Source organism: Oreochromis niloticus, linkage group LG17, assembly GCF_001858045.2.
Source record: "Oreochromis niloticus isolate F11D_XX linkage group LG17, O_niloticus_UMD_NMBU, whole genome shotgun sequence".
NCBI classification, from domain to species: Eukaryota; Metazoa; Chordata; class Actinopteri; order Cichliformes; family Cichlidae; genus Oreochromis; species Oreochromis niloticus.
The window spans coordinates 26806896-26910623 of NC_031981.2; the positions used below are offsets into that span (position 1 = coordinate 26806896).

The 103728-nt window shown below is 40.3% G+C and overlaps 2 protein-coding genes and 2 long non-coding RNA genes across 9 annotated transcripts; 2 read left to right on the top strand and 2 right to left on the bottom strand.

Moving 5' to 3' along the window:
* Nucleotides 1–7318: 7318 nt before the first annotated feature.
* Nucleotides 7319–60246, bottom strand: adcy1a (adenylate cyclase 1a). 2 transcript variants are annotated; one of them, XM_013265368.3, is made up of 20 exons: nt 59402–60228; nt 57640–57789; nt 53217–53335; nt 47873–47984; nt 38985–39112; nt 37067–37225; nt 32193–32334; nt 29830–29985; nt 27000–27194; nt 24802–24899; nt 24570–24654; nt 23719–23808; nt 21952–22226; nt 21422–21548; nt 20897–21013; nt 17455–17601; nt 16164–16262; nt 15575–15689; nt 13150–13274; nt 7319–9988 (listed from the first exon to the last, which is right to left on the bottom strand). In XM_013265368.3, exons 1-20 carry the CDS (start codon nt 60014–60016, stop codon nt 9659–9661), a joined length of 3384 nt encoding a protein of 1127 aa, XP_013120822.1. In that variant the 5' UTR covers nt 60017–60228; the 3' UTR covers nt 7319–9658. The 2 variants fall into 2 exon arrangements, with proteins under 2 accessions (XP_013120822.1, XP_013120823.1); XM_013265369.3 differs by lacking the exons at nt 7319–9988; nt 13150–13274; nt 15575–15689; ... (2 more) ...; nt 20897–21013; nt 21422–21548 and having other exon boundaries at nt 22060–22242; nt 59402–60246.
* Nucleotides 60247–60494: 248 nt separating this feature from the next.
* Nucleotides 60495–70936, top strand: LOC112842672 (uncharacterized). 2 transcript variants are annotated; one of them, XR_003214621.1, is made up of 3 exons: nt 60495–61338; nt 65600–69618; nt 69862–70936. It is a non-coding gene; the product is annotated as an uncharacterized LOC112842672 (long non-coding RNA). The 2 variants fall into 2 exon arrangements; XR_003214620.1 differs by lacking the exon at nt 60495–61338 and having other exon boundaries at nt 61933–67697; nt 69452–69618.
* Nucleotides 70937–87298: 16362 nt separating this feature from the next.
* LOC112842702 (uncharacterized) lies at nt 87299–90279 on the top strand. 2 transcript variants are annotated; one of them, XR_003214663.1, is made up of 3 exons: nt 87299–87483; nt 88229–88340; nt 89464–90279. It is a non-coding gene; the product is annotated as an uncharacterized LOC112842702 (long non-coding RNA). The 2 variants fall into 2 exon arrangements; XR_003214662.1 differs by having other exon boundaries at nt 88229–88331.
* A 4364-nt stretch (nt 90280–94643) lies between these two features.
* Nucleotides 94644–102038, bottom strand: sirt5 (sirtuin 5). 3 transcript variants are annotated; one of them, XM_003457306.5, is made up of 9 exons: nt 101899–102038; nt 100435–100538; nt 100214–100347; nt 99814–100039; nt 99623–99710; nt 96352–96405; nt 96132–96255; nt 95663–95778; nt 94644–95581 (listed from the first exon to the last, which is right to left on the bottom strand). In XM_003457306.5, the coding sequence occupies exons 2-9, from the start codon at nt 100523–100525 to the stop codon at nt 95509–95511; spliced, it is 906 nt and encodes a 301-aa protein (XP_003457354.1). In that variant the 5' UTR covers nt 100526–100538; nt 101899–102038; the 3' UTR covers nt 94644–95508. The 3 variants fall into 3 exon arrangements, with proteins under 3 accessions (XP_003457354.1, XP_005462095.1, XP_005462094.1); XM_005462038.4 differs by lacking the exon at nt 101899–102038 and adding an exon at nt 101657–101795; XM_005462037.3 differs by lacking the exon at nt 101899–102038 and adding an exon at nt 101074–101181.
* Between the last annotated feature and the right edge of the window lie 1690 nt (nt 102039–103728).

The window sequence follows — 103728 nt, forward strand, 5'->3', positions numbered from 1 at the left end:
CTGTGTCTTTGTGTGTATGTGTTTCCTGTTTTATTGTGACGGTCTGTGTCTTATCTCAGTGTGTTCAGTTTACTCTTCCCCTGTCTCGTCAGGTCTGATTACTCCCAGCTGTGCCCTCCTTTTGTGTCTCATTCCCTCGTTATCCTTCTGTGTATTTAAACCTCGTGTCTGCCTCTGTTAGTTGCTGTTTCGTCTGTGTTATTCCCCTCCATTTTCCTGCGTATTCTGGCCGCATTATTCTCCCTGCATCTCCGTTTCATGTTTCAAGGTTTCAGGTTTGTTTTTTGCTTAGCTTTTCCCAGTTTAGTTCATTCTTAGGTTTTGGGTTTTCGCCCACCTCTTCTCCGTTTGTGTCATCCTTTGGTTATTAAAGCTCGCTCACCACTTAAGCAGTCTGCATCTTGGGTCCTTATCTACACTCCACACGTCTGCCACATCGGACGTGACAGAAACAGTATATGAAAGCTAGGACTTTACAGCAGGTACATGGTAAACAGACTAGTTTTTCGACTCTGAGCACTCGGATCACTTGACACGCAACAGCCTGCCCAATAGCTTTTCATGCTTTATCTTCCTATTTGACTATGTTGTTTATAAAATGGATATAATTTTTTGTTCATTAAATGATGAAACTAATGACTGAGACCAGAAACCTGTCAGGAAAAGGGGGGGAGAACAACACAAAAGGAGTCGCCCCCTGCTGACCTTTATAAAGAATGCAGGTTCGGCTTAAGTTTTCAACATCGTTCATATACAGTCCAACATAATATCTATTCTCAAGCAAGATCCTTTAATTTCAGTATGTGACAGTCCACCTCTCACATTAACTGTACTTACATTGTGACAGGGAAATGTAAACATGTCACATGCCTCACAAGTTACAGCCACAGCCTGTGTCAAAAAATGTCAGCGTTTGGAAATAACTTCAAATTTTATGCTCAAAGAGATAGCAACTGCTCTTTGAGAGGTAGATATCAAATTAAACAAAGCAAATGAACTTTGCTTACAACATATAATATATATATATATATATATATATATATATATATATATATATATATATATATATATATATATATATATATTATATATATATATATATATATATATATATATATATATATATAAATAATAGTTTGGATGCTTTATGGCATTGTTCCTACATAGATCCAAACTTATGGAAGTTTAATAAAGTTGTTTCAACACACCACTTTCATGTTTCTTGGAAGTGGCTTGTTAGATCTCTTTAACCAGAGGAATAAAAACAACCTTTGTGAAAGGGAAGTTCAACAGGCTGTCAACAGTCTCATCAGTAACCATAACAGATAGCGATAGATTGTTTCACCCCAATAACAAAAAACACAAGCCTTATTTTCTCACCACAAGACATAGTGTAGATGATTTCTGCTTTAAATTCCAGGATTTTTTACAAATACAGTAACAGCAGAGCTGAGTACTAATTTGTGACTGTAAAGTATTGAAAATGCCTATAATCCAGTAGCTTGCATCTTGCATTCCAGAAACCATATACAGGATACTCCACAGGACAAGCTGTTTGCCTGTGGATTATCCTAAGAAACCAACATGTGGTTCTTTGAAAGATCTGCTCCTGAGCATCCCCTCAAAATATCACCTCTATTGTTTTGGGGTGGAGGCAGAAACTTCAGATATTTCAAAGTCTTGACAAATAAACTCCACACTACCTGCTTGACTAGGGTAAGGGGGGAAATATGTGTTTTGTAACAGTTGTGATGGGAGGTTCTCTGTGTGTGTTTACAGATGTAAGTCTCTAGGTCAAACTACTGTTATGCTGCTCTGTTTTTCACAGGATTCATCAATCTGCAGCAGGTCACATTGATCTGCTTTGTTTGTAGAGGTTATTACAACATTTCTTGAATGTTTAAAGGTGTTTTCTGGCACCTCGTCACATTCCATCTTCATGGTTGTTCAGAAGAGACCAAACATGAAGGAGTGGTACGAGTAGGTTAGCAGGGGTCACTGCAGTTCTTACACAACATGGAGTTCACTGACCCTGCCTGTATCTGGGCTGATGTGCTTGTAGGAAAAACATATTGTAGAAAACAGAAGATAACACTCGTGCATTGGGGAAATCCATGATGAGAAACAATCTAGTGGGAGGATGTTTTTTTTCCTCGGCTAATCAGAAAAGAGTAGTTTGTGTTTTGGGCTCCTGTCAGATACCCCTAGGAAGCATTTGGTTTCACAACCTTGCAGAAGCTTGGTTGTGAAACCGCTTTTCTTGGAAACTCATTTTAATGTTTGTCCACTGAAAGTATTTGAAGATTTAGGCCTTGCATATGGGTTTGATAAAACCTGAAAAAACAACAACAAACCTTAAGGATGACTCATGTGCTTGAGCTCTACAATTTGTCCTGTGACTGACTATATAATGTGAAGCCCTTTAAAGCTTAAAAACATTACTGTATGATCTTTGACGTTCACTGATACCTAGTGTTTTAGATGAACCCTTGAGTTCAGATTTCTTGGAGTCTTAAAACTCTTCAGGATTTCACAGCAGAGAAAAGATCAAAAAATGATGACAACATTTTGAAAAACTCAACTATTACAAATTTCATTTGTTTGTACACTAAGTGTACTCCAAAAACATAAAATAACAAACTGAAAGTGACAGGAGACTGCAAGGTGGTGTCAGGGGAGAATGTAGCTAGGCAGCATCGGAAGAAACTCAGCATGATGACTTTGGAAATCAAGAAGGAGTGAAGTGAAGGCAGAGAGCAGAGGTATGGATTAAATGGTGGAAAATGAGGCTAGGCTAGGTGGAGGATGCACTCCTAGTCAATACAGTGGTCCCTCGCTTATCCCGGGAGTTACATTCTAAAAAAAACTCTGCCATAGGTGAAATCCTCGAGGTAGCCAACTTTATTTTTTACAATTATTACAGATGTTTTAAGGCTGTAAAACCCCTCACTACACACTTTATGCATTTTTCTCAGACAGGCATGAACATTTTCACACTTTTCTCTCTTGTTTAAACACTCTCAAAGTTCAAACCTTCGTTGAAAAATAAGTCCAGCATTCTAGAATGAAACCAAAGACAAAAGGTTTCTTCGACATTTTTGTGTTTGTTGGGGAGAAAACTTACAAACATACAGTACAGCACTTCAGACTGATGTAAATTTGACAAGCTGAACGCATTCTGTACCGTACAGGAGACACTGCATGAGATTGATTGACAATGGTCTACAGCCAATCAGGATGCAGAACACAAAAAAAACATGCAAAATTGCACAAAAAAAATCCTCGAAACAGGGAGGCCATGAAAGGTGAACTGCGTTATAGCGAAGGGACCACTGTAGCTGGGAGGATAGGATTAAAGCAAAGAGAGAGGTGAAGGAAAGGAAAAAGCTTGTAGTAAACTGTACACTAAGGAAGGTGAAAAGAACTTATATCAAGTGGCTGGATAGCTGAGCTAGAAAGGTTGTGTGGCAGCTTAGGGGCAAAGACGGAAATGTGCTAACAAATTAAGACAATGTGTTGAGAAGATGGAATAAGTACACTGATCAACTCATTACTGATGAAAATGAGAGAGGATGGATGTAATAACAATAGCAGTACTGGAAGCACAGAGGATTAGTAGAAAGTGAGGGGAACTGTGAAGAGGTGTGCTGAGGTTAAGGGACTAGAGAGTAAATGGGAGGCAGTGGACTTTTTAAGCACATTATTTAACACAGTCTTGGAGTTTGAGCGGATGTCTGAATGAAGAATGAAGAAAAAGTTTTCTGGTACCAGTGATGTAGAGAGCTGTAGTAATTACAAAGGGATAATGTTGATAAACCATAGCGTGAAGACACGGGAATGACTTGTTCAAGCTAAGTTCAGCAGTGTGGCGTCATGCTAAAACAAAAAGAGCACTATAGATTTAGTGTTAGACGATCAGAAAGAGTAGCATTGTGTCCTTGTGGATCTAGAGAAAGTGGCGAGGTGCTTGGTAGGAGTGACAGATCGGTCCAAGGTGAGAGTGGGAAGGTTTGAATCCAAGCCCTTTCTTGTACGATGGTGATGGACAGGTTGACGGATGAGGTCAGGCCAGAGTTTTCATGTACTATGATGTTCACAGAGAACATTGTGTAATCTGTAATGAGAATGGGGAGCAGATGGAAAAGACTCTGGAGAGTTGGAGGTATGCATTGGAGAGAAGAGGAATGCAGGTCAGCAGAAACAAAACAGAATACATGTGCGTGAATGTTAATGAGGCCGTTGGAAAGGTGAGGATGCAGCTAGTTAAGGTAGATGAGTTTAAATACCTGGAATCAACCATTGAAAACAAAAGAGAGTGTATAATATATAAGGTGGAGAACAGAGTGGAGGCCGGGTGGAATGGATAGAGATGAGTGTCAGTGGTGTTGTGTGATAAAAGAATAGTAGCAAGAGTGTAAGTGTTGCTCTTACCCAACTCACAAATAAGACATCAAGACTGAGATATAGAGCAACTCCTCGCCAACGATGTTGTATGACTAAAGTTTGCAGTGTTGGGGTTTTTTTTCTAATGATGATCTAATATGTCTTAGTGTATTATATTTTAGATCTAACAGTTAACTCTTTAATAGCCTTAGGCTAGTTAGGTATGGTAGTGCTGTAAACCACTATTTACTAAGCTAGTACAGAGAGATTTGCAGCACTATCATTTTAGTTTTATCTAAGGGTTTTATTAAGTTCAACCAGAACTGAATGAGTCCCGTAATTAATAATTCACTGTGTTAGTGCTGCTAGGTAAAAGTTACATAATGTTGCTTTAAACCCTCCTGAAAGTAGCATTTAAAACAAACATCATGATTGTGTGAAACACAAATTTCCAGTGATCACAACTTCTTTATATTCATGGCAAGAGAAATTCAGTTTGTTCTTGGGTGGATGTGGCCAATGCAATCCATGTTTGATGCTGAGCTGCTAGTTCATCACTTTGTTTGGTCTGACTCCCATAAAGAAATGTAGTTACTTTAGTAGCAGCACAGACAAATACAAATACGCTTGCAAGTTAGTATAAAAATGCTGACGGCCACTCAGCCTTCTAGTAGATGCACCTGGTATCATTTTGAAAATCCTAAAACGCCTCGTTCTCGAGTTATCGCACTCACAAACTTGGGAGTCCACCCCCAGCAGGGTGATGACACTATCCCATCATCCTTGTAAAGTAGAGGGGTTAAAATGTTGCATACATCTATGCAGTTAATACATACAAACGCTGTTTTGGCAGTCAGGTTGTGTTTTTCCACCTACGCTCCAGTGTTGAAATGACAGCAAAGTTTACAGTAAGTGATTCTATGACACACAGAGTCATTGAGTAAGCAGTGTAGTAAAACTATCCATAACCCTTCAAAGTGTCTCGGTCAGCCTCATTGCCGTCATGATCTCAGCTCTGCAGTGTCTGATTCAGGCTGCAGATAGATGGCCGTTCCACTACACCACAGCTGTAAATGAGGTCCAAAAAAGCCCATTTCCGTCGCTTATCTCGCTGTGTGTGAGTGTTTACCTTGGCACTCCTGACCGGGCGTCTTTGATCATATTGGAGAGTCCATCAGGTGGTAAACACACACACACACACACACACACACACACACACGCAGAGTTGTAAATTTTTCAGTTATCAACAAGTGGAATATTGACATCCTCTGTGGTGATTGCACACAATCAGCACAGATCACAAAGCTAATAGAAGAAGAACGAGGGTGGGGGTTACTGGTTTATCATTTACCCGCTGAAAAACACAACCTTGGTTACATGTCAGGGTGCATTCTTGTCGTGTTGCCATGACAACCTGTCACGCAGGATGCTCCGCATGCCATGGCATTTCCACACCAGTGGTAAACATACACACACACACACACATTTTCACAGCACTGATGAATGTTTAGAGGTCGGGTCTTCCTGCGACAGGACTTGAAACATTCCTTTTCTCTCACCACCGCCTTCGGTGGGGTGGGGTGAGGTGGGTGAGGGTGGGAAAAGACACAAACGAATACCCACTGAGGTCCTGATGCCTTTTATATGTAAAAATCATGAGAAATTTACATTTTTCTCATAGTCAAAAAATTTTAACTGCACTAAGCAGGAGGAGTGCCCTGTGCACTCTGAATGTTTCCTGTTAAAGCTTTCTTCCTCCCCACATTTGCCAAGTCCTGCCTAAGGGTGGTTGGGGAATTTGAGTTGGTGTTGAGTTGAATTGGTAACCTCTGGGGAAAAAATGAAAGCAGTGCAAAATATTTAAAAAGATTCCTCTTAATCCCATGTGTAATCCCAATATCCAACTTTATAGCATATTTACAACCTGGCCGAAAAAGAAAAACAAAAAAACAGAAGTAGTTTCAGCCTAATCTGACCCACTGAAATTGACCTCTCAACCATGTATGTGTGCTGGTGCATTTTGCATATGGTGCATCTTAGTTTTAACATCACAGCTTTCTATGTTCTAGAAACCAGCAAATAAGCTTCTGCTTTAGCTTGGGAGCTAGGAAAAAAGTAAAGTATAAAACACTAAAAGTATTTTATTGTTCTTTTATTTTAGGTCTCTTTCACTGTTTAATTCAAATAGAATTTTACTTATACAGCACTAAATTACAACAACAGTCATCTCAAGGCCTAAGAGCCAGCATTTGGCCACAGTGGGAAGGAAAAACTGCCTTTTAACAGGAAGAAGCCTCGAGCAGGACCAGGCTCAGGGAGGCTCAGCCACCTGCTGCGACCGGTTAGGGGTGAGGGGATGGAGACAAGACAAAATAAACATTGTGGATTGTGGACTGTGTTTAGTAGATTTGTGGATCCTTATCACATTTGACTGGTGTTTCCTTATATGCAAATACCAGCTTTAGTGAATGCTTGAAGATTGTTGAGTTGTGACACTTGCTTCTAGGAGATGTTTGTCTAACATGTCTTATGATTTGACACAACAGAAAAAAACCCTGCATTGTAGTTTCTGCAAAACAAAACAAAAAATAGACCCTTATTCTGTGTATCTGTTGGAGTAAATTGTTTTTTTTATGCATTTAAACCGTTATGAGCAATAAACTTAAGGCATACTGTACACACACCCACACACTTAACTCCTTTGACATGTTTTTACTAGAGCAGACGTGTTTGTGTTGTCAGCGTGAGGCCGCCAATGCCGAGCAGCACCAGAGGAGTCAAACTGCCACTGACCGATGTTGCTCTAACTTCTTACATGAGCTACTCTGTTTTTCTAGTGTTACGTAACTGTTTAACTGAGTTTCGTGTCCTCTCCATATGCACTCTGTATGTGCGTATCTGTCTGTGTTTGATCAAAATGAGCACAGAATGAGAGTTCTTAGTCCAGGAGACACATCTCCACTGGCTTTATTCTTCATAATCATCGTACGTCAATATAATTGCAGTGCAAACACTTATATTTTAGTATAAAATATTTTCTTTACCAAAATTTACATTCACATAAAACATCTCAATAAATACATCTTCAACAAAAGAACTTGACAAATATTGTATCATCCATAATATATCTCTACAATGTACAATAATAGCTAGTAATACCTACATATAACAATTGAAACCCGTATCATACAGTATGAAAATATCCAATTTACAGGAAAAATATTGTACACAATTCCTTTTCATCAACTTTCAATTAATTGTTTAAAGCAAGTGTATAAAAAATCCTCATTTTAAACCTCTTACAAACTTAAATTAAGCACTCAAGCTACCATATAGATTTAAAATCTATTTTAAATATTATAAGTCCAACGTAATTTCTGTCAGGTTCCAAATAAATCTGATCAAAATCGACACTTGCCATCGTTTTGAGTAACAAAACTCAATCAGCTCGAACAGTAAAAATACAGGCATCCAACAAAAGAAAATCCACAATAACCGTAGCAACGCATTCAGTTGTGCTACAGCTCAACACGAAAAAGTCTGATATGTTTATGAAAATAGGTTGGCACATTAGAAAACCAGCTACCTGTTGATTACAGCAGGAGCAGGGAGGAGGAGGAGGAACCTCTCCCCCCAGGCCTGAAGTCTATCTATCCTGAAATATGTCCTCAAAAAGGTTTGCACACCAAGCTCATGAAGAAGACACGGGTCAATTAAGCACCTTACATTCAAGAGGACCGCTACCTTTAGCGCATGCATGAGGACTATAATAAAACACAGTCAACGTGTGTCCGCTGCTCCGCCTGCATTAGTGCTTCATCAAAGCATGCATGTTTGATCCGCAGGCTTCCAGGCAGTGCATGCTCGTACAGATTAGAGGAAAGTTAATGGCTGTGGTAAGCCGTACTGTGAGTAGCATGCTATACCGTAAAATAAATCATCTGGGTTTGCATGAGGAATCCAGACACAGAGGTTTGTGGGAATCTCCTCATAAACAGAAGGTTTCTTTTTTTCCCCCCTTTCCAAAGCAGCTTCGAGTTCATAAAAATAGTAGAACAGAATATTTTTCAACACTAGAAAATATTTCTTTGTAAACAAGCACACAGAAAAAAAGTTCTCTTTTTTTAAATATAATTCATTGAGGAAGAAGGAATCACACTCGCACAATACTAAAAATAGGTTTTCTAATTCATGCTTCAACTCCACAGATACAGACTGGTGTGGCTAGCTATGCACACTCTATTGGCTACAAACACTATCAGGTCAAAGTAGGATCCAGCTGGCTACAGCATGCAAGGAGTGAATAGGCTGAGATAGGAGACAAACTGCTTTATTGCTACACTTTGACAAGGAAGAATCTGGAAGTCAAGCATCACAGGGAAACAGACAGCACACATGACTGAAATGCAGCAGTGGCATCATGCACTTAAAGACGCTGAGCAGCTCGGCTCACTGAATCAAGAGCTTGCCTTGTGTACGAGGGGTTCAGCAAAGGGGCAGAAATTAAGCGTACAGCATCAACCACCCACAAATGGTCAAAGGCAACGCCTTGTTGTATTTTGGCAAGTTCGTGTCATTAACTGCCATCTAAAATTCCACAATTGGCTTCAACCACTTTAAACACTGTTGTCTCTAGGACAATGATGCCCCTAAAATGAATTAATCTGATAAATCAATCTATAAAGGATCTAAAAGGCAACAAAAAAAAATGGCAAAAATCTCATTGTGAGGAGTGGTCGCTAAGGCAACAGCACTGTTTTGGTTTTAGACGGGGAGAAAAGGGTCAGCTAACGTTGTTAGATTTCGGGACACAGTTGTAGTGAAAGGCTTGCGTGCTACACTTTCAATTGTGCATTGCGATGTGTTTTTATTTTTATGCTTATTTAGTTTATCGTAGTGGTGGATCCAGTTTTTTGGCAGTCGGCTATGAAATCCTGGAGACATCCTTGGCCTTTGATTGATGACAGAGCGACGTGGCTAAAGCATCCTGTATCCTGTTCATGACATCCCGCTGTGTGAAACAACAAACAGGGTTCGAATGTGGAGGGACAGTCTGATCGAGGACGCCTCAGGCTCCAGGCTTCAGGCCCGAATCCGGGCTTCCCATTGGATGATCAATGTCTCAGCCTCCCTGCCTTCCACAGACAGAAGAAGAAGAGTGGAGAACAACCTTTCCTCTTTAAATAGCCTTTTTCTGCTACAGCCATCTGTGTTACTCACCCACCTCCACTCTTACATTCTTATTTTTTCGTAGTCACAATGGAGACAGTGCCCTTCACACCACTGCTGTGGGAACAGAGGGCAGGTACCTGGTGGTGCTGGTGGATGTGGTTGGTTTAGCCACACTTGGGCTTGGGGTCCTCATAGCGGCGTAGGTGGTCACCGTCGGAGCGGGGCTAAGCCTGGTGCACACACTGCCATGGGCGAACGCACTGGCCCGGCGTTCACCGTTGCCAGGCTGTTGCTGGGTTTGAGATGGCCTGCTGCCTTGTCTGCGCCCCTCCAGGAAGTATGTAAGCATCTGACCTTTGCCCTTCACGCTGACCTGGCCACGGCACACAAAATTGTAGTAATTGGTGATGAGGCGATAGACGTCCTCTGTTACCTGGTGGAGGCACATAGAAGTTTGATGAGCTTTATGACCAAAACTTTACCATGACACACCTACGACATGACAAAAATGAACAAGAGATTGCACAAAAAAGTAAATATATAAGGAGTTTGCAAACAATGAAGCAACAATAATATGCTTTTTAAAAAAGACAAATCAAAATATTATGTGGGCAACGAATTACATCTGCATCTGGACACAAAAAGAAATGATAAAAGTAATCTTACAGAAGGAGGAACTATCGGTAATCTTCTTATTTCAGTATATTTTTTTAATATTAGAAAATGTGATAAAAATATTTATTTTGTATGGTAGCCAGGAATCATACAGAAGGTCCTTAATCCATCCCTTGTGCAAGGAAGAACAGCACGAGGACTGTTAGAGCTGCACAATGCCCTCCAGCCGGCCACTGGTGTGAATGTCTCTGACCAAACACTCAGAAACAGACTTCATGAGGGTGACCTAAGGGCCCAATGCCCTCCAGTGAGCTCTGTGCCCACTGCCTGGCACTCTGAAGCCCTAGTGGCAACAGACTACCAGAACTGCCAGGTCCACCACTGGTACTGTGTGCTTTTCACAGATCAGGGCGGGTTCACTCTGAGCATATCATCAATATCTTTGATTGCAGATACAAAGCTGGAGACAAACAGGAGAGGCATTTTCTCTCGGTGCAGGAGAGCATCAATCAAATCATCACACACTAGGGGAGCAAACTATGAGCACAAAATATCGTCACCACATCTCCATTTGTTTTGCAATTTTCAAGTGAGGTCATGCTTTAAAACTCCACACAAGTACTGGGACACCTACACATTACACCTAGACAAACTGTTTGATCATGGAAACCCATGACATCAAGCCAGAGGAGGTTTAATGAGTCAGCACAGTGTTGGCTTTTAGGCACCATCCACCACAGCACTCAGTGACCCTGCTCTGTAACTTTATGTGGTCTGCCACTTCATGGCTGGGTTGCTGTGGTTCTTAAATGCTTTCATTTCACAATAATACCACTTACAGTTGAATTTCACAAACTGACTTGTTGCAAAAGTGCAATCTTATTACAGTACCATGCATATATTCATCTGTGTAGAATGACCCATTCTTTCACCAGTGTTTGTACAGGCAGACTGCATGGCTAGGTGCCTTATTTTATATACCTGTGAGTGAAAACACCTGATTTCAAAGCTAAACAGATAATACTTTTGTCCTTAGTACATTGTAGCTGCACAAGCTGATGAATGACCTCTTTAAGTGCTAAAGAAACAGGAAGGGAACTTCCCAAAGTCGGATCTGCATAAAAAAATCTGCTCCAAGGTTAGTCCTCCACAGTAATGCTGATTATGTAGCTGCTGCAGAAGCACTAAACTAAAAAGAAAAAAAACTTGACATTTTTTCTTATTTTTTGCCTAAAAATAAAACACATTCTTAAGCAAGTTTTGCACAAAAAAGATTAAGCTCATTCTAGGAAAATATGTCTAGCTTTTTCTTGAGTTTTATTTACCAGTTACAGGGTAGGACAATAGTTTGGTTGAAATTCCTGAATAAGAATAATATTATCTTTCTTATTTCAAGAGTAAGGCCACTTAAACAACTTTTTCATTTAAGAAATGAATTTAATGGGCGCCGGTTTAGCTCACTGTGTTGAGCGGGTGCCCTCATGTCACATGGCAGAGAGCGGCCGGCCCTTGCTGCATGTAATAAGTCAAATCTTCTTCAATTAAGCATAACTTTTAGACAGCTTTGTCGAGTTAAAAGGCATACAGCAGTTAGATTCATTGGGTAGTTTTAAGGATTCTAGTCAAGCAACTTTTGCTTACCCCAATGGCAGATTTTTTTTTCTCAAAAGAAGACAACAAGATTTCATGTGGAGCTGTTTTTGCAGTGAAAATAATTAACTTGAGTAATTAATGTGACTTTTTGGACCAGCCTGCACCCCCAAGGCCCGTTCATAATGCCAGTGCTGAATAAGTCTAAATGCATGTATGTTGCTAGTTTGACTTCCTGATACCTCCTGAAAATACGTTAACCTAAATCCCACTATTGGTTGTACTCCTCCACCTTCCTTCACTGTTATGGGCAAAAATCTGTGGGTTTCCAAAACCACAATGATAAAATCCACACAATAGGAGGCAACTCATGTTTTCAAATCATGCTGTGAGAGCAGACTTACCCAATCGAAGTCGAAATTTACCATGAAAAAATTATTCATGGTATTATCTGAACTTTTCTAATTATTTCCAAATAACATCCTCTAATCTGTTTACCTTTGTCAAATGAGAACTAGTCATGTCAATAATAAAAAGCTATAGTATGCAGCAACTGCTTGTAAAGCAAACATTCAAACTTACTCTTTTTTAATTTATCTCAACTCAGTGAGCGAGAGAGAGAAAGAAAGCAGCGGCCTAGCAGCGAGCCAGAGAATGACTGATCTACATATGCGGTGTGAGTGAGCGCACAGCAGAGAATTAAACAGTTGTTTTCTGATTGCTTCACGGTGGTTATGTTTTACGGCACAGCATAAACACGCCCACACCTCCACATGTGTGGTGTGGTGTAGTATTACTGTGCTTCACTGAGTCTCCATCAGTGAAACATGTGCTTTACTTACAGAGCGCAAAAGAGACAGCAGTGCTTGGTCACTGGTCACTGCATTTAAAGTGCCACCAGCTGCTGTTACTAGCTACAGGCAGCACACTCACTGCCCAAAGAAAGCACCCCAGGAAAGCCCTAAATGTATAAAAATAACACTCAGAGGGCACAGTCTCCACAGGTAAATACACCACTACACCCTTCTGGAGGGTCTTAGGTGATGACTGAGAGAGATTATTTTATGAGTCAATGCAAGTGCTTTCAAGGAACATCCTTAATATTCAGATATGTCCAGCAAAAACCACCCAACTCAGGGAAAAGTTACCCCAAAACCACTAACTTTTTTAGTTCAAATAGCACTCTAAATATCTTAGCTGGACACCTTTATGTTGTTTTTATTTTTTATTTTTTTATCTATGACTGCAATATTGATCCGCGTTGCATGTATTTTCATAACACAGCAGCAGCTTGTAATCTTAGTGAGATCTATCCATTGCTACATTTGGGAATAGAAAGAAGAACAATAGGTAACAGAGAAGACATACATGTGGATTGAAGAGCTGTACCTGTATCTTTCCTTGTACTCCGGTGCTGTCCATCCTGCTGGCTACATTCACTGTGTTTCCCCAGATGTCATACTGTGGCCTCCGGGCTCCGATCACTCCTGCCACCACTGGGCCCACATTGATGCCTGGTGTTAACATGAACAAAACATATAATGTCTGGGTCACACATGCATATTACATATGTGTGCTACATATTTTCAAATATAGTTTTCATGTGCTTTCATATAATTAAAACAAACATGTCGCGCTTCTACTGGAATTACAAATTTAAACAGTGCTGCACTAAGAAATGAGAACAAAGTAATTGCTGAGTGTTAGTTAGTGATAGGATTCATTTCTCTTTCCACTAACATACACCAAACAGCTAGACTTACCTACTGTTTTTCAGCAGCTGGTGGCTTATCTTTTAACTTTTCCTTTATGAACAGCAGATTAGATGTGAAGAAAAAGTTTTGATCATATTCCTCATTTAATTCCTGTCTGGACCAGTCATGAATTTTAAAGTGGAGTATATTGTAATTCATTATTATTAGGCTGTTGTAAAAACTCCCTAAAAAAGCCTTCAGTTGATCCAAAATGCGAAAGAAAGAGCACATTTCTCCTATACTGGCTTCTCTTCATTGGCTGCCTGTTAAATCCAGAATGAAATTTAATGTCTTCTTACATACAAGGGGCTGAATAATGAGGCCACTTCTTATGTTAAATAAGCAGTGGCCTGATACTTATGGAGGTAGAGCCTTCAGCTCTCAGGCTCCTCTACTATGGAACCAGCCCCAGGAGGCAGATTGACGCAGTCTTTCCTTCCCATTATCGCCAAGTGGTTGTTTGTAGGGGAGCATCTGATTGTTGGGGTTTCTCTGTATTATTGTAGGATCTTCACATTATAATATAAAGCATCTTGATGTGACTATGACAACGATTTGGTGTTCTGTAAGTAAAACTGATTTGAATTGAATTTCCAAGAGACCATTTTCTCTACGTCAGAATGAAAGTGACATGTTATAGTTTTTCTCTGATTGTTTCTCTTTTAAAGTTTTCAAAACAATATTTGAACTCCTACAAAAATCAGTGTCTTACTGAAAGAGCATTTCAGATTAATTATTAGCACTTGGAAATATTTTGGGAAACAAGGGCAAATGATCTGTTTCTTTATTTATTTATGTTAGTGCTAAGAGAAACATTTTACCGGCAGTATAACATGCTGCTGCTGCTGCAGTAAGAAGAAAAGCATTGTTGCAAGCCAAAGATAACAGTCCAGAGGATGCATGTGGCATGCACAGTGTTTTTTTTCCCAGTAACACTGCAAAGGAGGGTATGAAGAATGAGAATGAGTGACAACAGGTTCACTGATTCCCAGTTCTGGTGTGTTACCATAATATTCTATTGCACACAGTAAGCAATAGTAATAACGCCATAGCAACAATAGATGTTTTTATGCTACTTCTTCTCTTACTGTAACTGTAGTTTACTGATTTGTGTGATTATTAAAACACAATACATGCAATTAAATCTCACTGCACTTAATATTAGCATCTAAAGAGTACTGAGTATAGATGACAGTTCTCAGAAAAACTTAGGGTACACTCTTAGTGTCACAGAAAACATGTAGTGCACAGACGCACAATAACAGACGCACTGTCATTCTGATACACTAAACATTTTTCTTCTAAAAGAGCATCATATTTAAAGTACTGCCCAAATCTATTAGACATGGCCTCCTGTAATTTCACATGTTTAAACTCACATGCAAAGCAATAGTTTAATCCAACAGGGACCAAAGGGATTGTTCTATCTGTCATTTCCATATAATATTAATGTTGTGCAAATGCAACTTTAATGAAGTGTTTAGTATACTTATGATAGTAAAAAACCGACTGCAATAATTTTATATCATTTATATCAATATAATTTCTAAAACTATGATAATAAATGTTTGCAAGACATGTTTTGCATCAGTATATTGCATCATCTATGTAAATATTTCCCAAGGACTTCAGTGATAAACAGAAACATGGTGCATATTGAAGTTCTATCTTTGTTTTCTTTCATTTTTGGAAATCCAGAATTGCACAAATTACCAAAAGTTGCATTTCTGCAGAATGAGTCCATCCAAGCACACAAACAGAGGCAGTTTCTACATGTGGAGCCACCTAGGCTGCAGACAGGATGGCACTGTGTACACCAGGTTTCACTGGGATTAAACAAGGGCTCTAGCTGCAGGCTCCCCACAGGATACCCAACACAATGGAACCCAGAACTTCAGGTCTCGCTGTGACGAGCTTCCTGCGGTGAACGCTCTTTCTGTGATGCATTTCCTCCCAAGCTTAGCGGCACCGAGTGTTCACGGTGTCCAGTGCAATAGGTCAGAAGTTCTGACATCCATATTTATAGGCCATAGAGTGTGTATGTGTATCTCTTCACTCACCTACTCTCAGGACAAAGTCATTGTAAGACTGGTAGTTGATAGCATCCAGGACATCAAACATCTCGATGGCAAAATCTGACACGGTGCATAAATGTGAGGTGATGGACTTTTTCGCCTGAGAATCAGAGGAAGACACATATGTGACACGTTAATGCAGAAATAAACCTGAAGTAAGAAGAAATATTAGCATCCATTTCTGTTTCCCTGATGTGGTAACATACATATGTATCTACAGAAACCACAAAGACATGCTTCAGGGTTACCCAAAAGTAAAACCGTGATGTTTGGGTAAAATTTTTGAGCAAGTTGCATAAAGGGCTCTTTTGTTTGGCAGCTTTGTGGGCTTTAAATGCACTTTATGAAAGCAGAATATGCTGACACCACAGATACCAGTAAACCCCCACAGAGGATTTTGTGGTGTGAAATGTGGCAGTGTTTAAAAGATCAGCACTCAGAGAACACAAACTTGGAAAGGCTAGGCCTCTCAACAGTACCCTGGACACCCGGAACAGTTTTCAAATGTGGAAATACACTGTAAACAAGTGCAAAAACCTTATTCAGGAGATAAATATAGTTAGTGGAGGTCTACCTTTGAAGCAGTTGTAGGAACCAGCCCAACTGCAGCCATGTATGTACTGCCAATGGTCTTAATTTTCTCAATGTCCCTGTAACACTCTTTATCCATGAGCTGGAAGCAGGGAAAAAGAAGGAAAAATTGGACAAAAACAGGAGAAACAGATTACCACAACAAGAAAATTCAAATCAAATTTGTTGCTGATTTGTTGGTTGCACATTCTTAAAGCCATTTGATTGCAGTGACTGATTGTCAAGTTCAAGAAACCCATTTGAGATGATCTGAACACTACGCTACACTACCTGAGCCTTCATTCAGGTAGGCTGTGGTGTTTAAATTATGCTTAGTCGGTAGTAAGGGGGCCCAAAGTATGCCATGAATATATCACCCACACCGTTACATTACATCCCCACAACCAGCCAGATACATTACAAGGCAGGATGGATCCATGATTTCGTGTTGTTTTCTGACCCTACCATATGAACGTCGCAGCAGAAATTAAGACTCATCAGAGAAGGCAATGTTTTTCCAGTCTTCTGTGGTCCAATTTTAGTGAGCCCCTGTGAAAGTAGCCTCAGGTTGCTCTCATTAGCTTACAGGAGTGGTACCTGGTGCGGTCTTCTGCTTCGACGTTTGACATTATCTCTGTTCAGAGATGCTCTTTTTGTATTACTTGCAGTGAATGGTTATTTGAATTATTGTTGCCTTCTTTTCTGTTCAAAGCAGTCTGGTTCTCCTCTGACATCTACAAGGCAGTTCTAACTGCCTGCTCAAGGATACTCTCTGTTTTTCCAAACCAATCTCTGTGAATCTTACAGATGGTTGTGCGGGAAAACCCCAGTTTCTGAAAATACTTAGACCGGTCTGGCACCAACCTCTACACACCTAAATGCACTGCTTTGTTGCCAGTTGATTAATTGATTAGATATCAGTCATTAACAAGCAGCTAAACAGGTATACCTAATAAAGTGGTTACTGTGAGTGTATATTACAAGTGACAAACAAATCTGAATGCAATTTAAAATGGACTCTTTTGGCATGTTTGAGTAAAGGAATGCTTTGTGCAGCTGATTATAGATTCAAGTTGGCCAAAACTCATCTGTAAGTAATTCCTTATTTTGAAGAACTTTCCCAGCTGCCACCATTGCTTTTTACATTCCATAAATAAACAGTATTTTTTAAACCCTTGGTCATAGCCACATCATCTCTGAAAATCGCACTGCTGGTCAGAAGATTCACTACATGAAAAACATATAAAATGCTGCAGATTTATGGATGATCTGATGGAACAAACTATTTCAGTCACCTCATCAAAGTCAGCGATGATCTCATTGAGCAGCCTCAGACACTCAACTCCCATGTTGTTTCCATCCAGCTCGATGTAGAAGTCATTAAAGTTGGCGATAGAGGCGAACAACACTCCGACCTGAGCGTACGACTGGTAGTACAGATCCTGCAGGGTAGAACAATTCAATAAAAACAATTCAACAACCCATACTACCAAAGAAGAAGAAGTATTTGCATATGGAAGATTGTGCTAGCTTACTGATATCAGTGACAGCAGACATCAGCTGATGCCTGATTGGTAAATCACATATTAGTTGTTTTGGCTGCTTCATTTTCTTCCCCCCTCTGACAAACACTTTGTAACGTACCTTCACCTTGGATTCTCCATGTAATAGTATTACTATTAGTTCTCTGTAAGTGATGCCTGCTCTAAACTGTGTTGGGTCTTATGGATGGTTACACTGTCTTTTGTCTTTTGACTTTCTGTGAATGCTCACTGAAGGGCAGGAACGTACCAGAGTAAAGCCAAATCACCAAATACATACTACAGTTGATGGGACGCTGATTTAAATACAATCCTCCTGACAGAACTGTACTACACACACTCACTGGACACTACCAGCTGAAGTCAAGCTTAGGGGAGCTCTTCAGTTGAACATCCTGATTTTGATATTTGCATATTCTCTTACTGCAAGGAAAACAAGATTTAAGACGACCTTTATGTCATTATATCTGTAAAATACTGATGCATAAGCAATCAGATGCAGTAGGTATAAACACATTAAACCAAAGCATTTTTAATACACATCAAAAGCTTTTTAAAAAACACTCTTTCCTAATAAATATATGTTAATTTAAAATATACAGGAAAGTCTCTGGAAGAGTTTAAGAACAGATCCAGACCTTTTAATTGAAATGAAAGGAAAGCAAAAACAGCCTCAATGTCCTTAAGAAGCCCCAAGTTTGGAAGACCTTTGACACAGTTTGCTCTCTAAGCTCGCCCAAGTGCCTGCTGTAACCAAAATGAGCAGTCAGGGATTTTAGTCCCTTTAGACTTTATTGTTGAAACAACAGCAAAGTAGGCAGTAGAGAGAGGAGGGAACAACAAGCAGGAAATGGTGCAGGGTCGACTTAAACATGGACCCCTGCAGCAGCTTTTCAGCATGCCGGTCACTTGCTCATCCCAGTGAGCAGATCTAATTTTAAGGTGACAACCACTGATTTGTACTATTACTGTTACATATGTTAAAAAAAATGTGAAGGGGTTATTTGCTACATTAATAATTAAAGTTAAAATAAGAGGTAATAATAATATCAGTTTATCTTGACTTGTTTAGCAGATATCTGTGCAATGGTTTTCACTAAATCTGAGAGTATCTAAGTGCTGGGAATTCTTGCAGTGACATGACTAAAAATATTTTAATAGTCTACTTTAAAACATATTGTTTTGTGTCGTTTGGTTTAACTGCCCCCTTAAGAAATGACAATACAATGATCCTCAGGAAAGACGTATTGCAAAGGGGACAAAACTAAAACAAGTAATAGAGCTCGAGAAAAAAGATGAATGTGAAGCAGCTCAGCCACCGTGAATCACAATACCGTCTATATATTAGAGTTACATAAATGATGCAGCGATCGTTTATGAGATGAGATCAGCATGCTTGCAGGTCAAAGCTGCAGTTTCATGTGCATGGAAAACTTTGGTTCAATTATTATGCTGGAGCTGCACAACTTCCAGGCAGTGGAGTCCCACTGTGTTGTGTTATGTATACAGTATATGAGTGAACTTTAGCCCAGAGGAAAGAGAGGAAGCCTTTCTATACACCGTAACTCTGTGGGGTCACCAATGTGCTGGAAACATACTTCCTGACTTCCTCCCCCCTGTGTTTACGAGTCTCAGCCTCAGACCATCCTACATCGTCTCATGTATAGCCCCACCGATTGTTGAAGGAACTATTTTATCTTTTTATTATTATTAACAAATTCCAGCCTCCAGTACTCTCAGAGTAGCCATAAAACTCCTCTATTGTTCAAAATGGTATTGAAGATGAAAGGGAAGCTATCACATGCTTTCACATTTACTGTCATATGCATAAAGTTTGAAATGATGAGGCCATATGTAAAAGCCTAAAGCTCAGGCTTCTCTGCTTGCAGTTTCATGCATATTTCTCTACACTTGGCTCTGCATGATGTCACCGAGAACAGGTACCGTTATTTTAGTCATCTCAGGTACAGAGCCAATGATTTTAGGTTGGCTTGAGGGGAATGAGGCTAAAGAGCGAGGTTTGGGATTGAGAATGAACTAAGGGGTTGCACCAAGGCCCAGTATGAAATATATGAGGACATTTTAAACTAGCAACGCTACTTTATTACAGTGGGAACGAGCATAACACACATCCCCACAGTTGTGTGTCTCTGCAAACACGTCAAGTTGCAATTTAAATTCATTTCTCCTTCTTATTCTGAGTTACTGGATTATATAATGATCAGAAAATTATTTTAGCAGGACATCATGTTGTCGCTGAAATGCTAAAATTAAGTGCTTCAAAACAAAGACTTCCAAACCAACGTGTGGCATCACTGTGGCTACATCTGTCCTTTACCGTATATACAGTCTATGGTTAATAAGAACAAATAACCTGAGTTTAGAATCTCAGTTTATCCCTGTCAAGAGTTACCTCATTTCTAGGTTATATATGTCTTCATCACTTCCTGTGGTGGGGGAGAGAGGCCCATGGAACAGCACACACTTCCACTTCAACACCATGACAAATGGTCAGGATAGCAGTGCCATTGTCCTAAACAGCTGAGATAATTTACCAACAATGGGAGTCTATGGTCCCCGCAAAGGGCCTGCAAATCTGTATGACCTGTAAGGGCCATACAGATTATATGATTTACTGGTATGTCTTTGTATTATTCATTACTTATTTATCTCTTGTGGACATAATACTTAAGACATAAGATGATAACCAAAATGTGAAAAACTGAATTTAAAATTACTTCTTAATTCAATAAACAAATTGAGTAACAGCAATTCTGTAATTACTGTTACTACTATAACAGAACAAAAATATTGATAAGATATGGAAAAAAATTTAGAAATTTATGCTTTTCAGATTTTTCCCTCCACCTTCGACCTTCAAATTCCTCAAAGATTCCTTCAAAGATATAAGCATGCAAATCCAGTAACTAAACTTCTCAAAACCCACATACATGCACTGTACTGAGACATTTACATTAAAAGGCAAAATAGTTGAAAAAAGAAAACCCAAGTGTGAATCTTGACTTTTCACCTAAAAATCTAGACACCTTCTGACCTGTAAGTCACCAAACCTGAATCTCAGAGCTTCCTAAAACACCTTCTGTGTCAGGGTGTGCTTTCTGATTTCAAAGGTGCTTACGCACTTTAGACTGACGATCCTTGTTGGATGAGCCTGGACATGCCCGCAGATGCTCACCATGTTCCTGGGATTTGACATCAGGAAGTGTTGAGCCACGTGAGCTGGCAGCAGGTTGAACAGGATCCTCTTGTTGTCCAGCTTCACTTTTTCCATGTCGTCTCTCTCCTCCTCCGCCTGCATGACATCAGCAATCACGCAACACACACACACACACACACACACACACACACACACACACACACACACACACACACACACATACACAGCAAATCCTTTAAAAAGTGGCACTGAACTTGACATTTTAAGTTTTAAGCACTATGATGGTGTACTCCAGCTTACAGCAAAGAGGAGATGTAATTGCCCGTCCTTATCACTAGAGGGAGATAATGATTTGCAGACAAGACAAACATGCAGCATCTTCCCAAAATAGAAACATCCAGGCTTTGATGATCCACTGAGACAACCCAAGACTGAGCATAGGCACTAAAGAAAACACAAATCTGTATTACAATGATCAGATCCTGACTAAAACTGAACCCTAGAAGCAGGAACAGGGTGTTGAATGTACCAGCAGCCACACACCTGAGTTGCCCAGAGATAGTCAAGTCGCAATTTAAGGTCCAGTTGTCTTGAATGCAGAGCCAGGGCTCCAGAAAACAGCAACACTGCCAAAACAGGGTCATAGCCCCGTGTGTGCAGAAAGCCACCACTGGAAGATGGAGACATAAAAACATTTTTATAATGTTTATTATTTTTGTTATGTAGGGAAGAAATAATGACAATACAAAAAAATGTCCTGAAATGTGTTGGAGTGGAAGAATAAAGTGGTAAGAGATGCATAGAAATACATGCTTCAAATGCAAACACAATGTAAAGCAGAACTTTACACTCAGTATTTTGATGAGGGAAACATGTCAGATTTTGCTGCAATTCCTCTCCTACTGTTTTAATATTTTGATAATAATTTGATAGGATTTTGACTTTTGTCTTGAACTTACTTGTGTTCTTGTGGATAACAGCAACTTTTTTGTACTTAGCACACTTAGCCAAACCTGACTATAACCATAAATCTTACATATATTACATATACAAGTCTTAACAACACAGCTTACCCCACAGCTTGACGGTAACCACTGGTCTCCATGACAACTGTATATGTGATGGAGAGTAGAAAGAGGAGGACGATCTTGGGGAGCGAGGAGACACGAATGTAAGGGATCACGGTGAGGGTCCCCGCCACACAGGATAGTAAGGCGTAGGCCATGTTGGGACAAGCCCGGTCCGTTGCTGTGGTGTTAGCAGATCTAACCATGAGAGCGTCTACGGGGATGTTCTCCACAGAGCGGTTGGAGTTTGTCCCAACTTTACCCCAGGGAACACAACCCACCTGGAAGATAATTTATCTTAAAAAATCCTAAAACATTTAATATTTAATAATAAATGATCAAGATACCATTGGCTATATTAATCACTTATACACAGGTGTTGCAGTTACAGCATTTCTCATTGATCAAATGGCATTAAGGTTAGAAACCTGAATACACAATTTAACAATCTATGTGCCTGATTTGTTCCTTTCCAGGAGATTATCGACTAAATATTTTACTACATTACGTCTGGGTACAGAGCACCACGAACATTTGAATAAAGCGTAAGTACAGGGTGATAAACCATGCCTTTGGATTCTGTTTCTGAACCTTATCTTCCTGTGTAATATAAACAGTAAGGGAGTAATATCTCAGCTGTGGCAGTAAAGACCAACCTGCTCGTGCACTCAGGTCGTATTTGCCTTGCAGAAGGAGACAGACAGATTCTGCATGCACGCATTTATCTTTAGAGTACACCCATGTGCAACATGATGACTGGAGAGGCCATAAACTGTTTACTTGTCAAGTTGAATGTTCAAATTCAATGTAACGACCCTCGGGTCATGATCAGTCCACCCCTGCATTTTAGGTTACAAAAACTGAGAAGTCTACGACAAGCTGAAATAATGCAAGCCTAGCTATGTGACGTCAGTCTTCTTAAGACAATGGTCTGCATATTAGGTTGTTAAAGGGGTTAGATTTGGATCTGCCAGTTTTTACAAGTATTTGTGTTTCTTTGCTATGCCAAGCTAGTACATTCATAATATAGTAGTTCGTATATTTGACTATCAGGCAAAAGATCGCCAGGAGGAGGTGCAAATTCCTTTGGGGTGACATCTGCTTAAAGTAACTTTTTCTTCTTCTGCTGTGCTAAGCTAGATATCCTGATTATAGTGTTGCCAACTTTTTAACTATTAAAACAGAAATCATATGGGAATTTGACTTCTTCATTGGACAAACCAAACAGCCACTCCATAAACGCGTGGCACAACATAGAAGAGCCACTTCGACAGGACAAGACTCAGCTGTACATCTGCATCTAAAGGATAAAGGTCAATCTTGCCAGGATGACATTGTTCACATTTTGGACAGAGAAGACAGATGGTTTAAAAGAGGGGTGAAAGAGGCCACCTCCAGTGCAGTTTTGAGATCCCTCCCAGGGGCCTCAACCCCTACTCACATCTTGTGTCAGGTGACTTCTATAGGTTACAAGGTAGGGTGAGGCAAGATCTCACAGTGGTTTGACCCGTAACCAACGACCCTATTAAGGGACAATCCCTACTTGAACTGAAGAAGCTTCTTGAATGAGCAGTGACAAAATTTAGTCCAATCGCATTCTTTCCGAGCTCCTTAGACCAGAACTGAAATGATGACACTCTGACAACTCCTTTCACTCAACATGACTGTGGTATATCAACCATGAACAGGTAATATGCCAAACTACATATAGTGAATAGTAATTGATTTTGAACACAGAGCATGATATCATTTATATAAATCACATACGCTTACCACACAGGCCTGGGTAACAGAGTAGGTGAGCAAAACGAGGAAGACACACAGCACTGTTCGGATCTGGATGGTGAGGCAGCCTGGTTGGCACTGAAGCCAGAGGAAAGGGAAAGGGAGGTTGGCAGGGAGGCGGAAAATAGAAGGAGTAAATGAAGCACCTGTTTATCTACTTTAAATGCATTTTGGACAAATCATTAACCAGGACTGGAAATGAAATGAGTGCATTTTGTGGTGTGGCTCATTATGTTCAGGTCTATTAGAGGAGACACTTAAAGGGTATGATGATAGTTCAATGTAGCATGATGCCGCAGTGTCATATAGAGATTATGCGCTCACTATGCAAAAATGATCATGGTGCTCCGATATGAAGGCTTTTTTTTTCACACACAAACATATAATTAATCAAAGATTGCTAAAATGCTAAAAAGTTTGTGAGTCCACTAAGTGTATGCTAAAGGAGGCTAAATAAAAAAAATAAAACTATGAAGTTATAGTAGTGATAGTGAAACACTGATTTATCTAAGAGAAATGTCAGATTATGTAAGATTAGTATTTCATGAAAAAACAACTCTAAAATAAAAACAAAACACAATGAACATATATATAAAATTACCTTAAAGAAATACAAAATACCCCCAACATAAGCAAAGCAATTACAGAGACTCAAAATCATTTTAAAGCCATATGAAGTAACTTCCCAAAGAATTAGGGTAAAAGACTACAAAAAGACACAAAATAGCCATTAAGAGGCCCAAAGCAGCAACAAAGTGACTAAAACCAATGACAAAGAGTGTATTAAGAGTGCGATCTTTACACACGTGAGGCTGCTGGGAGAGGTCTGGAAGTCTTACCTGAACACTGGTGAGATGAAGGTACATGACACAGGCCACGTGGAAACACACACACAGCACCAACAGCAGCAGCACCAGCATCCCCCTGAGAGACAAAGAGACAAGAGAGTGAGCAGGGCTTTCCCAGTTTTCACTAAATGCCGTGAAAAACAGCTCCCTTTCTAACTGGCCCACAAAATTTTTTGCGTAATATGAATGGACATTTTGTGCGTGAATGTATGTGTCTACATACTGTGGGATCATTAGTAGGTAGATAAGGCCAAAGAGGGCAGCAAGGATCAGAGAAAGAACCACAGCACTGATGAACTGGTCATCATATACCTGATGATACTAAGAAAAGAGGAAACAAGAGTTAAAATGTAAATAGAAGAAGAAGCACAAAGAATCCATCCATTGCAAAAACAGTGTAGGTCCATTCAGAGCACTGTGTTGGAAATCCTTTATCATGGGGAATCCTGGCATTGCTTTTACATCATCCTAGAGATAAGTACATAAGATTTTTTGACGACAACTACATGGTCATTTCAGTTTTATTAGAAACTGACCAGGTACAAATATTAACATGGTATGATACTAATGAAGTTTAAAGGTGCTATTGTTGGTTTTTACATCTCGAAAGTATCATCCAAACACTCTGGTGCTGGTGCTATAAACTGTTTTAGTCCAACAATGATGTGCATCATGTGAACTTGAAAAACTATTCAAAGGGATTTATAGAATTCTTTGTAACTGTCTTTTTAATTATTGAATTTCTTTGTTTTTGTTTTTTCTATAATTCTTAGATGTTTTGCCTTTGTGATTTTAAATGTCGGTTACTTTTCTCAATTCCATCTGTAATTCCCATAGACTGTATATAAAAGATGGAGGATTCAACGTGACATTAGCAAAGTCTTTGCAATGTTTTTTTGTCATCATCTTGGAATCTTTAAACCAAAGGTGATAGGAGTGGAGTGATTTTAAGACATGAGAAACCAAGAGATACTGCACATGATTAATCACACAGGAAGCGGTTTGATCTCCTTTTTGCCTCTGATGGGGATTATAATTCATCAAATGAATGCTATGCTTTCAGTGTAACTTGAAACTAGCGAGTGAGCACTTAATTTTACCAAAAAAGTCTTCACTGAGGTAATGGATCAGAGAGGCAGAGGGGCAGACTTCTATACATTCAGATTGTTTTTTAAAATCAGTGGATTCTCTCCCTGCTGGTCATTAGAAAGAATGCAGGTTTAAGACACTGCCACAGACCTGGAAGGTACACCCATCTTCTTTACCTGTCTTTATCTTACTGTTCATTCTTTTTACTTCTTTTAATATTCTCTGCTTTATTTCGAAGAATAGTTCCTGTCCCCCTTTCGTTCCTTTGTCTGCCCTGTTTGCTGTCCTGAATGAGTTCACATGTGGTTTATTATCCCTTTCCCTGTTGTGCTCCTTTATTCTCCATGTCCTACCTCAGTATTTGTCATTATCACAACTCTCTGTTATTCCTGAATCTAATCTTGTATCTAATTTGTTTTCCTTCTACCCTACCTAGACTTTTAGGACACATTTTAGACTTCCTGCCTCATATCTGCAGAGCCTTCTGTTTACCCTTTGAAAATACAGGATTTGATTTTTCCGTCTCCTACGGTGTTTCCAATTGGATCCTCACTTGTTTATGACCACAAAAAGTGACACCAATAAGCCATTTACTTATCACAGCTGTTTTTACTCTAACAAGAAAAATAGTTTTTACCCAGAATACAGAACGCCGCAATTGTGTTTATTTAAGTGGAAAAGAGGCTTTTGTATCAATAAAAAATTTCACTTCTCTCTTGCCAAAAAAAGGAAAGGTGATGTCTAAATTTGTAAAACGTGTTTTGAAAGAAATCTTGTAGTGCAGGAATATATTTTTAAAAATCCATTATGCTCATTTGTGTCTTCTTTATTTATCGCTCTTCTCCTAAAAGATCGCAAGGCTAAAACAAGTTCAACATGAGAGGCAATTAATTCCGTTTTTACTTTGCACAGGTTTTATTTCTTCTGAAACAACTTTAAATGCAGATGCTGACACGCGCGTACACATCGACACATGAACCCATCTCTGTTCTGTCTCCTTTATGGCTACCCACGCACACATTGGCGAAAGATATCACGTGTGCTGCTCAGACGTTCCCAAATCATTATCTGCACCCCCTCCTGAGAGGGTGGGTGGATTCCTCTTGCACGCACACACACATAGACAACAGGCGTGGGAGAGAGGGAGAAAGAGAATTAGAGCTCGTGTAGGGTGTGTATGTGTGAGAGTAAGACAGAAGTGGGGGGGGGGGCAGTCACGAAGCATGTTGTATCTTGTGTCTTTAATGAGTAAAGTATATATTAATACATTTGTATATTTGGTGAAAAGTTACAAGTTTCTCTATCAGATGTTCAGGTCTCGTGTGTCCTCACCCTGCGCTCCCTGTCTCTGCTCCTGTAGAACAGGGTGATGTAGTTGAGGTCTGATGTCTCGGACTCGGTCTGACGCGCTTCGATGAGCCGCCCAATGTAGCGGTTGACTCGCGTTCCTGGCGAGTGCTGCACGGCAGTGGCTGAGAAAGACGTCCGATTCCTCAGCTTCTCCGATGCAGTCCGCAAGGCTCTCCGCTGTCATACAGCGAAAAAGACAACACAATCAGTCTCTGCAGAGGCCTGCCTCGTGCGTTAAGGCTGACTGCTTGTCAGCTGATGCGGTGAGGCATACAAATGAAGAGTTTTGTGAGCTCAGCACTTACACAGCTCCTGAGCACAGGAGAATTTGATATAACTCTATAAAGACGATAAAAAAGTTTGCAGACATGCTTGTCTGAATATCTGAGGATATAATACTCATTACTTACCGTCAAACTACCTCACCAATAGCAGCTCACAGAGATGCACACATGCATGTTATATGTGCACAAATTCATAAATGCAAAAAAGGCTGAAATTAGAAGTCAGGTGACTGAATTTTTTTTAAAGAGATTAAGAAATTAATGTGCAAAGGGCTTTAAACCTAACCAATCAAAACCACAGGGCCTTGAATATTGTTTAACCACTATGAAGTTAGAGCTCAGACACAAATTTAGGCACAAGGCTCTTATCATTAAAAGACCTTGGTTAAAAAAAAGAAAAGAAGCAGTGTTTCTTTGCTCCCACAACCCATTAATAGCCTTTTTTTTGGGGGGGGGGGGGTTCTTTTGTTTCTTGATCGCATGCAAACTTACTACAAGTTCCATGTAGCAGATTAAGATGTGATCACATTTTATAATGTAAATCAAAGATCTAGAACTATAGCTGAACCTCATTATTGTACTTCTATCCTGTCATTAGCTTTTGATCTGACGATGGCAAAGAGAAAGGTCTAATATACAATCTGATGATAAGGTTATAAATACTTATCTGCTGCTGGTAATACAACAGTGGCACTAATGTCACGTCACACTGAAGTTTCAGGTAGCGGTTAATCAGAAAATAAGACAAAGTACACATTGGTGTGTTTTAATTGCTTTTTCTGTGTGACGATTTTTTTATTGGTCCTGTGGGTGGAATCCAGGGAGATGGAACTCAGTTGTCAAATACAATAATGAATAAAATAATGCCCAATTTGAAAATTATGATAACAAACTACAGAATGGTATATTACCTGCAGAAGTTACTGCTCCTTGGCTACAGTATAATATTATATGAAGACATTTTTCTTTTAGATCTGCTTTTTCAACTCCTGTTCCTTATTACGTCTGAAGGTATAAAAGATTTATGGACCTATTTGGAAGAACGTATAACAAATCCAAGCTCTTTACACGTGTTACTGACCAAAACTGAGCTCCACAACTGTTGACACACACAGCCTTCTGTGCTGCCAGCTGGATACCCTCCTTCTCCTTTCACAGCATGCAGCAATCAAAGTTATTCCTAACGTTGACCACATTGCCCCCAAAGTGGGTGCAAGCTAATCAAGATAATGTGTTTCAAAGCACAGTACATGCCACATCCTGCGTACATGCTTTAAAGACCCCCTTTAGTCATAAAATCAGCTTTTGTTTGTTGGGGAATCGAGACTCCTGACTTCTGACGATGTCCTGTGGCAAAAAGATGTAAGCAGCAAAGTTGCCAGGTGAAGGCTCCCTCAGTTTGACTTGTTTTTTTAGGATATTCCACAGATGCTCAGTCACACTGAGATATTTGAAATCACGTCTAAAGCTTGAACGTTTTATGTTTGTGAACCCATCAAAGTAACGCCCTAAAACACAAACTTTCCCAGATGAACCTGGTGATAACTGTGTTATGGTTCTTTGGACCACTTTTAGTATGTACTAACTAGAAAAACCCTCCTGGAACAGTCAGTGTCATAGCCATTAAAGTTTGGCTTAGCAAAGTCTCTCTGATTCTGATGCTTGGCCATTTTTCCTACTTCCAACACATCTGTATCAAGAACTGAATATTCACTTGCTGCCTAATGTATTCCCTCCCTTGACAGGTGCCAGTGAAGCAAGAGTCACCATTTTTAATTTGTCATGTATAGCAAGATTAGATCTTGTAAATAGCACCAAACAATTCACAGTCATAATTCTATTATAGATCTGCTATGTGTCACAAAGGAAGGATTTTAGCTACTTGGATAATCATATAACAATGTGTCTAATGCTATTATGAGAGATGATTCCAGGCAGTGGGTGATTACCAGCAGTAGTAATGCAACCTCATCAAAATCATGAAGTGCTAATGCCTGGACGGGCTCACAGAGTTGGGCGGATTAGAGCTAGCAGGCTATTTCTGACAGCCAGACACTGTGACACAACACCAATCGCCCAAACACTCGACGACTCCATGACTGACTCACTGCCGCGTCACACACAGAGCTAAGAAACATATCAACAAGAACAAGGTGATGCTCATATGGACATGAAATTGTAATCTGGCATATATAAAGTCAATGTCAGTGGCTGTGTCAGTCCCACTGGCCTATTTTTTAACAGTTTGTAATAAAGCAGGAGTACTGTGGTACTTCTGAAGATGTGAAATGTAGAAATACATATTAATGTTTGGTTGTGTGATTGTTTGACATGCAGATTATGGATCCAAGCAGGATTTCAATCCACCCAAAAAACACCTATAGGCAAGTCTAATAAAAGGATTTCCATTTGACTATGTGAACTAGTAATTCGTATTCTGTGCACTATACACTCATATGCAAGCATAGCAAATTACTTTTGTCATTTGAAACCAAAGAGATGCTTCCCTTAGTGCTTTTTACACACACCTTGTCATCATCCTCACAGGTCATGACATTGGAGAAGGGGATCTCGGCCTTGAACATCTTCCTACAGTGCATGAGCTGCACAAGCAGGTAGCACACTGTCTTGAACTTCATCCTCTTGGCTGGTTTGATGTCTGATAGAATAATACCAGGAAAGATCTGGAAATAAAGATAAAAATAAAAAAATAAATAGAACATTTGATGAACAACTCAACACACTAAACACATTTAAGGCTTGATATGATAAACTATAATAGACTTTTTGAAAAAAACGAAAAAGAAAACATCACATAAATCAAATGAAGCATTAAGTCGCTTACAGTTATCTTGTTAATATTTTTTTGTAAGAAGAAAAGCTAACATTTAGCCTAGTGTATATAGCACAATTAAGCACAGCTTTGATACAATAATTCGATTAATACTGTACATGTATATACAACGTAAAAGGTTATATAACACAGCACAAACAGTAAACACAAAACCTCATAACTAATACATCCACTAATCCAATACAATGTCTTTCATTTTTTATGTTATTTTTCTTGATTGTGAGGTGAAAATGTGAAATATATGAAACTGAAACATGCCAAAGTCAAAGTAATTATCATTAGCATTATGCAGTCTCATATTTGAATATGGACATTTGCCGTAACATTAGAATTTTACCATTTATCATGTGCTGTATCAGACTTAAATTTAGCCTTGTGACATGCATGGTTAGTATTTTTGTATTACTGTTGCTACTGTATGTTGTACTACATTAAATATGGTTGAGATGAAAAAGGTTAAATAGGCTAGAACATTTACATTACTATTGCTTTTATAATTAATATTATTATTGATTTGGGCCATGTATTTTAGAGGTACTTTTAACTAGTTGGACATGTGAATGTGATTATTTTGTTCTTGTTGTTTTAAGGGTGCTTAAAGACTAGTCAGTTCAAGTCACCCTGACTTTTGTGGGTCATTATAAAGCTTTGATTAACATCAAGGAAATTATAAGTCTTATTAAATGTCTTATGTTTGTAAATGTGTTAAAGCTATTATGGTTTTAAGGTTTTTTCATACTGGCTGAAAAAACAGTAAATGTTTTTTTGTTTGTTTGTTTGTTTTTTTAAATCAGTTTCATATATTACCAAAAACAATGTGCTGCTCATTTCTTGGTATTCTACAGGGTCAATAAAAATTCGCCACCAGTCAACTGCTATCAACAACACAGTAGCAACACAAAATGTGTGTCATGCCACGCTGCTCCACACTGCGCCAGTGGCTGCCTTTAAGTCCTCATTAATCAGAGCTATGTATTGCCATTGGCCCTTAGGACAGACGTATCACTCTACATGTATTACAAATAAAGAAAATGTATTATGATAATGCACAGTAGATCTGAACAAGCACAATATAAGCAGGCACACTCCATTTACATTTAGTCATATGACTAAATATGAGTAAATGTAAAATAAACAAATACGTAGCTCCCAAAATAGCACAGCTCCCATAATAAGAAGTAAAATGCATCTAAATTTAAATTTAAAAAAGCAAACAAATGTAAAAATCTTAAATTCACTATTGCTAGGCTTCATTTGAGGTTAGATGGGACAGAGAAGACATCAGGTCTTGATTTCATTTGATTCAAAAATCGAAAGAGATTTACTTCAGTGTCATGTGTGGAAAAGAAAAGCAACATATATTCTGTTTTCGGGACGAATGCACTGTTGATTACTTGTACAACCAAGTAATATTATTTCTTGTCAATTCATCATAATTATTATTATTATTATTTTGGAACCCTCCACAACTTAAACTTTGCTACCTGAAGCCTCCCAGGCAGTTTAGCCTGGGATGCACTTCTGAAATTTCAATTTAACCTCAATGTTTCTGATTGCATCTTCCCTCCATTTAATTATCCAGAAAACTCTTTTAATTCAAAAATGTTTAAATTCAAAATTTATATTCTCCATTAATGAAGGGGTTAAAAGGACATGGCATGAAATTAAATGTGGAGAATTGTCTCATTCATGGAAATTAAGTAGGCTTGAGTGGGATTTTTACAGTAAACTGTGAATGTGGGATATTACAAAACCTGGATCAAATGTTTATCTGCGTGTGCATGCCAGTGCCAGCGTTGTGCATGGGCACTTTACGAGGGATTTAAAACATTTTTTCTGACACGAACAGCCAGCTCCGATGCACATGTGCAGTTGGTGTGAGATATTGATACTAGTCATGTGTATGCCAGCTTAGCACATGGCTTGCCTCCCTCTCCCTGCATCAGAGGATTAACTATTACAACACTGACAGCTGCGTCACCTCTCAAGTTGTACGGTTGTAAGAGAATCTGCAGAAAAGAAATCATTCTGTCGTACTTTCCGTCTGTGTGATGGCACGATGAAAAACGTTTCTATGTGATGCTTCTGTAGGAAGGCATGTCTCTCGTGGCCAAAGCCCGGTTCCACCTCATAGTCTCCGTTCAAACACTCCAGGGTGGTCCTTGTGATGTGCACCTTGCTGCGAGCACAAGCAAAGCAGAGGAGAAAAAGCAGTTGGTGATAAAAAGTCCAACGCTAAGGTCTCAAATCATTATCCCCTCGTTATTTTTATCTGCTTAATAGCCCCTCGGCTTGCTCAAAACTCGTCACATCATAGAAATTTTCATCCTGATGACTCATCTAATCTGGTAACGAGTCCTAAAATCTTATTACCTCACTTGAAACAGAACCAAATTTAGCCAAACAGGCGATCTCATTTCAGTGCTGTTTAAAATGCAAATCTGCTTGTTACTGTATGCCACTGTGGCAGGGGTGTGGTCTCTGGCCTGCTGCCGTGGGACGGGTGGTGCAGTGACTCTCGGGGCGGCGTCGGGGTGGCAGAGGGGACAGGTGTTTGTGCAGAGACTAATCACTCTCTCCTTATAGTGATGGAGGAGACTGACAGGGAGAGACTGTGCAGTGGAGGAAGACGCGAGAGGAGCTGACTCCTGGCTCGAGTTGTGCCGTAACCTGAAAAGAACTGGTGAACAAAATAAAGAAACCCAACCACGTCCGTATACACTGTGTTGGTCGGATCATTGCTGCAGCCAGTTTAATGAAGTGACATTAATTTAATCATGGTGGTCAGTTTTATTTTTAGCTGCTGTTTGTGTCCTAGTTAGCACATTTGTGCAACTACATTAAATCTGAATTATTTTGTTGCAATGGTTTTTCGGGGTTAAGTGGGGGAAAAGTTGACCTCTTAAAAGATCATTTTATTTAGCATGAACACCAAGGACATGATCCCAGTAATGACTACAGTAAGCCAAGTCTCTGTGCCAGTCAATCCAGATGTTGTATGGAAACAGTTAAAAACACTTAGCTAAACATCAGGATGACCCGTGTGGTTTATTTTGGTACAACTCTGCAAACTAACACAGGTTGTGATCTCTCAGTTACTTGTTGAGCAGATGTTGGTGTGCCTGCTCAGGGATGCTGTTTTATGTTTAGATTGCTTTGATATTTTGTTTGGCTTTTTCTGGGTCAGATCGACATGACAAGTTTAAGGATGTATCTTACAACAGTTGTAAGCAGCACCTTATTCGATCGGACCTGTAATACCTTTTCTATTTATTGGAAAAAGTACAAAAACTGTAAACCATAGCTTAGTATAAGTTACAGTGTGAGATCATTACACTGATTATATGTAGTACAGTCCAATAAATTTGTGCTTGAGTGAGGTGAGTGAAATTCTAGTATTTTTATTCCAATATGATCCCTTCTGATGTCAAAAAATGTGGTGCTGTCCAAAACACAGTCTGATGGCTGCATAAAGTCTGCATATACATATACACCAATCAGGCATAACATTATGACCTGCTGCTTAATATGAACGTGTGCTGCGGTATTTGGCACCAAGCTTTTAGCAACAGATCTTTTAAGTCCTGTCAGTTGCAAAGTGGGGCCTCCATGGATCGAAGATGCTTGACTGGATTGAGATCTGGCAAATTTAGAGTCAAGGTCAACACCTCAAACTGTCTTGTGCTCCTCAAACCATTGTTGTACCATTTTTGCTTTGTGGCAGGGCGCATTATCCTGCTGAAAGAGGCCACCACCATCAGGGAGTACTGTTTCCTTAATAGGGTGTACATGCTCTGCAACAATGCTTAGCTAAGTGGTACATGTCTAAGTAACATCCACAATGATGGCAGAACCCAATGTTTTGCAGCTGGCTTGCTTTCTTTCCATGGAGAATCCTGGTGCCAGGTGCTCCCAAGGTAATTACACACATGACTGTAAAAGAAAACATGATTCATCTGACCAGGCGACGCTTTTTCCATTGCTCCACAGTGCAGTTCTGATGCTCACGTGCTCATTGTTGATGTTTTCAGCAGTAGACAGGGGTCAGCACGGGCTTCCTGATTGGTCTGCAGCTATGCACAAACTGTGATGCACTGTGTATTCTGACACCTTTCTGTCAGAACTGATATCAATCAATCAGTCTTAGCCTATGACCCTATTGCTGGTGAAACAGCAGAAGGGTCATAGGCTCTTGTGGGGTGTTTTGGGCCCAATGACCACTGCAAACCCAAACCACCCCAGAAGAGCTGCAGTTTTGCAGATGCTCTGACCCAGTCGTCTAGCCACCACAATTTGGGTCCCTAATATGAGTCCTTAATATATTCCACTCACTAACGGAAGCCATGATGAAGAGATAATCAGTGTTCTTCACTTCACCTGTCAGTGGTCATGATGTTATGCCTGATCCCTGTAGGTATTTTATGTTATGTAAGAGGTATGCAATATTTGGAGATAAAGTATCGGAATTTCAGGAGCGGGACCTCCAAACATGCTCCTTTCGGTTATCTATATATGTTCCCCCAGTTCTACAAGCTGTTCATTCTCGTTTACGTGCCCCACCCTCCCTGCCCTTTTCAATTCTTTAACTTCTTTACTTCTGTTTAGTACATGGAGATCTGCCAGGCCCGGGAGCCGCCGCCAGTCCCCTTCGAGGCCTTCCCCAAACCGCAGCTCAGTTCACGTCCAAGCCATTCACCTTTATCTACTAAAACGCTGTCAAACCTAAAATGAGGACATGGACCCAGCTAGTGAATTTATATCTTATTTATATTTTATATTACTTGCTTGTGAATTCTGTAAATACACAATTTACATTTTTTTGCTAAAGTCATAGGATTTTTCTTTTAAATAATGATTTGATGCGCTCTTACTTTGAGCACGCTTTTGAATCTAGAATTTATATTTATCAGATGGTGATAGATTATTAGAGAAAGTGCTATACAATGCGCAGTCATGTGGAAAAGAAAGTTTTCACAGGCCTCGATCTATTCGTGTGAAAAATTAAGTCCACCCTCACTGCTTCCAGAGGAATTGGTAAGTAGCAGTTCGATGCTGTTAATCAAATCATCATCAGTAAGTGCGAGCAGCTCTATAAAAGCAGATGTTTTGGCAGTTTGCTGCTCTGGAGTATCCAGGTATGTGTTAACACACCACAACAGTCTTCTCAGGGGTGGACATCCCACCAAGTCAAACCATGCAAACCATGCACTCTACAGGCCTCAGTTAGCAAGTGAAATGGTAAGCTCAGAACAGTACTATTAGAAAAAGACTGAACAACTATGGCTTGATTGGAAGGCTTGTCAGGAGAAAGCCTCTTCTCTCTAAAAAGAACATGGCAGCATGGCTTAGTTTTGCAAAGCTGTAGCTAAAGAATCCATGACAATGGAACAATGTCCTTTGGACAGGTGAGATCAATGTAAAGATGTTTGGCCACGATGCAACATGTTTGGAAGAAAACAAAGACAGCATATCAGCACAAACACATCCTACCAGCTGTCAAGCACAGTGTTGGAGAGGTGACGATTCAGGCACAGGACCTGTACATTTTCTAGAGTCAAATGTGAGGCCATCTGTCTAAATGGTAAAGCTTGACAAAAATTGAATCATGCAACAGGACAATGGCCTCAAACACAGGGTCCAAAATTCCACAATAATGTGAAAAACTGATAGAGACCTACAGAAAATGAGTACTTCAGCTTCTAGCTTTTTAAAGTTTGTCCAACAAGCTAATGATACAGTTTTCCATGAGACTGCTTGGAGTCCTGTGAAAGCTTTCTTTCATATCTGGTAACAATGTCAGCTCATGCTCAAACACTATTTTATACACTTTTTCACTGATCTTCAGCTAATGGGTGGAAAATGGGTGACTGATCAAGTGCATTTTCACAATTTTTATACTATAGGTATATAGCTATACTTAGGTAAGTGATAGCTTGCTAAAATCATTGTTTATCTGTTTTTTGTTTTTTTTTAAAGGTACCGTATTTTCCACACTATGAGGCGCACTTCAATTTTCTCAAAAATCATCAGTGTGCCTTATAATCCGGTGTGCCTTATGTATGAATTCTGGTTGTGCTTACTGACCACGAACCGATTTTATGTGGTACACAGCGCTCAAAAATCGGTCAAAAAATGCTTTAGTACGACTTCGTAAGCTACAAAGCCGCACCGCTTGATGGATTGTTGGAGCATTACGGCTTCCATAGTCAGGAGCCTCGCAGACTCGGAGTAATGCTATCACTTCCAACATAAAGAAAGAAAGAAAACTAAACAGCAGTGACATTTGTAGGGTTACTGAAGTTTGACTAGCTGGTATATAATGATGTGCTACGTGATCGCTAGCAACACAGCTATGTTAGCATAACATAAACACAGTGAAGCTGGAGGATGAACGCTAACTTTTTTCCACTCAATAAAAGTTAATGTGAGGGTTCCTGATGGTTAGGGACAAATGCAATCGCATGGCAGGATGCTGTAAAAGGACCAAACTTCAGTCAGGAGAACAACTGAGATAATCCATCCACATTACGAGGTTAGTCATTAATATACTGCAACAACATAGGAATAGAGCAGCTGCAAGAGAATTCAACATTAATGGATCAATGGTACAGAAGTGGAGGAAGCAAGAAGAATGAGTTGAGTAAAGTCTGACTTATCTGACTGTTTTGTTTCGCTTAATGCGCCTTATGGTCCGAAAAATACGGTAATTTTACATTTCTATGTAAATGACCCTGTGAATTATGATAACCATTTGAGAAGTCAATGAACATAGTAGTGTACATACAGATACAGAAAGTCTGTCATAATACTGTGTCATATTACTGTAGCTGACATACTGTATTCTGTGTCTTTGCATGAGTGTGTGTGCTGTGTTCGTCTGATTTTCAGTGGGTGTAACAGTCAGTACTGACCCAGGCAGCCCTCCAGCCTCCATCACATTCGCCAGTGTGACATCGTTTGACCAGACATCATACTGCCATTTCCTCAGGCCCAGCACGCCACACAGCACCCGTCCTGTGTGCAGGCCTACCCGCATGTTCAGATCCACCTCTGTGGCCTCCACCACCGACCTGCAGGGGGGGAAAGAATGATTTATAACTACTTGAACAAAAACCAGGACAATTTAACATTTAAAGCATTTCTGTTTTATTGTTGTTGTTTTCTTTTCTTTTTTGTTGCCATATTGGAAGCAGTGTGGCTGAAGCAATGACAATGCTGGGTAGTAAAAGATGCCCAGCAAATTTCTCCAGATTACCGAGTGTTAACAACACTAGGTTAGACTACAGTGACCTTTAGCTCATCACATATCTCCACTTTAAGGAAACTTAAAGAGGATAAATTCTCACAACAAGGTCTTATTAACATCTCCAAAGAAGCATAGCTGTTTCCCAGCAGGAAACACCACTAACTGGTATGGGATGTGTTGGAACAAATCAGGCAACCATCTACCAAGCATCAGTGATATCTGTACAATGAGGTTAAATGTTGGTGCAGAACCCAAAGGATATTAAAAGACAATTCCACCCCCTGCCACAACCTGTTTACCTTCCTGCCATGTGGCAAGCCAACCAGAAACATCTGCTGTAGAGCAACCACATTTGAGCACAAGAGCCCTTTTTTTAATTGCTGTTTTTGTGGATATTGTTTTACAGCCTCGTGTTACATTATGATAATGGAATTAATCTTGAATCTTAAAGTTCTGAATCGTGTAGCAAAACTGATTCAGGGTTGCTACACGAGTACAAAACCTTTGATGTAAAGAGGCTCATCTGTAATCATACGCTTCCAACACATTTCAACTTTGTTCCAAAAAAAACTACTCAATGCACCTTCAAAACAGTTTATGTTCCGTTTATGTTTACAATATGAATGCGCATGTGTGGATCACCTTCACTGAGTCGTACTGTGGGGCAGTGACGAAAAAGCAGGACTTTTCCAGAGCCTCTCCTCCCTGGTAAATCACCTAGTAACCCATGGGAGGTCACCCACTTCAGATGTGAGACAGAGTCACAGACGGAGCCGAGGAAGGAAATTGAGAATGGCAAAGGGTTCACAAAGTGTGTATTTGCGTGTGTGGGGTGGTGGGTGTGTCTGTTTACAGGATGGCAGAAAAGAAAATGTGGTTTGCCCATAAGGTTGAAGAAGGGACATCTTACACTCACACGCATACTGAGGAATGCGTGTGCATGGCAGCACCTGTCTTTTGAGATAAAGGGCTCCCACTGCGGCATCCATCCTCCCAGACAGAGTGGTGGGGCAAAGAACATGACAAGCGCAGGTTCACACAAGAAAGTGAGACAAAGGTTCTCTGTGTATGTGGTGTCTACATGCTTTTAGGGAGAGGAGCGGAAACTAGGGCTACGTGCAAGCAAGTGTCTTTTAGGTGCCAAACGAACGAAAAAGAAGTAGAGGGAATAGATTTAGAAGTCAACCAAATCTATGTGGTTAGAAATTGTTTGGATTGGAATATATACACACTCAATATCAATCACATGTTACAAAGGTCAGTTTTCTAGGTTACCTTTGTGACAGGTGTTTTGGCAGCAAAAGGGGGACCGACGCAATATTAGACAAGTGGTCATAATGTTATCCCTGATCGATGTATATTACTGTTGAAGCAGGTAAGAAGTGCCCCAGTTTTCTCGGATTTCCTAGAAACTGTTGTTATAGAAGCAATGCACCGAAAGCAACTTAAAAGGATAAAATTGTTTTCTTCTTAAGAAACAATTCGGATGATCACATATTGTTAGAGTAACTGTTGCCTTCTGGTCCTTCCCCAAAACAACCATAACAAAGACATTTTTGCCTGCATGTGAGTGTGTGACATACGCGATGGTATCAATCATATCCAGGCCCATTTCTACACAGCAGTGGGCATGGTCCGCCTTGGGTTGTGTCAGTCCCGACACGCAGTAGTAACAGTCCCCCAGTATCTTTATGCGCCTGCAGTGATTCTCCTACAGACACAAAGAGAAAAAGAAAGGTGAGCAATGTCAGTGAGATTAGAAAAATTTGGTTATTTTGAGTGTACTATACATATACTATACTATACATATCTTTAAATGTATCTTTGTCAGGTTTAATGTCATTAAGTGTTGGACAGGATTAATGTAATACTATGCATCCATTGCCATTGGTTTTAACACGAATCTTTAATTGTGTGGTGGCACATAATGATTAATGTAGCTGCGTTTTTACAGCTCTGTACACTGGAAAAGATATGAGGGAGATAGAGACAGATATCAGACAGTTTATTTACCCTTTTCCAGCATGAGGAGGAAGTAAAATACCAGCAGAAGAGCACAGAAAACAATTGTTTTACACATAGGACTGAACTGTTTAGCCTACCTTGCTAGGTTAGCAAGGTAGGCTAAACTGGTAAAGCACTAGTAAGTCAAAATATTTAACTAATTGCCTAACAGTTCCTCCATAGTGTAGTGGCTTACACATTTGCTTAACTATCAAAAGACCCTGCTGCCCAATCAAACATGCAGAGCTACTCATTGTGGTGACCCCTTGTGAATAAAGAAGTAGCTAAAAGTAGCTTTTCTTTGTATTTAACTTATTCTCTAATCCTGTTTTACTTATTTGTGTTTTCATTTTTTCTCTTTTTAAATGTCAAAGCAGTTAACATTAGCTATAAGCTAATGAAATTCTCAATTTAACACAACTGAAAATCACCAGTAGATAACCTTTGTGGGGGGTCAGCTTAATCCTAGCACGTCCCTGATTTTGTAAACTACTGGTACTTGCCCTGATATACATTTACCTGTAGCCATCTTATTTGATGGCTCTATCATTATTACTCTACACGGAGCATGACTCCTAATTGTTCTTAGATAGCATGGTCAAATATTTCTCTGACGTGAGCTGGTGTGACTAACTTTTATTTCCATCTGGATCGCAGATTTTGTAAAGTTTAATGCCTCATAAATAGCTAATTATGACAGGGCCATTGCTATTTTAAACCCTTTCTTCTGCAGAAACTGTATGGAAGCTGCAGCTGCATTTTGATTCATTTTAATCAGATGTGTGTGCTTGTGCTACTGTTTGTGTATTTGTAGTTGAGGCCAACTCTAATTGCTCCGACATGCTCTTGAAGTAGAATCCCGCCCCCACATTTCCAGACAGATCCGCTATTTGTCACAGTGCACATTGTGCACAAACTCAGCAATGGTGCCACACACACACTCACCAATGCACACAAACACCTTTACAGACACACAAATCCCCACTCAGACACATACCTGCAAAAACAAATGCAAAAAAACAGCTGCATGGTAACATGCACACATACTGTACTGCACAAGATTTAGTGGCACACGCAGGGTTTCCTTTTGGCACCGTATCACACAGAGTCATCAGAAAATTGCAATGGTATACCCTACAAAGCTTAGCCTGCAGGCAACCTCTGACTGACAAGCACACATGTGCACACACACAAACACACACATTCATATATACAGAAGATTCATGACAACTGCGGGGTAAGAGGCAGAGATGAGAAGAGAGAAGATGGGGTGCTCTGGTTTTCTGCTCACGGGAGCAGAAAGATTCTGGCGTGGGAGGATATGAGAATTCAGAACGTGCATGATTATCCCGGCACTCGGAAGAGAGAGAAGTGTGCATGTGCCTGTGTGTGCGTCCGTGTCCGTGAACAGAAATTATCTGCTGACAGCAAACCAAGAGAAAGGTATCTCTGTTTGCTTTGGGAGACACAATTAGGAATAAAGCTACCTGATTCAAGTGCAGACTTTGTGCCTCTGTTTTGCTTGATGCTGTCTTCACTATGGTTAGGTGAAGGTTAGTGTTAGGCATGTGTCTGTTGTGGTTAAGTTTAAGTTGAGCCCGCAGGGAACTAATGTGTTGTGTAGCATACAGCAGCCAGACAGGCTCAGCAGCTGTGACAGAGCTGGTTTGAAAGAGAATTTCTCCCTGGCTAACACGACGGGGTATAAATCTCAATTAGGTTGCAACTGCAGCTACGCACAAATGCTCACACACATGCACCCAATATATCCTCATCACAAGGTTTCTATATAATGGCTTGCTGAGTTTCAAAGCACTGCTAGCAAGACACATAACTCGTATCTTGCTCTTTTCACCCTCAGTCTATCGCTCTCTCTATGTTAAGCCACGACTGATTGCTGAGATGCAGAATGAGCTCATGACGGATAATCCTGCCCATCATGTGACTTGTGTGCGTGTCTGCATGTAGAAAGCAGGAGTAAACTGTCTTTTGGCCTCATGGAAGAGGTCAAGCATGTGGTAAAGAGATGGTTGAGTGTGAGTCCAATATATTGGACAGAACTGACTTCTAATGGTACAGTCTGTCCTCTTGTGACTGTTCTCAAAGCCACAGCCTCTTTGTATCTACCAGAGGCCAGAGCAGTGCTGACTATTAACAACAAATGTTACAGGAGCAGTGACCAAAGCACCTTGTTTAGTATAATGAAAAGATCATAGATCAAATACATCCATTCACAGTGTTAACTCTGCATGCTTATAATGACTATATACAATCATGTGACAAAGAAGGTTCTTACAGGATTCTGTGCAGTCCTCTGAAAAAGCTAAGTACACCCTGTGATTGAGTAGCTTGTAGAACCATGTTTTGAGGCACTAACTTGAAGTAATCATTTACTTCATGACTTTATAAGTTTCTCACATTGTTGGGAAGGAATCTTTGCAACACTCCTTTACATTTCTTTTGTGTAAGTGTGGCTCATGCAGTATTAATATGATTACAGTGGTCTGGCAGAAGATAACCTATCACTCATATAATCGCCTTTGCCGGAGAACAACCCTACTGTCCACAGGCTTACTGACGAACAGCGTATGCAACTATACACCCTCTCAGTACACCCAGAACTTCTTCTCACACACACATTAACACTCCACCTCCTCAGCCCTCCTCATCTCCCCTCTGTCTAGAAATCGATCCTGTCATCTCTTCCTCTCTCAGCCTCCCAATTCCTTCTCTTTCTTGACTTCCTCCTCCTCCTCCTACATGTCAGTTAACCTCTCCATCTTCACTTTCACTTTTTGGATCAATACATGACTTGGCATAATAAATGAGCTCCAGGACTAAATAATACATTTTGTTTTCTTGGAGGCTTCTTCGGAACAACATGCTGAAAAAAGGAGCTCACCAACTGTTTGGACTCGCTGCAGCCAGCCTTCCTCCCTCACTGTAGGCTGTGAGTGTGATGGCTCAGTGACATTATTTCTTTTTTAAAGCAACTTTGTTTTGCAAGTTTCACCATCCCATATACTTGCCTCACTGCGACTAAAACCAAATAGACTTAAAAACACAACATTTGTATGCAGATTTCTCATTTTATTGATTTTTAAAGAGACAAATCCACCTCTGCAGAATGAACTTTTGCACATGCTGTAAGCAGTGAATTTTCTGTTTTTCTGTGACAATAAAGTAAAATGTAATGCTGCATTAATATTCCAAAAAAAGGACTGTTCATATGAGAGGCCTCAGTTTATTACAGCTGACGTAATTAATAAGGAAGTTGTAGTTTTCCCTTTTAATTGTTTTACGTATTTTACAATTTCAATTTTAGTAATATAGAAAATTAATGGTACAGTGAGACTGCATCACTGACAACAGATATGGTAAATGGACTACTACGGTCACAACACCTAGTATCATTTATGCAGCCCTGATTTGTAATCGCACTGCTCCGAGATCAGATGACAGCTGCGTGATCAGGGTGGTGTGCCCATAAGGTTTTACACGGATTAATTGTAGCATTGAGGTCATTATTTTTAAAAAAAATGCATATTACACATTGTTATTTACTATTTAAAATAAAAAAATATATAGCATTAGGTCACTGAATTACTTCAACTAGAAAGTAAATTATTACATGGCCCTATTATTGTAGGGTCCATCTTATGATATAAAGTGCATTGAAGCAACTGTATAAATAAAATTGAATTGAACTGAATTGAATTGAATTGAACATGGCCTAAGATAATTAACACTACTTAACAATATGAAGTTTAGGCTACACACGTCCTTGTCCTAATGATTTCTTTCAGTCAGAGATGGGCAGTAACACGTTAAAAGTAACGTGTTACTGTAATCCATTAAATTTTTTTTAAGTAGTGAGTAAAGTAAGGGATTACTATTGCAAAAAAGTAATTCGATTACTATTACTTTCCCGTAAGCACCCTGCATTACTGCGTTACTAAAACGTGATTTTGTTTGTCAGTGTCTCATGACAATGATGTAAGCACGTGTGACGTCCATGGCAGCAACAGACGTGTGTAGATCAACAATGAATAATATGGAGTGCAGGAGAGAGTACGACCATGCAGCGTTTAAAGCTTGGATGTACTTTAAAATTAACCTTCAAATCTAAGCAAGCACCAAGCACGCTGCCACGGGAATGTGAAATTCACAGAGAAACCCCCGGATCCCCTCACTGACGTGACCACTGTGGCACCAGGCAAACCTCCACCCGCCCCACTCCTGCTAAACAGGTGAAAACAGATTTAAGAGCGACAGGACTCAGTGCTGCTAAGTCGTTGATTTTATTTTTTTTTTTCTGTATTTTACTTGCATCTATTTGAAAGAGTGAATGTAAACACAAAACATTATTTTATTTTATACGCTGGAATATGCAGAAAATAGGTTTAAATGTTAAACAAACTTCTTCCAGTCAAAGACTGTTGCATATAATTTAGTTTTGCTTGATGCAATGTGCATGAAGTTAAAAGATTGAAACTAATAAAACAAGTTTTAAAAAGAGACTTTTTCATTTGATTCAGTTTTATATGATGGATTATGCAGAAAAAATAGAATTGGCAAAGGTCTATCGCTTTATTACAGATTCAGGTTGTGTATCATGTTTTTAAAAAGTAGCTAAGTAATAAAGTAATTAACTACTTTTGAAAATAAGTAATCAATAAAGTAACAGGATTACTTTCTTGGTAATCAGTAATTAGTAGCTAATTACTATTTTCAAAGAACTTGACCAAGACTGCTGTCAGTGCTTAAGTGTTAACGATAAGATGACACCAAAGCTGGTGAAAACCAGCTGAAAGAACGCTTGACACAAGAAACAGCAATCCTACTGCAGAAAAATGCACAGATAGATATGAAGGCTACAAGCCTGACTGCATATACTAACAACATTTTTGTTAACATGTTTTCTTTGCAGGTGCTTGGATGAGCTGATGTCATGTTATCAGCGGTGGATAGCTGTTGCTGGTTTGGGCTGAAGTTTGCACTTTCTGGTCCTTTTGCATGGAGTAAAGTCTACGTAATATTCACGTCTCCATTACTCAAAAGTTGTAAACCGCTTTCCCATTTTCCTTCTACTTCCAAAAAAACTAAAATCAGCTGATTACAGTGGAAATCCATCTATCCATCTATCAATCCTCTTCCGTTCATCCTTATCAGGGTCACAGAGAGGCTGGAGCCTGACCTGTCCAGGGTCACCCAGTCTGTGGCAAGGCTAACACAGAGAGACAGACAACCATTCACACTTACATTCACACCTATGGCCAAATTGGACTCATCAGGTGATCCTAACCCCACTAATTATATGTCTTTGGACTGTGGGAGGAAGCCGCAGTACCTGGAGAGAAGTGTAAATATCCCCTGAAAAAAACATATATCTGTTTTTTTCCCCGTCTGAACAACTTTTATAGCACAAGTAACAATATAATTGTTTGTAATTAGCTACTGCAATGTGCTTGCTGAATTCAGTACAGTTATGTCTCACATTACTGTATTTCAAAACAGTAATGTGATTACAGTAGTGTATTATATACAACAGCAGTTCAAGTGGATCCGGCATTAAAATATGTACAACAACTGTGGGAAGACCAAAGCAATTTAACAGGTGTGCCCTGTACACAGCAAACCACTAAGATCACTCAATCTGCCAGGAGTGCAGCTCAGCTTGATTGTCAGTACACACTTGAATAACAGAACAACTGAATGAATGGCTGTGCAATGCTCAAACTCTCAGTTAGCAATAAAGTGTTATTTAGTTGTGTGATGGACTAAAAAAATGCCTTCAAAACTTGTCTATGTTTTTTTTTTTTTTTTTTTTTTTTTGTTATCCTCCTTAATGAGTTGCTGATGTCACTGAATAACCAATAAGAAAACAGCATTACCTGCACATCACAGCATCGCCCTGTATATACTGACTGAATGAGCCAGAGCAAGAAGCCAGGCCAATCATTCACCTAATTATTTTTTCACCAATTAACTGACTGGGTCTCTCTGCACTGAAGACTGCAAACAGCCAAATGGGAGATGACGCGCTCTTGTGGAAGAGTTTGACAGCAAGCTGTCGACGATATGAACGGCTAACAACATGAATATTTGAAGTGGGGAGAATGTGAATGCTGATTCTGCCACACATACAAATAATAAAACCACTAATGCATTTCATATCACCATTTTTGGTCTATTTTTAGTTTATTTGTAAGTCTCATCACTGTCACCAAGTGTGTGTTAATGCAAACAACTCGTGATCAAAATGAATAAAGTATTAAAGCAGCAGAATACAGTCAGAGCTTTGCTTCCAGGCTCTGAGATCATCACTCCTCCAAATATGTTATATATTAAATTAGGGAGTAATGAGTAAAATATCTCTCCCGGAGCCTGCAGGTGGATGATGTTGACGAACAGCAGTTAAGAGCGCCACAGTATTTGCATGTCAGAGGGAGAGATGGGAAATCCTGCAGCTTAAATAGGCCACCAAAAGGGGAAGGATGTATTTTGTAAGTGACATGAGGAGACTGGAGCATGGTATGTGTGGCCAGCTGGAGTTTCCTTCCTTAACTATCTCCCAAGCTTACATCCATTAATAAATTATTGCTACTAGTTCCAGTAATACACGTTACATGGGCTTGGCTAGCTCCCTATCACTGGAAGCTAAACAGAAGCTTGATATAAGTTTACTCTCTGTGCTGTGGGGACAGTCTGGCCTGAGATTTGGTCCCACTGTGGAGCAGTTTATGGTGCCTTTCAGTTTGTTCTCACCCAACAAAATCCTTAGTTGATTTCTACCTACAGCAATTCTTGTAACCATGTTGAATAAGAAAAAGGCCACAAAAACGAGGAAATTTCACTAACTCAAAAATACATGAATATACTGCTCGAAAAATATCAAAGGGACACTTTTTAATCAGAGTATAGCATCAATTCAGTTAAACCTCTGGGATATTGATCAGGTCAGTGAAGTAGCAGAGGGGTTGTTAATCGGTTTCGTTTGCTTTGGTCTTAATTTAAATAATTGTTGCCCGGGGCAACAATTATTGTTGGACAGGTAGTCCAATTTCACCAGGATAGCACATCAATATATGCTATTACCTGAATGTGAAGGTTTCAATCAGAAATAGACTTTTGAGGGTGGCCTGAGGGTCTGACATCCTCTAGTGGGCCCTGTGCTCACAGCCCGGCACAGTGGAGCTTGGTTAGCATTTATCATAGAATACCAGATCCACCACTGATGCCGTGTGCTTTTCAGGGGTTCAATTCAATTCCATTCAATTCAAATTTACATTTGCATAGCACCAAATAAAAACAACAGTCGCCTAACGGTGCTTAATATTGTAAGGTAAAGACCCTACAATAACAGAGAGAAAATCTTAACAATCAGATGACCCACTTGGCAGCTGTGGGAAGGAAAAACTCGCTTTTAACAGAACCTCCAGCAGAAACAGGCTCATCTGCTGCAAATGTTTGGGGCTAAAGACAGGAAGACAGGTTCACCCTGAGCACATATGGAGAGGAGAAGCCGGAGAAGCCATGGAAAACATTAAGCTGTCTGTATTCAGTATGACCGCTATGGTGGTGGGTCAGTGATGGGCTGAGAAGACTAACAACAGACCTCAAACAGGCTAGGTAACAGCACCCTGACTGCCATTAGGTATCAGGATGATACCTTGGACCCGGTTTCAGACCCCACACTGCTGCAGTGGGTCCTGGGTTCCTCATGGTGCATGGCAATGAAACCAATTGAACACCTCTGGGACATTATGTTTTGGTCCATTACTGGTGTCTTTGAATTCAGCCCTCTGCAGACTGATAATCAAAATGATGAATTGCTAAATTATTATTTCCATCCTTTTAATTCTAACACATTACCCAGTCCACATGGGTAAGATATCCAGCATGTGTTTTTTTACCCCAATGAGCGTTCCTTTAGCTTTTTGAATAAAGCATTTGATTTATTTTTTGTGGGGTTTTTTTTCATCTTGGTGCTTTTAGGGGTTGGGTTTTCTATAATGCTGTGTGCACATGAAAGGATAAAATATCCCTTCCAATTGTGCTCCTTGCTGCTTGTTAAACTGCTGTTGCTTTCACTGATAGGTATTGTAATGACTTTTTTACTGCATAATGTGTAAGTGCTCAGGGTAACTGAGTTACAGTTTTCAATTAATAAGATCAAATGGATTTCTAGCTCTTCTTTTGCTAGCTGTGTAAATAGATGGCTATTTGACGATCTATCTTCAGTGACACACCAACATCAACAAGTGGCTACCATATTAGTGAAACTCGGACATTTGAATCTGACAAAGTGGAATTCTGAGAATATGGAAGAATTTACAACCATCAATTGGTATTTAATCTCAATCGACTGCTCTTGTATCCAGAGAACAGGCTTAATGTGATTTTAATGGTCTTTGCTATTAATTAAGTATAGATAGTAGCCAGAGAGGAAAGGGAGAGGACTTACTGTAGCCAGTTCATCAAACTTCCCAAAGAGTTCATTGAGCAGCTTGACCAGTTCCTGAGCTGTACACTGAGAAGCCAAGCTGGTGAAACCCACAATGTCTGCAAACAGGATGCTGTCGAGACAGAATGAAAAAGAGATTTTAATCTAAAGTGAAGCGCTCAGTTCACGATGACAGCTGATTTTGATTCCTCCTGCTCTCCCTCCTGTTCACCATCAACCAAACATGCTGTGGTTCTCAACTCAGTGAACAAAATACACTCAACAAGCAAGGATGGGATATGTTAACTGTACAGAGCAATGTTTTTCTTTAACAAAACAATACCAACAGATCACACAGGTGCGACAAATTGACTAATAGTGAGCAAACAGCAAATACTATAATCCAATCTCTGATAAGTGAAAGCATCTTTTAGGCCAAACACTAAATCAATTACGGAGCTAAATTGCCTGCTTCTGGCTAGCTGCTGAAGTGGGGTGGAGGAAGGTGTTGAAAGCTACTTAGCCCCTCATTCATTTGCTCAGAGGCAGGCCAGATGGCAGCAAAACAAGGTGTTATGGATCTTATTGACTCAGTGGAAAAATCACTGCTCTCGGTGGAGTATAGGGATCCGAGCCGGCGTGTGCTGTGTGGAGCTGATCATAATGGCCTTGGTTTACTTTTATAGATACCTCCTGAGAAATAATGACACATGTTTTCCCAATAACCTCCAGCCTGTGAGGTTTTTAAGTAGTAATAAGGATATTATGCTACATCTGTTAGGCCTTCTATTCTTTTGTGATACCTTTTACAGTGGAAGATTGTAGTTTGATTTTAGACAGAGGTAGGCATAATCAGGCTTCTAGTTTACAGTCAAACAACAGCTGCTTGCATATCATTTAGCAGACTGAGCTAATTTTAGCTGCAAGACTTGATTAAAATATATTTTTTTCTTTTTCAAATGCTTATGTTGACTAATTTCTAAGGAGACCTGTAAGATTAGTCTTAATTTCTATGATACATTTACTGTTCCTGCATCATCATATCAAACATGTCAAATTTTAAATAATGAGGCCCCTTGTTTTCACCCCTGGCTCTGTATAATGTCACTGACAGCACTAATCCCTGGTACAGCAAATTCAAGTTGACAATTTTCAGTTTTTCCTAGTCAGAACTAATTTTTTTCAGCAGTACATCATTGCACTGTCTGTCTCATTACTTTTTGCTAGATTTGCTGGAAATCCAACCTTCCCAGATGAAATAAATAAAGCAGAGTCAATAATCTTAGTGTAAACCTTGTCATCTCACAGTGCTTTATATTGGAAGGTGAAGAATGCAATATTAGAGAGAAAACCCTAATGAGCAGGCGCTTGGCAATAGTGGGGAAAAAGAACTCGGTTTAAACAGGAAGAGATCTCTGGAAGAACCAGGCCATTCATGTTAGTAATCTTGGGCATTCCTGTTCAACCTGTGGGTAAACCTTGACTGACTGTAGTTGCTAAGCAATGTTCTGGATGAGGGAGGGGAGGTTCAGTGAAGAGGAACACCAAACCTGACCACTAGGGATAAAATGGACCACAGATGATCCATTTTATATAAACAAATGACCGGTGCTCTAGTTTCTGTGATTTCTCAAATGTTGTCAAACAGCTACAGAAATAGTCACAGAACAAATAAGACTACACACCAGACCAATTACATGATGACAAAATGTTTTTTGTTACACAGGCACACACATTCCCCTCAGTCACTAAAAAGAGTGGAAGCTCGATAGCATGAGGAAGGCCTATTTTCTGCATCGTGACTGAGTCGCTGCGCTCTTTTTTGGCAGCACACTATAGTTCTTGAGGAGTCTGATGTATGCAAAGCTCGGATCACGACTGCCGCTCAACAGAAGCGCTCCGTTGTGCCATTTATCTTTGAATGGTGCTGTGCAGCAGGTCGTGCTGATGTGTGTTGGGGGCAGTGGGGTAGAGAGGAGGAGGTGGCAGTGGTGCCGGAGCTAAATAGGTGTGTGATCAAACGTTCTCAGGGTCACATCAAAAGGCGGACCAAATCTGGGGGGCTGTATGTCTCTGCTCTGGAACATGGAGGTGGGTTTTTTTCTTTCTTTTTTTTTACTGCCATGTGTTTATGTGTGTATGTGTTTCCAGCAGCTCCCCAGAGACGAGCGGGAGCATGCTCGCTGAGCACAGCCCCATGATGTTTGGCTGAGTGCCAGTAGAGGCTGGTGAACGGGCGGCGATGTTCCTGAGATGTGAGTGAGTGTGGGAGCCGAGCAGACAGACAGGCAGACAGTATGAGCAAGAAGAGAGTGGGGAGGATTGTCTCTTGACAGGAGTGCTGTTGATATGCTACCTAGCCCTCAACTCCTACACTCAGCAGCACTAATACAGCTCTCCTATTCTTTTTACTGCCTCGTTGGAATGTAATCAGCTCAAAGTCAAGCCAAGTTCTCACACACATTTTTCATTACAAGCGCATTAGAGCTGGCCCATTCAATAGCTTTATAAGTTCACCTGTTAATATTAGCTGCTTGATGAGTAGATTACTTATTAATGATGTAAATTACAAAATGTAAAAATCATAAAATCTTAAAATCAAACTCTGCTCAGATTATTATTTTTTTCTGCACAACCAACAGTCAATAAGCCCAAAAGATGTTTAATTAATTTACTATATGTCTAAGATAAAGTTAAAAAAAAAATTCATTCATTTTTTCCAGATGTTTGAATGCTTACAGTTTGGACTGGATCAGGTGAAGCTGAACCATTCCTTAGGGCATTTTCACACCTATACTTCACTTACTTTGATCCAAATCAATTGATCAGTTTGTTTGTTTTCACACAGAGAAAAATCCAAGTGAACTCCAGGCAAACCAAAATGATTCCCTACAAACCACGTGAGAGTGTTAAGTCTGCTCATTGGACAGACAGTGTATGTCCGGGGCAGAAGCAACAAAAGTAAATACAGGAAGAAAGTGTTATGTTCTGGACTTGTAGAACATGGACAATTACAACTAGCACAGCTAGTTGCTACCCCATATCTAGGGTACTTCCCTGCATTAAGAACACAAAGCATACGTGGCTACCAGACGTTTTTTAGCTCAAGCTTGTAAGGTACACCTGGTAGTTAGACAAACAAACCACTCTGGAGTTTGTCTGGACCACCTTTTCCAAGTGTGATTACTGTGTTCACACCTGGACAAGTGAACCAGACTAAGTGGGAAAACGAATCAAAGTTCGATTTCAACGGACTAAACACCACAGGTATGAAAACACCCTAAGTCATGCTGTAATAGGCCTAGGATGCTGGGGATTTGTCATGATGTCGTGGACATTTATTTCTGTTAAATAGCTTAGCAGTCCTTTGCAAAAGGCTGTCAAATGGGAGTCTCCCATAGATGCCACTTACAATCAGAAATGGACGACAAGTTCACTGATGGCATTCGAGGGGATCGTATGGTTCAACTCCACTTTTATAGAGATGAAAAGGCTTGGAGATAGGCGAGAGAAATCGTTGATCATATTTCACTATACTTGAGTCCAGCTATTATTTGTACTTTTCATATTAATGGATTTACAACATGACTGCATAGGGACAAAAGACACAATAGAAAACTCCTCATTGCACACTCACCATTATGTTTAACTTTGTCTGTTTTGTTGTTTATCCATTTTACAGTCATGCCCGTTATTATCTTCCTTGAGTTTTAACACTGTTTGTATAAGAAAAATTCTTGCACTGTAGATCTACTGCCTCTTAATTGCAACACCTTTTGTTAGTGAATTTTGAAACTGAAGTATTTCATCTGTCATTTTGTCTCCTTTGGTGCAATAGGGTGCAAACTTAATCATTACCTCAATCTAGCATCTAGCTCTTTTAGTTGCTCGATGGGACCGCTGTGTTCGACAGATAGCTGCTAACAGTATTTGCCCATTGAAACAGTAGATTTTAGGGCTCCTTCACAAATGAAACAGCTGCTTGCTGATGCTGAAAATGATCCCATGAAACCAGTGAGTGTGAAACTAAACAGCTAAAAAACGAGCAACCAATAAGCAACAAAAATGCGATGGGAGCTGGAGATGCTCTATTTGATCACTTAATGTTAAGTTTGACCAAGTCTGCTTTCTCAAACTTTTCTGTGTTGAAATAGCAATTTAACAAGCTACACTCATGTGAAAAGGACATTTTCACAGGATTCTAACCAGACCTGTGAAAAACTGAGTGCATTTTTACTGCTTCCACAGGAATTAAGAGGGTAAGTAGCAGTCAAGTGTTGTGTGCCACCTCTATAAAACCAGGGGTTTTGTTCATTTGCTGGAGCATTCAGGTGGGTGTAAATACAATGCCACAAACAAGAGTGGAAATCCCAGCAAATTCAACCCGACGTCAGACTGTGCATAGTTTAGAGAAAATATGCAAGGACTATATGTCCGACTCTACAGGTCTCATTTAGCATGTTTAATGTTGTAGGAGAACAAGAGGCCAAAATAAGACCAAAGTACCAATTTTCAAACATGGTGGTGAAGAGGGGTGATGATTTGGCCTTTTTTTGCAACTACAGGACCAAGACAAGCCATCTGTCTGACAGCTAAAGCTTGGCTGAAACTGACTCATGCAACAAAAGACTGAAAAAGAAAAGGTTTTGCAATGGCTCAGTCAAAGTCCAGACGTCAACCTGACTGAAATTCTGTGGCTGAACCTTAGAAGAGGTGCGCATAAACAAATGCCTGTTAACATCTGTGAGCTGAAATAATGTTGTGAGGAACAGTGGGCCAAAAGTCCTACAAAACAATGTGAGAGATTGATGAAGTCATACAGTAAAAGATAACTTCATGTTATTGCTGCTAAAGATGGTTCTACAAGCTACTGAATCATGGAGTGTGCTTAGTTTTTCACAGGACTGCATAAAAATCCTGTGAAAACTTCCTTTTTCACATGACTGTAAATAAACTTGTGTCTAACTGTTAATTGAACTTTTGCTTTAGAGTCATAAAGAGTATGTGCCCTTCATCAAATGTATTGATCTCATCAGGGCTATAAAAAAAAGCTCAGGTTTTAATCTGTTACACCTAATCTTTAAATTATTGAGAATATCTGTTTTCAAAACCATTTTTTGCATCTGCAAAATGTATGTGAGGCAGGAAAGACAATTATTTTTAATCTGCTTATGGTGGCAACAGCACTCTGGCCCACTGCCCTCTGTAACCTTTATGCTGCCTGACTGCGTCTGCGTTAATGGCTAATCTTAATTGCTCTGCTTCTATTCTTGACCTTGACGTCACAACCAGTGACACCTGGATCAAAACACTCCAGTCCCTCCGCACACGTCTGTGGTCCACAGTTGTCATGACACCCCCATACCTGACATTGTCATGACGTTGGATGTAGATCTTATGAAAGATCCTCTCAGGCGGCTTCAGGAAGTCCTCCTTCATCTCCATGGCAACATTCCTGGGCAGTAGGCTCATTAGTAGACGCTCCTGAAGAAGAAAGGGTTAAAAGAGGAGAGAAGGATATAAAGTGTATTTTTGTATTCAAGCATAATAAGTCATTTTGTATTGCAGTTGCAGATATCTGCGAGCGAAAAAAACAATCACAAGGAGGCTTTTTGGCAACCAATCAGGGAATACACATTTTCCTAAGAATGCAGCAGCTGCCAAAGGATCAGGCGACCAATCTCTAGGCTTGCATGAATGGCAGTTTAGCAATCAGTTACACACCAGCTTCCATCAACCTTTAGCAAACACTTTTTTTTGCTCAAGGTTTTTCCCTCATTCCAGTAGTTACCAGGTGGTTACAGACTTTTCTGTGTGCCTAATTCACTTGACTCCACATTGTCACATGTGCAAAATGGCAGCCAAGTTATCATCACGTTTAGTGATCATGTGACTGAAAAACCTTAATAAATCTTTCCTTGAGTACTGCCACCACTATTTCACCAGACTCAAATTTTCCCATGCACATATCAGATTTAATGTATGTCAAAAAAGTAGCCTGTCAGCAACAGTGCAGCCAACCCTGGAATGCACTAGGTGGCTGAGTGCCTAGGTTAGCCACTAGCTTATTGGCTAAGCTAGTCACTTAGCCACTTAATTAGCCCACAGCTAAGGCTAAGGGGTTTAAAAATCATAGATGTCAGCCTAGTGGCTAGCTTATCCACCTAAGCTAAAGTAGTTATCTGTCGTGGCAGGTAGTAGCAGTTTCTGTGAGTGACAGAAAATGGGACTAAGCAAGACCTAATATAGAAAAAGCATTTACACAGCAGAGAACACTTTGAGATTCAAGGGGCTTTAAAACAGACACCCAACTGGTAATGAACATAACAGAGGAAGTAACAAAACCTGCCTTCCTGGTTTGGTGGCGTAGTGTCTTTGCAACAGCACTTGCTGTAATACCGTTAGAATCCGAAACATTGCTTATTATGTGTTTCATTTTCTGACTTTCATGAATGAAATATTTTTTGTTATTGTGGATGACTATTTTTCCAGTATTCTTCTATGAATTCATTCATGGTTGAAAAAGAACTGAAAAGTATGGTATGGTAGTTTCATCAAATTCTCTGTCTAATTCTCCCGTTGTACAATACTTTCTAGATATGCATGCCCATGTATGTCTAGAATGCAGCCCAGAGAACATTTGAAGACTAATTTAATGACTTCATCAACAACATCCTTTCAGCACAGGCATAAAGTGGCATTTACACCTAGAAGCATATTTGTTTTTGTTTGTGTGAATAGTCTCAGTTGCAGCAGCATGAAGTATGCTTGAAACTCTAGCAGGATGTCAAGCGGTTGTAAATGCACAATGAATCATCAGGCAGCTATGGTGAATAGCTGTTGAGTGGCAGGGTTATAAAAGCAGCCAGGGCTCTCCCGTGTCTCCCTCCAACTCTTTTTCACATAATACTTCTATTCACATCACTGCTCCTCACCTGAGAATAACACAAAGAGATACTGGAGAGCAGCTTTTAAAAACAGCCATCATTCTCCATTATGGAGACTGAGTGTGAGTCTGTCACTGTGTTTGTGTGTGCACGCATCTTTCCTGTTCTGCATGTGCACAAGGTGTGCAAATCATGATGACAACAGTCTGAATCGGTTTTTTTGTTCCATGCTTTGTTAATGTATTTGACTTATGTGTAAGACAATAATTGACATTGGTTGATTAAATAAATAATAATTTATTAATGTCTTCCACTTCTCTGGAAGACACCTGTTAGATTCCAATGATGGAGTTGAATTATAATTTCCCTTGAAATGGCAGAAAGAAGTACAACAGTTATTGGCATATTAGAAATGTTTCAATGCAAATTTTACTTTTACATTGTTCAAAAACAAAGTTAACTTTTCTGGGCTTTTTTTTCTCAAACCAGAATGTAGCATGCATAAACTTCCAGAGCTTAAAAAGAAAAGGCGAACGTGAAAATATCACTAAAGAATGTACAAGAAACTTTTGTAGTCTATATCTGATTTTTTCTTTCATGTCAACTGTGTGGATTTCTTTCTTTTTTTAAGCATTTTTTTAAAACCATTCAAGTTGCATTAAGACTAAAAACATCATATTGTTTGTAGTGCGACGGCTTTGGCTGAAAGCTGGCTGCTGACTGACAGGATGCCATCTCAGCTACATCGAGGTCTGCTTGCTGTGTTCTGACCTGAGTTTTGAGTGAATTTACAGTGTGACATTTTTGTGTTTCTTAACACTAGTTAACAGGTGCAGTATGTTACCACCTAGCTAACCAAGCCTTTTCAGCATTACTTGATAATATAAGAAATCTGCCTTATCATCACATTAGGATCACTTCTGGGTTTAAAAAAACTAAATATTTTTGACACCAAAAACACTGAACCAAATATTTCAAAGTCTTCAGATTAGAAAAAGCTCATTGGGATGGTGTTCATTGATAGGCATTCGTCACTCTGCAGTTTCAAGACTTGATGTTGACATTACGTGCTACAGTAAGCCATCAGCTGATGCAAGCAAGCCTTGTTAAAAAGCTGTATTCATAGACTGTAGACGTGCAATGCTCAGACACACATTCTATATCTTTTAATTAGTGCTAAATAACATAAAACCCTTAAATGTCATTCAAAACGGAAGCAAACACTTTTTCTATGGTCTGTATGACAGGAAAGTCAATATTTTTTATCAGAAACTTCGATTTAAAATGCTCCAAAAAGCAGGAGCATCACGAACACAGCACAGAGGTCCACTTCAGGGAGTGGATTAGCAGTGATGAAGCCTAACAGACAGCTATGGTTTACAGTTTACCTGTCAGTTAAAGCAGCCACGCCAATAATTCTTACCAGAATCCAGATGGATTTCTGACAAAGAAAGGCTCTGTACAGTTATTATGAACGCTTTTAAATTCTGTAAGTTTCCAGCAGTTTTAAAATGGGAATCTATTATGATTGACCTCCTTTTAGAATCAGCCCCAAGTGGCCATGCCAGGAACTGCAGGTTCTCACTTTCTCGCACTCCAGGTTGGTGCTCATTCCAACTCAAATTACATTTTTTTTTGTTTTTTGTTTTTTTTGTTTACTTGTTTTGTTTTTGTTTTGTTTTTTGTGGCCCATCAATGTCTCACAATTTTCATCTCATGATAGAATTTTCACTGATATCATGGAGTATACAGTAAATATAATAATAATGATGATGATGCTCTAATCTGTCATTACCTGACAATTTCCAAAGTCAAGAATGAACTCCAATGCTTTTCAGTGCTCAATGGATGAAGCCATAACAGATATTGGGTTCCCACAACAGATCCATCTCCTTGACAACTGAGCCCACTCATGAAGACTGATGAAGGCTGCGGGATAGAGCAGAAAGCTTCAGACAATTCTCGCGAGTGGACCTTGTGTCAGGACTGCTTTGTTGCAGTCACTGGCAAATTAAATATTCTCCCTCTCCCGGCTTGTGGGAAGGAAGAGGAAGCTTCACTATTGAACGGGGAAATCAATTCACCGCGCAAGAAGTGCAGTGTGTAGTCCACACATGTTCAAGAGTCAGTGCAACTCGTAGAACCACCTGAAAGCAAATGCTCATTTGACCCACGTGATGGGAGATATTCAAGCCTGAGATGTTTTGTTCATGAGCACATCAGCAGAAGCCTGGTTGCTGTCTGTTGATAGATCCAAATCAGGGTTCTGCACATCTTTCTCTCACTCAGATAAAGCGTGACCTTTATTGGAGTAGGAAGGCCATGAAAGCAATCTGCTTGTGTAATTACCTGTCAGAAGGGAGGCTGTTACTGCTGCGGAAAACACAGCATATCATCACCTAATCTACAAAGCAGGTGCTAAGTGTGCACGTGCACTTGCAAATGTTTGTTATAGCAAAAGGTGAGATTCATATTCGGGCATATTTTGTACTGTACACGAGACAATCAATACTCTATAAATCAATGGGTTTCGTGCCCATGGTGGGTGGGGAGGGTGCTGTGCAAAAGAGAGCGTTTCTGGTGTGTTAAAGTTGCCTGATGGTTCCACAGTTAAATCCATGTAGGTGTACGCAGAGGGGGTGGAATGTGTGGCGCTGGTGCATGTGCCACAGTAATTGTTCTTTCCTTAAATAGCTGCTGTCATAGTTACTGCGTGCCCGTGGGCAGGCTGTGAGAATACATTGGCACCTGAAACCTTCATGAAAAAAAGAAAGAAAAAAAAACAAAAAACAAACTCTTCAAAGACTGCAAAGGTTTTTATGAACATACGCGCTGCAAGATGAGCTAAAACGTGTGGCTGCTGTTTTCTGCCCACCGGTGCGTCCTTGTGTGCCGCCTCACCTGCTTCTCGTTTTCGTCCTCCAGCCTCAGCCGCTCCTCGATGCAGTTGCGGGCCTGCAGGAAAACTTTCCTCTGGGTGCGTTCAGTGAAAATCCTCACAAACACCCCTGACAAGTTGACACTGGTAAAGAGCACGGCGTTGGCCACCAGCTGCACAGACAAGAACAGACATGCCAAACAAAGCTGGCAGCATCCAGATGATGTTTTGTAGACGACGTGTGTGTCTGCTGTGCATACTGCTAGATTAGATCATGGGACAGATTCAATGGCAGACATGAAGGTCAACACAGGATTAAAAAATTAATGTCAGGTAAGCATCAAAAGCTCTACAGAGGAATGGCTGGCAGACAAAGTGCATTATTGATAGAGGCTATTGATCCCATCAGACACCTAATTTGGAGATTGAACCCTGTAGTCAGTCCATGTCTTCGATTCTCGATAGGGTCAGAGGTGAAAGCTCAGACATGCAGTGTAACCCAGCACAGCTGCATGAGTGATACTTTCTCTGTTCTGTGACCAGCAAATTACAACCTCATAAACAAAAACTGCTTCAGTCGAGGTTATAACCAAACAGCTTTAGCACGATGGCTTCCAATTAAGGGGTTGAGACAGAAGATAAATTTGATGTGTGAGGAATGATTAACAGGAAATTCAATTTTCCCAGATTACCGGGTGGTTTTAAACCCTCGGATCTCTAATATGAAAACAGAAAAAAAGATTGCTCTTTGTTTGAACAAGTCATGTGTGTTTATTAGACATTGCAGAGGCCACGAGCTGAAAAGGTTAGGAAAAACTTAAACGTCTATAAAGGTACATGTATTTTTCCAAACAGGCTTCCCATTTAAATAAAGGGGGAATCCTGTACTTAATTCTGCACCTTCATCTCGTTGTTATGCTGGTGCATTAATATACAGGAAAAAGTACTCAAAAGTAGTGGTTAGAGACTGGTCCCCGGTGTGGTATAAACCACAAGAATACCCCTCAAAGACTACAAGTATGTCATCTTAGTGGGTACCTCCTCAATGATGAGCTGTTCATACCTCTAAAGGTGTAGTAACATTTTTTTTCCTGAGTGTGTTACTTCTGAGAGGTCAGAACCTTTTTTCTACTCCACGTTTATTGTTTGGTGAATGACTGCGTGCTTGTAGATCTTCACACAATGATTTAGCAGTGTTGTTGTGCTGTTAACTGGACAAGCAGCAAACACAGCTTCACTTTGAGACGCCAAAAGATCATTTTTCATGGAACCATATTAATAAATACCCTTATATATATTTAAGGCTTAAGGATGTGTTTTTTGTTTGTTTGATCTTACTTTTGTCTACAATCTAATTCCCTGTCCTAGTGCTGAGCTGTATGTAGGACCCTGCAGAATCAGTGTTTCAGCACCGGCGGTTGAACAGCTCCTCCTCTACTTCGTTACTGCTTGTGCGCAAAAGTGAAAGTGCTCGTTTCCAGCTCTACAACTACAGTGCCTCGCAGCTAAAATCGATCACTGACAATGTTTTTAACCTTTTCTCCTCCTGGGAAAGTCGGCTGAGTAAGCATGCCGCCTCCCGGCACCAGTCTACATTCATGCGGTTACTTCACAGTCCAACTAGGAGCTTCCCACGCAGCACAGGAGTGAGCTGCTTAAGCACACTTGGACAAAAGTTGTTGGAACTCAAACTCGCCACCTGCATACGGCCGATGCTTAAGTGAAGACCCTGTTAAGCAACTGAGGTGGATGGGTGACTGATCGGGGTGCAGGTGCAGCACTTACTGGTCTCCATAGCCTCTGCTTCCTCCCCGTCACCGACGTGGCAATGACGATGAAGTGGGATGCCGCCAGCATCACCCCGAACAGCACGGCCAGCAGGGTCCGCACCGGCAGCAGCACGTAAGCCACTAGAGTGACCAGCATGAGCTGCCACACGCCTTGCTCGGGGGCAGCGGGATTCACCAGCTCCGACGTGCCCAAAGCCAGCGGGAACGGGCAACAGAGCAGTGCGAAGGTGAAGCTGAACAGCAGGGCCAGCTTCGCTATCTGCTGCAGCTGCGTCACCTGCAGGTACTTGACATTGGTGACGATGAACAGCGACAGGAACACCACGCAGTGCACCGGGCTGGAGCCCTTGGACAAGGTGAGACGCGGGCTGGACAGCAGCTCTACGAGGGACAGCGACGACGCGGCCACGATGAGCACAGCCAGCGCTTTGAGGGTGGCGGTCTGCTCTAGTTTCAGGTTGTAGTTCTGGAAGAGAGCCTCCAGCTCCTGGCTGTTGAACTCGTCCTCGCAGGCGATGGCACCCAAGGGTGCACCGGCCGGGCAGTGACCCTTCCTCCGCCGCGTCTTGACTCTTTCGAATGACATCTCCTCCATGTTCCGGCCATTCATGAAGCGGGGATGGCGCACGAGCCGCTCAACTTTTAGGGAATCGAACCGGCACCATCTCCCGGTTCGTGCGTCCCGGATGTCCGAGGTTCGGGGTCGGCGCCACAGGGAAGAGGGTGGCAGTGGAGGACACAGCAGGGCGCTGCGCGCTATCCACAGGTTGACGATTGTTGATCTGCCGAGTAGCCCGACCAGTGTGTGTGCCGCACGCCCCTTCTCTCTCTCTCTCTCTCTCTCTCTCTCTCTCTCTCTCTCTGTCTGTCGCTCTCTCTTTCTCTCAGACCACCTGCCTCGTTTCACACAGGGTAACCAGCGATCCTGCGCTTCAGCGGGGCTCAGCGGTTGGGTCACGCTCGTGGTGATAATCAAAACACATTACCACGAGGTTCAGTGGGCATCATTCAATACACACACACACACACACACACACACACACACACACACACACACACGCACGCACGCACGCACAAAACAAAACAATTTAATCATCCTTTTTCCCCATGTGCACTTTCCCCATGTGGGACACGGAGTAAACATCACATTCTACACTGCGATCTTCTGCTTTTCATTCGCTTCGGTGAAATGTCAGCGGCTGGGTGAGAAGACAGCGGCAGAAACAGCGCTGGTGATTTCCCCTCGCAGTGTCTGCAGTCATAGCTGATGTAGTTCCCAGCTATAAATAGACCAGCTGCACCCGTGGATGTTCCAATATAGCAACAATTTGGTCTTTCCCGCAGCTCCACACCTCGTGTGTTTTATTGCAGTCAAGCGCCAGTTTTACACAAATAATTAACAGAAAATGATGCTTAGGCAGACAAGGTGGTAATCCCGCAGAGGGATAAAATAGCCCGAATTAAAAGGAGGGGAATAAGAATATTTTGAGCTCCTGAAAATGTGGCGCATTTTTGCAGAAATGTAAATATTTATTCGCATCTTAGTGCATTGCGCTGTAGGTAATTTAATGTGAGTCTGAGTTTGCACTTCAAGTTTCGAAGCTCTTGTCCACATTAATAGGTGGGATCGTGGTACAACAAGCGTATCATTATCGCTAAACAAACACAATGCAAAAACAGTAGGTAGCGCTTCATAACACTCATCACTCAATACACTTATTGTACAGCTCGCCATTCTAAATGTACCTTTCTGGTTCATGTTAATGCTTAGAATGAAGGTGAAGTTGAACTAGCAGAGTAATGGGCAGTTTTAAAGGAAAGCAAAAACAAATTCTAATATCTGTATTTTATGTTTGTTTATGTTTGTTTTGTTTGTTTGTTTGAAGTAAGAAGTAGCGTGGACTCGAAAAGGAAAGAAATACAGGCCATAGTGTAAGTATTTTGTTAAGCAATGATGGCTTTGGGGTATAATTACTATGTAATTACGCAGTATTCTTAAAGGTTCCTGACCTCTTCTTCTGACAATGTAATTGTACATTACTAATAAGAATGTGGGCTGTATTATAGAGTATCAAAATCGCTACTTCTTACGTTGTCATTACACACTAATAGGTGTGTGGGCTATGTCATAAAGTATCCTGCCAAGTTGTAATGGGGTGGAATATGCAATTAGTCCTTAAGTAAATGTTTTTTCAAGACTTGTACAGACAGGACAGCTTGTAAGGGGGGCTTTCCCTCCAAGTCAGAAGGCACAGCTCTGAAGTAAAAGGCCCTTTACTGTGGAATAACTGTGTATTAATTCATGATAGAATGGAGTCAAAGGCTAAAAGGCCTGAAAAGCGGCAGCATCTGCTGAATTGGAAACACACTCTGACAGGACATATTTTGCTTAAAAAAATAAAAAATACATATAAATGTATATATATGTTAAATAAAAATATAAGAACACGGATCTCTATGACACCTAAAAATATCCTTATATCCAAACAGAGATCAAATATAAAGCTTTTATATGCTTTGAGCTGTTCTTGTTGTTAGTTTCCATGCTGTCAGATGCATTTTGAAAAAAATAATGCCCTGAATTAGTGAAAGTAATACAGCTAAAGAAGAATATGTAAATATAGAAAACTCAAAGATTAACAGCAGGAAAAATGAAGCCATGCAGGGGCTGAAAATTACATATCAAAGGGGAGAAATATTTGAGTTTGGTGTGAAATATGCAGATGGCTCAGCAGGAGTCTTTGGCGAAGGTTTGCTATGAAACATAAACGTGTGCGCGCTTGTTAGTGATGTGTATATTATATGTATCACGGATGCACAACAGAGACAATGTGAAAGTCTGGAAAGAGCAGCGACCCACATAAACATTTTTTACTTTAAAACAACAGGTGAGCCATCTGGATCCTGTTAAGTCCAAATATTAGGTTCATGGCCTTGTTGACTGACATGTGGCTTGTAGTCTTCTGCTAGGCTGCACATCCACTAATTTGAGTCACTGACCTGATCTTCACAAGAATGTTAAAGTTATTGGTTGCTTTTGGAGCACGTTCCCACTGAGCATTCATGTATGCGCCAGAACAAGCTTGACCAATAAAGGTTCCGCCTCACAATCCACAGGCTCTAAATGATCCACCACCAAAGTTCCAGTGCCAGACACCACAAGACATCACCAGTGATCTCATTCCATGCCATTCCTTCTTTTAATGTTATGGATGTGAGTAAAGATGGGGGTTTACCACATGCAAGAATAAAAAAAAAAAAAATTAAAAGCCCAACAACTTTATTTTGCAGCATTGCAAAATAAAGTTAAAAAAATGAATTTTTTTTTTTTTTTTTTTACTGTGCACAATTTCAGTTCCCACATTTAATTTTTTCTGGGTTCGGACTTTCCTTTTAGTATAGTAGTGAATCAGGCCTTGAGGCTGTTATCATACAATCTTCTAACTAATCTTATGTGCATACATTTCAAAATGAAACACTGGTAAAAGCTGGGCTAGAGGCTACATCATATCAGGGTTACATTCGTCATTCAGAAATAGCCTAAGCAAAAGAAACATAACTCTGTATGTGGCTGCCCTGGAATAATACATAAACTCTCCTCAGCAGTGTGAAGCATCTTCTCAGCAACTGTGAGATCAGACAAAGCCAAAAATAACAAGCTTTTAAAATCTAAAAAAAGCTGCTGCTGAGTGCACATACATATCTTCAGAGGACAAATGCAGGTGTTTTGGTGCCCTCACTGATGACCTTGTTTGCTGTTGAACGTGTGCTTTAGATTGCTAAGATCTCTGGAGAAGTCAGCCAACTGGCTCATCAATGAAGAAGTCAATGTGAAGCACTTTGGGCTCCCTTAACAAAAAGTCTCTACATGTGCACAGTCAATTACTACATGGTCAATATCCACTATCGTCCAGCACGCCTGTAATCAATAGACTGTGGTGTTGAGATCAATAGTGAGAAGACAGACAATCTGACTGTATTCTAAGGCGAGAATAGGAAGATTATGTCTAGTGGGCCAGCCAACAGAGTGAAAACACACTGCTCTTGATTCTTCAGTCCCTGCTAGGATGCCGTATAACTTACTTCCTTTTCTGTGTCAACAACCTCAGGATGAGGGAATGAGTTGCAACATATGGGAAATCAGTCATGAGAGGTGCTTTTAGAAAAACAGCATAAAGGTGAATCTTGACTAGCGACACTAAATATTGCAGATAACCTACACATAGTGAAGCTATTTTACTCACAGCTGAAGTGTCTGAAACCCACTTTATTCCTTTCTATTGAGTGTATTGTTTGTTTATTTATTCATGTTTATTTATTCACAAAGTGATTGACAGTAACAGTCAGAATTCTTAATCATAAAAACTAAGGGAAAATCACTGGGGGTGGGCAAACAGTTCCCATTTGTTGATAAAAACAATGTTGTCCTCCCTACGCCATCATTGCATAAAATAAAATTCCCAGTGTGTCCTGCTGGCAGTCTTTATCTTTCAAGCTCAAGTCCTCAACCAGAGACCTGAGAGCTTGAAGGTCATTGCTGTTCCTAGAACTGCACTCTTCTGGACAGAGATCTCGGATGTCATTCCTGGGTTCTGTCACTACCCTAAGTGCCCCATCTACCTTCTCATTGCCTTCTCAATCCATATCTTCTGTAGCTCTTCTCTAAGCTGTTGGTGTTTCTCTAGTTTATCATGTTCCTTTTTCCTGATTTTGCTATCACTGGGTATAGCTACGTCTATCACTACGGCTATCTTCCTCTGCTTGTTCACCACTACTATGTCAGGTTGATTAAGCATCACCATTTTGTCTGTCTTTATCTGGAAATCCCACAGGATCTCAGCTCGCTCATTCTTAACCACCCCGTGGGGCATATCCTATTTTGATCTCAGGACTTCCATACTTGGCACAGATGTTCCTGTATACTGTGTCGGTCACTTAGTTATGGCTTTCCATGTTTGCCCTGTCTGGTAGCATCTTGCACCTTGCTGTAATGTGCTGGATTGTCTTAGAGGCATCTTTGCACAGCCTGCACTTGGAGTCTTACGTGGTGTGATAGACCCCAACCTATATGAATCTTGTGCTTAGAGCTTGTTCCTATGCTGCCATGATTAGTGTCTCTATGCTGTCTTTAAGTCCAGCTTTGTCCAGCCACTAGTAGGATGTTTTTTGTTATTAGCTACTTCTTACATACTTCTGTTGGTGGTACATGCCTTGTAGGTGCCTGTCAATCCATCATTCATTGGCCATAGTCCCGATGGCCATACTACTCTACTCTTTTGCCTCCTTCCTTCTGTTCTCAGGGTTTTGGACTTGAGGTGAAACCGTTTATCGGGAGCTTTCCTGTTTCTCTTGTCTTGATGTCAGTGGCTTCTGTCTCCTCCTTTGGACAGCTGATTATCCCAGCAGGGTATCTGATGACCCTGCCGTGCCCTGATCTTGTTCTGCTGACTCCTCAGGACATTCCTGTCACTCTGCAGCTATTTGGTGGTTGCGGCTCTCCTACCAGCTTCTTCATGGTTCCCATTTGCCTGTGGGATTCCAGGTTACTTGTAGGGATCCCTAATGTCTGCAACCTTGTTGTAGTGCAATCCCCTTAGTTGTGATGTTTGCTACATTCTGTAGTTGGTTATCATAGTCAGTGGGGTTCAGGCCTATGCAGAACAGAAACAGAAGCAGAACAAAAAGCAAGTCAGTCCCTATAGACGCTCATGTTAAAATGTTCAACATGACTACAGATAGGTGCAAAAAGTGATTTTGTCCTCTATAGATAGAGACCCCCCCCTTAGCAATAATTAGCAGATATCTGTACATTTTGCTGGTACATTCTGCAGTTGTAGCTAGCTAACCAAGCTTGGTAGCATTAGCTGATAGCTTAGCACTCCACCATCTCCCATTATGGTGACTTCTGTCTCCAAGAAATCAACATAGCAGCGAGTACAATGCTAAAGCCAGCGCTTCTAAATACAGACCCTAAAAGCAATGACTGATGTCACTGTGGCCACATTCATGCTTTATGTAGCCTACTCTGCAATAAAACACTCTGAGATACACCCCCTTCTATGTTGTGTTATATTATTTAACCAGTCCAAGCTTTAAATCTGTTTTAAGTTGTTTTGGAGCAGAAAATGCAGAATTATTTTCTATCGTCACATGTCGACTGGCTCATTGAAAGTGTCTCATCTTTCCTGTTTAGCATCTCCTCCGTTGAAATGAAGTGATACCGCAGTCAGGCAGGGCATACACTGGCTCCATTTCTCCTCTCTCCTGAAGTAAGTGACAGCTGCAGATTTTTTGGACCATCCCTCCCTCCAGGATGCCTGACAGTCCTCTGTTGTCATGGCAACAGAGGCAGTGAGGCTAGCAGTTGTGACTGATATGCTGCTGAGGTGTTTCCCAATCTGACACCCTGGCTCCCTCTCCCAGTCCTTTTGCCTCCCGTGTGTTGCTGTCTCCCTCTCCCTCCCTCTCTTTTCCTGTCTGATGTTCTTTCAGGTAGTTTGAGCTGATGAGTGCAGCCGATGTGTTTGTGTCCGTATCCATCTGCACAGGGGTGACACAGTGCCCTGCCCTGCTGGCTCATTGTGCTTGTTGACATTTCTCAAAATTGAGGATGTAACATGAAGGACATGGCTGTGAGAACGAAGCTTCAGTAGTGACCAAACTACTCAAACCTTGAGGCCGACCACCGAAGAAAAAAAAGAAAAAGGAAACACAAAAGCACACAGGTGGTGTGGGTAGATGTAGGCATGCAGCAGAAGCTATGCTTCTAAAGGTAAATCCATAAATTTGCTATTAACTTTGAAAATGTCAGAGCAAACCCAGCGTTGCCTCAAACCAGGTGAGGCAGAGATTGCTGCCTGCTGCTCTGGTAATCACAGCCAGGTGATTTCCTGGTCGTGGGGCCCTGATGTCTGTCTGTGTGTGTGCGATTGGAGCCAGTTGGCAGGGAGGCACAGGGACAGATAAGGTGTCTCTTAAGTAAATTCATGAATAGGAGCTCTTCACCAGGGCTGAGGTGGCTACTGCTGCTGCTTCAGCGTTGTTTGCATTCATGAATAAAAACCTGCTTGCTGCCATTCATACAAATACAATTAACTCCATGCTTCTCATGTGCTAGACAGAAATAGACGAACACAGAAGCCTGCTCTCATACATAAACGCTGGCATTTATACAACCGCTGAAGGACCTTGTGAGCACCATCATCCGCATAATCTCCCTGCAATCCTAAGTGATTTTATTCTTCCATCTTTACATAATAGGAACCTACTTAAATTGTAATAAAAAAGCATCTAAAGATCTCATTGACACTTCAATCTTGTTGCTTTAATGTCTTTTTCAAGCCAGCAGATTGTATGTATGCATCCATATGCACAAGAGAGGAAATGAAATAGATGAGAGAGACACAAAAAAAGAGTCTTCAGCAGTAGGCTGTGTGTTAGAGTGTGTGTGTGTGTGTGTGTGTGTGTGTGTGTACGGTTGTAAAAGTGTGTGTGTGTGTGTGTGTGTGTGTGTGTGCGTTTGTGTGGTCTCTTGGGCTACAGTGTGTGTGTGGGAGTGTTATTGAGAGATATTTTTAATTCTGTGTGTCAGCTCCTCTCATCTCCCTCAGCAAGAGACGTCGGAGGGAAGCAGAAAAACATTTGCAACTATCATTTAAATACACACACACACACTCCTGCACACGCACGCACTCACACACACACACACTAGTGCAAACACATACAGTTTCAGAAGTCTTTCATATGGCACCAGTTGCGTTTTTGAAAGTTAAAAAAAAAGCCTGCCAGATTGTCAGTGTTTTTTTTCTGAATTTCCCCTCCAAGTGCTTGTGAGGGAATTTTTACATGAACAAGATTAAAACATGAATGTGATCCCGGATGGATACATCTCCTCGTGAATCCAAGTGAATGCTAAAATCTCCCTGTCAAGCTACACACACACACACACACACACACACACAAAAACCCACTTCAATCTGATACTGAAGGTGTTAAAAGATTAAACAGACTAACTGTTCCTCACCGCCTATAAAAAGAAATCAACAACTGCTGTTTAGAAAGACAAGTAAGGTTTTTCAGTTCTTCTGACACCTCAGAGGCCCGGTGACTAAATAATGCTTCACCATATGGCAGATGATGGCAATAATAATTCCCTGTGGAGCAGCCGTCAGCGGCCTAATGACTTTCTTCCATGCTATTGCTTTTAGGTGCATGTGAAACCGCAGCGGACTCCAAAGTAGGATTAAGGTCATCCTGGTGGAATACGCTGCAGGATTTCTCTCAAGTAGAAGGTAAATGGATTTTGCTCACACTCCTATTTTCAGTGAAGCTTGTGAAACAGCACAATTGTCTCAGTCACACAGAGCACAGCAGGATGCATACTCACTTCATGTGGCTCCCCCTCTCCCTTAGCAGGAAAGACATCCTGTTCTATTTGACTATCCAGACTTGTAACACAGTATCTGCATTCCAAAATCTGCATAAACTCCCCTATACTCAGCATGTATGAGGGCATTTTCTGCTGTTTGTTAATGCAGAAGCACTCTGTATCAGGGCTGAATGCTTAGGATGAATCCCAGAGAGGAGACATGGGAAAATACAAACAGAAACAAAAGCTGACACAGACATGTCACCAAGAGCTCGCTGTAGGTTCTCTCCTTTCAAACACTTTGACTTGTTGAGTGTTTAACCTGTTACCAAGTAATGATTTCTTCCTCCTAATACAAACAAAAAAAGAAGCATAAAGAAGAAGCAGATTAATAAATGATGCTGTAATACTGTACAGTGCGTTCGCACCAAATACAAAGCAAAGTTTTCGTGCAGCATCATTACAAAATCTATGTGAAGAGGCAAACTGACACAAATTTACCCATAGTGGCGTCAGGAAGACATCAGACAAGTTAATTGTCATTTTTTGTGGACTACTGGAGCTGTATGAGTCAGAATCTCATCTATACAGACAGAACAACAAACAGACAGCTCGGAGGAAGGTGAAGTATGTTTCTGGAATCTGATTTCAGCTGTTCAGATTATTATCCTCTTTGTCCCAGTGGCTCTTATGACTTAATATTTGCAGATTTACAACAGAAACCTAAGCAACTACTTTTGGTGCAGTGGAAGGAGAACTTTAAGGATGTTAATATAAAACTAAACTAATGCTTTATTTGTATAGTACCACTTACAACACACAGTTACAAAGTGCTTCACAGTTTGAATAACAACCACACACTGAAGATAAGTATACATGTTCTAGCATGCAGACAAAAACTATGCGAGAAATATTATAGAAAAGCTAACCTCCTATAGAAATGTTTTTTCAGCAGTCGTTCAAAATAAATCACAAGCTCAGTCAGCCTGACTGGCTGTGGAAGGCTGTTCCAACATTTAGGAGCTACAAGTTCAAAAGTGTGGTCGGCTCTGGCTTTAAAATTAATTTGTGGAAGTCTTAACATGTAAAAGTAACAGAAAATATTATGTCCTTATATCCAGTCTTTTAGTCAGCTGTTTTTTTAATACTTAAAAGGGAATAAAAGGCAAGATGCGGTGTCTTTGGCTCAGGTAGAGCAGGTCATCTACTAACCACAAGGATGGTGGTTCGATCCCCGGCTGCTCCAGTCTACATGTCAAAGTATCCTTGGCAAATTCTGAACCCCAAGTTGCTCAAAATGCAATCATTGGAATGTGAATGTTAGATAGAAAACACTTAGATAGAGAAAGAAGTGCTTGGGTGAGTAAGGTGTGTTGTATAAAGTGCTTGAGTAGAAAAGCGCTATATAAGAACCAGTCCATTTACCATGTCATGACCTTGAAGGTCTTTAAGGGGACCTCAGGGCCACCCTATGAAATTTGATTTGAATTTCATTTTAGAGAAGAACAAAAAGTCAGAACTAAATGTTCTATTTATTTCTGTAACTAAAAACCACAAAACAAAACAAAACAAAACAAAACATGTTTTCAGTGCACTCTTAGTATACAACATCACACATCTCAGTTGAGGTTATTTCCTTAAATGACCCAAACTGTTATGTGTTATATTCAAACCCAGCTCTCATCAGCAGTGAAGATATCCATCATGATGCTGTGGTCGGTTTGGCATCAAAGTTGATGTTTTCTCCCAGAAAAAGTTTGATATCCAGGGTGAAGTCCAGTGGTGGTCTAAACTGATCTTCCACCAGTTCTGGAAGCGGTCCAGAGGTGCACGTGGAAATGAAGGTGAGAGGAAAAGTGGGCCAAATTTAAATCAGGAATATTTTTTTATTTTTTACAGTTGCAGAAGTTTTTATTTTTATCACACCCCGTAAGTTCTCCCCCAAAATTGCTCAGAATTAATAAAGCTGTAATGACTGCAATAGTAGTTCACATTTTACAGTCCTGATCTTTACATGAGTTGAAAGTATTTTTTGCTGTACCTGTTCTGAGAGTGCAGTTCAACAGATTAATTATTTTTTGGTTGAGGGAGTGGCAGGTGGACAGCAGAATCAATGCAGGAGCTGGAGAAACTCGCAGTGACCGTGATCTGGGGTCAACTTCACAATCAGCCTGACACATCAAATATTCAGCAGCGCCTCGGTGCCACTCTGAAACCACTCGCACTGGAGACCGAGAGGAGGGAGAGCGAGGGACATGATCACAAATACTCATTATCACCAGGAGCTATGTGTTTCACACTTAACGCTGACACTTATCCCCAGCAGATTATAGCTCCATACATCAAATATTAAAGCAGCGGTGTGAATTATTGATTCCAATCAATGATTGCAGATCAGAGCTCTCAGCTGGCAGAGGAGGAACTAATGAGTGCGTGCTACACAGGCAGCTGAGTAGAACTGTGGAGCCTCGGATACACTGCTGCTGTACGGAGCTGCTGAGACATTTAACCTTTAATACATTTAACCTGTGCTGACAAATTTTAGGCTTGCAACCACAAGATTTAATTTATGTACAATGTATTAGTGCATTTGTGGTCATCAGACCACAAGAGTCAGCTTGGAAGTCAGCCAGTCCTTGACTTATTGAAAATCTGTTTTTCTACAAAGACTGTATTTAAAAGATGGACATGGACCTCATGATGTCATGCACTGCTTCTGAAACTCAATTTTGAGCCTTAATGTTTGCATTTTGGTTGCTGCTGTGTTGGTTTTTAGAGTCAGACATGACCATATATGGAAAAGAATGTGGGGACACCAGCTAAGACTAGCAAGCTTGTTCGTAATGGTGCAACACACAGATACACACATCTACCAAAATGAAAACAACCCACTGTTATCATTCAGGTCACATGCCCATATGTATATTGACTACTCAGTTTTGCACTTAAAGTTTGAATATCTTGAATATCTTAAGACTTTCTGTAACTTATTTTTTCTTACTTTTATTTCTATTTTTTTTATTGGTTTTTTTTTGTTGTTGTTTTTGTTTTTTTGTTTTTTTTGCATGCACAAGGTGAAATTCCTTGTTTGTGTAAAGAAACTTGGCCCAAAAAAGATGATTCTTGTTCTGGTATTGTTCTTCAGACAATCACATTAAAAAAAATTCCAACAAAACAAACATGCTCGTGAGAACCAGTTTATGTCACGCAACAAACAAATTTTCACGTGTAACTGAAATGACTTTCCACTTCATTTTAATATGTGAGTCTGCAAGGACTCACTCACTTTGGCAGCCGGTGTCGACTAAAGTGGCTACTAAAGGAACTGCAGATCTATTTTAGGTTTTCATGCTGGCTGTGTTTATGTTTTCTCACTCTGTTTTACCAAACGCTACATAAAGATATTTCATTTAAAACCTCTTGCAAAGACAAAATTATGTCCTCACCTCTAATGATCTTTCTTATGTGGCTACGTATTCCTGCCACAATTTTGTGTGTTTATTTGTTTCCAACCTGGAACCATCTCTGATTTAATACCCAAAACTCACCACTTGCTGGACACTGGCAATGGACATAAACTGTGATCTGTGCAGTTATTCAAAGCGAATACAATTACAAATACATAGCTATAAAACCCACAATGGAGGGGGACAACAGCAGCCCTTAAATCTTTGGACAATACAGCAAAACGTATCAGCTCTGCAGTTCTCAAACAGTTTAGCTAATGTGAGCACAACATCTTCATAAAAAAGCAGCTTCACTCAAGTCTATCGCACTGGAGCTAACAGAGCCATTTCCGTGCCCAAATACTGCATCATGTCCTTTTGCCTGTTCTCTGAACAGACACACACACACTTACAACCTCACAGGTAGAGCAGCTGCGAGCACCACATCTGATTACGTTATTGACACTGGGCAAGAAACACAAGTGGAAGCGTGCCTCAGCTCAGTGTAAAATACACAGAGGACGAGGCTGCTCCATCATATTAAATGACATAACTGGTTTACATCACTGCTGCTTTTCTGTGTGCGGGGAACAAAACTGACAGATTAGCACAGCGAATCCTTGCAATCCATAAATCAGTTTGTTTGTGCACGAGAATTGTTAATGCAGCGTGTTGTTTGCCAGCCTTAGTTGTGTCTGAGCATCTCTAAAGCCCCGGGGTCGGTGCTACAACTGATGATTAGCATTTACATAATGAGCTAAATGTTAGCTGCTGCCTTAAACTGCTACTTCTTAGCTGTGGGGGGCAAGCTGACCTCCACAAGATTGAATACAAAGGCTCCAGAAGCCTTTGTATTCAATCTGGATCTCCTTAGGGAAGTATTTTTTGACAGTAATATATCTAAATATATACTATGTTTATTTAATTGTTAGCAAATTTCAGGAAGAGACCAAGACCATCAAAGAAATTCTAAAAACAACTAAAGCCTGATGATCTCAGTGCTTCGTGTCACAGGGGAATATAAAATATAAAAAATACATTAAAGCGCTACTTATTGCACTGGTTCCCTTTATTTCAGTGACCACACACTGAAGCGAGCCATATAGACAGATTAGGGAGGTCAGTGCACACATTTGTCATTCTGGTGTTTTTGTGGGGTTTGTTGACCACAACAACAAAAAATATTGAACATAGCCACTCACATCCAGCAGATCATAACAGATAAAGGAAGTGTTTCTTGTGCAACAGTACAAAATACATGTTTAGGGTCTGTTTTTAGAATAACCCAAATTTTAATGAGAAATGTACATACGTTTTCTCTAAAATGTCTGGTGGTCAAATGCCTACCCTAGATTAAACATATGTCAAACATGTGTCATAAATTTATATTTGTTTTATTAATACACATTTTTTTTCACAAGTTAACAGTAACAGGAAAATGAGTAGGGAAGAGGTTAAAGTTGGATTCAGCAGGTGGGGGAACACTTAAATCACATGTAATAGTTCAGTGTGGGAATATTTTCTATTGAGAGCTCAGTAGATTTTCACACATGGTGTGATCGGCTGACCTGCTGCTCTCTGTGGATGTACACAACTGAATTCAACCAGATGTCAGCAGGTGTTTCACGAGTTGTCCTGGCTGATTTCCATGCTTTACATTGGTAGTACACTGTTTATGGTGTCTTCATACTAGACAGTATACAGCTGGTATGAAGGTGGAATTCAGTGAATGTAACTTGATGTAACCCGACTCTGAACCAAACCATGAGCACCACAGCCACTGTGCACCAGTCACACACTGTTCTTTATTTTAAATCCGTCACAGTACAGCAAACTAACCCGTTTGTCCTGCAGTAACTGGCAGAGTATTTTCATGCAACCTTTAAATAACACAGTCTGCCTCAGTTTTTTTTGCAGCAGGTTTCACAATATAAAAAAAAAACATATCACATGTCACATGTGCAGACCCAGTGTATCAAATACTACTGAGCCTTTAAATGTCACCTCTCTTCTTCATGTCCTGTCTTTCTTATCTTTCTCCATCTCTGAGTGAAGTTAGCTCTCTTTCACTTCTCCCCCTCTGAAATACAGCAGCTGGGCCTTTTGTTAGCAACACACTGTGAGACAAACTCCACATAAACAGTTTGTGTGTTTTCTGATGTTTGTTGAGCTGAATGATATCTATATATATTTTCCTTTTTATGAGCGTGTATGAGCATAGGAAATTACCCACAACTTAAAAAATATTACTCCACCTATGCCTGCTCATCTTCTGTAGGGCTAGCTAGATGCTAAAGTATCACATCCGCAACCCCTGACTTTGGCACTCTATTTATGCGACATCTGCTGATGATTAATATTCACACAGGATGGTCTTTAATGTGTTACTGTTTAGGCTCAAAACGGCTTCATGTTTGAAGGCCCACAGTGACGTGACATAATGACTCCCATTAAATGCCTTAAACCAAAAGTAACAAGCCAGTTTTGAAAATGTAAGATTAAAAAGTACAGATATTTGTTTAAACAAAAGAATAAATCCTATGATAGATGGACCATTAAAGTTCATTCTTTGGTCAGCATTTATGTACAGGCAAATATCAGGAACAGACATTTAATTCAGTTAATTTCAATTCAGTTCAATTCAATGTTATTTATACTGCGTCATCATCATCATCATTGATTTCCCTGTTTCCATCACATGTATCTTTTGGCATTACTGTGTGGACATTATCTTGTGCAGGAGTAGTGCTAAGTCTGATTTAAACATCATATGTTTAATCATTCATATTATTATGAAGTTGCACCTCAACCAGACACTTTCAGTAGCCATCAACATGCTCCTTTATATAGACTTTTGATCCCGTGTGTATTAGAGAAAAATCTAAATAAATTCAAACATTCATTCTCTTCCACTTATCCTTGTCAGGGTCGCAGAGGGGCTGGAACCTATCCCAACTACCATAGCGTAAGAGGTAGGGGACACCCTGGTCACATAGAGACAGATAACCATGGGCCACTCACACCTATGGGCTATTTAGAATTACCAATTAACCTAACCCCATTAATTGCATGTCTTTGGACTGTGGGAGGAAGCCAGATTACCTGGAGAGAACCCACGCAAACACGGGGAGAGCATACAAACTCCACACAGAAAGGCCCGGCCAGGTGGTGAAATCGAGCTCAGGACCTTTGTGCTGTGAGGCAACAGTGCTAATCACCACACCCTAAATTCAAACAGGTTTGCTAATCGTGTTTTTTAAAATAACAAAAGATGCATGTTTACAATAATTCTATCCATCCGTGCATCCATCAACACCCAGAGCACAGAAACCAAGGCCTCCCTCTCTCCAGCCATATCCTCCAGCTCATCTCGGGAGACACCAAGGTGTTTCCAAGTCAGCTGAGAAAGTTAGTCTCTCCAGTGTGCTCTAGATCTTTCCCAAGTCCTTATCCTGGTAGGGTATGCCTAGAACACCTTACTCAGGAGCTGCCCAAGAGAGATTCTTGTGAGATGCCTGAACCACCCTAACCACCTCCTTTCAATGTGGAGTAGTGGATCTACTAGAGTCCTGCTCTATGTAAGCTTCTGACCATGACTGTATCTTTGATAGGAACATGGATAGCTGCAAAGACCAGGAGGAACCCTTATTTTGGGGGGAGTTCCTGGACACTGGTAGTTAGAAGTCCGAGGGGAATGGGATATAATGGGATTTGTTACCTCTGAACAAAAACAGGATACCTATATTAATGTACTCCATGACAGATCCTGCAAATGTAATCAGTGTTTGGTAGTTGTAGTTGGTAGTTGTCAGTCAAAAAGCAAATGATAATTTTAAAAATTGTTGAAACTATTCCTATAAAACTCTGCAATTGCTGGAAAACATAGAATATGCAATCACTTGTCGTCATTTTTTTATATATCCTGTCGCTCCATAAACACATAAACAATCTCTACCTCCCTTCTCCTTCAAAACATAGCCTCTTCCTCCTTTCTATAACAATCCGTCTACTCAAACACAGACAGCTTGCCTAACCGCCTTGAATACACATTCAGATCTGCTTGTCACTTCACATCTTCCTCGTCTTTGTCTTTCCTTCTCCTCTCTCAACTTCTATCTGTCTAGCACGCTTTCTCATAATCTTTCTGTTCATCTCATTCCCTGCGTTTTTTGAGAATGCTAGTCAGTAGAGATTTTCTTGCTTTTATTTCTTCAGCTGGAGAACCAAGGGAAGACCGGAACCAAACGGAGGCGGGGGTGCTCTAAATCTAAAGAGTGGGGGCTCTAAATGTAAACAGTACAACACAGAGCAGCTTAGGAGGGCTATAAATAGAGCAATGAAGCAAGAGAGAGAGCAAGCAAGAGTGAGATAGAGCGAGAAAGCTTTGCTTGCGGAATAAAAATTGCTCCCGACAGTCAGGGATTAGTGCTTCCCTGGAGGATTTTGACTCCAAAAGCCCAATCTGGGGCGATTGGGAAGAGCACCAGCCTCAGTCATCTTAATTCAGTTAAACCCTACCCAACACAGATAGAAACATAGATCTGTTTATGTTTGTACGCAAATACATTCATGAAGACATATGGTAAAAACGAATACACACACTGTAGCAAAACAGCAAAGAAAGGCAGTGTTGTTTTGTTTTTAAAAAGGACAATGTATATATTATATGTAAAAGGCAGAAAAGGTTCAAACAGTAGAGTGAGAGAAGATTACTCAGCACCCGACCCTGCAATCAATCGCTGACATGCTTGGAGAGCAGTGTATTTCAAAAGATGCCCAAAATGTTTGTAAAGTCTAAAATGTTATACAGTACACCAAATGCACTCGAGGGAAATTAGGGTCTTTAGCATACCAAGAATCGAATTTGTGCAAAAGAACACTCGAAAGCAGCATTTTGGGAGATAAAAATTAGAGACGAAGAAAATAGTTCCGACATTTGTAAACGTAGTCTCTGTTAAAATTCCTGACTACAGCCCTGTGGATTTACTTTATGTGATAGTCTGATTTATTGAGTCTTGCCTCTAACATCTGACTGTGGATCTCTTCAAAGATCATCAGGTCAGACCACAACCATGTTCTGAGACTTGGTCAATAAACAACACCTACAAGTATTTTGGGGGTTTTTTGTTTAAGGCACGGAGACCTCACCCAAGGAACTGGTACGAGCGCGGAGGTTGACTGTGTTTTCGCTGGCCTCACCCTGGGAACTGGAATGGGTACTGGAGCAGACCGGCTACCAGTCACTCCTACCCGAGGAATAGGTACAGGTGCAGGGGTCGTCTGTGACTCGGCTGGCCTCACTCTTAGAACTGGAATGGGTGCCGAAGCAGACTCTTAGGCTGAACTAAACTTAACAATAACTTTACTGCTGGAGAAAGTCGCTCCCACACGAGGAACAGGTACAGGTGCAGAAGTTGGCTGGGTCAGGGTTGGAACAGGTACCTGTGCAGGAACCAATGGAGCTTTAGATGCCCTGGCAACAGGGACAGGGATAGGCTGACCCCTAGCCACCCTGGAAGCAGGAACAGGCATAGGACAAGGCTCAGGGGTAACTTGAGAATGAACTTAAGTGGAGCAGGTGGTGATAAGTGGACAGTCTTGGAGAGGACAAAATCTGGTGCAAAAACAGTTTCAGAAGTCTTTGCTTAGAAGTACTAAAAACAGTCCCAGTGGATGAAGGCAGTGCAAAGTAAGGTGTCTTTGGATCGACTTTCACAGCAGTACAACATTGAAACTAAAGATTCATTTGGAATGACGATGGGTCATTAAACACCTTTCATAAACACTGGCAGACACTATAACAGAAGAGTCACTAGAAATAATGTCTTTGGAAACGGAGCACTCAGGCTTGATATCAAATTGTTCAGATGGAGGGAAGAGTCTAGGAAAAGTTACGGGATTACTCACCACAGAGGTGGAGAGCTTGTGTAACTGTACATGGAAACCCAATGAACAGGGCGAAGGACTGAAGCAGAGTGAGGTCTCTGGACCCAGGCACATGACCCTTTCTCTGCTGCCGAAAGCCCTTGTTTCGTGGGTGGGAAGCACTTGGTGACAGAGGGGTAGAGCAGACAGACAGAGAAGCTAGATAGGCTGAAGACTTGGTGATCGGGAACAAGCAGAAGTCATGCCGTGGTAGATGTGACAGAATTTCTTTCCCCTGCATCTGGAGCAAATAATATTAGGTTGACCCTGCTGGCATTTGTTCCCCCGTCCAAATCATGCGATAAGGAAGTGGGGGGGAGCGAGAGCACCAACTCGCTGGCCCTGACTTACCGTAGCTCCATGCATCTATGGTGCTACCCAGAATAGTGTCCTTGGAAAACTGAAGTAACAGAGGGTTATTCCAGATTAACGCATCCACCAAACTCAGTCCAACAGACATAGCCCGTAAATCTTTAGCCTGGGAGACGTGGTCCAGGAATTTAATCAGTCTTTCCATTTCAGAGTTATAGTCCAACACGGATGAGTTCACGGTGTCCATGTCAAAACAACTGCCTCACATGTCCTGAGCATCAACATCTTCAGACACTTCATCTTTGTTGACATGTCTGGATCTAGAGGGGTTTTTTTCCTCTTTCCTTTCACGATGTCACAATCTTCTGTCATGATATGAAGCTGTGTGGAGCAGGCAGACTGGGCCCAAATGAAGGACTCTCAGGCTGGACTGAATTTAACAATAGCTTTATTACTGAAGAAAATACAAATAACTAAATACAAGGAACTTAACTGCCAAGAACACATGTATTCAAACACTGAAGGCTTTGAACAAACAGGACACAAGAAGGAGATCATGGCACTGGGCAGAGGGAGACACAAACAATATGGAATCAGAGCAGAGAGGAAACACCCAGAGAACACGGCTGTACATAATCTAACTGACGAGACAGGGAAAGCAAAGCTGAACATGATGCACACAGGGCAAGAGATTATCAGAATAAAACAGGAAACATGAGAAACACACACTGAGATACAAACTGACTAAATACAGGGAACAGAGGGAAGAGACAGAGACAAGACTAGGAAGACACAGAACAAGGGCGCAAAAGTGAGGGACAGAGAGGGCGAGAGAAACCAGACAGACACACAACTGGGCAGACAGACATGGCAGAGCTGAAGGACAGAGACATCAAGCAGTGGTTCCCAAACTTTTTTTGCCAGGCCCCCCTTTTTTACAAGAAAAATGTTCGCGCCCCGCCCCCCCCACAAACACATCCTCCAAACACACACACCCATATTTTGTTTACAAACTCCATTGCGGTTTATTTCACACCTCAAACATTTAGTAAACAATTACGCAAATACAAGTAAACGGCAATAAATTACAGGTCGTAATAAAATACACTACTAACTCTTTTACGCTACGTCCACACCTACACGGGTATTTTTGAAAACTCAGCTGTTTCTATGCGTTTGGGCCTTTTGTCAACACGTAAACGGCGTTGCGATTCACCGAAAACGGAGATTATTTAAAACTCTTTTGCGTTTACGTGTGGACGAGGATTACAGAGTTCGTCACGCAGCGTCAAAGGTATGTGCCTCTTTTCACGTCACGCTGTGCGCCACGTTATTGTTTACATGACATGAATTGCAGAATGGCAGATAGAGACAAAATACTGTTATTGTTAATCTGACTATCTTCAGGTTTTACACGCTTACATATACACACGCAGTTACTGTCCCTGCATTTAGAAAGGCAGAGGCGTCACGGTGTGATTATTTTACGTGTAGTTGTTTTTTTTTTCCTGTGTAATAATTTTCAACATTGCTATCAATACATTTTTCAAAAAATGCCTCTCTCTGCAAAATGAGTTTAAACACATAAACAGCTGAGGGATATTGTTTGTCCGTGATTTGAACCGGGGAACAAATTACGGCAGGATCAGCCTGATATTATTTGTATCCCGCTGTAACTTTACTGCATAAAGAGCTAACATCTCCAAAATGTCAGGAGTAGTTATTACAAGAAGTGTTTGTGAACTAAAAATCAAGAATGTGGGATCCTGTTTGTCCGTGATTTGGAGAGCCCAGCGCTGCTCCCGACGCAGGGAAACTAATTTTGAAGGGGAGACCTACCTTAGCACTTGTGCAGGTGAAGCCAAAGGGAAGATATGCTTCACCATATTTTCCTGTCTTTGACTTGGAAGGAAGTTGGTTTGGAAACATATTTGGCGATGCTTCATCTCCTGCTTTGCGTTTGTGTGGGAGCCCCGTCAAAAACCTGTTCACAGTGTCCAAGCGCTCTTTTTTTTTTTTTTTTTTTTTTTTTTTCATACCACGCCCCCCCTGCAATGGCTCTGCGCCCCCCCTAGGGGGCGGGCCCCACACTTTGGGAACCTCTGAGCTAGAGCGAGGGACGGAGAGAGGGGGTGAAACTGACACCAGTAACTAACACAGGAAACTAGACACAAGAGTATGGGGAACACTGAGGGAGGAATTACTCAATACAAGGAATAACAACAAGACTAAATCTACCAAAGGAATGAATCAAACAATATAAACATTAACCAACCGTAGAATTCATAAACCACAATCAAGATGTGATTTGAGCACCAATTTCGAGTTTTAACTCAAGGGATTTAAGAAAAGTTAATAGCTTAGGTTTTACAGCCATTTTTATAAATAGTTCCCATTTTCAGAGGATCAGTTACATCAACTAGTCCTCTATTACTCCACGACATATTAAGGAGCAAAATATCCATGTTTAACATGTAATTGGTAACCTTTCACTAGAACTCTCAATATGAGATTCAGAGAGGTGTGGATGAAAGTTAAGAATGCCCTCCTTAGGCTGAAACACCAAAACAAGCCTATTAGAGTGACTCCATAGAGTAGTCGCCTACTCTTTTCACAGCAACAAATTCTTTCACAGTAACAAAGTAGCCTGGTATAGTGAAATTATAAGGCTCTCTGTGCTACATAGCATGGACACCCATTCACATTCACAGCAAGCTCAAATTCACCAAGAGAGGATGATAAGTTGGATGACATAATTGGCAGCATTTAAGGAACAGTTTGGTGTCTTTCAACAGGCTCAATATTAATAGCATATTAACAGTGTCCAGCAGCCAGACACATTCCAGTCATTATTTGTCATCGTATCTGGAGATAATATCAGTAAATCCATGTAAAACAGACTTTGTTCATTCTGTGCAAACATGAAACACAGATGAAGGAGGTGCATTTTTAAATTATAGAAGGTCCCCTGGTAATACTAACCCCAAGGAAATAATGCTTTAAATGTCTCCATGGATAGATGTGCTGAAGGATTTTATAAGTAAATACAGGTCACGACAGCTTGAAAAACCTCCCAGATTCAACCTGATCTCATTGAAATACATGAAATGTACTGTATGGTGATCTTGAGAGGTCAAATCCACTCCAGCTTTAAAAAAAACACCAGTAAACAGAAAAACATAGTAAAACCTCGCAAAACACAACAGAAGTGTTTCTGGGGACGCAATAACATGATACACCAGTAGTGGAAATGACAGAAACCAAAAAATGCTAAGGATGATTGGTATAGTATTATAGCTACATGTTTGCTATTAACCAAACCATTTACTGTTAGCTTGTCACTTCTGCAGCTTTTCCGTTCAGTTCAGTTCAGTTCAATTTTATTTATATTAGTAACAAATTTGCCTCGAGGCACTTTATATTGTAAGGTAAAGACCCTACAATAATACAGAGAAACCCCCAACAATCAGATGACCCACTATGAGCAAGTGCTTTGGTGACAATAGGAGGGAAAAACTCCCTTTTAACAGGAGTAAACCTCCGGCAGGAACCAGGCTCAGGGAGGGGCAGCCATCTGCTGCGACTGGTTGGGGGCTGAGCGAAGGAAGACAAGACAAAGACATGCTGTGGAAGAGAGGAAGAGATTAATAATAACTAATGATTAAATGCACAGTGGTGTATAAACACATAGTGGGTGAAAAAAGGTGAGTCAATGCATCATGGGCAGCCCCCATGTCTAGGCCTCTTGCACCATAACTAAGTTAGGATTCAAGGCCACTGTATCACCTCTAAGTTTTATCAAAAAGGAAAATTTGAAGCCTCATCCAGAAAGCAGACACTGTGTCTGTCTCCTGAATTGTTGTGTGTTATCTGGCTTCAAGGATAGATAAAGTTGGGTATCGTCTGCATAGCAGTGAAAATGTATGCTTTGTCTTCTAATGATGCTGCCCAAGGGAAGCATCTATAATCATAACAGAACAGGTCCCAACACAGTACCCTGTGGAACTCCATAATTAACCTCAGTGTGTGAAAAGGACTTCCCATTTACATGAACAAATTGGACTCTATTAGATAGATATCATTTAAACCACAGCAGCACAGTATATTTAATACCTACAGCATCCTTTAGTAACTGTAATGAAATATTATGGTCAACATTATCAAATCAAATCTCTGTACTGAGGGTCTAGGAGGACAACCACAGAGATGATTCCACTGTCAGAGGCCACAAGAAGATCATTTGTAACCTTCACTAACAGTGTTACTGTACTGTGATGAGTTCTGAAACCTGACTAAAATTCTTCAGATAAACGTTCCTCTGCAGCCAATCACTTAGCTGTTTTATATCTTTTAAGATTTTTTGAGATAAATGGAAGGTTGGAGTTTGGCCTATAATTAGCAAAGACAGCTGGTTTTTAAAGTAATGGTTTAACTACTGCCAGTTTGAAGGCCTGTGGTACATTGACAATTTACAGAAATAGGAGGATCATATTTAAGACTGAAGCATTACTTTATGGTAGAACCATCTGACAGTGAGGAACTGTCAGATGATTCTTGCTGTTACTGTCTCCCCAAAAACACTCCTGTTTTCTTTTGCGCTTATTTTCTTTTCTTTTTTCTTTTTTAACATAGGTGAAACCAGTACAGGATGTGGCTTTAACTGATCATGACTAAAATCTAAAAACTGCATCACAGTAGCATGTGTGTTGTGAGCTCCGATGGGTAAATTCAGCTACTGTCTGGCTTCAGGTTTCAAACAGATGAAAGCAAGCATAACACACATACATACACTGCATTGGTTTAGTGCTGACCAGGTAGTGTGGGTGGGTTTACAGCGGCTTGTTTTTTGAAAACAGGTGATGGAGAGCTGGAGACTAAACCATGTAGTCAATGTCCTGTAAATCCAAAACAGCTCAGACATTCTCAGTCCTTCTAACTGGTAAAACCCTCCAGAAATATTTCTGAATCATCCCCAAAACCTTGAAAGCAGTTAATGTTAGTACTTTGCTGCTCAACATTGCTCCAGGCTTCCTTCTGCTAAGGTACTCCACATATAGCTCATATAGTTCCCACAGCAACACATTAGCAGCAACTCTACCATGGTCCAAATAGTGAACAAAATATCTGTGTGCATGTGTTTTTTCATTTCTATCTCTAAAAGGGACCATTTCCGTCATGTGAATCTGGAACTGTCGGGAATGTGGTTGGAGTGAATAAATATCTGGAAATATCAACAATAAAAAGTGAAAAGGGTGACATTTTAGCTGAACAATAGACATGTTTGTAAAGTGAAGACATTGTTGGGAAGTAAGGGTGTGTTACAGCTTTAACTTGATGGGAATGTTCCATCTTGAATGTATACTGGCTGCACTGTGTTTCGTTACTGTGATACAGTTGAATAGAAGTTTCTGAAATAGAAGCCTTGCTGGCTGTAGGAAATATAGCACAGATATTCTTACAGCAACTTGTAACAAAGATCATTAACTCACTTGTGCATGAAAAATATCATTCACTAAGTGGTTTTAGGTTAAGAAGAGATTCACAATCATTACATAGCATTAATATGGCAATATTTATATCTTTAGATGTAGGATGAACAACAGTATGAAAGATATTTGGCTCGAAGCGATACATCATCTGTGCTGCAGTAGGCTAAAAATATCATAGTTTATGAGCTGTTTTATTGTTGCTTCTTTAAAACTAGTAGTTATTTTTGGCTTTTACCCTTTATTTACATAATGGTAACAGCTCATAAGGTTAACCTGTTCAACCAGTTAACAGTGCCCTAGTAGAGTTTAGTTAATAAACCTTTTTTCTCTAAGGACTGGTAACATTGCCTTACATTACTGAATATGAGAGCTTCTTTTTAATAGCAACATAGGATGTCAGCTGCTTTTAAAAGGGAAGAGATCATGTGAGCTGTGGAGAAAAGTTCTAATCAGGGGTGCTGTGTGTGCTTCCCTGCATGCTGCAGATCACAAAAAAAGGCGGTTGGCAGTTGGTGGTGGGTTTTGGAGGGGAAAATTTATGGGTCTATCAATCTTCAGTATTAAAGAAAATTGTAAAACTTTTGTTTTTAAACAGTACTGTATCACCTGTATTTCTTTATATTTTACTTGGAGAATGGTAAGTAGATTCAGCAATTTATTGGAACACGTGCAAACATACATGGAAATACAGTCTACAAGGCAAACGCAGATTTTATACAATCATAAAGAGCTTGAAAGTCAATATTTGATATGACCATCTTTGATCTTCCTCACAACTTGAACTCCCTTAGATAAACTTCCACGTAATTTCTTTAAGAAGTCTGTGGGAATAGTTCTCAAGGTTTCTTGAAGAGCATTTAAAGCTCTTCTTTGGATTTGGGCTGCATTTCTTCTGTTCTCTGTTATGAAGACTGTGCATTTCAGTGATGTCGAGGTACAAGCTCCAGAGAATTCCATGATGTGTTTTTCTATTCTGGTACGCTTTTATTTCATTGGCAGTGTATTCTGGATCATTGTCATGCTGAAAACTGAAGCTTTTGATGCCTTTCACATGGTATTACATATTATGGGGTGACTGTGGCTCAAGAGATTGAGCAGATCAGCTACTAACATGAATGTTTGAGGTTTGATCCCTGGCTGCTCCAGCCGGCATGCCACAGTAAGGTGTGTTCGCTGGAAATGTCACCAGAAAATGGAAAAAAAAAATTATAATTTATCTTTTTTTTGTAGATGTACAGAGTCTTTAAAGATGTGGAGTCATCTTTATAATGGACATGTTGGGGAAGTCCGAATATCTTTGGTGACTGGGGACATGTTACAAAAAGCTTGTTACAAATTTACGGGGTGAAATTTCTATGACTGCGTCTTTAAAAAGAAAAAGCTCCCAAATCTTCACTAGTAGACGTTGAAGGAGTCAGAGGGGGAACTGAAATGAAGTACGTTTTTCTCTTTGCTCTTCTTAGACACAGTTTTGTATGCATCCTTGAGTCTTCTCTAACATGTTGATCAAAAAGTCTTCCAATCTTATAAATGCAACAAAACACTATAAGAAGCAAGGAGGAAGATAAACACAAGTGTTTCCCATGCTCAAGTACTTTGAGGTATAAATGCCTGATCCTCTAGTTACCGAAATTAAAGCTGCTTGTATATGTACAGAGACAAAACTGTCACATTTTATCACTGTTGTTAACATGACTTTGGAGGATATATATTTATTTGACAATGTTTTTATGTACAAAGTATGTCAATCAAGAAAACAGATTTGAATTAAAACCCAAACTACTAGCTTTTCCCAAATTTTATGTAGTTTTATTGCCCAAATCTAAATAAAGAAAAATGGGGAAAAATACAAATAAAAAAAAGCATTTTGGAAAAAATAAAAGTCAAGAAAATTAATATGAAAGAAATCTCTAAATTCTTAAACTTGGTCTTGGCTCCACTCCTCTAGTCTCAAAATGTTGAGTTTTCAAATTCTTCAAAGCTTGAATAACTTTGTTTGATGTTCAAACCCAGTTCTAACAATGTTGGGATGTAAATAAAAAGGAGATGCAATGGTCTGCAAATTTTTAAGTCACAATAGAATATATAAAACTTCATGCTTTAAAACCTGCGAATACCTTTCAGCACTGATGGTGCCTTCTCAAATGTGCAAACTGCTAAAGAATCTAAAGAGGCGCTAATGCACCCCCATACCATCATAGATGTATGATGACATCTAATATTGATTCTTAGCCCGGTCGCTTGTACACACAGATTTTTCCTCAGATTCTCTGAATTTGTTGATGTTATGTTCTGTTGATGAGGAAATACTCAAAGTTTTCACAATCTTACATTGAGGAACATTATTCTCAAATGGCTCTTTTCTAATATAGGCAGAAGAAAATGGATTGATGCATGGATGCCTCACAACTTTTTGCAGATTGGTGAACTTCTGCCAAATTCTACTTCTAACAACCTCTGCCTCTCTAAGATGTTTTTTTATATTCAGACATATTACTGACCTGTTGGCAATTAGCCTAATTAGTTGCAAAATGCTCCTCCAGTTGGAACGTTTTACAAAGGGGTTTGTAACTGGACACAAATCAATAGCATAAAATGGATGTGTGTGTTTCTTTGAGGCATTCAATCTAACTTGTAAAAAATCCCTCGACATCTGCACTTTTTGTAATGAAAAGCCATTTTTTCAAGAATGAGGATAGTTTTATATACAAAGAGTGTTTACAGCGCGTAAAAAATGGATTTCCATTACATGTACAGACATGTTTGCCTATCAACATATGCAACCATCAAGCAGACACACTCATTTTTAGCTTTGAGGATACATCTTGCATAACACTGCAGCTCTAAAGTTTTTTAAAATGTTAAATAACCACATATCTCTCACATGTTCCTTCCTTTCTGTGCACGTCCACCTGAGGTCTTCATGAGGAGAAAACTCTAAGAATAAATCCACGTTCCATACACACTCTGTATATATCCTGCTGCAGATCCTCTGGCTGTTTTTTTTTTTCCTCAGAATGAATAAAGTATAAGTTTTCTTGAGTGTGAATTAAAAATCGATGGCTCAGAGAGTTTGCAGGTATGTCAGTGGATAGAAGGCTGGGCATCTGCGGAATCGTGGCTCAAAGTTAATTCACTTTCACAGTTTGCCAAACCAATGAATAAAATATGATGCTCCAGTTTGCGAAGAAGGGGGAAAAGGGGGAAAGATTCTCTAATTGGAATTTCTGTCCGCTGAATGAGAAGTTGCGGGGAGACAAATTATTCAAACACACAGCAGTTACACACACACTGTACATTTAATCAAGTTGGTCTATTAGGTAAGCCAAGGGGCTGGCATTAAGCTACATCCTTGGGGATGTGGGAATATGAACATCTCCATCAATCAAAATAGGACAAAATTGCCTTGTGCAATCATTTGCTTTTTAAATATTATTTTATATATACAGATTTCCACAGCCTAATCCGTGCTCCACTGTTACTTGGCATCTTCTGTTCTCTACTTTTAATGACCCTAGCGGCTACAGAAATACAGAAAGGCAAACACACGGCTGGAGGCGATAATTCTGAACAAATAATCGTTAAATATTTTCAAATGTTTGGACAAAATAAAGTTGAGTTGCTGCACTGTTTCCATCCTTCAGCCACACAGACTAACACAAGCCCCTGTGCATTAGAGGTCACATGTGGGCACATAGCTCATAAAACCTGTGTCGAGAGGGGCTGCAGCGGGAAGGAACGAAACCATACTGACGTGGTTGCTGGCGACACGCTGACATTGACGGATATTTACCATAACCTCGCTCTGACTTTGGCTCGAGAGGAGAGGACAGTGTGATTCGTCTCTTTGTTGTAACGCTCGCTCTAGTTTGAGCAACCTGCGTTATTTGTTGAAGGAAGTCGCTCTGGTGTGTGTGTGTGTGTGTGTGTGTGTGTGTGTGTGTGTGTGTGTGTGTTTGTGTAGGGGGGATTTTTCAGAGGGTTTAAAGTCCGTAACTCTAGTCTTTTTATAGGATTATAGCATCTTTCAAATTATTCCAGCGGTATAAGTCTTTGTTTGTGGAAAAAGGAGATAATCCTGGTGCAATCTGTGTTTTTATTTCAACTCTTCCATCTCAGGAGCTAGGAGCTCTAGCACTGTGGTAGGAATGCTGTGTTTACTTTGTTGTATCTGAGAGTCAATAAGCTCAGTCCATTTTCCTACAGATAAGGGTTTTGAGATTAGCACGCACACCGTCGTGTTAGAACAACAACAGAAACAGCAAACATCACAGAATTTAGATTTTGCTTGTAGTACTCTTGGTGATTGAGATTAATGTCCGACCAATAAACACTATCATACATTTTTAACACTCTATTTTCTTTTACCTACCTGATATCTTTCCACTGGTTTCTGCTGAAAAGACCACACCTGCAGCACATTCACGCAGATGCTTTCTTATTAATCAACCCCGACGTTTTCTCAGAACTGCAGCCACGTCCCAGACTGCCCTGCTGACATCTCCCAGAAGGTGCTGTAACCCTTCGCAGGGCAAAGGTTTGTAACATGGAGAAAAGCAAAGAAGATACAAAACAGAGGAAAAGTGTTGGAGCTTAAACTGTCAAATGGAGCTTAGCTTCTGGGCTACCAATATCAGACGCTGAGATGAGTGGCCGGTGGCATGCTACATCTGGTTTAGGTGGAGTTTTATCCCACTGCTTTTGGCATAATACACTTGGCATGTTAAAGGTAAAAAGAATTGTTATTCAGAATCACTGGATGTTCCACAAGCAGCTACACCTTGGTTCCAGTTACAATCAGAAATGTGTACACAAGAAAGAAAAGTCAGGTCACAAACACTAAATGACAACGAATGGCTGAGATATGCTACGCAAAGCCAGCTGATGCCGAGCCAAGCCCATCATGATCAGATTGCTGCTTTGGTCCCCTGCTCTGCTCTCCGCTTTTGAGAAGACACGCACATGCAAGCAGTGAACCAGTGAAGCCAAAAGAGTCAAAAACTGCCAGTGGCTACTCAAAGTGTGCTCCAACGGGAGCCTCTTCTCATACACTCCCATGTTAAAATGCCCAACTTTGTAGCAGAAAGGAAAATGTGTATCAAATGGTACAAAAGGGGTCCTTTCCTCTTAAATGCAACTACGGGAGACGATTTCGTTTTTTTTGTTTTTTGTTTTTTTATATAAAAGTGTAAAGTTGGAAAATTATTGAACATTTCAATGTGATTTAAAATACATGGTAATTTTAAAAAGGTCTGAGTAGGATTTGAAGTTTTCTCTTTCAGGGACTGAAGGCCTTCTTGGGATGGCTGTGATTCTGGAGCTAGGGTGGGTTGTTTCCCAATCAGGAGGTCGGTGGATTGATTCCCCAGCTACTGCAGTCTGCAAGTATAACATGTATAAATGTTAGACAAAGCACTTAAGTTTAAAAAAAACCAACAACTTTGTTTTATTCAGCACAGTCTCCAGACAGTCCAGTCCTGTAGGACAAATTCAAGTTGCACAATGTCAAGAATAAATACCTCAAAATAATCCTGGTTACACTCATCAGCTGATAAACACTTCCAGTGAGAACAGCTGTTTTTCATCACCATCACTGAGCTCCTGGATTACAAGTTTGAGGGCTACAGTGAAGTTGCAGATGTAGACATGAAACTTGTCAGATCTGAACCTTTTTGATCTCAGGAAACCAGTGTCTGATGTAATGGTGCTTTTCTGTTCATCTATTATATACAGTCTTGAAACTGAGCGCAAAGGAAGCTGTAAAACAACAGTAGAGGCTAGGGCTGTCACAATACTAGAATTTCATAATACTTATAGCATTTTTGATACCATGGAGGCTTCGTGTTACTGTACGGTCTATCCGCCAAAGTTGTGTTAGCTCTATAATGCAGTTGTTTCTGTCCTGGAAGCAGCTTGCACTTAAAAAACTCTTGTCCTCTTGTGGAGTAAAAATAAAAGGAATATGAAAAGACACCTGGCCATCACTCTTTCAGATATTTCACCAGCTTTGCTCTGCTACTGTTTAAATTTACTGTTGAGGAACTAGTAAGGGGAGGGGTTTTGTGCTTGCCTGTATGCAGCACTGTAATATGAAGTTGTGTGTAAGCTAAAAGAGGTAAAGACAGCACTGTTAGTACTTCTGAAAATTAGTGTCTAATTTAATGGTTTCCTTTAATAGCAATAACTTTTTTGACAAACCTGCTCAGTACTATTATTGCAATTGCTGTTTCGTGGGGGCAAAGTAACTCCATGTACTTCTAGAGCTGTTTTTTAATAGAAGTGTAAAGTTAGAAAATGAAGCAACTTCACAGTACAAATGGACATAATAAGAAATTAGGACAATTAGAGCAGAATTTTGTAAGTTTCTCCGAGGGCTTGAAATTTTATGTGTGTTAGTTTGAAAAATTCTGAGTAGGATTTTTCAGGGGCTGAATGAAACTTGTACAGTATATAAAGGTAGTCATGTTTTTCTCTGTCAGTGTGGTGTCTGACAATGTGTTTCATCCCAATACCCAAGGAAAGTCAGGATGCTGACACCAAGCCTGTAGACATGTGTGCATCCGTCCACGGATATTCCTCCCCACCACTGACCCACCACTGAACCGGACATGCTGAATGATGTCGTCCACGGCTCCTCCAGACCCTTTCACATGTGTCAGTCAGGCTCCACGGTCCCGGGCAGTGAGCACTGGGCCTGTTAGAGGACGTTGGGCCCTCAGGCCACGCTTGTGAAGTCTGTTTCTCATTGTTGGTCAGAGACATTCACATCAGTGGCTGTCACACCAGAGGTCACTTTGTCGGGCTGTGGCAGTCCTCATCATGTTCCTTCTTGCACAAAGGGGCAGATTCCTGTAATGCTGATGGCATAAAAGCCTTCTAGGGCCATGTCCAGCTCTCCTAGAGTACCTGCTTTTCTCCTGGAATCTCCTCCATAGTCTTGAGACTGTGCTGGAAGACACAGCAGAACTTCTGTCGAATGGCACGTATTGATGTGCCATCCTGGAGGAGTTGGACTACTTGTGCTTCTATAGGTATCACTTTGCGGGGGGGTCAGCAGCCTCCACCTATAACATCATTCCTTGGCGATTGATCACTATTGTACCTCTAGTGCACCTGTTGTTCATTCCATTAACATCAAAGCAGCGGAAACTGATTAACAACCCCTGTGCTACTTAACTGACCAGATCAATATGAATGCTATACTCTGATTAGAATTAGAACCACGATGATACTGTAAAGTGTGCTAAATGAATACTGAAGGACTTCAGTTGTGACACAGGGACTGGAGGAAGGAGACAGCTGTTCGCTCGGCTCAGTCAAAAGTGAAAAATAAAATGACCACATATTGTACAAAATGTATAAAAACTACATTTTTTTCCAAAAAATGTATCTAAGTTTGTGAAAAAAATCTTTTGACTGATGAGGGCAGTATGTTTATAGGATATAGAGCTTGTATTTTCAGATACTGTAGGTCTGACCTATATTTTTTCCCATCCTCTTCTATTCCACCTTTTTTTGTCAGCTTTCATTGCCTCTCTTTCTCCCTGACAGGCCTCGCTGGGCAGTACAACTGAGATTGGTGTGAAATCGCCGCCTAACAGCCGGGAAATTGGCTCTGTTATTTTTGGAGCAGAGTCATGGGGGACCGTCGGACCATCATCCTCTCTCTAATGAGCAGGTGATGGAGGCGTAGCTGTAGAGGGAGAGAGGGAGGCATGGCGTCTCAAACACCACACACATGGCAGATGTACAGATGAGAGGGGAGAGGGAAAACAGCACCGCGAAAGGTACCCGAGTAAAAGCAGAGGAAGATGGAATGAATTGGTGAGATGAGATTTCTTGGAGCTAATATGAAAATCAGATTAGCCAAATATTAATAACGCCTGCTGACAGAGCAGGGATTGGATCGTGCACAGTTTGTGTTTATGCTGAGATAATAGCAGTCTAGGATGTTGGATTCTTTGTGGGCAGGAAAGGGAAATGTCAGGCACATAAACAGCAGGAGGTTCCAGACTTTTCTGACACCTGAAATCCTGCGACTGTTGAACAAGAAAAGGTTTATATTTTTATAGCCTGTCCTAAAATAATAACAGTAGTGCCAATACAGATTGTTCAGTTTCAGAAGTGTTACTGTTTATAGGACTTAATCCTCATGTTAATACGGCCTTGACTGCTCTTCCTAATATGAATCCAAAGTAAATGATAGGTAGCAAAACCAGTCAAATCTTAGAGAAGTTTCCACTTGATGCTCCCAGAATCAGCTGGGTTTGGGCAAAAAAAACTTTATTTATAATTAAGCCATGTAAATTTTTACCTCCCTACTATGAACTGTCTGAGTTACAGTTCTTCTACTATATGGGGTGAGTTGATATTTGGCACTTTTTTTAATTGCCTTACTTTTTCCAGCAATTTTGAACTAACTAACTTCTCAAGTGAGACAGTCACAGAAAAATTTCAGGGCTGAAAAACACATTTGAGTTCTGTAAAAAAAAAAAAAAAAGAAAAGAAAAGAAAAGAAAAAAGAAAGAAACACTGCGACCAAAACAGTTTTACACCTACGCTAGGTGTCACAGTCTAAAGCCAAAATCAAAATTTCTTAGACATTTTTTTTTACCAACTTTAAGAATCAATAAGGTTTTAATAGCAAAATTCATACATTTGTTGTCTAAAATGTGAACACATAAAAAGCATTAGTACATTAGATTTTATCTACTTTCCAAAAAACTCACTGGAGAAAACCTGAAAACATGCTTTTTGTAAAAACGTTAAAGGTTGATATCACCAAGTGGGATAAGTGACTGCTCAAAATAACTTATAGCACATGAAAGGTCTCCTGTTTACCTACACTATGAATCCACTATGAAATTATTTCACTGGCACCGTGTTCCAAGTATGGGAACTTTGATTTTTGGGGAATTTTGTAACATTATTTGTTGTACATACCTGGTCAGTCTTGAAGTGGCAGAAGATTATGGTGGTGTTTAATTCATTAGCAGTTTAGCAGCAAATTGTAGGTGCCGATCTGAAGTCTGAAACTGGTTTTGCACAGTCTTCCATCATGATACTCGAGGATGTTACAATTCTGTGCATGTTCAACTTACAACAGGGAAAACAAGTATGGCTGGATATTGTATATGGTTGCTCATGCAGATGCTCATGAATTTATTGTCAAAATTCACCATTGTAATGGTAATTAAGAACCACAACTGATAATCTCTGGTCATTACTGGTTATGTGTCGATTGCACAAAAGCTCCTTTGAAATCTGAAAAGACACGCTTGCATTTTAGTTTAAGTAATAGGAGACGTGAAAAAGTGAGAAACTAAGTTGAAGCTTCAGCAGTCTGAGTTAGAAAAAAACTATCAAGAGACCTGTGTATTTATTGCAAAATGCTTTTTTGTTATAATTTCTACCCCTGAAGGATTCAGTGCATGGAAGCACTGTGAAGGTACTATAACAGTATAAGTATCTTGACCAATAGTACTCCAAGATTTCTGAAGTCTTTCAAATTTTTGTTTGTTTGATTGATTTTTCTTGATTTTAAGCCACCTAGCCTATGGCTATGAATCATTCAAGCATTAAAAATAATGCAGGCACTGGTTTAGCTCAGTGGGTGATTAGGCAATCATATGCCGTATAACCAGAGAGCAGTAGGCCTGTGTTCGAGTCTGGCTCGCAGCGCTTTGAAAAAAGAAAAAAAAAGACAGCTGGATAGTGTAGTGGTAAGACTACACACCTTCGGAGTGGGAGTCACAAGTTCGATTCCCATCCAGTATCCAGTAAGGGTCCTGGCTAGACCCCTCATGCTAAAAACAAAGCCCTGGAATGGCGCGGCTATGTCTGCAGCCTGTCCACAGCTCGGACACAAGAGTTTCACTACATGTTGTACTCTGTATAATTGTGTATGTGACAAATAAAGGTTGTTTGACTCTTTGCTGCATGTCTTCCTCGCTTTCCTGTCTGTACACTGTCTCTATCCAATAAAGGACAAAAAAAAAAGTTATTAAAAAAATGCATCCAACTCAAGGAGTGAAGCATTGTTGCATCTACACATAACAATTTGAGAGTCAGTAGTTAAAAATGTTGTATATCTCAGCATGGTGTGGAATGTGTCCTTGCAGTATGAAAATTATCCTCTTTAGATTTCAGCAAATTAAATTTTGTTTTCTTGTTACTCCTAAATCAAGTGCATAATCCTGGATACGTGGCTGCTGCTCATCTGTAGATAGTCCGCTGTTTACCTTAGCCTGTACATGACTGTTTACTCTGGAGGAGGCTGTAAAACTTTGTGAAAGGAGTCCAATACAGGTCAGTGAGTCAGTGAAGCTCACGTCTGACAAATCATAGCAATACTGAATGAGTTGTTGAGAATATGCTGAACTTTATTGTTGATAAGCACTGCTGCTTTTGCTACTGTTAGCTGCTGTTAGCTGGCATTAGGGAAACTTTCTTTGAATGGGATCTAACATTGTTAGAGTCACACATTTAGTGAATAAAATCTCATATGATGTGACAAAGAAACTAAACTGTTTATCAGAGAGAAAGTGGGATTTTTAAGACACATAAGTCGGAGCTTAGCTGTCATAGGGTTAGCTTATAACCAGTTGTTGTTTATCTGGCTCATTGTCAGAGAGAGACGGGATGGTCGCATGTCTAATATAATGACAGTAAGTACCTGCAAAAACATCAGCAATAAATCATCTTGTTTATGCATGTTTTGAGTTGAGGCTTGAGGTAAGGAGAAAGACATTTTATCCATATGTCAATCACACTGTCTCTTCCCTCCACATTTTCACATTTTATTTACACAAGAAACAAATGCTTGTGTGAAGAAGGCTTTTGTATTCTGCTCAGCCAGAGTAGAAAAGCACTATATAGTTCCATTTATCATTACCTTGTCTAAGAGAGCTCAGACTGTGTTTAACCTTCAAAGGTTGTTAGAAATGTACAAGCATATACATTATTTTTGTGCACATTTCAATAATTTGCTGTCCCCACTTTTCATTTTCCTAGCAAAATATGAAGACATGGCAGATAGCGCAGGACTTTTACACAGAACTGTACATTCTCATACAAACTGGACGTTGATGTTCATTTCCAGTTTGACTGTTTGTGTGTGTGTGGTCTGCATTTCTCATGATCCAGATTAGAGTGGGGCGTATTCTATGGAGTCAGTGTAGCATTTTTGGGAACTTGCGACAAATTTATAATTCAGTTATTGCTGCTGTTATTTTTGTCTTATTTTCCCTGTAAATTTTTTTTTTTTTTCCAAATCACTGTAGTGATATTATATTATTTTTGTTGATATTTTTGATAATAGAACATGAATATGTACATCAATAGTTTCTTGATAGATGTTTGTAATTTCACTTCTTTCAAACGATTGCTGATGATCTTCTGATCTTGCAAAGATCAGGTGTGATACAGTAATAATACACAGAAATTCAAACTGGACTCCACCAGTGTACACTGTGTATTTATGCTACAGTGATGATAATGGAGGGGGGTTGTGCTAGTTGTGGCCAAGCAGCCAAGTGTCAGGCACAATCTCATCTTTGAGATGTTTGCAGAAAGCAGAACATCACCCATTAATCACTGCGGTAGCATAAACTCTCTGATCTTTCCCGATTCACACTGCTGCATTACTTGAAACTCGTGAAGTATGTTAGATCCACACAGGAAGCTGTGGTGAGACACTTCAATTTGTGAGACTCCATTTATTTTGAATCATTCAAATTTCCACAAGCTGTTCTGATAGTGTGAAAATATTAACAAACACGCGACAAATCATTGAGCACTCACATGTGCATTGCGTGTCCCCATGACCGCTTGAGGTAACACACAGGTCCTGTTGTCCCGGCTTTAACAGGAGCACACTCGTAGCCGCTGGAAGGTATTATGCACACCATTCCTCACAGTCTCTAAATTCACACAGCATCAACATACGCAAGCCCCACATATCCCAGGCAAAGCTCTAAAATCCTTTAGGAGTCGTTTTTTTTCCACGTTGGAAACCAACCACCAGGCTCTAACTGAGGCAGCTAAACACTGCCCCCTATTGTCAGGCAATCAAAAGCCTTTCGTTGCCCAAGGAGTGATGACGTTGGTTATGGTATTTAATCAATTATCATTGCTTTCCACTGTCTTCATTTTCTTTTTCAGCAACTCATTTTTACCAAAAAAAAAAAACCCCCAAAAACCCAACAACAAACAAACTCACAAATCATTGTTGACATCAAAGAGGGGTGATTTGGCATTACTGCAATATCTGCTGCAACCTGATGACAATTAAATCAGTTACTCTCATCACAGCCTAATGATTAGAAACCAGAAGCCACTCAATCAGCAAACTCTTACAGTTGTGTGCACATATTGATAATATAGTCAAATTCTTAAATGTGTTATCTGTGTGACAGATAATTTGTTGGCCTCGTCTTCACATCCTTCACGCTGGTTGCTCGTCACACAGAAACTAATTTTCTTGGCACTTGTACCAGTAAACGTTTCTTGTTTAAGACAACCCGGTCTCTGTGAAGCCAACATTCCAGGAGTCATGTTTTTTTCATTCTTGTTCAGTCTCGTGGCGCGCCAGTGCGGGAGGTAAGGTGGTCCCACAGGGGCCGTGGAAGTGGAACCTGGGGAGAAAAAAAAGAATTATCTACAGAGTGCAATGACATTAAAGAGTGTGTGATTGTGCAAAAGTAAATGACACGTGCTTGAAGCGCATGGTGGCGGGAGTGTTTTCCATGTTGAACTCGGCCACAGGGACGCCTCTGACTGCCACCTGAGGAGCAAACATGGCTGCAGGATACACGACGGATGAAGTACCGACCTGCAAAACGAGATACCCAGGAAACAGAGACAAAGCTTCTGCTGATTACTACAGCGAGAGAAACTAGAGTGCCAAAAAGGCTGCTGTCAATTAAGCAGGCCACAATTACATTCTGTAATAAAATGTAACTTTTAAAATTTGAATATCCTGCCAACATTGCCAAAAAAAAGAAAAAAAAAAGAGGCTTTTTGTGTTGCTGAGGTAGGTTTACTTTTCCTCTACAGGTGTGAAGCTCTGCTGTAGCTGGAAAGATGCAGTGTGGAATCTCTGGTCCTATAGCATCCTCTATAAATTCTCTACCTGTCCTGTGACTACACACACACACACACACAAACACAAACAAACACACATACCACGAGGCAGAGGTCACAGCTGTCCAACACTTTCTCTGCACGGGTGAGGATGTCAGCATCCAGAGTCTCTCCAAACCAAACCACAGCTGGTCTAAGGAGACCGTGACAGCCTGTCTGCTCACACCTGAAATACACACACACACACACACACTTTGTCAAAACAAATAAATTCATTTGAAAAGAATTGCGTGTTAAAAGAGAGAGCGTGAGTGTGTTTTACCTGGGCAAATTCTGGACTGGGATCTCGGCATCTCGTGTGTCTGGGTCCGGAGCTCTGAGACAATTAGGTTGCCTTTGAGATGTTAGTTGCCACTACCAAGTGAACCACTTCTAAATGCACCTAATATTTCTCAGACATAGTCAGACGCAGGGCTACAGGTGTAACTGTTATTCACTTGAAAAAACTAGTTCCAGCAAGTTAAAAAAAAACAAAAAAAAAAACACAAAACTCTCAACAGACTTTGGAGAAAAAAATTGGGGCTATAACCTTTATTTCAAAGAAATAATTTTTTTAGGCAAAGATAAAGAAATGAAGAGTCTATGCTCAGTTTTTACTTCATATTCTTACTGAATATTGCTAAAGTAGCTCTGTGTGACTCATAATTTGTCTATGGTGACCTGCCTTTATCCTGTCTTCCTCCCACCACCCCAACTAGTCATGGCAGATTCCTGCTCCTCACTGAGTCTGGTTCTGCCACAAGTTTCTTCCTGTTAAAAGGGAGTTATTTCCTTCCCACTGTTGCTAAGTGAGACAATGGTTATTGTACGTTTGGTGACTGTTGTTGTCATTTAAATGGTAAATGGACTGATTCTTATATACCGATTCTACTCTTCCAGACATCCCACATTCAATCATTTACACCCATTCACATAAGCACTTTCTCCTATGCTTTTAGCGCTTACTAGATAACGTTCACACACATTCACACTCCGATGGATGCATCAGAGAGCAATTTGGGGTTAGTATCTTGCCCAAGGATATTTGACATCATTGAACGACCAGCCTTCCCGATCAGTAGATGGCCTACTCTACCTCCTGAGCTACAGCCACACCCCCATTTGGCATTATATAAATAAAACTGAACGGAACCTGAGCCGCAGGTACACTGACTTTCATGTATAGCACTGCCCTCACAGATGTACTGCATTAAAGACTCAAAGACCTACAGTGATTGCACCACAGAGACTGTGGCCATGGAAGTGCTTAAAAAAATAATAAATTATGAAAAAAATAGCTTCATAATCAATAATTGTTTAATAGCTTGTCATTTTATCTGCAAGGTCACAAAACCAACACCAACAGCCAACTCAGAGGCAACTCCTCCACACAAGGAGTCAGCTGGGAAGGACACGGGCAAGACACCTGCCAACACTATCAAAGAGGAGGTGGCATGTTACAAAAGCAGCACTCTGGTGGAGGATAAAGCACTGGCACGGTGGAGAAGCAGTACGTGTAAATGCCCTCACACTGCCATGATGGCAAGATGCTATCCCACTGTGTCTAGCACCTCACTTCATAGTGAGAGGGTGTTCTCCACAGCAGGGGACAGTGACATTATGAGCTTTGTACTTTATTGTGAGTGGTCTCTTTTTTTTTTACTTGTTTAGAATGCAGACAAAGGTATTATAACTTACTTTGGTTATACTGCATTTCACAAAATCATTTTTTTGTTTGTTATTTCAGGGGTAAAAGCTCTTTAGGGTTTCTGTAAAATCCACTTTAAATTTGTTTGGTGTTGTGTTTAGTTGTGCCTAGTGCCAACGTGGGGCAGTTTCCAATTTCATTGTACTATCGTACTAGGCATGACTGTGCAATAACGATAAAGAGTTATCTTATCTTATCTTAAATTCATTTTTTTTTTATCAAAAGCAAAGTTATATTTTGATGATAAGAAAAAGTGACCTGCTCCATGATTAAAATCCATGATCTGATTAGAAGCAGGAGTTCTGTGATCTGTTACACCCCTGCTTCTAATCAGATCACTTTTTCTTTCTGGAGGAGTTGCCTCTGAGTTGGCTGCTTACAACAATTAAGAATGAGTATCTTGGAGACCTGCACGCAAACCTTTTTGAGGCGAGTGTAAACCGCTCTTCCCCCTTGTCCGAATAGAAACACATAAGCAGAGAGAGAGACACTCGCGGGACCATAAAGTATGTTTAAGCCTCCCTTATTTTCCACAGTGGCTACAGTTTCATTTTTTCACCATTATACTGATATATAATTGAAATCCTGGTTAAACTTAACAACCTCATACACTTGTGCCTTCTTCCATGTGAATCTGTCTGACTGTTCTTTGTCTATTTTTTAGGATGCATGTGACCCAAGTGATTGCAGGGCTGTGTCGTTGATGTCGTTGGATGAGTGGTTCTGATATGTTGGCTTAAAGCTGGTTGCTTGTTATGAGCGTTTCCGTGAGCATTAAAGCATTCCACAGCCTCTTAATCTTAGTGGGATTTGTTGTTTATTTGATTTAGATTTAAGTTTTCAGATATTAGCTTTTTGTGATTTTTTTTTTTTGCTGTAAAAATACAACTTTTATCCTTGTCAAACTGTGCTGGCATTTCCTTTAGATTCGACTACAGAAATGTGGACAAATGATGTGTTTTTGCAGCAGGCTGCTAGCAGCAAAGTGCCCAAAGATACAAATTAAACTTGTTTATGTGTAGACACAACACAGGTTCATCCCTTGAGTTAGCCATTTTTTATGCTCGAATGATTAAAAGGTCAGTGTTAAGTGTCTTAACAAACAAAACATTCCTCTGAAATTGGTCAAGTACATGAACTGGACTGAAAACGACAGAAAGACCTCCAGAAAGCCCGGAGAAGTATTTCTCAAGAGCAGTTTATAAAGTTACAAGAAAGTCTGGCTCCTTGGATACAAAATGTGAAGAAATAAGGGTGGCTCAAAAATTTCTGACGATATTTTATAAAACAATTTTCATACTTTTGACTAGAAAGACATCGCAACTCAGAATGATATTTTCAGTTCTTTAGGTTTTTTTTTTCATTGACCATTTGCAGTGCTGTAATAAAGCACACCGGGATGTCGCCACACCTGGAGCAGTAGCAATAGGAAAGAAAATTAAATTAATCAGAATCGCTAACAGCACAGTCAGTACAGATACGTTTCAACATGACACGATCGGTTCTGCTGTTCATTCTGAATTTCAGCGCGTGACTTCATCCACTCTGCAGCTGAGACTGAATTCACCACAGGAATATTTGTCAGCTATCAACATCGTCCATTTTAAATGTCAGGTAAGTGGCACGGTGGCTTCTAAAGTGACATTTGATTTGTGTCACATATTTTCCTTTTTCACCGTGTCATCAGGCGTTATTTAGCTCACTGACATTTGACTGACTGAAACAGCCCGCTTTCTCTGGCATTTGGGGCGCAAATGACTGCGATCGATATCTCTTATAACACATTTTCATACTGTTGGCGAAAAACAGTCCAATATAACCAAACCACACTGGATGACGCTCTTACCCTTTGCCCTCGAGGGCAGCGCAAATAGGGCTCTTGTAGTTGGCTGCTTCATGGCCACAGGTCATGCAACGTGTTTTAAACAGACTTCCTGTATTTCCACAAAAAACAAAAAAAAACAACACATACAAAATATGAACCAACAATTATCATACAGAAAAGTTTGTTTGCCTGCATCAGACATCTTTACTCACCGTGGATCTCCAAGATGTTTTTGGATCCAGCTCGGTGGTGGAGCTCATCGATGTTCTGCGTGATGACGGTGACCTTGCGCCCTTGTTTGCTCAGACGCTCCTCACACTCAGCGATGGCCAGGTGAGCGGGATTGGGATCTTTTGTGAGCATGACCTCACGCCGGTAGTGGTAGAACTCCCAAACACGTGAGGGATTTCTGGCAAAGGCCTCAGGCGAGGCCAGTTCCTAACAGTTTTGAATTGTGCAATTAGATTTTTATCATGCTTGCAGTGTTTTATGCCATATCGAAAAAATATGACCTAAGATTCTCTCTGAAATATTTTTAAAGCGAATATTTTTAAAAACTCAAAACAAAGCAGGAGAGTTGGTTGTACTGGACCAACAGCTGTAGGTGCTCACCTGTGCTTCCCACTTTCTCCAGTAGCCTCCCGCTCCTCTGAAAGTAGGAACTCCGCTCTCCGCACTCACCCCTGCTCCAGTGATGATGGCAATATTCTTGGCTTTGGAGAAAATCTCCCTGAATGCTGCCAGATCTGGATATAAACACAGCGAGGCGGTGAAAAGCTACAACAGTTTTTGCTAACAGATTTGTGGCAGAGACTGTAAATAATCAATTTTACCTGAGCTTGGTCTAGCCATGGCTTTTCTGCCCCCAGGTTTTCTCCAGTGGGCAAATAAAACAGCTCTGCAGGTAAACTGGCGCACAATCATCAGGTTATTGCAACTGGGGAAGAAAGACAAGACCCTGTCACTATTTATAGCTGACTCTATGGCTTTATATCTGATACTCCTTCCACTAGCAAGCCAAAGTTTAACAAATTGAGTTTGTTAAAACAAACATATGAAAGTTTTTGTCTCGCGCAGCAGACATTATTTTGTGCTCCAGTCTAATGGATTTATTGATCAATCTTGAAATGCCTTTGAAACAAAGGTACTGTTAAAGTGACGCCTTGTCTGGGTCAGTCCATAGAAACTATTGACTCTCTTGATTAAAAGGTTACTATTTATTATCAAAGACAAACATAGAAATTTGTATTTCATAGCATACATGTGTCAAGTCTTACAAAGCTCATTTACCCATACTCTTAGCTATCAACGCATTTACTCTGTTCACTGTAATCACTCGATCTACCACTCAACCACAGTAACCGTATAATTAAAAAACATTTCCCCTGTGTTATTTGACCATCATGCTAAACAGAGTAGATTATAGAAGGAATATTTAGCAAAAAATGCTGTAAGGCAAAGTGTAAACTCACCGCCATCTGTGTACTTTTTCCTCATACCACACTATTTACTCTTAGTGATGTCACTTCAAGAAACATGCGCAGTATTTTTGGTGCAGACGTGCTGTTACCATGGAAGTAATTATGGCCAAATATAAATGATGTTACGTTAACAGAAACATTTTCCTTTATGGACACCATCACTGCATTTTAAGGTAGAATTATCTGTGCTACCAAAAAAAGTGTGACATTGACATAGAATATGAGCGCTAAGAAATGATATCCGAAAATCCATATATTTAATGTTATTTTACTTATAATAATAAACTAAGAAATGTACTTGTTTTTAAGTCACTGTAAACTGTATAAAATACACATGCATTATGAATATGTTTATACTGCCCGTGCAAACTAAAACGTTTGTCGTCTGTGGTGTCACACTGTCTCGTTTTTATTGGTTGAGCATTAGTTGTATCTGAACCATTTTTCACTGCTGTCACTTTTGTTAGCTGAAAGGTCATTGTAGCTTTACTTAAGTCAAAGGTCATGTTTATCACAACACAAACATGCACCTTCTGCTTCCTTAACACTGTTCATTATTCACAATACTACTTACTTAGGTTGCGAAACAAATGATACCGTATCGTTTATCCTAACTAACCGATCAAGGTTTATACTCGAGCACAGATTGGTAGCTGACCATGTATGCTAGGTGGCTAAGCTAACGACATAGAAGCTAGCGCTGGTAACCAAGGAAACAACTATTGGCAGCTAGCTTGACATTAGCTTGTGAGGCCAGCATAGCATGTCTTTGTCTGTGTTCGTGGATGAACTGGGTATGTTCGCAACACTAACTACCTGGCAGACCGGAGCTTGGACAATTAGCTGGGGCGTTGAGGAAGTGGGAAGGCGTCTTTTCCTCTACTTCGGCTCAGCAGCTGCACCGGATTGGCTTCGCTGTGAGGACATGAACCTGTCAGGGAACTCAGCGAGGTAAACAGCAACCCATTTAATCCACTTGTCCAGCAGAGGGAGCATTTGTACTACACTCGGTTTTTGCACTGAACGGGTGTTCACACACTGGACAAAGGTATTCGGCTACACTGCCTAATCATTGAATAAAGTTATATAGATTGTATAGATAGTTATATAGAGTAGTCTCCGACCCCTTATTTGCAGTAAGGGAAATTTCTTAATCTAACCAAGACATTTTGTATAATTCCATGCTTCCTGTTTTGCAGGGATAAATGTGACTGTGCCCCAGTGCTCAAAGCAAGGAGCGTAAAGGATGGGTTTAATGTGGTGGAAGTTGACTGGCCCGCACAGAATCTCAGCTTCAACACCATCAAACACCTTTGGGATGACCTGGAACGCCCCCCGGGAGCCAGCCTCAGAGTTTCACCTCACAAATGTTTTTCTGGATAAATGGGCAAAAATTCCCACAGACACATTCCAAAATCCTCTAGAAAGCCTTCCAAGAAAAGGGAAAGCTGTTATAAATGTGACTGGCTAACTCCATATTAATGCATTCATGCATTTACAATGGGATGTGATGAAATCTAAACACAAAAGTGTAATGTGTACTAATTCGAACCAATATTTTTGTTTGTTTGTTTGTTTGTTTGTATTTGGCTTCGAGAGATGTTTTACTGTGGGTAGAAAATGCAACCTTTGGTGCTGTACTTCAGTTTATAATCTCCACATGATCAAACATTTGATTCTGCTCAGACCTCTGGCATCAAGAAGGAATTTTAACCCGGAGAACTGCTGCTCTCTGGATGTTTTCTCTTTTTTAAACTGTTTTGTGTAAACACTAGAGATGTTTATGCAGGAAAATCCCAGCAGATCTGCAGTTTCTGAAACACCCAGACCTGCCTGGTGCCAACAATCATGCTGTGTTCAAAGTCAATTCAATCACATTTCTTCCCCATTCTGAACTGTAACAAGTCATCTTGACCCTGTCTATATGTCTAAATGCATTTAGTTAGTGCCATGTGATTGACTAATGAGATATTTGCATTAACAAGCAACTGAACAGGTGAATCTAACAAAGTGGCTGGTGAGTGTGTACCTCAAAAAATGTGTAGCACGTATAAGTACCACATACTGGAGGCCCTGTCAACTGTTATCCTCAGTATGGTCCTGAAACAGCGTGGACTAAGTTACATTCAGTTTGTTGCTTTAAAAGAACTACATTTAAACACCTTATTGTTGGTATAGTGATTGTAAACTCAGTGAATCTGTTTACAGTCATCTCCACTAGAGGTCACCAATGAATTAGTAGAATTATAAGAATATTAATCAGAATCCCAAAGCAGTAATATACAATAATAGTTAACATTATGAATCCTGTGTGATTAAGGATGGATGGATGGATGGATGGATGGATGGAACTGCAGTGTTATAGGAGTCAATTAATATCATAACACAAATAAAAAGAGGCAAAGCAGATCAATTCAATCCCTTCTGCTGAAGTCTCTGTCCATTGTACCACTACTGTATTTTGTAGAGTTAAAAGACTGCTTTATTGGATAATGGTATATTGGTATATCATATACAGTCCATGCTATCCATAATCCAAGCTGACGTAAAAGTTTTATTTATTTTGTCTTTGCTTTTAATGCAAATGCAGCACATTAACTTTTTTTTTTTAACAAACTTGTAGCTTTCATATGTTTAAAAAAAAAA

What these genes read in the sequence shown, in the direction of transcription:
- adcy1a (XM_013265368.3), bottom strand. Translation starts at nt 60,016, where the DNA reads ATGAATGGCCGGAACATGGAGGAGATGTCATTCGAAAGAGTCAAGACG. An exon ending in AGTTTGATGAACTGGCTACA is followed by an intron (nt 39,113 to 47,872) that starts GTAAGTCCTCTC and finishes TTGTGTCTGTAG; the next exon opens with GAGAATCACTGCAGGCGCAT. An exon ending in GAGTACAAGGAAAGATACAG is followed by an intron (nt 9,989 to 13,149) that starts GTACAGCTCTTC and finishes TGCCTCCACCAG; the next exon opens with GTAACAGAGGACGTCTATCG.
- sirt5 (XM_003457306.5), bottom strand. Translation starts at nt 100,525, where the DNA reads ATGATTGTGCGCCAGTTTACCTGCAGAGCTGTTTTATTTGCCCACTGG. An exon ending in AAACATCTTGGAGATCCACG is followed by an intron (nt 99,711 to 99,813) that starts GTGAGTAAAGAT and finishes GTGGAAATACAG; the next exon opens with GAAGTCTGTTTAAAACACGT. An exon ending in GCTGCCCTCGAGGGCAAAGG is followed by an intron (nt 96,406 to 99,622) that starts GTAAGAGCGTCA and finishes TAATTGTCTCAG; the next exon opens with AGCTCCGGACCCAGACACAC.